Here is a 144,179-nt window from a genome sequence, read left to right on the forward strand (position 1 = left end):
TCCATTTATATTCACGATGACAAAACCCAAAAATGATAAGGTGCCGGTGGGCCCTGCTACTCTTGATAATTTTCTGGTTAGGAAAGTAAGCCAGATAAATAACAACAGACGTGCATCATTGGGGAAAAGCACTGTGGTAGGGGAAATGTCATTGGAAAATTCCCCTATCAGTTTGTTACAAGGATGTGCAATTAACTCGACTGATGTCATTTCCATTGACCCTCCAGTGTCCATCTTAGTTAACGTGGAGGCTCAATCTGACCCTCAGGTGCTGTCATGTCCTGATACTAGCCCTGATACTATTGTGTTACATGAGCCCCAACCAGAAACTAGGGCCATAAGAACTTGTAGAACACTGTCTCAAAAGGTAATTGGGAAGCAAGATAAGTCAAAAAAGAAAAAGGATGGTAAGGCTATTTTTAGCCCTGTAATACCTACCCCTTTTGTTTTTACGGGCACTAACAATGATGGTAATGATAATGGTGTAAGCATAACCCCTGATTTTTTAGCTTCACTTATAAAAAATCTAGAAGCTTCTTTGACAACTAAAATGGAGGAGCTTATCAAACCATTAACGAGTAAGATAGATAACCTAGCAAAGGAAGTGACAAGGCTGGGTGGTCTGTTATCAGCAAAGAATGGTGTTACATCTAGTGGAAGTGTACACTCTGGGAGGAATGGTAGAGAACCTGCCGATATTAATGATATATGTAATAAGGCAAGGGGGAATGCTGCTGTTGCAGTGGTTACTTGTTCTGAAACCCCTATTCGCCCAGACATCCCTGTGGCAGTGGCTCCTTTGATACCATCTACAAAGCAAACAAATAGTAGAGCGCCCAGACCCCCGAGGTACAATCGATATCTTAATTTACCTCCAGATTGTGCTCCGTTTGTGGCTGTATTAACTAATGTGCCCCCTTGCGGGACACATCCAGCATCTCCTTTTGATGAATCCCAATCCTCTTTGAAAAATAAGACTGTATCTTGGCTCAACAAAAATTGTGGGTTCCCTGTGTCATACTCGGAACAAATTATGACAGTAAGACGTGTAAATTGGGTGGGGCCATCTAAAAAGACTGGGGTAGGGGACTGTATAGTCGTAAATTTTAAACATCCACAGCACGTGGCAATTATCCTTTTGAGAGCTTCTGCATTGGTATATAACACGAATAGTATTTGTGTACGTCCCCTGGGTTATTTTTATGCGCATCTGTGTAAACCTACATCACAACAGAACTTAACCAGGCGGGGGCTTGAACCTTATACTCCTGTGCAGGAGTCTCAGTTCTTTTATAATGTTACTAATCCTTGTGGGTCTGGTGGGCCCATTAGAACTCATAATAGGAGTTCAAGTAACGGCCATTATCATCATGGGTCGAATGTAAATACACAGAATAGATTCGAAATGTTATCCGGTCTTGAGCAGTGTGACTGACTGGGGGCACCTGCGGCTCAGATTTCTAGGGCTTCAGGTGAAACTACAAATTCTTTGAATCCGGTGGGTAGAACTTCAGGAATCCTTGCTGTCTCCTGGAATATTGCTGGTCTTGCGGCCAAAATGTCTGATGTAAACTGGGTTACTTACATCAAGCAGTTTTCTATCATTTGTCTCCAAGAGACCTGGGAGCTGGGCTGTAATCTGTTTTTAGAAGGGTATAGGGCCTTCTTTGTGCCAGCCTTGCCTTCAGTGCGGGGAAGGCCCAAGGGGGGTCTTGTAGTCTTTGTCTCCATACTGATACCGTGTGTAGTACGGAGATTGGAAGCTCAGCATACAGGGGTCATGGGACTAATTCTATCTGGTGGTAATGTCCTTGTGGGACTGGTGAATTTTTACAATGCTGCTCTTGATAGTGCAGGTCCGAAACATATCCATGTTCTTAATTCCTTTGTCTCTAATCTTATGGAAAAAGTGGGCCATAACCTCATGATTTTGGGGGATTTTAATCTGCATCCATGTGTCGATCCATTGCACAAATGTTTACCAGAAATGATCTGTGCACGCGCAGATTGTCTGCATATGGAGCACACCTTAGAGGGGGAAATGTGTAATGACCTAATGAATGACCTTGACCTCTCTTTGGCTATGTCTTTAAAGGATCCTTCATATTGTTTTGATATCCCTACTTTTAAGGGACATGGTAGGGGCACCTTCATTGACCATATTCTTGTCTCGAGGACTATGCAAACTTTTGTAGATTCTTTTTGTATCCTCCCTAGTGAATTTAGTGACCATAATCCTGTCACAATCTGTCTGAACTGTCCATGGGGGAAAAGTGGTCCCAAAAATACTGTTCAAGGAAGTCTGGGCACAACAGATGGGAGGAGGCGGTTAAAATGGTCAATTGACTCAGCGGATGCACTCTATAAAAACATCTCTGAAGGGTGTGCAGAGGACATTGACGTTTGTATTAACGGGGGAGGTGAACCTAAAACGGTTCCAGAGGCTTATCAAAATATAGCGGAGAAGGTGTCAGCGTTCCTATCTGTTCCTAATAAAATTCACACAAAAGTAGGGCCGAGATGGTTTAGCCATGATTGCACTGTAGCTGCTCGCAAGCTGAGGCTTGCTTTGTCAGCTTCCCCGAGGGATCGGGAGGTTGTAAAACTCTGTAGAAAGGAATATAAGGCTATTACTATCTCCCGTAAGGAGCTATTGAAGAAAGAGGCGTGGGAGGAATTGCTTGACCCCTCTACTTTGAATAGCAGCACCAAATTCTGGGCTTTGGTTAGGAAACCTTTCTTGACCGAGGACCCCGGTGACGGAATTGCTTGCTGTATAACCAAAGAGGAATGGGAAGGCCATTTTAAAAGTTTATATTACTCTGAAAATGCTAGATCTATGACTGATGCCCCCTGTGACAGGGTTAGCCCTATTATCTTTTACGAAAGTGAGGTTTTGGCAGCCATAATGGGCCTCACTGCTAATAAAGCGCCAGGGCCTGACGGAATACCCCCTGATCTTTACAGGTCTGATCCAGCTTTCTGGGCTCCCATTCTGGTCGCCGTATTTAATGCTGCGGCCACTGTGGGATGTCCAGAATCTTGGGGACTATCAACTATAGTTCCTGTATTCAAGAAAGGAGATAGGGGAAGTGCACTTTGCTATCGACCCATATCCCTAATTGATTCATTGGTAAAGATCATGGGGAGAGTTATACTTCAACGCCTAATAAGTTGGTCGAATGAGAATCACATTCTGACAATCTCTCAATATGGCTTTTGTGAGGGGCGCTCAACCATAACGCAGTGTCTCAATCTGTTCCTTATTCTGAATAAATATACTGTCGTTCAGAAGGGAGCAATTCATCTTGCCTTCATGGATCTCTCCTCAGCCTTTGACTGTGTCAACAGGGGGAGGCTGTGGAGGACCATGAAGGAGAAGGGAATAGATGGGGGAATTGTGGAGTTCCTTGCGGATCTGCACAATGAAACAAGAGCCAACGTGAGGTATTCTTCGACTGGGGAAACCACGGGTTGTTTTCCAATTAATAAAGGTGTACGTCAGGGGTGCATTATGGCCCCTTATCTTTTTAATTTTTATATAAATGACCTGGAGGCTGAATTACAGGAGATAAAATCTGATTGTCCAAGGGCGGGTGCGAGGGGTATTCCTCTGCTTTTATATGCCGATGATGCGGTCTTAATTTCACGAACAGAATTAGGTCTTCAGGCACTTTTGAATGGTTTTAATAAATTTATGTCTGATAGGGACCTTACGGTCAACAATACAAAATCTTTCATAATGCATGTTGGCCGTCAACCAAAGAAGAAGTTCAATTTTAAACTGAATGATGTTCTGATACCCACCACCCAGTCGTTTTCCTACCTGGGGGTCTTATTTGATACGAAGATGTGTTGGGCCCCACATTTGGCCAAGAAAAAGGGGGAAATGTCCAGGGTAAATGCTTCTATCTTCAATTTTGCTTCTAAATTGGGCAAAAAGCCAAATGTGGCCATGATGAAATTATATAACGCTAAATCCATAGCCACTGCAGTATACGGAAGTGAGATATGGGGCTACACAAACTATGACCAACTTCAAATAGTTGAAAACAAATTTTTAAAGCGTTTGCTGTGTGTCCCTGGGAGCACACCGAATTTATCTGCTCATGAAGAACTTGGCTGCTTGTATTTATCGGACATAGTTGGACTAAAACCGTTGTTGTGCTGGGTAAAACTATGGTTAAGTGATGCAATCCCTCTGACCCACTTGATAGTGGAGGATCTCTTATCGCTTGACCACGCAATGCGAGTGCCCTGGCTTAAATATTTGAAGTCTCAATTCTTGAAGCTTGGCCGAGTGAACTTGTTTGATAACCCGGGGGATATAGTTAAGGGTGATGTTGCTGCAATTAAGAGTGCTTTTTACCTGAACCGTAATGCTGTAAGAGATGAAGTTGAGCTCTTGAAACCTAATGTTAGAATGTACATCATGTTGAGTACCTGTAATTCAATGGAATTGTATCTAACATGCTCCTTCACCACCCATGAAAAATTTTTGCTGACCCGTTTCAGGTTTAACATCTTTCATCAGCTTTTAATTAGACCCAAGTCGGACATTTTTAAGAAACCAGCAGCTCCCTGTGGCTGCGACGGGAAGTCTCCACAGGATATGCTGCATTTTATATTTTTATGTACATTTTATGAATATCCCCGAAAGCGGTTTCTGGTTACCCTTTTAAAGAAATTAAATTTTAACCAAATTAGACCCGCCCTTATGTACTTACAGTTGCTGCATCCTGATAGTGTTCTTCAGGTGTTAGAATTTTTAAAAATGACCATGAGACTAAGAAATTGTTTGGATGAGTAAATGTGCATTAACTGCAGTTTATGGCACTATCGCACTTTATTTCGTATATTCTGTATTTGGACATTACTTGCACTTTTTATTCTGATTCTGTCAATGCACTCGTTTTTATGATATATTTGAGTTGTATGTAATTTAAGATTGACTTTGTGATCATTGTGATGTTTTATTATGTTTTGTCTATTGTGTGTACTTTTATGGATTGCAATATATCCGAAATAAAGTCAATTTGAATTGAATTGAATTACGACCCCAGCCTCAGATAAAGGAGGACGGGCTGCAACATGGGTGCTAAACCCGTCCCTAGATGTTGGTTGACCCTGAGGAACTGAAGGACACCTGTTGAGCTCCTCGTTGCTTAGGGGCTTACGATGGAAAAACGGAGTCATTAGGAGGCACACTGGTTCTACGTAGAGGGGTCAAGTAAGGTATACTGCCCTAACTAAGGAACCGCAACACTACTCATGTGGTCCAGGATTAACGAGCCTCGATATTCAATCTGGGATAGCCTGTACAGAATAGGGTCTAGTTTAGTATTTAAGACAGCCTTAAACTTGGACAGCAAATCATAACTAGAGGGGTCTGGCACACAGGACATAACATGACAATAGTTCATTTTGAGCCCCTGCTTTAAGTAAAATGCTCCTTCAATTAGGAGCTGCCTTACATCTCCTCCACTTACCCTTGAGGCTAACAATAGGGCTTAAGAGTGTAAGTTCCTGGTTTTGACCCTCAGAAACCCCCCTCTAGAAGGCAGAGCTACAACCCCTGGGTGTCCAACCAGACTGTCCACTAACCCTCTGATGTTTCTTATGCCACCTGACTCCATCACCCTCTGGGTGCATTAGAACAGTAGGGGGAATTAGGAGAGTTCAGAGGAAGGCTGTCCCTTGCTAGAGACAGCCTTCTTTTGGCTAACTCAGACTCCTTAGAATCCTCCCCCCCGCTCAAGTCAAGAAGCCCTAAGTGGTAGAGACTTGAGGAGTAGCATGTGGTGACAATGATTTAACAGTAGGCGCTTTTCCCTTTCCCATATTCCCAACCAATCGGCGAGCACAAAGCTAGTGTGAGGGAGAAACCAATGAGCTTAACCAAGAAGCAGTGCCCTAATGAGCAACACATACAAATGGAGCAAGGCTCACCCCATACCCACAGATAACACCATGCAAAGAAACATTATGTGCTGAAATGTTTAAATCAGAGTAAACATCCCTAGCCTGTGCCTTCGGGAAGATGTCGCTGCTATTCAGCAACAGGGTCCAAGATAAAATAACTGTCAGTGCAACGCGTGGGGCCATCGTGATAGGTAATCATGGCAAAAGTCAGTGGTGATGCTCCGATCAAGTGTCAATGAAAATCAGCTCAAGACAGAGAAATGAACTTGTGCTCGCCTCACGCACCCAAAGAGCCAGCTAAACAGCAACCAGCAAGGGGGTGGCCCGTCCATTCTCTTCCTGGTGCTGACGGATGCAGGACGGGTCCGTCCTTGGCCTGGGCTTTGCCTGCATGTATTCCGCACCGCCTTCCTTAAGCACATTGGTGGCACTCCAGGTGACATGGCCCATTCCTCTCAGGGCAAAGTGAAGCACTAAATTCTGGGACTAAGAACCACCTTGCACAGCTAATGGCCTGCACTACAGAGTGAAACAAGGTGCCCCGCACCATGGTAGAGTTCACATCGCTTTAAGCGCATTGGTGGCATGCCAGGTTACACAGCCCATCCTCTCAGGGCAAAGTGGAGCACTGAATTCTGGGACTAAAGTCCCCTTTCAGACCTCCTGGCCTGCACCGTAGCATGAAACCAGGCACCCTGCTCCGCGGGGAGTTCACAGTGCTTCGTGCAATAACTACACTCCACGCTGTTACTTAAAGTGTAAAAGACCATTTTATTAGGACGCGGTTGCCATAATACCAATTTGAATAACAAAACACAAATGCAACTGTATAACATTATCATTACAATAACTCATTCTCGCCAGCCATCCTCAAACCATCTCACCTGTTTCGCTCCTCCCCTTTCTCTCCGCAACCTCCTCCATACCCCATTCTCACCTCCACTGCCCTCCAAACATCCTCTCTTGACTTTCTTCTGTTGCACCCTGCATCCTGCGTCCCGCCATCAGTCACCTGTGTACCTTCCCCTCCTCCCAGGGGTGGCTCCGCCGATATGTGAGTCACCACCCCTCCAAAATCTCACCACCCAGGGAACCTCCGTAGGGCGGTTACCAGCCCCACTCCGACAGCTTCTGCACCTTTGTACCCTCAGTATTCTCTGCGACACCGACACCATATGGACTTGTTCCATAGTTTGCTAATCACATCCCATAGTTCCATCATATAATAAGCATTCCCCATCCGCGAAAGGGGCACCCCATCATCACTGAACAAAACTGGCTCCTCCAACCTTATCCCCCCCATGGGCAATCACCTTTAATCTTGTTTCTGGCAGAAAACCCTCATAGCTCGGTTCAATTTTCCACGTGATTTGTCAATGGCCGCATGACTGACCGCCCCCCTCCAAACTCTATGTGGCCCCAACTCCGTCCATAGTAAGCATGTTCCTGTCAGATTCTTCTTCAAAACCTCCAAGTCCCTCTGCATGTGCTGCAGCAGTGCCAGTCCTGACAATCTCACTAAGTCGTTTTCTCCAAGGTGTAAAGGGAGCATATCTGAGTTAACATCTTTGTCAACCATGGCAGTAAAGCGCCCCAACGCATTCCCCTTTACCCCACCAACAAACTTCATGATGGCTGCTCCTCAAGCCCAGGGTATGCATACTTGGCTGCCCAATGAATGAAAGAGTGTTCCATAATTCAGGTAACAGCCTTGGTTCCTGGTCCTCTCACGTATCCTGTAGTATAAAGAAATTTTCATTAATCTCCTGAAAACAAACCTCTTTATTACCCACCCGCCCCTTCATCCCCCATTGCTATAGCCCCAGCTCCACCCTTCATTCCCTCACATATCTCTCACAACATCTGGACCATCCTATCTGGCAAATTTTGCCCCATGAACATCCCAAACGTGCCACCGATGTGGCCGCGCCAATGCGGAAGGAATGTGTCCCATAGTCAGCTGGCTCCTTGCCCACCATGCGTAGCGGCACCCGGCACAATACAGCCAGTAACTTGAAAGTCGTCACTCGCTCCCCTAATGCATGGCAAAAAAAACCCTCTCTTGGCTGCCCCAAATTGGATACATACTCCTGCCATTCCCGCACCGGGTACACCTCACTGCACCCATTCTCTTTCAACCACACCCAACTTCTCCTGCCAGCCTGGTCCATCTTGGAGTGGCTTAACCAAATTCCCAGACTTCCTAGGTCCAAGCGGATGGGGAGGGCTCCCTCCTCTGGGCATCACGCTATTAACATGCCAGCTGCTCCCTGCTGCACGTGATGCCCAGGAGAGGGACTGCAAGTCCCAGAGTGCTTGTTGCTTTCTGTTTCGTGAAGGGGCGGAGGGGCCTCCCCCTCCCTGTTTGAGCCCCTCTGGATATGACACTATTAGAGCACTCCGTGATCTATTTTGCGTGCGCGGGAGCTTGGCCCGGGCAAACACTGGGCCCACTTGCACTCTTCAGAGCGCGTAGGAGGCAGGGCTGGGCCACACCCCTTTGGGTCCTGTTCCTTAACATTATTTCAACCCAGCACTTACAATGTGAAAGAGGAAATCGGCGGTGCCATTTCCCACTGGTAAGGATCGAGCAATTTCAACCATTAGTAATTTTTTTGACAAAGCCACGGGGTCAGTTAATACAGATATTAAATTGGTTGGGGGCAATTAATACATAATTAATACATTCAGTTGGTTAAACAGAGGCTGAGCATTACTGAAAAAGCCCCCGCGGAGGTTACAATGACTGTGACACAACTGCAGCGATCTCTCCCTGGTCGGGCATCTGACAAGTGAAGGGAGGTGAACCCAACCTCACTGCAAACCCTGGTGCAAATACGGGGCCTTTGAATTTAGACACCGACTTATCTCAGTGCTCAATATCCGAGGCACGTGTCCCACCCGGGTCCCAGCAAAAAAAGAAATAATTACTCATTGCCTTTCCCGATCAAAACTCAAGGGACAGTTGGCATTGCTGGTTCTGTGTGGGCTTGGCTAAAATCCTTTCTGGACGAGCGCACCCAGCAGGTCTGGATGCTCCCCTTCTCATCCACCGATAAGAAACTATCGACCGGAGTCCCGCAAGGCTCGACCTTGAGTCCTTTGCTATTTAATGTCTATCTGACCCCCCTGATCTTCCTGGCAGAGGAGCTTGGTGCAAAAATCATGGCATACGCCGATGACACCCAACTACTATTCACTTGGAAAGGCCCCGATTTAGACACAGGCATTGCCCAGAGGTGCCTTTCAGCTGTATTCACATGGCTGGCACGGGCCCAACTCAAGTGTAAGGAGGAGAAATTCGCGGTACCGCTGTATGGCCAGTTTCTCCCGCTCTTTAGAGAAGCCTTATGGCCTCCGGATTTTCCATGCCCTAGCTCTGAGGGCGGCCCTGCGAAGATCCTAGGGGTATGGTTCGAGACAATCTCTGAGCACATCAAAAAACTTACTGGTGTCTGTTTTGGCACCCTTAAGACCCTGAGAAGGTTCTTTCCTTTGCTTCCAAGGCCGGCTAAGGAAATGGTCGCTCGGGCCCTTATCCTCTCCCGGCTCGACTACGCCAACGCTTTATACATCGGTATCCCCGACTATCTGATGAATAAACTTCAATTGATTCAGAATGCGGTGGCCGGACTCTTATTTAATATCTCTAAGAGATCGAGTGTGAGGTCACAGCTGCGTGATCTGCACTGGCTTCCCGTGGCCCAGAGGGTTCAGTTTAAGGTTCTCACCCTGGCTCATTGAGCCCTGCATGACCTGGGGCCTTCTTATATTAAGAAGCGCTTCGCTTTCTATAACCCCAGTCGTTCTCTGCTCTCTGCTTCTCATCACTGAATGTCTACTCCCCGATTTTGTCGCACCAGGATGGGGGGCCTGTCTCTTTCGGTTAAAGTACCCACTCTTTGGAACAATCTCCCTGACAGGCTGCGGCATACACAGGACTTCCGCATCTTTAAGAAATTGCTTATAACGCATCTCTTCAACCAGCCCTCCTAATTAATCTTTACTCTCGAAGCCACAGTCTTCCTACTCGACAGGACACTCCAGAGTATTAGTGCACACTATAAATCATCTATAACATAACATAACATAACAGTGTTTTCTACACACCCACACAGGATACTGTTTTTTAATTCAAGCTCTTCTCAATTAGAGCCTGTGTGGCAATTTGATATAGACGAATATCTTACGAATCTAGATACTGCTATTAAACCTCTTTCAACACCTGTGATTGGCAAATTGACAGCAGTGTAATGTTGCTTGGGAGAGTTTTTGCAGAGGATTATGGCTACTCTGGCCAAGAAAGCTGCACATTTATGTTCCCAAGGTGTCTATGAATGGGTAGTAGGGTGGGTTTCAAGTACAGGGGCATCCCAGGTCAAATATTGATATGGCTCCACCCTGTGCAAGAAAGTGTACCTGAGGCAAGGATGCAAAGGAGGGCAAATATCCCCACAGATCCTGACCACTCAGGTATACCAAGTCCAGCTGAATCAAGATCTGCCCCCGGTGCGGGCCATGCCCTAAACGTGCTTCAGTTACCACCTGAAGCTACCCTACTAGTCTTTGTACCAAAAACATGCCCCCTTATTGCAACCATGACAACAGGAAGACCATTTTCAGCTAAACATAAGGTTACACTTTGGATGGGCAAACAACTGGATAATTGCAGGGTTCCCTATGACGAGATTATTGCAGTAAGGAGGGCACCTGGGGTTGGCAATTTCCCAAAAAATTAGGAGGCGGATTGCATTGTCGTTAGTTTGAGGGACTCCGGAACTGAAGTTGATTTACTGTCTTCACTGAATTGCATGGTCTTCTATGAGGGTAAGAGCAGTGCAGTGCCTCAAGGCTATTTTTATGAGCTAGTATATTGTTGTACCACTGTTAGGTCCACTACAAGAAGGGGCCCCCCGATACTGATATATGGCAGACAGGCAGGGGAAGAAAAGCAAACCAATCACAAATAATGTCTGCCAAACAGGATTAATAAAGCTGGCTCACTCAGAGTCCATTAGGGTATATTCAGCAAAATTGAGCTCACCATATTCTAGGACCAAAATACAGATTCAGCCGTGGACAGTCTTAAACAAAACATCTTTTTATTTTCATTTTATTTATTTTTTGTATTTAAGCTTTGATTCGCTGTTATCATTCTCTAACTTTAGAAATTAAAATTAAAAAAGTAATATCTAATACACAATAGAATTTCATAAAATCTCTAAACTAGCCCCTGGTACCAAGCTCCCCAGACATTCAAAAATCACTTATTCAATCAATGAACACATACATTCAAGCAACAAGCTAAACATTCATCCAACATCCTCTATGTAGTTCCAGAGTGACACATGGAACCGGTCCTGTAGGGTCTTCTCAGCACAGCACTGGGGACCCCGGTTAGTGGAATCAGGACAGGAGATAGTAACGCCAACGCGCATTTCGGTGCCCGGCCAGATCTACTGCCACACCTTCGTCAGGGCATTCACACGAGTACAATGGGGAGGGGCAAACAGATAATAAGCATGATCTCTAAGGGCGCGGCTGGATGCAGTCTCGCGTCTCGGCAAATATTTCCGAGACGCGAGACTGCATCCAGCCGCGCCCTTAGAGATCAGCGCTTATACGCAGAGGGAGCTGTGGAATCTGCGGGCCTTTGAATCCAGTCCCCTGATCGTAGGATGAAGGCGTACCGAAGGACATAATTAAGCTCTCTAGAGGTGGAATTTGTGCACATTTAATCTTTTGACTGCTGGAGAGACTTCCCGCTGTATATGAGGCCCTCCTCCATCCGAATTCCTTTCATGTGAAATCTTACTCTGTCGTCCATCTTCCTAATACAGACTTGTGGATCTAAGCATATTGCGTGTATGGACTGAGAGAAGCTAAAGAAACAACGTTCTCAAAAAACCTCCCCTCCTTTTGTGATGTGGTGATCGATTGCAGAAGCTTTAAAGAAACTTTTTATCGTTGAGAAGGCCACACTGCTGTGTGTTCTCGAATGAGACCGGCCATTGCTTATTATCTGTTTGCCCCTCCCCATTGTACTCGTGTGAATGCCCTGACGAAGGTGCGGCAGTAGATCTGGCCGGGCACCGAAACGCGCGTTGGCGTTACTATCTCCTGTCCTGATTCCACTAACCGGGGTCCCCAGTGCTGTGCTGAGAAGACCCTACAAGACCGGTTCCATGTGTCACTCTGGAACTACATAGAGGATGTTGGATGAATGTTTAGCTTGTTGCTTGAATGTATGTGTTCGTTGATTGAATAATTGATTTTTGAATGTCTGGGGAGCTTGGTACCAGGGGCTAGTTTAGAGATTTTATGAAATTCTATTGTGTATTAGATATTACTTTTTTTATTGTAATTTTCTAAAGTTAGAGAATGATAACAGTGAATCAAAGCTTAAATACAAAAAATAAATAAAATGAAAATAAAAAGATGTTTTGTTTAAGACTGTCGCACGGCTGAATCTGTATTTTGGTCCTAGAATATGGTGAGCTCAATTTTGCTGAATATACCCTAATGGACTCTGAGTGAGCCAGCTTTATTAATCCTGTTTGGCAGACATTATTTGTGATTGGTTCACTGTTAGGTCCACATCACCTCGAGAATCGTCAGGAAACAGATATGCACCACTCGGGTCCCTTGAGCATCTTGACTGACTTCATACCAAGGGCAGCTTGACCTTTCCGAGCCCTGCTGATACTTCCCCGTGTGGCCGTCCTATTGGCCATGAGCACAGTTTTTGCCGGTAGTACTTAATACAGGAACAGAAACCATTAATCTGGAAAATTAGTGTTTGTGAACTCATCCCTGTGGCATATATGTGCCTTATCCTGCCTCCCGTAATCCCCCTAGTAATCGCACAGGACTCTGTTGACCCGAAGGATAAGAGTCGCATCCCCATGAGTCTCTGGTTTTAGGTGAGCATGATGTTAGATTAATCTCCTGGAATGTGGCAAGACTATCTACCAAACTACATAATCCTTATTGGGTGTCATATATAAGGGGGTTTAATGTAATTTGTCTCCAAGAGACCTGGACCTCAGAAGCGTACCATTTGAATGTCTACATCTCTTTTACATGCCCAGCGACTGCATCTATACCAGGCCAACCAGCGGGAGGGGGGTGCTGGTATTCATTTCTGTCTCTTTTCCTGGGGAGGTTATGTGGCACTTTGCACCTCCTATATTTCCATACCCTTGGTACTGACCTCAACTCTAAGCAGAAAACTGTACTGGTCAATTTTTATCATAACAATGTCAAGATAAGTAACACTGAGATGGTGACCTTTGAAACTATAACAGCAGCTGCCAAAGATGATTTACTGTTTGTTTGGACAACTGATTTTAATGCTTGTGTTTGTTCTTTCTTTACCAACTGGGTTTGTGGTAGCTTGAGCATTGATGAGGAGGACTGCAGGTATTTTACTCTTGATCCCTGCTTTGACGTATTGAACTGCAGCGCATATTAACCAAATATAATTTAATTCTAGTCCTTTACCTTGCTACAGTCACACCACATGAAGTGATTACTTTCACACAGCAGGCTCGAGTACCATGATCGACTATATAATAATCTAAAAAAATGTTGTTCATTTGGCTTCTAATTTTTCTGTCACACCCAAGTGCATCACAATACGCTGGTGCTTATTGTCCCTCAGGGCGATGGTCCTAACCGTGCTCTGTGTAGGACTATGGGTCATTTTGTTTGTGCTGGACCAGGTGCAGGGCCTAATGGTATAAGCCACTGCACCGGTGTCACCGGGGTAGGCCCCAGACTGCCTCTGCCCACAATATAGTTGTGCTAGTTTGTAGCTCTGGGACTGACCACAGGCGGTCAGCCTCACTTTCTCTAACGCCTCGGCTGCATCTGACTGAGACAGTGCATAACATGCAGGCAAATCAGAATTGCTTTAAGATTATTTACCCTCTCAATCTGACCAAAGCATTGGAAAAAAATGTTTAAACATAACACCCTTGAACAATTTCCTGATTCCCTTTAGTAGACCAATACCATAGCGGCCAACATGGGAGGCTCAAAACTGATCTCCAATTTATTCACTAACAACATCTCATCTTGGACCAATGTCTTCAACAACTCATTTAACATTACTTCCTCCTTCTCAATCCCACACAGATACCAACAAAAAAATTCCCTTCAGCAATCTTCAATGGATCCTTCACTATCTCCCTTTACAACAACGGCAAGATCATGATTCAAGATAAAGATACTTGTCCATCTCGATTTGACCACCTATTTCCATCCCTTCTCTCAATCCCTGGCACACCGATGCCTCCTGACTCTCCAATGGACTCCTCCCTCACCTCACACTCGCCTGTCCCTATCCATCCGGACACCAGAAGGCAGACTCCCCAAGAGGAGCAGTATTCCCTTGTGTCTCACCCTGCTCCCATCTTTCCCCCCCTGCTTCCACATCTCCCAATCTCTCCAGCCGGAGCGTTTTCCTCAGCACCCCATTCGAACTAATGGACAGTACTCACTTTTGCCCCCGCGGTCCATCCCAGGACTTCAAAGAAACCCTACCCGAACTAGGCTTTTCACCCCATTTTCCAGTCCATCTTTCCATCAGCCAAACTACCCAGCTCACATAGCGACCTCTTCACCATGCGCTCTTCCTTCTTATCCAGCCCGCCCATCTTCCACTGCTTCCTTTCCCATTAACCTAAACCCTTCCCACACCCTCTACATATCTCCACACCACACCTCCATTCATGTACTGCTGCTCGACCCTTTACTCACCTACGGCAACCTATACCTTTCCCCTTTTCCCTAACTGAAAAGAACCATCCACATTCTGCATCTACCCTCCTGGATAATTCTCCTTATCGTCCATGTCCGCACACAAACACACTACCTTACCCTTGTGCCATCACCCTCCCTCATCTCTTCACCTCCCCCTCCCTTTCTTTGACTACTATCTCTTACCTCCCCACATACCGTCATCCCACTAAAGCTTTCACCCTTCTTCACCTTATTTAATACACAATACATATATCACTTCCAATGAAATCCCTGATATTTTTTCTTCACCACAGCAGCTCTTACAGAAATCTACAACTAACACCAACTCTTCTTGTGTTTGTGGCTGGCAAAAGAGAATGCACATAGTTTAGCTGTTGCCCAGACATATATTTGAGACAGAATGCAAGGCATACAGAGCAGTAAGAGTAGAGAAATACCACTTTCCAATAGTGGCATTTCTAATATGGTAATGTTAAATCCAACTATAACGTACATTTTTCATTAGCATTCCATAAATATGAAAATGAAACAGCTACTCCTTTCAAATCAGGAATTACAGCTTTAAAGTGTTATCAGGAATTCCCAATGTTAGCCTATGAGAAAAGTAGGCCTCACAGTAATGAAAAATGAACCAGCACATGTAAAACTTAAAAGTACATGTCCTACCTTTTACTTACACAGTGCCCTGCCCTTAGGTCTACCTAGGGCCTACCTTAGATGCGCCTACGTGTAATAAAAGGGGAGGTTTAAGGCTTGGCAAGTAGTTTTTAAATGGCAAGTCGAAGTGGCAGTAAACTTCACACACAGGCCCTCCAATGGCAGGCCTGAAACAGATTTGAAAGGCTACTTGTGTGAGTGGCACAATCAGTGCTATCGGCCCCTAATAGCATTTTTATTACAGGCCCTGGGTATATGGTATACCACTTTACGAGGGACTTACAGGTAACCTAAATATGCCAATCAGGTATACACCAATGTTAGCATGTTTAGCGGAGAAGCACATGCACCTAAGCTCTTTTATTTTTTTTTTGCAGATTTATATAGCGCAAACTCCACCCAAAGGTATTGGAGCGCTTTACATGAGCACCAATTACATTACAGAAGGATACATTAATTTTTGGTAGACACGGGGAGATTACTTGATTTACCCAGAATCACAGGATGTTGAGCCGACGCCAAGACTCGAACATGGTTTCCCAGCTCCAAGGTTGCCATCTCTGGCCATTAGGCCACAGTGGTAAAGTGCTCAGAGCCAACAAAAAGATGCACCAAACAGTGGAGGTAAGCAGGCAAAAAGTTGGGGGAAGACCACTCTTAGGATGACAGGTCTAACAATACATTACATGAGAGATGTACTGCTGTGCATTACGTGCACAGGTAAAGCAGTAAGTTGCGGCTCCACCACTAAGGCGGAGGAACGTCGCCTCACTGCTTTTAAGCAGTGTGACTAAAGGGAAAATAAAATGATAATAACTCAATGTTTTTATAATTTTATTGTTTCAAGCTGTCTTGAGAGTGGATGGGGCTGCTCTGCTCTCAGGGCAGGGGAGGAGCGCAAGTGCGCATGAATGCTTGGCCGGCCCTCTGGGTCAGGCCAAACAGTCATGCGCAGTTTGCATGTCCTCCATTCAGGCTGTAAAGCAGCCTGCATGGAAAACATGCCCAGTCCCAGCCCAGTCCCCTTCTGAGTGCCGAACCATGGCACTCAGTCCAAACACAATGCTGCATTGCAGTGTTATAATTGCTCAGGGGAACCTATGGGCGCTTCCTGGTTCCTGTTCCTGGCCCAAGTCCGACGGAGCAGAGACAGAGCAGAGACGCAGGACGCAGCGATATGGTAAGTGATTTATTTATTTTAATTTTACATTCCCCTTCCACCACCCTCGATCTGTGACGACCACCACTGCTGGCAGTGTGTGTGTTTGTACATAACACACAATGGTTAAAGGTAGAATAGCTTCAGTGCTGCACAGAGCATTGCAGATTGAGTGTGTGTACTAATTACATGTTTACATGTAAGGGTACAATGCACAGAGGTATCAGTGCTGGACCCAAAGTGTGCTGTAAATGTACACTGAGTGAGTGTGCCTGCAATGGAACAGTGTATGAAGGATCTTGGGTTCCATTTTTGGAAGCCCAGGCTTGCCTGGTGAAGTCCGAGAGAGGATAGGAATTCTACCAGACAGATTTGTGTACTGCTGTATTCCTGTGAAGCTGGGTGGGGGCACACTGGAGGGAAGCTGTACACTCTTTTCGCATCTGAAAAGACCGCTCTTTGATTCAGTGAAGGATCACAAGGAAGGACCTGGGCACATCTCAGGAAGGGAGCTGGGGCTAATAAGAGAATCATAGGGCTGGGGGTCTAGGATTGACCTATTTATGCACATATCACTGTGGCTGACATCCAGGTGTGAACTCTGGTCACTCTCATGAATTGTGTTGTTGACAGTCAGCGTCTGAGTTGTGCCTGCTGTGACAAGCATCCTTCATGAAGAAATAAGAAAAGAGAGACGTGCCCACTTCAAAAGAAGTGGAACCCCATCATAAAACTTCAAGTTTTTCATAAATCACAGTTGGTGTCTGGAAAAAGGCTATAAGGAGGGGAGAGGTGGGGGGGATAGGTTACGCAAACATTGTTCATCTGCCAAGCAGCTAGATGGGTTGTGTAAGAAGGGAAAGCTTCGCAAGACTTCTGACTTTGGCCAGGACTGGGAAACAAGGCCTGCTCGTCTCCCTGATAAGTGAGGGGACATCGCCCAGAAAAAGCAAGACTGTCTGCCCTGGAGTCTGGAGCATCAGAGAAGAGCGAGGGAGGGAGCAAGGTCCAGTGTGGTGCCCTAGCGTGAGGAATTCCTGTGCGAGTTATGCAGATCATAGCAACCCTGTATCCCGAGAAGGGCTGCCGGTATCAACATAGCCAAAGGTTTCAGACTGCCCCCAAAGAAGCGACCACTTCCATGTATTGGCCTGCACTGCAAGGAAACTACCCCCAACTCACTGTAAAGGATTGCTGGAGACACAGTGGATGATGCATCATCCTTGCTGGCTCCAGTCTTGAGCTGAAGAAAGGATTTCCCCCTATAGAGAAAAGTCACATTACCACGTCTTTGCAAGCTGGAAGCTGCTCTGATATCTGAGAGACCGCTGGCAGCGCCATTCAGGAGAGAGAGAGCCTGTGATGCCGAGTAATGCCAAGTGGGCCACAAACAGCCCAACTTCTCCGAACTGAGCAGAACTCACAGGTTCGCATTGAAGGCGCCAACTGCATTGCTGAACTCTTCTGTGCTGCGACATTGAGGAAGACGTGAACAAGGCCAGTTGGGCCCTGGGGACTCGCTGCTAAAGGTGCTGCTGCATGATGGACACTTTTCACTAAATTCCTAAAATTCCTGTCTCCATCGAGCCTCATTATATTTTCGTTCCGCCTTTACTGTGTATATTGATCGAAGTTTTGGGATCTCATGGTCTCAATGGGGGTTGAAGAGCCCATAGTGCTCTCCTTAATACAACTACATACGGATGTCACAGCCCGTATTAGGTAAGGTCACCCTGGTGAGTGCAGAGATTCAATTAAGATCAGGTGATGGGTACGGCAAGTGTCCTGGCCCCCTTCCTGTTTACCCTGTATATCAATAACCTGGTGTGCTCACTGATTGAGGCGGGAGCAGACACACTGAAAAATGGCCATGGATCTTTATGCAGGTGATTTTGTTCTGACGCCGAGAACGGCTCCTGGTTCACAGAAGCGATTGAATTTGTTTACTGCTTTCACGAAGGGGCTAGACATAATGACGAACAGGTTTCTCCAACGAGTAGCTCGTGAGCTAGTGGTTGCTCTCCAGCTACCTATAAGTAGCCCTCCTCTGTGCAGGCCAGGGAACTAAATTAGAAGCTTCTCCTTGGTTAAATTATTATATGTATACTAGCAGCCCGTCCCGATGTGGGCCGGGTATGAAATAGAATGTGTGTAATGTGTGTATTTGGAAAGGGCAATTTCTTTTAAAATTTCGCGGTAGACAAAAATTTTTGTTTCATTAGAATAGGGACGGAGAAGGGCCAGCTGCAGCCCTGGTTGATGTTAGCAGGCGCGTGTAATGTCGTTGAATGAGAGAGTTATCAGCCGTGGGTAAATTTGTTTAAGGAGAGAGTTCAGTGACAGTGAGTAGGAGAGGCTGCAGTAATTGTACCCTCAGACACGCTCATTTGCATGTTCCCCCGCTTGAGGCCCAGATGCAGGCCTGTTTGATGTTAGCAGGCGCGTGTTCCCCCGCCTGAGGCCCAGCTGCAGCCCTGGTTGATGTTATCAGGCGTGTGTAATTAGTGTACTGATCCACCGCCTGAGCCCGGCTAGAGCCCTGGTTGATGGTAGAAGGCGCGTCTAATTTCGTTGAATGAGAGAGTTCAGTAACAGCGTGCAGGAGAGGCTGCAGTAATATTACTTACCAGGCCTCCAGCTGAACACGTTTGTCATGCCCCCAGCACACGGCCACAGCAGACGATCTTCTGATTAATGTACGACCCACATGGCATGAAGGGCGGAACATAGCACACGCTGCCAGCGTTTCTCACGCCCCCAGCGTGCCCCTTGATGCGGAGCAATTGCGTTCACATGGCATGAAGGCCGGACACACGCCCCCAGCGTTTCTCACACCCCCAGCGTGCCCCTTGATGCTGCGCAGCAACATAATTGACGCTTGTATGTACGACTGACATGGCATGAAGGGCGGACACCCGCCCCCAGCATTTGTCACGCCCCCAGCACACGCCCACAGCCCACGATGTGATGGCCGTACCACACGCCCCCAGCGTTAGTCACGCCCCCAGCCCAAGCCCACAGCACAACACAGACACGCCCACAAGGGACTACTTTGCTAGCACGGTTCTTTTACCTTTTAAATTTATATGGTGTCCTACTGTACAATTGTACGGCTTGCACTGTATTATTGTGATGAACACCACTGTTTCTTGAAAAGTTAATAAAAACAATTAATAAAAAATAAAAGAAAATGTATATGGTGGCCGTCTGGATAGCCTATGTCCTTCTGCTGCAACTGCCCTTTCCAACGCTGTATTGGGTGTTGTGATTGGTGCTGTGGTTACTGAGATTACCCGCCTCAAAGGTTTGGGCTCTCTCTTTATAATATTAGTATGGATAAAAACTGAAAAGCGTGTATACAAGATAAAAATGTGTGTATTTTCAGAACTCATAAGTGATATTTAGGGAAAAATGGTTGAATTTGCAGTACTTATTTAAAGCCGATATATGAATAATAAAATACTAACGGTATTGGGAAGCACTTATTACTAATATCAACTTGCTGCTACTAGCATTGCAGCTATGGCTATTATGCGTTACCCATGTAGAAGCATGACAAAGTATTTTTTACCTTACTGATGGGAACCATGCCTGATGCATTGAGGTGATCGCTGCTGGATAATCTTGCCTGTGGTGGCCTCTAATGTAACCTTATTTTATGTAATTACCCTTACATCTCTAGTATATTAATAGCTCGTAGGATTTTCATTGAACATAAGTTGATCTCATTACAGAAAAGGTTGGAGACCCATGGACTAATCACACAGTCTTTTATTATGGCCTGTGGTCCAATGAGCACTAGGGTTAATGTATATAAAACAAGATGCATTTCTACTGTCACTTATGAAGCAGTCATTTAAGGAATGAGTAATTTGTCCACCGTTCGAAAAACGGAGAATGCATTTTTAGGACGGCTTTTAGCAGTACCTGCTAACACACCTACCATTTGCCATACTGAATTGTGAGTAGCATATTTGGTAAGTATATTAGCAGTCGCGGCTGCTACCTCCCACCTGCAGTGGGGTGGGTGGGGGGAAGGGGCGGTATCGGGTGAAAAAAGGGAAAAAAATCAGTTACCTGCCGGCTGAACAGCTGGCCGGCTGCCGCTGCTTCTCCTGCATCCTCTTCCTTCTTGGGAGAAACAGGAAGCACCGGGGTTCCCAGGCTCCCCACAGCCAATCACCACACTGCAATGCTGCATTGTCATTGGTCTGAGCGATTTGACGTGGCACTCAGCCAGGGGCTGGAGGATTGGGCATGTTCTCCAAACAGGTAGTAATGCAGCCTGCATGGAGAACACTGAAAGTATGCATGACTGTTTTGGGTGACCCAAGATGGAGACCAAACAGTCACTGCACACTTAGGAGGGTTGTGTCCTCCTCCCCTGCAACACCACCCCCCCCCCCACACACACACGACGCAAGCTGCCACAGCAGGATTGCAAAATAAAATGATAATAACATTAGTTATTATCATTTTATGTTTTCCTTTCTTTTGCTGCATCAAGGCAGTGGGACAACGCTCCTGCGCCTTAGCGGAGGAGCCGCCACTCTCTATTAGGCTCTGCCCTTTGTTACTTTGGGTGACTATTTGGTCAAGAGAAAATACTTTTATTCGTCATGCCATTTTAGATTTTTAAGAAATGACTTCGCTCTTAGAACCCCATGGTTATCTCACGTCAAAACTCACTTTACTAGACTGGGAAAGCCAGAGTTTAACAATCCTGATTCCATTAGGCCTTCCACCAAAGATTGTGAAAAAACTATTTCTCAGTAAAAGAGCTCTGGATAGGGGACGATTGGAGCAGCAAGGTAAGAGTACATCAGTTACTGACACTCTGGAACCATCTCCTAGATGTTTTGCCTTTGCACATCATAGGTTCCTGTTGACACGATTTACATCCAAAAGTGCACACTTTTTACTCAGTTATACAAAGGATGTATTTACGATTTCTGATCTCGTTCCCTGTCCTTGCGACTCAGTATCAGCACAATCCACTCTGCATTTTTTTTTACTTTTTGTTAATTGTACGAAAGTCCAAGAAAGTTGTTTCTGACACCTGCCTTAAAATTGCTGAATTTTACTTAGTGTAGAGTGGCGCTTCCTTTTCTATATTTCCTCTCGAATTACTTTGTCTGTTTTAATGTGTACAAATTTATGCAGGCTGTTTTTAGCTTACGAAGCAGCCAGGGTCTTAGCTTCTGTTTTTAAGTGTTCATTGTTTTAATCTTTTAAATCATCATGTAGTGCTGTGTTTAATTATATTATATTTTAACTTTTTAATGGTATGTCTGCCTTTTATGGCATTCTGAAAAATAAAGTATTTTCTGATTCTACTTCTTTCTACGTCTTTTTTATCTTGCCTTCTGGTTAACTCACCTTTGTCTATTCACTTCAACTCTCTCCCTACCTCAGATATTTTTACATCCTCTCTATATCTACCACATTCACCTAGACAAAAAGAAAGGGAATCACTGGTAAAAACATATATCCCAAAGCTGGCCCAACAATACCTCATTTGGAATATTCCTCATAGAGTCCGTAGGTTATGGTACCTTTTAAGACATGACTTGCTTCCATTAAATCTCCTTTTAGCAAAATGGTATGGGGTATCGCCAATATGTAATCTCTGTAATAATGCTGTACAGGATCGTAATCACGTCTTATTTATTTGTCCCGCATTGCGCCCATTGCGCTATAAATGGTTAAAACCAATTTGTCTACAACTAGGAATTTTAAATGTAAAAATGTTCTTCCATGCACTTTACTGTCCACCAAATGAAATGTTTTGTTCCAGAATTTTTTATTTTTTTTAAGGGTTTTTAGATATTTATTAATGATGTACAGGGAGATATTTGATGATCGCTTGACCAGTAGATAAGTAGTGTTTCCTTTCTGTCTTGTTTTGTGATTTATTTGTAATTAATGTTGTATAATTGTGTGTTTATTTTTATGTGGCCCTCATTGAGAGCCAAAACATAATAAACTTTTTGACTTTTTTACCACATTCTCCCTCTACTCTGTGTCATTTCTCGTTATACCGCTGCCTTTGTTCTGTCCTGCCTGTCCCATTTCTCTCATTCAGCAGTCACAGGTAACTGTCTAGCCAGAGAAGTGCACATTTATAAAGAGACACATATATAAAGAGAGAAAAGGGACCAGTCACGGGATGAGAAATTAGGATAAAATTAACAGATTTTAACCAATGGAATGGTGAAAAATCCTGAGCGCTGCGCTTTAACTTTAATGGCTGTAATATGGACACCAGTTCCAAAGGGTTTTTTTAGGTCTCGCCTACGCAGCACACATGCACTGCATAGGAAAGAGACCTTTAGCCATCAGTCCCCTTTTTGCCCCAAAAACATGCACGTGTTCTATTGCCTTCAATGGCAACGCGTGCACGTTTGGTGATTCCCTTGCGGGAGCGAGCAGGTGGCCCCATATGTTATCAATTATCTCGCCAGGATGTATGACATTACAACGCATGCTTTTACATCGCATGCCTTTACAACGCGGTTTTTACATCGCGTACCATTACAACGCATAGTGTTTTTAGGTGTTGGATAGTGAAATATTTAATTTACTATTCCAACTCCAGTCCCCGTGGACACTAGGGAAGGTGTTGGATAGTAAATTACATCTATTCCCTATCCTAGAGCGCCCCCCAGCGCAATGCGTTGTAATGGTTTGCGTTGTAAAAGTTGCGTGGTAAAGGCACTGCATGGTAAAAGTTGCGTTGTAAAGGTTGTTCACCATCTCGTCATGCTGCTCGCTCCCGCAAGGAAATCGCGCAGGCCCCCTCCTCTCTCCCCTCCCACTGCTGCCGCGCGAGGCGCACGCGCTTGTTCTTCTTCTCACAAGTTCCATTCATTTCTCCCTTCTCCACGCTCCTCGACCCAGCTCCATGTGTTGTTGTTTTTTTTAACAAGGTCCTGGCAGCTGAAAAGTACTGCTGCACTACTAGATCCACTGATTATCCTTCATGCATCATTCTTTTTTGTATTTGCTTTTTACATTGTAATTTATTGTTCTAACATGGTCGTATGCCATGTTAGAATATTAAATAAAAATGGTCACATAGGTGCATGTGACACAACGCATGCTGGCATATCAGAGACCATCTTAAAAGGGGTGTCAATTAATAGAAAACCCAATCCCAGATTTACAGGCATGCATGAACATGTTTCTTGAAGTATGTGGCATATTTGTGATTGGTGAAAATAACATTGTCAAAGCAAATAGCTCATCCTTTTAGAGCCGAGACGTGTTGGCTTTGTCACCTGTTGCTGTATTTAGTTGGTTGGGTGTGGGTTTGTAGTGTGATCTGTGTGGAACTGTTGGGTGTTGTCCATGAGGCTTAGAATGGTGCACCTATCTAGTCACAGTAATCGGTAATCTTGCATCTGTGCTGACTCTTGGAGAGTGACAGCGAGGTTTAAGATGGGTAGATTCAAGCTTGTAGAGGCCTATCAGGCTCTTCTTATCCGACCTGTGTGGCATCGGGTCATTTATCTCAAGCTGCTAGGTGGTAACAGTTCTCAGGCATTACCCAATTTACCAGCATTTGATTCATTGACCTCGAGAGGATGAGCAGCTGAGTTGGCCCAGCATGGATTCGAAGTTGTGACCCGCAGTTCACTACCGATGTCAGCTGTGAGCGCCTAATTTGCTGAGCCATCTCGTAAACACTAGTATTGTTTTTTTAGAAGGCTTAACATAGAAACCCGTCATAAATGAAGAATTTGATAGTGACTAGATTTTGGTTTATTCCCATAACTGGTAACGGCAATTTACTGATTTCAGAAAACTACTTAATTTCTGCTCGTTATTGACCTCGGTACTGCCTATTCTTCGACTCACAGCGTAAACAGAGAAACCTTAACATCAGAACGCTCCCATTATGTACTCCATTTATTAATTATTAAACCATTTCTATGAATAATAAAGTTTCCAACAGCTGACTCTGTTATTCGCTAAAAAGATGTTTTAAATGTTTAAGATGCTTAATACTAAAGTACATCAGTTAATCCTAACCAATCCTAACCGTCCCTAAGCTTAGCCAACGCGTTCCGTGATCGTACCTCGTTTCCTCTGTACCTAAAATTATGAATAAATTAACGTGGTTAACTTTTGCTTACAAAAAAGGTAACTGTTGGAAACTTCAATGTTCACAGAAATGTTTTGCTCAGAAATAAATGGAGTTTAAAATTGGTGCCTCCTAATGTTTCGAAGGGCCTTTTGATTCAGTGTAGTGCGTCGAGGAGCACACTACACTGTGCATGTCAGCAGAAACTACCAAAAGACGGAAACGTGGCAAAAACCTCCTCTCGGTGTTCAAAGTTGCTACAGCACGTGGCGTGTTTACTATGTGACTGTTCAGGTTCAGTGACACTGGTCTTTTAACCTCAGGGTGTTTCTGGCTGATTGGTGTTTGTTTTAAGGAGCTATGCAGAGCTTCTTTGTAACAACCTGCACTCAGTGTTTGTCTGTTTGTCATGGGCACGGCAATGCCCTTGTTCAATGATTGTCCATTTTTAATCTAATATTTGTTTTGGAGATTCCTTTGCAGGGAGACTCCCCAGCCACTTCTCTCACTCCTTAGAATGGCTAGACATAACCAGGCTGAGGCTGCACATTTCCTTTCGGCAGACCTTGCTGCTGCCCTGTCAGCTGGGGGGTATAACAAGCACTGATATTGCCAGTGGAGGCATTTAAAATGTCCGACTCCACTGGTTTGTATTCACCAGAGCTCAGCATATCAAGTCGATCCTTATTAGGCCAGGGTTGAGAGTGCAGAATCAGATGGACCTATTGTTTACAATAAACTCGGGGTCTGCTTTGGGTCCTCCCCCATTAACTTTTTGGACCAGCCTCCTCCAGCCATTGAAATAGAGATTTTGTCAATCACATCTTGGCTCAGCTCACAAGCATTCTATGTCATTTAATGATACTGACTGCTTAGGTGTGTGCTTTTGCCTCCAATTGAGTATTTAAAAAGCAGTCTCTATTAGCTCCTTGTCGTCACACTTTCTTCTTTCTACTCCTTCCCGCCTGTTGCTCTTTACCCTGTGTTTCGGCTTCTTATTTCTTTTGATAGCCCCTCCTTCGTGTTGCCCCCCCCTCCTTGTTGCTATTTCTAACACTTCCCTCTTTCCCTGTAAAATATCTTTGTGGCTTCGCATCATGGTGTTGAAGTGTAAGAGGAGGAGAGGGTGCTTTCTTTTTTTTTGTTTTCCTATACTGTATCTGCATTTATTTATATGTCACATAATACAGTAATACAATGAAGGTTCCCTTACCATTCTATCTGTGTTTCGCATAGGAAAAAAAAGAACAGGACTACATTGAATGCTCATTGGCATTCATTACAGTCCTGTTTTTGTTTCTTGGTGTAATGAAGGTCGGGTGGCAAAGAAACTTCTGATATTGTTCTGAATTACTTAATCAGACATGCCAGCACACAGGAGGCCACGTCTCACAAAATATCAGCATTTTTCCTCCAGTAAAGAGCTATGTCACACAGTGAACATAGCAAAACCAAAGGGGACGATGGACGGAGTGTTGAACATTGCAAGCACTCACCCCCAGTCAACTGATCTGGGTTTAATCCATCATCATTCTTTAGCTCACTCCGTCACCGCATGGCCATATGCAAATCAGTCTGACCCTGTGCCTCATGGGAACAGTCCAGCCCGAACTGCCAAGTCATGTCTTCCCTGGACTGGAAACAAGCATCCTGGGACCGGTTCCTGGCTAATCAGCCGTCATCAGCCAGGCTAGCTTGAATCCAGTGGCAAAGTGAGCAAGGGACCCATGTCTGGGCATACCCTGCCAACTTAGGGCGAACAAAGAAAAACCAAAGGGGATGATGGACGGAGTGTTGAACATTGCAAGCACTCATCCCCAGTCAACTGATCTGGGTTTAATCCATCACCGTTCTTTAGCTCACTCCGCCACCCAAGTTCAGACATGGCCATAGGCAAATCAGTCCGACCCTGTGCCTTATGGGAACAGTCCAGCCCGAACTGCCAAGCCATGTCTTCCCTGGACCGTAAACAACCATCCTGGGACCGGTTTCTGGCTAAACAACCGACATGGCTTGACAGTTCGGGCTGGACTGTTCCCATGAGGCACAGGGTCAGACTGATTTGCATATGGACAAGTCTGAACTGGGGTGGCGGAGTGAGCTAAAGAATGGTGATGGATTAAACCCAAATCAGTTGATGGGGTGAGTGCTTGCAATGTTCAACACTCCGTCCATCATTCCCTTTGGTTTCACACAGTGAACATAGACACCTTTATTAGGAAGAAATATCCACCCCATGCGTGGAAGCTCTAAACGAGTGAAATTCATAAGGGGTTTTTGCATTTTTCACAGGATGTTTGGGACTGCTCCAGAAAAATATGTTTATGGGGAAGGTAGGAGTGACTGCAGAGATAGTGCTGGGCACAAAGTCCCGGCCTCCTTGCCTAACCTCATCCCTTTTGTGACCCACCATGGGTGCTCATATGATGACTGCTCAAGCCCTGAGCCCCATTTCTAGTCCAGTCCTCCTCAGTCCAGGCACCTACTGCACTCACACAAGGTGAACAAGCATTGGCATAGTCAATAGGTCCCGCCTTTGGGATCTTATAGGTGTTTAGTTATCCAGCACAATATCCTTCGTGCAACAACATCAACTGTTGCATAGCTAAACACTTATAAGTTCCCAAAGGCGAGACCTATTGGCTATGCCAATGCTTGTTTATAAATATCCATCAGCTAAGCTACTGTTTCAAGTCCTGTGCGTGTGTCTTATTTTTCATATTATGCACTTGTCCACTAAACCTCTACCAACTCACTGTAAGCATACTCTCAAACAATTGGAATAAACAGTTGATTCAACACTGCATTCCACATAAAATGTGATTGTAAATAAAAAATATATAGATCCAAACTTAAAAAGAAATAGCTTTATCAATACTTTTGGTAGTTTTTTCGTGTCGTTGTGTCTGAAAGTTTAACATAAATCTCAATGTTGTTTGGCATGAGGAAGGCTTTAATGAGCTGAAAAGAAGCAATACATTCAAAGTTGTTCCATGGGGGGGGGGGGGATGCAGGAGTGTAGTTTGGTCAGTAAGACTGGGAGGTGGGTGAACTTCAGGTTTTCCAACACCACACTGACATATCATATTAATTATTATTTGAGAAACAGCGCATGAGGGGGACTTAAGCCAGTGATGTTTTTTAAGGCATAGTTAAAGTAGGCTCAGCCTTTCAGGGGCCCCCTGATAGTCTGATCTGTTCTCAGGAACACCTTGCCCTAATGACCTTGAATTATTCTTAAACAGAATGTTTTAAATACTCTTTCCCTTTAATGTATTTTTTAATATGGTGATATTTTTGAGTCTATTCAGACACAATCCTGTGTTTATGTTTCATGCAATATCCCTAAAAAAGGTTTCTTTAAGATCAAAATAGGACCTCACATTTGAGAAATAAAAGGATGTCACAGAGATTGTTTACAGTAACATTAGTGAGCTGTTGTGTTACAATACTGAAAACAACCACCACTGCCCCTATATATCGCATGTAAACACATTTATATTTTGGACAAGTGTCAGTAACCTGTCAAGGAGGGCATGAAAGAGCTAAAACTGAATCATAAATATAAAGCTGTTCCGAACAGGGGCCCCCAGAATACGTTTGGCCCAGGGCCCCCAAAATCCTAAACTGCCCCTGATTTAAGAGCCAGTAGAAATGGAAACTAGTGCGTATTTTGAGGTGTACTAAAAAACGGTATTTTGTAAAATAACCCAGTTTTAACTTTTAAGACCTTCAAAACACATGGGAGAGAGAGAGCGTTTTGTCGGAGTGAGTGTTTAAAATGCAAGGTGAAACCCGAGTACCTTGAAAGCTCCTGTACCCACAAATTCATGAAATAAACCATTTATTAGGGGGTGAAACACCCCCCTGAAGATACGTCCCTGGTAGGGGAGGGGGGCAAAATATATCTTGCCAGGGACCCAGAAATGCTTCAGCTCTCACACACTGACATTTCATGCTGGTTTTCACTTTTGCCTGCACTGAAGACCGCGGCCGGGAGGTGGCGCTGTGAGCAGCTGCTAGGAGGCTCATTGTTGCGGTCCTTGGTGGAGGCTGCAAGAGCACCCATGGGAAGTGGGGGTGGGTGGAGTGAGGCGCATCCACCCGGACATCCTCCCTCTGCCTTTCCCATTGGCTGGCAGAGTCCGGAAACCTTGAATGAAGCTCCGGAGCCGGGCGCTGCTATGAGGATTATTTGCCTGCTGCTAACACCGGCTTAAGGCGTCTTGATATCCCTGCTAGGGGGGAGCATTGGGAACACAGCGCCTGCGAGGCTCCTTGAAGCCCGTCGCCCCGCGGGCTAGCGCTGCGCCGCAAGGATGAAGCCCAGCCACGCCGTGCTGGCCGCCTGCATGGCCCTGGCCTCCTACTACGTCTACAACCCGCTGCCAGACACCATCTGCGAGCCCTGGAAGCTCTTGCTGCTGGACGCCACCTTCAGGGGGGCGCAGGACCTGGTAAGACCACTGATGAGGGAGGGGGGGGGGGGGCTTGACTTCTGACACAGCCTACATCATGCACCATAGAAAGCCACCAGTGCCATGGAACGCCTTAGCTAGCCATATGTTCAAAGCAAACACCTGCCACACATGTGTGATCAGAATTTCTACAACACCCAGCACGAGTTATAAAGTCACGAGATCCCCCCCCACCCCCCCAACACACACACACCGATTCCTTCACGGTTACACAGAAATGCAAATTAGCACTGAGTCATAAACAGAGCATTAGGCCCAGCTGTGCAAAGCAAAACTCGAGAGAACTGAGGAATGTAAACACACTGATAGTGACATAAAGGGGTGAATGAAGCCACCATCGCCCCCGTTTGTAATGACATGACCTCCTGTAGGTGGGCGAGCCAAGAGATTCACAGAGAGCCGAGACAGGCAAAACGAGTCCTGTAAACATGTGATAAATAGTCTTAAAATGGAAACCGAAGTTACTCTCTTTAACATGTTTCAAAAGAGTGTTTAAGATGATATCACTGCATTGAGTGACGTCTTTAAAGTGATAATTTTTAAACATGAATTTAGGAACATTCATTTACCCCCCACCCCCTTCCCCCTACGATGTTTCCATGAGTGAACCAAGCGCCAATAGTCAACTTTTGAAATATATATATGACCAATGTATCTATTATACAGGGATCAAATATGTACTTTGTGATTCAGTGTCTGAATGAGGGTTTTGTATGGTGCACATTCTGGCCCAACTTACTTAAAGCTGCTCTTATTTGGACTGTCAGGGAAGACGAGCTACAGTGAATTAAACCGATTTGCACAAGATCAACAGTTTGCACAACGAGAAGCCCGGATTTGAACTCAGGTTACCTGTTAACACATTGTGTTATGTGAATATAAATTGTAAAGTGCCTAGATCGCCCCCGAAGCGGTGTCTCCGCGCTACTGTGGAAACGCAGGCAGGTACCAGGTAGTATTATGTTATGTTTATAGAATATGTAAAGCGCCTGAAAATCGCCCCATTGTGCAATTCGATCATTGTATTTACAATCCCGTCTTTCTAGTTTAAGGCAAAAACATACGTTATTTTTAACTAATTGCTGATCTGTGTTTGTCCTGGGAGTTAAATAAAGGCAACTTGCAAAATATATTTGTTACAAGTTCCACCACTCTGACGCTCTACGGGGAATCTCTCTAGACAACGATGTTTGCGTGATTGATTACAAAGAAGTGCTAATCAGAAAACCGAACGACTAGGGGAGGGGATCGGGCCTACTTTAGCACTTTAGAACTGGAGAATTAAGTTCGAGTCCCAGCGTCAGCTCAACACATCCCGTGATTCCGGGCAACTCAGTTAATCCCCTACAAAATATCTGACCACGTGAATGTAACTTTCATGTCCTTGGACCCAGTTTGCGCTGTACAAAGCTGCAACAAAATAGAAGTTGTAACACCTGAGTTAAAGTGCATGGAAAGTGCATCTAAATTGCTGTCCATTGTACAAGGTTAAGTATAAGGACAAGACCCACTGACATCCCCCGAACTACCCATTACAAACTGTGCCAACCGGTGTCATATCCCAAATGGAGAAAATTGAAGAGATTAGCAAAAGTTAGTGGATTGGCAAACCTAAGAGATTCCAGAGTTTGTTCTTAGGCTCACACCACCAGAGGGACATGTATGAAGTCCAGGCATTGCCTTGTATTTGCATTTATATGGGCTTACTACCCCCTACCAGGCTTTGAAACCCATAGGCCGTCACTAACATTTTCAACATTTAAATCCTGTCAATGATAAAAGTTCAAACAAAAGAGCACCGTATTATATTTTATATTTTTCCTTTTAGAATATAATTTCCAGCTGTCCTGCCAATTACTGAGTTTGTTCTGATTCGTAATCGCTTCATCTGGCCCTAGCAGAGGCCCCAACATTCTTCGACCAGCCACATTGGCTACTCGCCCTATGGGTTTGAGAAATGACGAAGTACACACATTGCAACACTGTATGTTGGCATACAAGAAATCAGAGCACTGGGGCAAGGTTTTCTCGAGCAGTGCATATAAGAGAACACAGTGTGCTGTTGCACATCAGTGGGCAGCATTGACCTTCCGGCAAGGTTTGACCTTCTTGAGTGTGGGCGGTGGGGCACATTTCTCAGTTTCTGCTGCAGGGCAGTGACGTGGGTGCAAGAGTCTGGAATAGAACTTAAGAAGTCGGAACACTCCTATAGCTCTACTTCCTGGTATTGCCACTGCTTAATTTGTCAAATAACTTAGTGCCGGGGCCTACGGTTTATTATAGGGGCCCTCTACGAATGCCGGGTTTCTGAATTCTGAGGCTTCCCAGTCCTGGTTCTATATCATGCTACTTTCATCCACCATCCTACATTTCCTGTCTACATGTATTACTCCTAAAAGTTATTTTTCATCCCTGCTTTATCCCTTTGTCGCCGCCGTTTTACTAATTTTGGTTTTCTTCTTACTTCCTCTCCCTTGCTCTCAAATACTGAAGCCCCCCCCCCATTACTCTTTTATGTCTAGCACCTGCACAAATTAAGTGCAGAGTAGAGCAGCAGCCTGAAGAAAGTTGACCTCTGAAAGGGGTGGCGAGTGGGGGAGGGAGAATTTCAATTTCTACCTTGAATTGGTCAAAGATGTTTTCAACCTAAATGTGGTGACTCGCTCCCCCAAAGAATAGCTTAAGGGTTTCGAGGAAAGAGGCAAGGTATCTAAGTATCCGCCCTTTGGACCCCCCCCCCCCTTGGTGACCCCCTTAGAATATTGAAGAGTGGGTCTGGTTGCTCAGTGCGCTGCGTATGTTCTGCTTCCTTGTTTCTGCGGTTGACCTCGTGGCAACATACACGAATCCTAGTTGGTCCACATAGCCTTTCATCATTCACAAGTCGATTATAATGAGAAAACGGTAAACAGCGTTTACAACGCAACTTTTAACACGCACTACCTTTACCACGCAACTTTTACAACGCAATTCGTTACAACGAATTGCGCTGGGGGGCGCTGTAGGATAGGTAATAGTTTAATTTACTATCCAACACCTTCCCTACTATCCACGGGGACTGGTGTTGGAATAGTAAATTAAACTATTCACTATCCAGCGCCCCCAAACGCAAGTCGTTGTAACGACTTGCGTTGTAAAACCTGCGTTGTAAAGGCATGCGTGGTAAAAGCATGCGTTGTAACGACATACATCCAGAGAAAACTTGTTTACGGTCAACCAACTCCACAGCAGACTATTGGGGGAATAATAAAAGGCGTTTTTACTTCCTTTAATAGAGCACGTTAAAATTACTACACATTATGAATTATTACAACTTATTACTTAACCCATTGAACAAGTATGTTTTATAGTGATTACATGTTTGAAGAGTTTTTATCTATATTGTAATACCCATAAATTGCTATGTTTTATTATTGGAGGTTTGCCTGTTTTACGATGAATTGTATATGTACAAATGATAGGTGGTGGTATTGTTCATAGGGAAACAGCGCCACAGGGTATATCCACTGTATGTATATTTATATATCCTCTATCTGTATGGTGCTACAAGTTGGAGAGAACCACCTGCCTCCCCAAACTCTGCAGCCTGAACTTTAGAAGCACAATCAATTGACAGTAGTAACTTCGTATGACAACACAAATATATACACTGGTCAAAGGAGATTTCTTCAATCTTTTATTCTTTGCGTAGAACCTTCTCATGTATGAGTTCTGTGACAGATCGAGAGCCAACACGTGTTGCGTCGCTTCTGTTACATATACATGCAACTTTTTCAAGGCTATACGAGAAATAGACACAGTCACTATTGTTAAATCTCTCACATGAGTTGAAAGAAAACATTTAGGAATCAAGGAATAAAAACACCTGGACCTAAACAATCAGCATGATATATACAAATCAGTGACAATAGAATTATGGCAATATAATACTCAGAAGTCAGCCATAATTGTTTAACACATTTATTTACTAAATATCAAAAAAGGTTTTATTTTGTTTTGATTACAATAAATATTTCTCAAATTTAACAGTTATAGTAATTCATATATTGTCTTCTAAACTCATTAAGACAAAGAACACAATTTTTGGTGTCCTAACAACATTCATATCATGGCTAAAAATTCTTGAGATTCCTACGCGCGTTTCGGCTATCAGCCTTCATCAGGAAGCCTTGTGACCTTGTAGTTGATGCAGTGCGTTGTCCCAGTGTATTTGTTCAAGAAAGAAGCAACTTATTTGATGCCACATCCGTTAGGCGGCTCAACACTGGCCTATATTAGGAACCTGTTGAAGGCTGGTAGCCGAAACACTTTACAAATACACATGTAAGAACGACCCAGACCGGTCGTTCCGGACGGAACATGCACTACGCAAATACACACGTTATGAACTACCCAGAGTAGCGAACATTCACTGTACAAATACACACGTTATGAACTACCCAGAGTGGTGAACATGGACTACGCAAATACACACAGTAAGAACTACCCTGAGTGGTGAACATACACTGTACAAATACGCACATTATGAACTACCCAGAGTGGTGACATACACTATACAAATACACTTTATGATTCCCAGAGTGGTGAACATGCACTTTTTTCAAATACAGATGTTATGAACTACCCAGAGTGGTGACATGCACTATACAAATACACACGTTACGAACTACCCAGAGTGGTGACGTGCACTCTACAAATACACGTTATGATTCCCAGAGTGGTGAACATGCACTTTACAAATACACATGTTAAGAATGATCCAGACTGGTCGTTCCGGACCGGACAGAACATGCACTACGCAAATACACACGTTCTGAACTACCCAGAGTGGTGACATGCACTATACAAATATACACGTTATTTACTTCCCAGAGTGGTGAAACTGCACTGTACAAATACAGGTTATGAACTACCCAGAGTGGTGAACATGGACTACGCAAATACACACAGTAAGAACTACCCTGAGTGGTGAACATGCACTGTACAAATACGCACATTATGAACTACCCAGAGTGGTGACATACACTAAACAAATACACTTTATGATTCCCAGAGTGGTTAACATGCACTTTGCAAATACAGATGTTATGAACTACCCAGAGTGGTGACATGCACTATACAAATACACACGTTATGAACTACCCAGAGTGGTGACATGCACTCTACAAATACACGTTATGATTCCCAGAGTTGTGAACATGCACTATACAAATACACGTTATGATTCCCAGAGTGGTGAACATGCACTTTACAAATACACATGTTAAGAACGATCCAGACTGGTCGTTCCGGACCGGACAGAACATGCACTACGCAAATACACACGTTCTGAACTACCCAGAGTGGTGACATGCACTATACAAATATACACGTTATTTACTTCCCAGAGTGGTGAAACTGCACTGTACAAATACAGGTTATGAACTACCCAGAGGTGGTGAACATGCACTATACAAATACACATGTTACGAACTACCCTGAGTGGTGAACATACACTGTACAAATACACGTTATGAACTACCCAGAGGTGACCATGCACTACTCAAATGCACACGTTACGAACTACCCAGAGTGGCGAACATGCTCTTTACAAATGCACATGTTACAAACTACCCAGAGTGGTGAACATGCGCTATACGAATACACGTTACAAACTATCTGGAGTGGTGACATGCACTATTCAAATTCCCACGTTATGGACTACCCCGAGTTCTGAACATGCATGTGATGGTGGGCGTGTCGCGGGCTGAAATAGCAGGCAAGGAGGCCGGATGTAGTGGGCTATGCCGGTTTTATTTATACACACAAATGTCCAGTAACAACAAGAAGTATGGTTCCGGGGGGTGGTTCGGGTCTTTTCCTTCCGTCGGGTCGGTTTCGGTTCGGAGTCCTTCGCTTTATCTCCGGGTACCGTCTGGTTGGCCTTCAGGTCGGGTATTTCCTCGGGGAGATACCTCGGAGGGCAACAAGAGAAAAGAAGGACCGTTAGTTCTGGACTTGGAGTCCGCGAGTGTCCTGTCACCAACACCGGGATGTGGGGGAACGAGATAGGACGGCGTAGTGAGGAAAAGGGGGCTCTCGAGAATAGAAGGAAGGAGGACGAAGAAGGGGGGGAGGGAACAGCAAGAGTGTCCGAAGGGTGCGTGTGGGGAAACGGGGGCAATACCGCGAGGGTGCTGTACACTTTGCACAGTGAGAACCTTAACGTGCTCCGTGTCTAAGGGAAAGAGAGAAATATACACTATATACACTGAGCGCCTAGCGTGCCCAGAAAGGGGTTCTAGGTACTCACGCGGTCCGCCGTAGCCCTCCAGTGAGCTACGGCCGCTCTTCAGCCACCTCCTCAGGGACTCCGCCAATCCTCCGACCATACGTCTTCTTCGGGTTTCTCTTCTTCTCCGTCTCCTCCGCCAGTCTGGGTATCCTGCCACGATGCTCCGACGGCGTTCTGCTCGATGGCTTCGGTTTTCACTGGTGCTGTCGCTGTTGTAGGGGCGGGACTTCCGGGGTCGATACAGAGTGCGTCCTGCTGGCGGCGGCCGCTGGTTGGTTCCTGTAACAGAGAGAGGGGCGGGGTACTTCGGGTCACGGGTTCCGCTCTGGCACTGTTGTGAGACACGGGTGAGTGAATGTAAGGGCTGGTATTTGGCGCCCTGGATACCGGTGAGTTTCTAGGGGTTTGTAGTCCTGGCGGGGGTAAAAGCGGGACCGGATCAGAATGCACTATACAAATTCACACATTACGGACTATCCAGAGTGGTGGACATGCACTACACAAATGCACAAGTTATGAACTACCCTGAGTGGTGAACATGCACCACACAAAGACAAACGTTACGGACTGCCCGGAGACGTTAAAATGCACTACACAAATACACACGTTACAAACTACCCAGAGTGGTTAACATGCACTACACTAATACACACGTTATGAACTACCTGGAGTGGTGGCATGTGTTATTGAAATACACATTTTAAAGACTGCCCTAAGTGGTGAACATGCACTACACAAATACAAACGTTACGGACTGCCCGGAGACGTGAACATGCACTATCCACATACACATGTTATGGACTAACCAGAGTACTGAACATGCACAACACAAATACACACGTTATGAACTACCCAGAGTGTTGGACATGTCCTACACAAATGCACAAGTTATGATCTACCCTGAGTGGTGAACATGCACTTTGTAAATACACATATAAGAACGACCCAGACCGGTCATTCCAGACTGGACAGAACATGCACTACGCAAATACAGACGTTACGAACTACCCAGAGTGGTGACATGCACTATACAAATACACACGTTACGAACTACCCAGAGTGGTGACATGCACTCTACAAATACACTTTATGATTCCCAGAGTGGTGAACATGCACTATACAAATACACGTTATGATTCCCAGAGTGGTGAACATGCACTTTACAAATACACATGTTAAGAGCGATCCAGACTGGTCGTTCCGGACCGGACAGAACATGCACTACGCAAATACATTCGTTCTGAACTACCTAGAGTAGTGACATGCATTATACAAAAACACACGTTATTTACTACCCAGAGTGGTGACATGCATTATACAAATACACACGTTATTTACTACCCAGAGTGGTGACATGCATTATACAAATACACACGTTATTTACTACCCAGAGTAGTGACATGCATTATACAAATACACACGTTATTTACTACCCAGAGTGGTGACATGCACTCTACAAATACACGCTATGATTCCCAGAGTGGTGAACATGCACTATACAAATACACGTTATGATTCCCAGAGTGGGGAACATGCACTATACAAATACACGTTATGATTCCCAGAGTGGTGACATGCACTATACAAATACACGTTATGATTCCCAGAGTGGGGAACATGCACTATACAAATACACGTTATGATTCCCAGAGTGGTGACATGCACTATACAAATACACGTTATGATTCCCAGAGTGGTGACATGCACTATACAAATACACACGTTACGAACTACCCAGAGTGGTGACATGCACTGTACAAATACACGTTATGATTCCCAGAGTGGTGAACATGCACTATACAAATACACGTTATGATTCCCAGAGTGGTGACATGCACTATACAAATACACGTTATGATTCCCAGAGTGGTGACATGCACTATACAAATACACACGTTACGAACTACCCAGAGTGGTGACATGCACTGTACAAATACACGTTATGATTCCCATAGTGGTGAACATGCACTGTACAAATACGATCCAGACTGGTCGTTCCGGACCGGACAGAACATGCACTACTCAAATACAAACGTTCTGAACTACCCAGAGTGGTGACATGCACTATACAAATACACACGTTATTACTACCCAGAGTGGTGAAACTGCACTGTACAAATACACGTTATGAACTACCCTGAGTGATGAACATGCACTACACAAATACAAACGTTACGGACTGCCCGGAGACGTGAACATGCACTATACAAATACACATGTTATGGACTACCCCAATATTGAACATGCACTACACAAATACACACGTTACAAACTACCCAGTGTGGTTAACATGCACTACACTAATACACAAGTTATGTACGACCTGGAGTGGTGGCATGCGCTATTGAAATACACATTTTAAGGACTGCCCTAAGTGGTGAACATGCACTACACAAATACAAACGTTACGGACTGCCTGGAGACGTGAACACGCACTATACAAATACACATGTTATGGACCACCCAGAGTGGTGGACATGTCCTACACAAATACACATGTTATGGACTACCCAGAGTGGTGGACATGCACTATACAAATACACACGTTGTGACTACCGAGAGTGGTGAAAATGCAGGGTACAAATACACACGTTGTGAACTACCACAGTTCCCCTGCTGTTCCCTTAGTAAAAAATCAACTCCTTTTTTCAAGCTTAACCATGTGGCAAGAAGCGTCTTTGTACTCCATGACCGGTTTGGAAAGGAGCAGGGTGATGTCAATCTGGCAGTTTATATACTACACAATACGAGTTGGAACATACTATGGCTCTTCATAACATATATTGTTTAACTGCTGACATTTTTCCTAATTCAAAGCTGTGACTTTGTACAGTAGAGGGCGTCCAGTTAAAATGACCGTGCTAGAAATAGAATTAGTTTGATGGACAAAAGGATTGAGAGGCACATTGAATGTGAACGCATCTCATGTAAATATAATGTAGCTCAGTGTTAAAGAGGGTAGAAACTGGGAGAGAAAGGGGAGGGTTAGATACTAGGAGATTATCAAGGCTGCCGGGGAATTTCCTTATATTAATAAGATTAGATATTCACCCAAACATGTAAATACCTCTAATTAATTGCACGTTCATTCCAATGACGTAAAATCAGCTCGAAAGTCTGGGCTGGCCAGACCCCTTTTTGAAAACGGCCTTTATTTTGCAGCCTGCCTTGAGTGGGTTATGCAGTTAATGGTTTATTTTCTGGCATATATTTCACCTCATATTCTGTTGTTTGTTAATTTTGGATTACCAGGTTCGTTTACTCTCACCCGCGCCCTATAGCTGAGATATTTGTGTGAGCAAAAAATGTGCCCATTCGACTTTGGACCCGAATTACCACACAGGGTAACATATCCCAACATTTGCACATTCTTGGAATCAATAGACCCTTAAAATACCATCACCAATCGGTTTTCTGTAGTTCAGGTTTAAGCTAAGTTAACTGTAGCGATTAGAAAGAGGCTAACACTGCTTCCTCTTTTCTCACATCCTACATTTTAGGTCTTGCCTACCAGACAGCGCAGGGTTTACCAAGAATTTACAGGGGCTTACATCCCGCCCATTGTTTACCATTGGTTGATTTAATTGTTGCTCTCATTTGCCTGCTTCTTATTCGATGGCTTTCCTTGACCATCTTGCGTTTGTCTACCCAGAGGTGGTGAACATGCACTACTCAAATGCACACGTTACGAACTACCCAGAGTGGCGAACATGCTCTTTACAAATGCACATGTTATAAACTACCCAGAGTGGTGAACATGCGCCATACAAATACACGTTACAAACTATCTGGAGTGGTGACATGCACTATTCAAACTCCCACGTTATGGACTACCCCGAGTTCTGATCATGCACTATACAAATACACACATTACGGACTATCCAGAGTGGTGGACATGCACTACACAAATGCACAAGTTATGAACTACCCTGAGTGGTGAACATGCACTACACAAATACAAACGTTACGGACTGCCCGGAGACCTGAACATGCACTATACAAATACACATGTTATGGACTACCCCGAGTATGAACATGCACTACACAAATACACACGTTACAAACTACCCAGAGTGGTTAACATGCACAACACAAATACACACGTTATGAACTACCCAGAGTGGTGGACATGTCCTACACAAATGCACAAGTTATGATCTACCCTGAGTGGTGAACATGCACTTTGTAAATACACGTATAAGAATGATCCAGGCGGTCATTCCAGACTGGACAGAACATGCACTACGCAAATACAGACGTTATGAACTACCCAGAGTGGTGACATGCACTATACAAATACACACGCTACGAACTACCCAGAGTGGTGACATGCACTCTACAAATACAAAATACACTTTATGATTCCCAGAGTGGTGAACATGCACTATACAAATACACGTTATGATTCCCTGAGTGGTGAACCTGCACTATACAAATACACGTTATGATTCCCAGAGTGGTGAACATGCACTTTACAAATACACATGTTAAGAACGATCCAGACTGGTCGTTCCGGACCGGACAGAACATGCACTACGCTAATACACACGCTCTGAACTACCCAGAGTGGTGACATGCACTATACAAATACACACGTTATTTACTACCCAGAGTGGTGAAACTGCACTGTACAAATACACGTTATGAACTACCCAGAGTGGTGACATGCACTACAAATACACAAGTTATTTACTACCCAGAGTGGTGAACATGCACTGTACAAATACACGTTATGAACTACCCAGAGGTGGTGAACATGCACTACTCAAATGCACACGTTACGAACTACCCAGAGTGGTGAACATGCTCTTTACAAATGCACATGTTATAAACTACCCAGAGTGGTGAACATGCGCTATACAAATACACGTTCGAACTATCTGGAGTGGTGACATGCACTATTCAAATTCCCACGTTATGGACTACCCCGAGTTCTGAACATGCACTATACAAACGGACTATCCAGAGTGGTGGACATGCCCTACACAAATGCACAAGTTATGAACTACCCTGAGTGGTGAACATGCACTACACAAATACACATGTTATGGACTACCCAGAGTGGTGGACATGCACTATACAAATACACACGTTGTGACTACCGAGAGTGGTGAAAATGCAGGGTACAAATACACACGTTGTGAACTACCACAGTTCCCCTGCTGTTCCCTTAGTAAAAAATCAACTCCTTTTTTCAAGCTTAACCATGTGGCAAGAAGCTTCTTTGTACTCAATGACCGGTTTAGAAAGGAGCAGGGTGATGAAAATCTGGCAGTTTATATACTACACAATACGAGTTGGAACATCCTATGGCTCTTCATAACATATATTGTTTTACTGCTGACATTTTTCCTAATTCAAAGCTGTGACCTTGTACAGTAGAAGGCGTCCAGTTAAAATGACCTTGTTCGAAATAGAATTAGTTTGATGGACAAAAGGATTGAGAGGCACATTGAATGTGAACGCATCTCATGTAAATATAATGTAGCTCAGTGTTAAACAGGGTAGAGGCTGGGAGAGAAAGGGGAGGGTTAGATACTAAAGAGATTATCAAGGCTGCCGGGGAATTTCCTTATATTAATAAGATTAGATATTCACCCAAAAATGTAAATACCTCTAATTAATTGCACGTTCATTCCAATGACGTAAAATCTGCTCCAAAGTCTGGGCTGGCCAGACCCCTTTTTGGAAACGGCCTTAATTTAGCAGCCTGCCTTGAGTGGGTTATACAGTTAATGGTTTATTTTCTGCCATATATTTCACCTCATATACTGTTGTTTGTTAACTTTGGATTACTAGGTTCGTTTACACTCACCTGCGTCTTATACCAGAGATATTTGTGTGAGCAAAAAATGTGCCCATTCGACTTTGGACCCGAATTGCCACACAAGGTAACGTAGCCCAACATTTGCACATTCTTGGAATCAATAGGCCCTTAAAATACCATCACCAATCTGTTTTCTTTTTTTGGGGGGGATTGTATTATATTTTAATGGTATTTAAATAATTCTTCAATACCCATTGCGATGCCCATGAGTGCTTATTGGGTGGCCATTTTGGGAGCAGTTTAAGGAAGGAAACGAAACTCACAAAGGGCGCGGCCATTTTGGGAGAAGCACAGGACCAATCTGTTTTCTGCAGTTCAGGTTTAAGCTAAGTTAACTGTAGCGTTTAGAAAGAGGCTAACACTGCTTCCTTTTTTCTCACTTTCTACATTTTAGGTCTTGCCTACCAGACAGCGCAGGGTTTACCAAGAATTTACAGGGGATTACATCCCGCCCATTGTTTACCATTGGTTGATTTCATTGTTGCTCTCATTTGTCTGCTTCTTATTTGATTGCTTTCCTTGACCATCTTGCGTTTGTCCCTCCCCTGGAGCCGAGTTTCATTCGTGGTGCTAAATGTAGGGAGATAAAAGGGCAATGGGTATCTCTAAGAAGACTCACCAGTTGACTGATTCTAGGTTTCATTGATACGATGAATGAGCAAACATCTTTAGCATTGTGCCTGTTATCTGCATTCTGAGCTTTAGACCATTGGAATGTTCATAGAAAAGCAACTTCAAAGCGCAGATTCTAGGTACCATAATTTAACTCTAGGGCACTCTCTAAATCCTTGGAAGATTAAAGACCAAGCCAGCTGCAGTATGCACTCAGTCTATGAAAGTGGTGCGCCAACCCACCAAGCTCATTTGCCATATAAACCTATGGTTTCGGGGAATGTGAAACCTCCTACTGAAAATATTGAAATCTGTTGCAAATCACTGCTGTCGCCACATGATCCTCAGTCGCGTACACAAAGACTATGGGCCCGATTACGACTAAGGCAAGCTCTGTATTCGCAGTGGCTCTCTGCGCACCACCGCACTGGCAGTCCGACCATCAAATTACAAGTGCAGTGGTGGGACTGCCACAGGACTGGATCCATGATCCCGCTCCAGTGGTGCAGCGGTCAGAGTCCGCAGTGCAGCGGTAGTGCAGCGGACAGAGTACGCAGTATGTTGATGGTGCTGCTACAGCACCGCTAAGCATATTACGAGTTTCCTCAATGCAACCCTTTTCATGGCGATGGGTCGGGGAATTCAAGCAGGGGGGGAAACATGGTGTACCCTCCTGTCTGCTTGCACCCCTTGTTCCTGCACGGCATGGACTGCACAGTCCATACCATGCTGGAAAATGCTGTGGCGCTGCCTTTCTAAGGCTCACATATCAGCCTTATAAATGCACCGCCGCGGGACCGCCAAAGCAGGACTGCCCGACCTAGATTCCTATCGGAAACCAGTTGGTGGTCTGACTATAGGTTTGGTGGTGTTGCAGCGGGGCGCTGGCATGGCTTGGTTTTTGTCCTACTACTTCTTTCTAAAAAGGTAAACAAATTAAAATCTTTTGGAAGTCTTTCTGCCTTGTTTATATGGGATGTGAGCATGGCTGTCCTTATTACTGACATCTACGTAGAAGAAGGAGGTTTGTTCTGGGTTGAACCTGGTTCAAATAAAAATACATCACTCTGCCATTTTAAGGGACCCCAACACTCACAGAATCTTGGTGCCCTTTCCATGCAAGCCTGCTTGTGTTGTGTGCAGTTGTGTGGCTGGTAGAGGTTGGTTTGTCTGATATTCTTAAAGGTCCCAATTATATCACTGACCCGTGTCAGTTGCCAGTGCAATTTTTTTTTATTTTTTTTTATTTTTTTTAGCAACCGAGAAATGCCATGTGCTGCTGGGCCTCTCCACAATGCAGAAAGCTCCCTTGGGGTATTTTTTATTTCTTTTTTATTCACGAATCAATATGGTTTCTGTCATCTTCAATCGGTAAATAAAAATATTAAAACAAAGAAAATGGAGTCCTTGCCATGACACATGCATGGTGACCAGCAGCTGCCGTGGCCTAGCACCGTTTTCTCTTTAAAAAATAAAATAATTTTTTTTTGCTAGTCCAGAAAAGCATCGGCAAAAACATTTTGCTTTTTCACAATGGTGATTGGCAAAAGGGATTGACAAAATCAGTGGTCAACAAGGTGACACCTATTCACTGTGTCAGTGCTAGTTTTTTTTACCAGTACTACCCCATTGGCAAAAAGCATCGATTTTTTACACATGCTGTTCAGCACCATTAAAAAGCCCAGGCAAAGTTGAGACCGATTTGGCTTTGCTAAAGCTAGTAATTATTTCGAATGTGGCATTAATACCCACACGTGTCTCATTGTTCCTACCTAATTTTTGTAATTGGTTTTGTGGGAAATAATTCTTTGTATTTTTACATTCTTGTTTCTCCAGTCCTTCAGAAACTGTTTGACATAAAAGATTCAGTCAAAAATTGTACAGCTAGAAACCACCTGCATAAAGTGTTTTACAATCTTTTGCAGACTTTTTTTTGGCATGTAGTAAGAGTATTCGTTTTGTGGAAGAATTTGCAATACATTTCCCCAATTTATTTTTATCAGTATTTTTGTTGACGGGGTATGTCCTTCAGCATTCAATTGTACGTCTGTCTTAGGAAGAAGCTTTAGTCCAAATATCTGCACCATTAATAAGTCTGTTCATTGCTCATCATATCATATTAAGCTACAATTTAGTTCATTTCTGTGCCTTGTGTTCGCGTTTGGCAATCTTGTATTTCATGACCCAGATAATAAGCAGAAAAGAATTTCAGTATGCCAGATCAACAGAACCCTTAGATATTTTCATGCACAGCCACTTGAATACATTTGTTTTCCCTCTATATTCTTGTCGATTTATTATTGATCAATGTTGATGCCTATTTTATGTGGAAAATAAGCAGATGTTCCTGAATAGCGAGGTAATGTCTTTCGGCTATGCTCTCACTATACAGATAAAATATTGGTACACAGAGTATTAATACTTACGTTTTCCTTTTACACATACAAATTTATTACACATCCCCACGACATACAGCATACCTTTCAAGACAAACATTTGCAAAGTTGTTAGGCTGGTGTCTGAGGCGGACTTTTGATTTTGCCACTGTTTGTGAATGTTTTTTGTAAGGCTATACAAGGGGACTTCTTTTTCTGTGTAAGTGCACATTGTGCAGGAGCAGTTTGCAGTCACTGGGAGAGAGGAACGCCAGTGGCTGAAGTAGGCTGACCCTGTGCCCCATGCTGTATGCTGATTTGAGAAGAACAAACAGGTGAAAGACACACTGACAGGCCAGTGGATAAAGATAGCTGGCTGAAAGTAGCTATACATACAAGATATATTAAAACCAAAAGATCTAGGCTAAAAAGAGACCTGCAAAGTGATTATGGTCAAACTTGGGTGTCTTCCTGCCCTTGATGGGGGGGCGCAGTGATAAAGCTTGACATTTATTTTATTTAGTGGTTGGTGAGGTTTCATCACCCTGCCTTTATCTACACACATACATGGATCTCTTATTAGAACATTGGAATGTTGGGAGCTCCATTGAAAACAATGGAGTGCTCCGGGCTTATAATGGCTGGTATAAGCCTGGAGCACCAACATTCCAATGCTTCTTTGTTCACAGCTCTGGCTGTGAGCAAAGGGTTCAGGGAACCTGGGGGGATTCCAATCCCCTCACGCTCCCAAAAGGCTTTGTTTTTTTTGTTAGAACATTCTGTCCTCTATTGACAGAATGTTCTAATAGCCTTATAGCCCTTCGTAGATGGGCTATACCGCTATTAAAGTCCCTCTCCCTTGTTAAAGGCCCTCGCCTTCGGCTCGGGGCCTTTAACGCTGGAGAGGGCCTTTAATAGCCGGTATAGCCCTCTACGGCGGGCTATAAGGCTATATTAACATTAATCCATATCTAAGCAGATTTCAGACAGAATTTGTTGATTGGGTGATCAGTTTAAGCTTAATTGACAGGAAAGAGAAGCAACAAGTATGCTTATTAGACCTATGCGTAGTAAGGGACAAAGCACTACAGATTCAGTTGTGTGTTAGGCTTGCTGTTAAGGCATGGCAAATTTCAACCAATAGCTACCAGTGGAATTTTTCCTTTCAAGTAATTTTTTTTAAAGATTGAGGAGTATCGGATTCAAAAAGAAATTCTGTCTGTCCATGGATTATATGCTGATTATGTGGGGAGAGGAGTTGGCCTAACGGTTAGGGCAGTCGACCTCGAATGTGGGGAACTGTGTTCGAGTCTCTGCAATGACACTGAACATCCTGTGATTCTGGGAAAAATCATGTAATCTCCCCGTGCCTAACAAAAATAAATGTGGCCTCATGTAATGCAACTGCTGCTATGTAAAGCGCTCTGATACCTGATTCGGGTCAAGTTTGCGCTATATAAAACTTTGTAAAATAAAAAATGCTAAAGTCAATCCGCATAAACTGGTGGAAATGGAAGACGGCACGCTGGGAATGTGCCACGCGAAAGCCTGAAAAACGTGAGCGGCCATTAGGAGAATCACTCCCATGCTTGACAACAAATAGCACATTATCAAGACAATTGAAGATAAAACATTTTTTAAACTAAGCACTAGAATATTTTGAAGGTGGGAATCAAGACATTGCTAAACCCCTGGTTTGCATTTAAAAGAACTTTTATTTTGCAAAAGAAATCAGCTTTAAGCCCTCTCTTGTTTCTGTCAAATAATCACCATGCCATACTACTCCTTGGATTTTGTCACTATCCACCAACTTACACTGTGTGGTACTTTCATGGTATACCCTTTCAGTAAGTGATCTATCAAACCACCAGTAGGACTTGGAAAACCATAGATACAGCACTTTTTAATAGTAGCAGAGAGAAGAGGCAGAGGGAAGGCACACCACACCTGGAAGATGAGAAAAGAGACCTGAGTGAGATATATACATTCACGTATAGTCTGGGAATGTCACCAGCAGGATCTTCAAGTGTGTACACACCGGAGCCTTGGGGGTGAGTAAACATATATTCGTTTAATGTGCACCTGTTCATTCGTTTATAGTCCTGAAACTCAGGAGAGTCATGTTGGCACAAGTAAAACCCCCCAGACTGCAAACAGGTAAAATAAATATGAGAGATTCTCTGCTTTACTTTTCAATGACTCCTCAAGGTGACAACTGTGAAAGATGTTTTTAACATGCAAATTTTGTGTGACAAATTATTTGTGGGAATTCTTAATTTTTAAGTTGCATGTAGTGGTAATAAGCAAATGTATACTATTGCACTTTAAATAAAGAAATTGTGCCCAGAAGGGTTTTAAATACTAATTTAGTTAAGTCCTGTTTTTGAGTGATACAACATTTTATTAGAAATAGATGCAGTTTTATGCTTTCTAATTTATCCTGCTCCTGTCCGCTCCCAGGCAGAGACCGATTGCAAACCTTCACCCTCAGTTTTTTCAGCCCATAACAAGTATGCCGTAAACGATGTACTGTTAGGCAGTGTGTAATGTGATTGAAACTTTCTTCGTGTTCCCAATGTATCATTTTGAAGGACTTCTGCTGGAATGTCTGATGTGGGCCTGCTAAAGGCATGATTTATAAATGAGTTTGCCTAGAAAATGTTTCACATTGTGTTACTGCAACTCTGGATTGTTGTTGGGGAGAGAGTGGGGGTAGATTTATCTTGCCTTAAGAAGTGGTTATTATTAAGAATTAATGTTTGTGATGATGTTTATTCCGATTTGCTTACCATGATCATAATATGCTGAATATGCAGTTTTTCTGATATACCAACCCACACCTTGCTCCCCATCCGTGCATGCTTGCATCAAGTTGTTTGATTTGGTCGTGGAGGAACAATCGAATATTACTCTGGTGGACATGTCAGAGTTACGCCAATGGGTCCAGAGAACGATTTGCCTTTTGGGAAATGCAAATGCTGCTTTGTGCATGCCGATACATAAGAGTATATTAATAAAAATTGACCCCTAACTGGTGGAGCTGTCAAGCAAAGAGTTTGCGGTGGAGAGCAATGGAATTCTGTTTGGCGAAGAATTAGTCAGAGATATGTATAGATATGTAGGCACTTTTAATTCCCTCCAAAAGGATATGTGAAAGGCTTTTGGTGGGACCGGGAGAATGCAGGGTTGATTTCCTTTTCACTCAGCTCCACTGGGCTTGGAGCTCCTGGATCAGTGACCAAGGGCATTCACCGACGGAGAGATCTCCGAAATTTGAGGGACATGAGCAAGCCTGACCGCCCTAAGAGCTGCCCTGTTGGTGGTTGCAGTAGTGACGGCTCCTCCGCTAAGGTGGAGGAGCGTCGCCCCACTGCTTTTTAGCAGAGAAATTAAAATAAAATGATAATAACTTGCATTATCTTTTTATTTTCTCCTTCTTCAGCAGCTTTGCGTGAGGGGGGCAGGGGAGGAGAGGTAGCACCCTCCTAAGTGTTCAATGACTGCTTCGCCGGTCCTCTCTGGCCACCCAAAACCGTTGTGCGCACTTTGCATGTACTCCATGCAGGCTGCATTACAGCCTGCATGGAGAACATGCCCGGGCTCCCAGTCAGCGTCTGAGCATCAAAACACGCCGCTCAGACCAATCCCAACTCTGCTAAGGCAGCATTGTGATTGGCTCACTGGGAGCCTGGGTGTGCTTCCTGTTGTTGAGGACTATAGAGGAGAGACGCAGCGAGGAAGCGGCGCAAAGATAAAAAAAAAATTTTCAACCCGCTTCCCCCGCGTCCTACCCCCCCCCCCTACCTCCGATCCGTGCTGCCCGCTGCTGCTTGAAACGACAACATGGGGGCTGGATCACCGCAGAATAGGCCTATTGAAACCCGTCTACCCCTTGGACAGTTCCTTGTCAGACTGTTCATTCTGCATTGCATTCTTTTCTGCGCTTCAGACGGTGTTTGATACATGCCCAATGACCTGGGCAAAGTATAACAAACCAGTCACATTTACTACATTGTTATTGCTGTTTGCAGAGTCTGCACCCATGAACCTCTATTTCTAGAAGATCAGGTTCATTCTAAGAGTGGGGGGTGGAGGGGGGTGGGGTCTAGTGATGGCCTACCTACAAGAAGCAGCAGATCACTCTCCAGAGAACATTTTAAAGCATCAAGAACATCTGCAACATGGCATTGCTTTCGTAGATAGCGTGTATAGTAGAACAGTATGGTGTGTGAGGTCTGTCGAAACCACAATGTGATGGGAAGAGGCGGTTTTCCCGCTGCGCGCTGCGTTTTTTCAAAAGCCGCGTTACATGACGAGCTCAGCTCGTCATCAGCGTACGAGCGTCGTAACTCATGCGCGGAAGGGGTTAAAAGTTAGATGAGCAGCATGCTGTATTGTTTTTACACACTTGCATTAAACACATGGCTGCAGTTTCAGGAGCACTGGTGTGCAGCGATTTACCTAGATTCTCATGATGTTTGGCAAAGAGCTAATCATGATTAGACCCCGGTCTCCTCCTTTCCAGGATCTAAACCACGAGACCACATCTCCCTCTCCATGTACAGTAATGTTCAAGGATCAGCTAACTGTTTCTTTTGGCAAATATGTAATGCGTAGAGGGAGTCAAAATCTGCAGAACAACGTGAACATCTGCACAGATATCTTCACCTTTATGCTGGAAAAGGTACACAAATATTCAAACGATGGTGAAAAAAAATCATTGTTTTGTAGATCAGTGCCAATCATTATTTTCAACATTTCTGCATGTTTAGAAGACAATGTATTACTCTCCTTCCTTAATTAATTTGTCTTGTAAATTCAAATTCAAAATTCTTTATTCGACTGCATGAAGTACAGTCATAAAAGTTCATTAAAATACATATATATATACAAAACATGTATAAAAGAATCAATGCGTCAGATAATCATAGAGAAATGTGTGATATCACGGTCAAGTGTGTATATAAGATTTATGAGGGACTTATTTAAGGGGTAATATAGTTCGGTTAGGGGTCAGCCTTCCATACTTTTTCTAAATTTCAGGACTGTTTTTAAAAAGTTATATATAAAGGGAGTGCAATCACAATGCAGCATTTGAAGGTGTAGTAATGCTGGCATTATTTGTACAAAGTTCAATTTCTTAAGCAAGGGTTTTAAAAACATTTTCCGCGGTATCGCGTAATAAGAGCATATAAATAAAAAGTGTGCCATATCTTGCGGAGACTTATTGTCGCAGCCGCAAGATGGCAGCACTGTCCCTCTATGGGCTCCACTCGGTACGGCTAACATCAGGTGGAATAAACCAAAGCGAAATCTACTCAACAAGAAGTGTTCATATCTGGAGGTTGGCCAGGATAGGTATGGTTCAATTTGTAAACTTGTTTTGATTAAAATATGTCTCATAACACTATCCTTTTTCAGTTCGGTTTCTTCCCTAACAAGCTGTCGATTCAACAGGAAAGTGTCCTTTACATATATTACATCATTCCTGGATACTTGCTGGGGTGTTAAAAAGAGGTCCAGCCTGCCCAGATCTTGAAGGCAGTTCCTGATGTATTTTAGCCAGGGTATCTTGAATTTCCCTTCCCAGGTTAGTGCTTCGAGGAGGATGTTATGGGTTAATGGTATTTCGTCGTTTAGCCAGCATTTGAGCCAACAGAGCAAAGGGTTTACAGCGATCTTATCCCCTATATATGGCATTCCCAGTTCCTCATGAGTGGGGAAATTAGCAGTACACTTTGGTAGACACAGGACCTGTTTTAAAAAGTTATTTTCAGTAATTGTAAGGACGCCCACAGGGGCGAAGCCCCAGAGTTCGCTTCCATAACAGGCAACTGCGATACTTTTTGCTTGATATAGTTTCATCAGGGCAACCACTGGTGTGTTGCCCATTTTTCGCGCGAAGTCCATTATTCCAGCATTGGTCCTTATTAGTTCATCTTTCTTTGCAAGTTTAGAGTCAAACAGTACTCCAAGGTATGAGAAGGTTTTTGTTGTTGGTATTTTTTCCCCGTTGATAGAGAAGGGGTAGGACTTTTTAGATCCAGAGCCTATCTTCATAACAAATGATTTTGAGTTGTTAATACTCAAGCCCCGCAAGTTCATAAATTGAAGAAAGGAATCTAATAATTTTTGAAGGCCAAGTGCAGTTCTGGAGATAAGAACGGCGTCATCTGCGTAAAGCAGAACAGGAACGCCCTTTCTCCCTATATAAGGATAGTCCGTGTCTGTTGTTAAAAGATGCTCCTCAAGACCGTTTATATATAAATTAAAAAGAAAAGGCGCTAAAATACAGCCCTGCCTAACCCCCCGATTTATTTTAAAGTCACTAGTTACCTTCAGGTCTTTGGTGTAACGAACATTTGCACGTGTATCATTGTGGAGGTCAGCCAGAAAATTAATCAAATTAGTTTCAACTCCCATATTCAGTAAGACGTCCCAAAGTTTGCTTCTGTCAACGCAATCAAAGGTCCATAAAGGCCATGTATAATGTTCCATTGCGGGCCAGGGTGTACTTGCCACTGATTAGATATAAATTCAGGCATTGGGTTGTTGTTGAATGCCCTGGTCTGAAGCCATATTGAGCGGGTGCCATTATGTTGTTATTTTTGGCCCATGTGGACAACCTGTTTAAGAGGATCCCTCCCACTACTTTGGCGACTGAGTTTATCAGGGAGATTGGTCTGTAACCCGCTGCGTTAGTTCTGTCGCCCTTCTTGTATACAGGAACAATGGTGGAGGCTCCCCAGGTCTTTGGAGCCCCTATTGCAGCCCCGGCGTTAACAACCTCTGTAAGAATTGGAGCCCAAAGGGGTATATTTGATTTGAATAAGTCCGGGGGAAGGCCATCCGGGCCCGGGGCTTTGTTACTGGTTAGACCACGGATCCCTTTTTCAACTTCCTTGACTGTAAAGTGCAATGGTGCGTCTTCGGGGGATTTAAAAACTTGTATTGTTTGTGGGACGTCACTCTTAAAGATTGAGCTGAAATGGGAGATCCATTCGTTCTCGGGTATAACAGTTCCGAGGCTGGTAGCATTGGGATCGTCAAACAGTGGCTTGTTAATTATGCTCCAGAACTTCGCACTGTTTCCTAAGATTGAAGGGTCAAGTAAAGACTCCCAGATGTTCCTTTTTATGATCTTTTTCCGGGATGCCAGGGCTATTTTGTATTCTAAACGTAAGGCTTTAATAAGTGCGGGATTTCTTGGTTTGTTTTTGAGGGCAGTTTTCAGTTTTCGGTTGGATAATGAGCAAGTGTGATCAAACCATCGTGGTTGTTGAGCAATTGATCCCTTTATTGACACGGAGAGCAGTTGATCAATTCTTTTTGTAATCACGGCAAAGGCAGATAAAATGGATTCAGGAGATGTGATATTGGAGGCACAAAGATTGAGTTCATGTTCACAACTCTTTATAACAGACTCTTGCAAAGTGTCGCTGTTTATCGTGGACCATTTCAGGCGGCGGTTTTTGTTAACCAATTTTAGGACTCCAGGGTCTTTATGATTTTTCCGGAGTACAAAAGGGCCGCATTGTAAGTCAAGTGAAAGTGGGTTGTGATCACTATAAGTGCTTTCGAGTATGTTGAAGTTTAGGACCAAGTTTGTCACCTCAGCTGAGAAGAGTATGTGATCTATATAAGAACCTGACTCTGATCCTTTGTAAGTTGGTGTTTTAAAGGTATAAGAATCATCTTTCAGAGACAGGGCAATGCTCAAGTTTAGGACGTCTGTTAGAGTGTTCATGTTTGTTCCTCGGGGGGCAGTGTTCAAAGTGAGGGCCTGGTCTATTTCCACAACCCAAAGAACCCAAAGATGTCACAGATGGGTCGCCACAGATATGCGTGTTAAAATCACCAACGATTATTTTGTCCCGGGGCAACTTTGCTGAATTGTCATAGAGATAATTTTGGAGTTTAACAATATTACATTCTCCTGGTGATGTAACAGAGTTGTAAAAGTTGACCAGTGCTAATGCTTTTTTGCCCTTCCTGAGTTCCAGTATCTGAATGTTCCTACTGTCTTGCTGTATGTTTTTTGTCTGGGATATAAGAGACAGGCTGATGAATATTGCTAAGCCTCCCTTTGCCCTTCCACTAGATGAGGGGGATGCATGGACAAAGAAGCTTTGGTATCCCTCAATAAAGATGTTATTATCTAACTTGTCTTGTAGTTATGCAATTATTCCTGTTGTGTATTCTTACTTGATGTCGATAGTGCATATATGTCCTTCCTTCCATCCTTTTCTAAAGTGCTCTGATATCCTTCGGGATCTTGTTCGCGCTATATAAACTTTATAAATAAATAAATGGTTGTAGCAGGGCAGTTGAAATTAATAATTGGATTAATTTTCAGGAGAGTGTGGCAAGTGTAGGGGTTATCAAAGGAGGCTACAAATCTTGTTGAGGAGTCCTGAGCCCCAGGGACGACTAAGGTGTATCGATCAGTATGAGGGAGATGGTGTCGTTGATGTGTGGCAAGGTCTTTGGTTCCTGTATATGTTCCTGTAGTAGAAGTGGTGAATCATTTGACAGAATTGTTCAAGAACGGATTCTCTTATAACTCATTGAATGTAAGTAGATCTGCAATTTCAGCAGGGCATGAGTGGGACGGAATGCCGGTAGGACAGCATGTTTTAGTTAAAAAGATAGTTAAGAATGTGCATATGGTGCTTCCTCCCAAGGCCAAGTGTGCTACTTTATGGGATGTCACTCAAGTGTTGAGGGAAGCTGAAAGTTGGAGAGGAAATGGATCTTTGGCGTTAAAGATGTTGTCTTGAAAGATAGTGATTTTACAATGTTTGGTGTCTTTTAGAAGAGTTTCTGATATTAGGGCTTTGAAGGTGACCTCAAGGCGTTTTTTCAACCAGATAGCGTGTATTTCGAGTTACGGAAAAGGATTAAGACAATGTCTAGAACCATTTTTTATCCAAAGATGGAGAGGCATGATGATTTGTGGGTGGGGCGATGTTTGAAGGAAAATGAAAAAAGGACAGAGAAATTGAAAGAGAAAGGTTGTTCGCAGTTGTAGATTTCTTTTAATCAACCTTTTAGACACGTGGCGGCACCAACACTGGCTAGGTGGGTCAAAGAGGTGATGAAAATGGCATATATTGTTGATGTGGGTGTTTGTGGAGCTCATTCAGCCAGAGCATCAATAGCTGGTAAGGCTTTTTTTTAATCAGGTTCCAGTTTTAAGTACTATCATGAAAGCTGCAGATTGGTTTAGTGATTCAGTGTTTCAAACTTTCTATTTTAAACCTGTCGGAAATTCTTTATAAAGGGTATTGGATGAGCTTTGAACATGCATAATTTTGGTCTCAGGGCCTTGCCATAAAATGCAGATTTTCCACAGTTTTAATGGGATGAAAATCATGATTATATTAATGGTACGGAGGCTAATATTATCCCTCCCGTAATTGTGCCCAGCCCGTCTGATGTGTTTGATTTTGGGTTTCAGGACAAAGCTGAGACAGTGGCTTCAGTGAAAATGCGGAAGAATTTCACGGATTTCAGCAAGTTCTTTTTGATGTGTTTAAGGTTATTTTGGGATGGACTTACAATATATTCACAGCAAGAAAAGAAGGAAGATGACTGCGCGTTCAGTGGTTATATGCATGTTCTGTAGTCTGGAATGTTGATTATTGTTCTAATTCTATATTCTTGTTGCTGCTGTGTATGGGGCAATAAAAGAGATGACGCATAATATTAGCCTCCGTGCCTTTAATAAAATCATGATTTTCTTCGTAAAATCTGCATTTTACTTGTTTGATATGTTCTGCATGAACCGGGAAACATGGGGACTTCCATTGTTTGAGAGTTAAAAGATGGTGACCTCCATTAGCCAAGATGTAGTCGGCCCTACATAAGATGGAGTCGTACCTTAGGGGCATCAGCTATTTGTCTGGTCAAATGTACTGGATGGCAAAGTGCACTGAACCAACTTTATGCAGTGTTTTCTTTGGGATCTGGTTCCTTTCCTGACCATTGGGCTTATTGGTCTTAACCCTTGCGTTCCATGCTCCTACTGCATGTTCTCTCTGTGTAAGACTCCTAGATTTATGTTTAGCACCTCACCCAAAGTGGAGTGTTATCTCTGCCCCTTAACCATGCTAATGAGGGACTTTTGTGGCATCTTTTTCTTGATTGGAAGTATGTACACCTTTTTTCCTGTACCCTTTTTTAACAATCCCACTTGCCATTCCGTAAACATATGATTGGTCTTCCAAAACTGAAACCTTTTGCTGTTCTCAGGTTGTTAAGAAGGTAAGTGTTATTTGTGGTAATGGTTTGGCTTTGCCATTTCAGAATAACATGATCACTTTGATACGAAAAGAAGTGCCCAATAAAGTGAACAAAGGCCTTTCCTGACTCTTTTTCTCCTAGAAGGTGTTACTAACCCGATGCTGCCCCCACTTGCATCCTCGGAGACCATGGTATCTATCTGCAATATTGTTTTGTTGACTGATTTTGTGGCACATTATACACATAGTTTGTCAATAACAGGGCAAGTAGCACCAGTAGTGGAGGAGTGTTGCCCCACTGCCTGGCTCAGAGCCAGCAAATGAAAAGTAAAGCAATGTTCTTGCATCGTTTTATTTTTCATTGCCGCCACTGAGCCAGTGTTGTAGTGAGGGGCCGGGCCGAAGCATGGGAGGGCGGAGTAGGAGTGCTACGTGCACTCCCTAAGTGCTCATGTGTGTTTGGCCAGCTGTCTAAGGCCGATGAAAACTCACATGCGCACTTAAGTTTTCTCCAGTCCAACTGCATTGACCAGCCGGGCTAGAAAACCCCCCACAGACTCCCTGGCTTGAGCGGAGCATCTTTCTAGCCTGATCAGGCCAATCCCTGCACTGCTCTGCAGCATGGGAATTGGATGGGAGTCTGTCCCAGGGGCTGCTGGGATCAGGCATGATGAGGAGAAGTGGAGTGAGGTAACGCTGGAGGCTTCCGGCGGCTAAAGGTATGTTTTTTTTTTGTAATATGTCCTATTGTGACCACAAGGGTCACTGAAATAATCTTGTTTGATTTGATGCTCAGTCTTCTTATTGGTCTATTAATACTGATATTGTCCCTGTTCTTCTTCTTAAATCTAACAAAACCGGTCACATTGTACAAGTGGGAGCTAATGAATATTTGGCCTAAGACTGTACTGGAGAGAGCTACCTTGCCTGGATCCGGTCACCAGCATCATCACCGTTTAAAGGGGTGTGGTTTCTCGTGTGAAGCCTCCTTAGGAAACACTTGTAAAAGCATACAGAACTCTGTTTAGCCTCCCGAACTATACTTCCCCCCGCAACTTAGACGAGTTTGGCCTGTTAAAGCAAACTTGGGCCAGATATGGAGAATACATCAACTGTTGGAATAAAATCAGACATCAACCCCTAACTCATTAAACCATCTGCTGTGGCAAGATCTCCAACAGAGGTAGAATTCGCCCGCAAGATTGTATCTTCAGGAGGCACTGGCGAACACAGGCTTATCGCCCTTATGGAATCCACAGTGTCACCATTCAACTCTGAAGAAATTAGTCTGGAAGTCACTGTAAAAACAGTCACTGGTGGAGCACAAAGCTGCTTTTTCAGCCAGAGCGTGTGCCTGGATGACTCTGAATTCCTACAAGATCCTGGCCCCGCAACAATATTTTAACCTGGGCTATCCAAAGGCCCAGAAATTTAAATTCCTAAAGCTACGACTCTGAGTGATACCATGCACGCAGCACCTTCCACCATTGAAAAGGGTGCTGACTTTCACAGTAAGCAGTTTGTGCAAAAACGGCGAGGGTGACTTCCTCCATACCATTTATTCTTGCACGGAGATGCTTCAAGAAAGGAGGCAACTGCTAAAAAGCCCCTTTAATCAAAGGGGAATTCAGACAAGGAGGCAAGCAGTTTTGGCCTGCTTTGACCCAGCATCACCACAATTGAACTCCAGACTAGTTAGATTTCTTGAAGCGGCCAGGGCAAAAATGCCAAACTGTCTTTTCTTTGGGGCAAAGGAGTCATTGGATTATTAATTTTCTCAGGGGGAGTAACAGTCGCTGCATTTGACTGGGCCACTTATATTGGTTGCTCTTGCGTGTTTAAATCAGTTTTTTTTAACTTGTAAGCAACAGAAGTGTATTATATTTTAATTATGAAGAAATTTTATTATTGCGGTTAAGTTTTATTTCTTGCACGCATTGCAATGGTTTTAAGTAACTCTGCATGATAAAATAAACTGAAACTGATATTAGGAATCTCTTTAATTTATTCCTGGCAGTGCCAGGAATTATCCAGAGGTCAAAACTGTTGTGATTAGGTTGACCTGATACCTGGCCTCCTAAATTTTTTTCTTAGCTTAGACTCTAGATAAACCTCTTTGCTTACAAACTCTGACCAGATAACAGCCCCTTGTTCTCTCACAATCATCAACATTGCTCTGGGATCAATATGTGGATTTCCATCTTGGCTGTCTTGACATGGACCACATGTGGACTGCACCTCAAAGGGTTATTAAGATCCTCGTGTCTGCACATTGGGTTAGCAAAGGAGTTTTCTCTGTGCCCCAGACAGCCGTTTCGGAGGCCCGCAGAGTACCGGATAGTGGATGAGGCTTGCTTGATGAGCCGGCTCCCCACTACTGTCTTCTCGTTAACCCATCCTCTTGGAATCTGAAATTTAGCAAGCTAAGTTTGTCTTGGGTGTACAAGCATGGATTTGAGATCAAAGATCTGTTGCTAGAATATTAATTTACTGTCACGTACCAAGAGTGGGTGAGTGCAAGAGTTTATTTGTAGGAGTTGTCTCCCACAGCCAATCGGAAGACTCTACATGATTGTTGAATGAACAAAAGAAGGGGGTTCCCCGATGGGTATTTTTAAGGATATAGGCAGGCCATAGGGGGGAGACAACTGTGAATAGAACAAAAGAAAGCACCCTGCCTAGGGATAAAATGGCCCTAGCTAGAGGGTCCAAACAATATATAAGGGGTGATTAGCCTAGGAGCTGACACTGCACACAACAAACACAAGGTCAATCCAAATAAGCTCAAGAGAACATATTAGAAATATATATATATTTTTTATTTCTTTTAAATATATTCTTTTAGGATTAAGGTAACAAAAGTATAAAAAGGTAAATTGTACACGTGATACTTTTAGAGCATAAAAAAGACATACACTGATAGGGGGAGAGAAAAAGATGGGGAAATTTATACTATATTAAGACCTACCCAGTAACAACCATACTTCAAACATACTGTCATACTCACTCAGTTAAATTCTTACTCTGCCTAATATTCTAACATTCAACTTTCATTCTTCCATTCATTCTTCTAGTCCTGGCGTGTGCAACACATAGATGGTCAATATGTTGCGTAGATCAGGATGTTATTCCAGGCAGATGACATTAATACGGGTCCTGATGTAAATAGGACAAAGTGCCGTATTTCTGGAAACACAAGCCGACGCGCGTTTCGGTGACAGGCAAATAGGGCCACACCTTCGTCAGGGCTGGGGGTAGTATACTGGGAGGGAGACAAGTGTAAAATCTATATTTTTTGGTCAAAAGGAGTCAAAGGCGTATAGTCGGATGTGCTACGCTGGGAAGTTGATACTTTCTACTTCCATTGGCTGGACTCCGAAGGTAGTGATCCTGAAAGATCTTATTAACTGAAGTCAGGCGGTAGTAAGAATAGGTCACACTTCAGGGCACAAGGGGTTAATAATTTCCAAAAACACTCCCTGGATCTATTGGCTATCAAGAAGCAAAATCCAGCGAAATTCGATCCGGGACAGGAAGGTCAAGGAAAAGACCTAAAGTCACCGTGTTTCTGATGGTTTATAAGGGCCGGTAGCTATCGGTCGAAGTTTCGCGGATCAAAACGGTGTGCAAAACGGTGTGCCACTGCTGTGCTTTTTGCCACGAAGGAGAACGGGTAGATAAGATTCCTTCAAGGAATAGTCCGTCGTCTTTAAATGGGGTTCCGCCGACTTCACCGGTCGACCTACTGCCACAAAGGAGGACGTATCAATAAGATTCCTTCAAAGAATAGTCTGTCGTCTTTAGGTGGGGTTCCGCCGACTTCACCGGTCGACCTACTGCAACGGGAGACAGGATTCTCCTGTTTGTTGTGTGCAGTGTCAGCTCCTAGGCTAATCACCCCTTATATATTGTTTGGACCCTCTAGCTAGGGCCATTATATCCCTAGGCAGGGTGCTTTCTTTTGTTCTACATGATTGTTGGGCTTCAGGTGTTCTCTCTTGCATCCCTGACCACCCGATGCATAGACCCCAGTGGCCTGCCCATGTTCTCAGCTATGAAATCAATGCTTTTTTCCCCAGCGTTTTTATCTAGCACGAACTTGACCCGAAGGTATCTGGTTTCAGAGCGCTTTACATGAGCACCAGTTACGTTACACCAGGAGACATTTATTTTTTGTTAGGCATTAGGAGATTAAGTGATTTGCCCAGAATCACAAGATGTTGTGCATCGTTGTGGAGACTCGAACCCGGTTCCCCAAATTTGAGGGCGACCGCCCTAGCCATTAAGCTACATCCTCTCTGTCCCTCGATCCGACTCCCGACTAATCCTTCTGTTGCCCCTTTTATGCCATAGCTAAGAAGACAGAGATTGAAAAAGATTCAGCAAAATTGCATGACATTATGTGAATGTATGCTTTTGGACACAATATGGTTTACTGGTATTTTGCTTGACTTGTTCTTACTCACTTAAAGTAGTTGGTGATACCAACAGGAAACTGAACCGAGCAGAAAATGTTTCTCTGAGGCATTTTCTTTACAGACCAGATTCTCGCTGATGAAAATTACGGCAATATAACATTTTGAGTAATACCTGCATAATTTAAATTTTACCCAGACCTAGTTGGATATTTACCTGTAAGTGTAAGTAGACTGGTTCCTACAGTATCTCCTTTCCCTAGCCCATAACCATTTCCTGGATTAACCCTTATCTGCTCGACAGTGCTACAAGCGAGTCAAATAGGGTTGAGCCTTTCCAACTTTTGATCAGTTAGGTAGTACACAAGGCTCAATGACATTAGAGCTAAAGACGCTCACTTGCTTGAACACCTCCTAGGTACCAGTGACTCTCGCAGAATCCGGAGAAGAATTAAATGCCATAAATTGAGGACTATTCAGTATCTAGTCAATATCTTTCTCCATCAAATGAACAATCCGAAACGGTGAAAACAGTATCTTCAGAATTTTTTTTTATTTTTAGTTTACAAAGCTTTATTGAATAAGTTAAGCATAGTAAAACAGCAGTACAAAAGAAAAGCATCGCAGAAGGATAATGGAACAATATTAAAATAAGCAAAAATACAATTCGATCCCAAAAGAGGGATTTATAAACTATACCAAGGAGAAGAGCTTTTGAAATATCTTCAGAATTTGAATGCGGATATCTGTCGATTAATTTCTCGTTGAGACATAATGCTCTCAACTCAAAAAAAGCCAGGTTTTAAATTCTGCCTTCATTGCCTATATATAAGCTAAATCAGCCCTTGTTCTTTCCAAACGCCCGTGTGAAGTCCCATTGTTTTCAGAGACCACAAGCCTGAAACGGTTACGTCAAGGCTTTTTGTCACACAACGGAAGTCTGCGGCATGAGGATTTTTTTTTAGCTCTTGCTGACTGTGCATAATGCAGTTAGTCATTGTTTTATCAGCTGGTTTTAAGTTTGACCGGCAGTGACTTTAGGTCTGAGTGCAAATGCATGGGCAATCACTCCAGCACATCCAGCGATTTCAAAATTATGCAGTTAATGTAAATTGTGTTCCTCCTTTGCCCTGATGAAGCAACACAATTGAGTCTTGAAACACATGATGGCACTTAATAGCATGAGTTGTTACCATATAATACAAAGAATATTTTAGATTCTTTTGCTGTGATAATATTTGGATATAAACCAAGAATGGTGTATATTCGTGAGTGCCTCATACAGTATTTTTTGGGACTTTTATTTGGTAAATTGAGGGACAGTAACATAGCCACAGTGGAAAGCTCTAACTCAATAACCCACCCCTCATTTTTTTCCATATATATGCCAACCGTTGTTATTTGATTTGTATTGCTGGTAATGTAGATCTATCTGAAAAGAGCTTTACTTTGTTGTCAAAATGCATATATAAAGTAAGTATCCTTTGTATTCTAACATACAGCACAACACTTCTGTGTGCCACACCATTGGGACACCAAGTCACCATACAGCCCCTTCTTCTTAAGGATAATAAACAGGACTGCTGCACATAAACAACCCATACTGGTGATGTGTTCCTTCTATGTGTGCTGTAGAATGTAGCACACATAGAAATTGCAAATCATCATTATTTAATGATTGTTTATGTACAGGAAGAGAAAAAGCAAAACCAAGGAGAAATCAAGGTATTTCTCCTCGTTGCGCCATTCTAACGGATGTATGACGTTACAACGCACACTTTTACAATGCATACCTTTAACACGCATTTTTTACAACGCAACATCCATTACAACGCATTCCATTACAACGCATGCTATTACAACGAAATTTTAAAAACTACATTTACAACGCATTCCATTACAACACATACTACCTTTACAACGCATACCATTACAACGCATTACATTACATTGCATGTTTGGTAAGTATTGGATAGTGTAGGGGTAAAATTTACTATTCTAACTCCAGGGGGTGCAACAGTAGGGTAAGTGTTGGATAGTGTAGGGGTAAAAATTACTATTCTAACTCTAGGGGGTGCAACAGTAGGGTAAGTGTTGGATAGTGTTGGGGTAAAAATTACTATTCTAACTCCAGGGGGTAAGTGTTGGATGGTAATGTTATGCGTTGTAATGGTATGCGTTGTAATGACTGAGTTGTAATGACATGCGTTGTAGCGCTGTAGTGTCATACGTTGTAATGGTTGCGTTGTAAATGCATGCGTTGTAATGGATGTTGCGTTGTAAAAGTTTAGTTGTAATGGTAGTGCATTGTAAAAGTTGCGTTGTAAAGGTTGTTTCCCCATTCTAACGCCTGCTATTGCATGGCGTTAGTTTTTGGTGCTGCCTGAGATTTACACATCCTTGTAAATCTGGAGCAGCATCAAAAAGCAATGGGTGTTGCTGTGAAACACCCACAGCAACATCCATTGCACGCCCCTTTCATGCAGATACCTGCGTGAGAGGCTACCCTATTTACAAAGCGGCTTAAGCCACAAAAAGTGGCTTAACGCCACTTTGTGTATATGGTGCAGGGCATTACGCCACAAGAACTTCAATAAGTGACGTTCTGGTGGCGCAATCCCCTTGTAAATTCACCCCTCTGTTCTAAAGAAAGACTTAAGTCCTCTCGACCCCTGTTTCTCCTATTTTAATTAATTCTTCAACCTACGCAATAGGTTTGATACAGTACATCCCCATTTATCTTCTCCATCACTCGTACTCTATATCATTATACACATAAGAAACCGTACAAATATATAAATACCAGTGATCTACGTTGCCAAGTTTGAACATGACAAAATCCTCAATTTCCAATTGTATTTCCCAATTACTATTGCCCTCTGTATAATTCTCTTGTAAGTCTGTCTTCCATTTCTATTTATCACATATATTTCAAACTTACGCTTATGACTCACTGTTACTACCAGTTCCACCAGATATTCAGAAAAATCAGAAGCAATAGCAATAATCTTGAAGTTGGAATGGGATGCTAAAAAAATATCAAATCTGGTAGTCATTTGCATACTTGTTCTCTAAAATGATGGTCCTTATTAGAGTGAATATCAGAAAAAAGTCTAATCGGTACAAGCCAAAATTAGGCGTTCACTGCTGTAAATGTGTGAAAGATGGAGCCAGACAGAAAGGTGCACCTACATTTAGTGGTACATACCTTTTAATGTTGACCAATGATCAAAGCCTTGTTTTAGTAAAATGTCTTGGTGGAATTTAGTCTTCCAAAATAAAAACTTTATCAACTTGTTCTTGATTTAGCCCTCCAAAAGGAATACTTGCAGTCTGTAGAAGTTGGGAGATCTCTCTACATGCTACTAGCAGCAGATGAATAAAAATATTTCTACATAGAGGAGAAAAAAGCTCAATATACCTGGGCCCCATCTTTTCAGTATTTCTCAAGTCTTTTGAGTGTAGTTTAAGGGCATAATGTATGCTTCTGTGAGTTGCAATATTTCACAAAAGTGTAACAGCAGAGCTAGGATAAGTCATTACATTAAAATAATCTGTTCATGTAGTTTAAACACTTTAATAGTCTCTAGCCAAAGACGTCCAGTGTAAATGTGGTGAGCACCCACGCATGTGTAACTTAGTGGGACTTAACAAACATTTGTTGATGCATTTTCCAACATAAATTGAATCTGAAAAACAGAAACAGGTATTCCGGTTTTGAGGGAGAGGAAATGGAGACAGAAAGAGATTCTTATGGGGAACTATTATAAGTGGTACAATTATCATTTTATTCATGGAGAAAAGAGGGGGGTGGAAAATGCTGCTACAGTGTGGCAGTCATTTCCAGGAAAGGGAGATTTTTTCAAATTCCTGAACTGAGTGGCATGACAGATGTTTTAAATCCAGTAATGCATATCGAAAGACTGGAAGTCGTATGTACAGTTGCAATGTGTTTGATACATCATTTCTATTGGTGCACGTATTCCTAAACTGGCTGTAGCAGAGTTTTGCCTTGAAATTCTCTCCATGTGTCTCCCTTGGTGTTTTGTGCCCTGATTGGTATTTTTCAAATACAAAGGGGTGCTGTGCCTTCTGTTTCGTTATTTTGGATGAAATACGGTGTTTATGTGGTGGCGGAATGAGGTGATGGGGACGGGGCAGCTTTTGGCCATGATAGTGATGTTGTGCTTCCAAAATGTTGAACATCAGTGTATTTAGCCAGCATCAAACTCAAGTCAGGCAAAAGCAAAGTACTGATCTTCGGGAAGAACGCCTCTGCATGGGACCACAGCTGGTGACCAGCAGAACTCGGACCTACACCTACTCCAACAGACCACACCTACTCCGACAGACCACGCATGCAACCGAAGCATCATCCTGGACAGCCAACTGACCATGAAAAGACAAGTCAACATGGTCGCTTCCACACCCTCTGCATGCTCCACTGAATCATGTGATGGATCCCAACCAACACAAGAAAGACCGTTCCACCTACCGTTCTACCTGCCCTCATCATCAGACGCCTCGACTATGGCAGCACTGTATATTGCCGAATTGCTACCCAGCTCCTCAAAAGACTCCAAACCATACAGAATACTGCAGCTAGAGTCATCCTGAGCCTCCCCAAATGTACTAGCATCACCCCTCACATCAGAAACCTCCACTGGCTCCCCATTCAGAAGAGGTGCCAGTTCAATATCCACACACACGCATACAAAGATCTGCACAACCAAGACCATCTTACCTTACATCAACCATCGACCAAGCTTCCACCTGCCCGTAAGACACCTGCTGTCCGCCTCGCTGAACCTCGCACACAATGCCTCATCCATCGCAGCCTTAGCAGGGCCGCTCCATCTCCTACATCGCGGCCATGACCTCGAACAGCCAGCTCCTCCACCTCCGAACAGCACCCTCTCTGGTCGGCTTCAGAAAGAAACTTAAGACCTGGCTTTTTGATGGAGACACAACACCCTCAGCGTCCGGATACCCTTAGGGGAGACAGTGCTGTGCTATACAAATACTGGTTGATTGATTGACTAGAAATGGATGTTCTCCACATTTTGTGGGTACTTTTTTCATGACATAGGATTCCAAAAAACTGGAGCCTTTGTATCTGCCCGTGTTGCCTGATGTATTTTTCTTTTGAGTGAGTTAGCTTCACTGCTATAGAAGTTAGAATTAGTTGCTCTTTTGTGGCAGTAGCCTGAACTGTATTTTTGTACTTGCCACTGCCTTTAGGGAAATGGCATCTTGCAGTGAATAGCTCTTGTACATTAAAGCCTGGGTGCCAGAATTAGAAGAATAAATAGGCACCACTGAAAAATCCTAACAAAAATCTACAGCTGATTGTGTTTTACATTTTTGTGGGCCTGGCCTGGGGCGGCCGCCAGCAGGGAAAAGTGGTGGGGCTGCATGGGGGACAATAACAAATAAATAAAATGGAAACCTACCTGCCGCCTTGGTGCACTTCTGTGCCTGATTACAGGCTCCCAGACTCCTCTGTGCCAATCAAGAAGCTTCTCTCATCTTGGTAATACTATTACCCAGCAAGAAAGAAGAGCTGTGATTGGGTGGAGTGGGCTGGTTTATGCTCCCAGAGGGACTGGGAGCCTGTGCCTGCTGTTCTCCATGCAATTGCCCTGAGATATCTAAGTGTGCATGATGGATTGGCCTTCCTAAGACAGCCGGACAAACTGTCATGCGCACTTGCAGTGCCCACTACTCCTCTTCCATGCTGTTGTCGGAAGATGGCCCCGCTCTCAAGGCTCCTTTCCGTCATTAAAATTAGAATGGAAATAAAACTGCTTTATTACCATTTTATTTTTCATATTTTCATCTGCTGGCTGAGGCAGTGGGGTGACGCTCCTCCCATTAAAGGAGGAGCCGCCGCTGTGCCTGGCCTCATTCACTTCTGAAAATGTGGTGGAGGTCACTTACTGACTGCGTGAAAATCCCATTATCCCCTTAGCTCTAGCTATTCAGCAGCGTACTCACTGCCCCCGTTAGCAGTCTTCCAGGAGGTTTATTGACTCTGGTTTGAGCCTTTCCTGGCTCTCACCCACCCATACACAGCTACTTCAAGACTCCGATTTGGAGTGACACACCACAGGAAATATAAACGGGTCCTTGGTGTACCATTCCCAAAACAGCCGGGACAGAAGTACAACCAGCGGAGAGATCTACCAACTACTTGCCTATTAGCCCTGAAGAAGATGTGGGTTTTCCACCCTGAAGAAACACGTGTTGGCTGGGCAATCAATCTCCATTAAATACAGAGAACATGTGATACTTGCAGTGTTCCTGTGTATTATCTGTTCTGTTGTCCTCGTTGTGTTTTCCCACTATTGCAGAAGTTTCAACTCGCAGATATTGCTCTGCATATTACTATTACGGGTGCACAGGCCTCCTGTATAAAAAATAATGAAGCAGGGTGCTTGGTGGGGAGATGGTGCAGAAAGAGCTGCTAGCCAGACACAACACAGGGCACAAGTTCTCATTTAGTTAGGGGAACTAGCCTGAGTCAAGATTCCTACCCAGTGAGATTCTGTCAAAATCTTTTCCATCTAGTGACAATCTAAAGGAGGCAAGAGGACTGCTTTTTTTGGCATTCAGGGAACTCTGTCGCGTTTGAGAATGAGTACCCTGTATGCCATACTGTACATCATGCCCTTGATCTGTAAATATCTAAATAACAAAACTGTATTAAAATATTTACTTTCTTTCCAGACTTGAAAAGGTTTTGAAACTATCTGCAGGCAGTTTTAAACCAAATTACTGCTGACTCAGACCTAACCAAAATGCAATCAATGTGTGCCTCAATCAGCATTAAAGTGAAAACACGCAACATGCCAACTGGGGCCTCCAAAGAGCAGGGTGGAGTCAACCCAGCTATGTTTAACCTCAACTGAAATATTTACTATAAAGCAACAAAATAACTAGTTTTCCCGGTAACTGATTAAAGTTGTTTTTAAATAGTCACATTACTTTTCACAGCTACTCTGGCATTGGGCCAACATTAGAACCAACAATTCTGTCCACGCTGCTGAAAAGAGGGTGGGTTGACCTGTTCCTGAATTACTTAGCTGTACACCTTTATCTGAAGAATCTGCACTCTTCAGAAAATCCTCTAGGGTTGTGGCACCTGAACTTGGTGCAGCCGTGGCCCGTGCAGGTAAGAGCGGTGGGGCCGGGAGGGCGGGGATTTTAACATACGATGAGGAGGGAAAATGTAATTATTTATTTCATTTACCCTCGTCATCGTCCATCGAAACCCCCCTCCTCCCGGTCCCACCACTCCTACTTGCATGGGTCGCGGCTGACCTGGTGACATCCTTCTTCAAATGCACGCCTGGTGATTGTTCACGTAGTTTAACCTATGATGAGCTATGGACTGTCCATGAACATTGAGACCGTGTACCCACAGCCTATTGTGGTTGCTGCACCCATCCATTGTCCCACCTCTGATGCCATGTATTGTTACTGAAACCGGTCCCAGGATGCTTGTTTCTGGTTCAAGGAAGACCTGGCTTGGCAGATCGGGCTGGACTGTTCCCATGAGGCACTGGGTCAAGACTGATTTGCTTATAGCTGGGTCTGAACTGATGTGGCGAAGTGAGTTAAAGAATGATGTTGGATTCAACTCAGATCTGTGACTGGGGATGAGTGTCTGAAAAGTTTCAGCTCTCCGTCCATCATCTCCTTGTGTTTGCTATGTATTGTTCCTGGGCATGTAAAGGGCACAGGAGTGTCTTGCCTAGCTGATTGGTCAAACATTTATGCTCTGTACACTTTGAGATTGGTGCAAGGTGCCACAACAGAGCTTCCAGCTGATAGGAAATGCCAGACTCTCAGAACTGCCTGCTGCAGAAGGGCCTTCCATTCCACTCCCATTACTAATATGACTTCTCTTATTATATGATCACTTTATCCTAAAAGATATAGAGCATTGAGAATATTGAAATTATTATGTAAACACACTTCCCCTTGCTTTCAAATTATGAGACTACAGCCCGTTCTTTTATGATTTTTGTCTTTGCCTCTTGTTTATTCTCCTGCACATATTTTGTATATTGTTCTAAATTGTATTGCAACATTTACTCTTTTGGTTTTCTTTAGATCCTATTTGCATATTCAGAGAAAATATCCCTTCTACAATCCCGCTCTGTGTTCTCAACTGTGTTGAAAGGATATGTGTGAAAGGTCTCCTCTGACAGGAAGCCCAGGTTTATAAATAATAGGGCAGAGGGTTTTGAAACCAGCTATTTCAGTAGTTAAACTCTGTCCCACTTTCTGCCATTTTATTTCCCCTGTCTGCTCCCAGATGTAACCATGAGTCACTTTCCTTAGTGCCTTTCGCACATTTAGCATTTATTTGGTATTAAACATTATTAAATAACTGGATCTAACCTAATCATGAATATCTATTGTATCTTAAAAAAATAAATATATATAATCAATCAAAGCATTTATATAGCGCACTACTCACCCGGGGGGTCTCAAGGCGCTAGGGGGGGGGTCCGCTACTGCTCGAACAGCCAGGTCATGAGCTGCTTCCTGAAGTCGAGGTGGTCCTGGGTCAGGCGGAGGTGGGTCGGGAGGGAGTTCCAGGTCTTGGCGGCGAGGTAGGAGAACGACCTTCCCCCTGTGGTGGCTCTTCGGATGCGGGGGACGGTGGCGAGGGCGTGGCCGGTCGATCAAAGCTGGCGTTTGGGAGCGTAGAAGTTGAGGCGGTTGTTGAGGTATCCTGGGCCTTCGTTGTGTAGGGCTTTGTGTGCGTGGGTGAGGAGGCGGAAGGTGATTTTTCTGTTTAGGTATTATTTGCTACTCCATATGTTTCCTCTATTCTTTGTTGAACATGTCAATGTGTAGTGTCTGAAAATCTTAAAAAGAAGATGTTAAGTATGAATATATTTGTTTTATGCTTACACCCAATCTCATAGTTATTCTGTTGCTGATTGTACTTTCCTCCTCTTTCGTTTGTGTTTCTGTAGCTTCTCTTGAACCCACTGATCTTTAACTTTGCATTTGATGAGGTTTCCATTTTTTAAGGCCTGTTTTGGAGACCACTTCAGTTGTTTGCACTGCCTCATGTTTTCGAAAGCACTCATAATAGAAATAAATAAACATACAGGGGCTTTTGGTCAGACTTCTTCATCCATTGGTCTGTTCCAGTGTTTTTCACATTTCGCTTACGCCCACCAAAACATACAGAATGGCGCATTGGGTAAGTCCACTACACCCATTGGCTATCCTGTGCTGTGAGTGAGGTCATTTTGTATGCTCACGTGTACACAGCTACCGGAAAAGGGGTTTTACCTTTAGCATATAATTGGCCATTCTGCAAACACTTCCCTCCCAGTGCCATTTTTGCTATTCCCTTTTAATCCCACAGTGGTTATTAGTAGGGGTGGGAAGAACTTGTGGAGTTTTACTCTATGGAATTCAACAGAGTTACATAAAAACTCTCAGACTTTCTGCGGAGCTTCACGAGTGGACAGAGTCTGCACGTCGCTCTGATTTTTAGCACCAAAAGCGTGTCTTGCAGCGTGAAGGGCACCACGTGACGTGCCACAGGGCAATGCTTCTTTGCTGCGGTTCGAGTAGATTTTCTACAAGAGTGGCCGCTTTCTCACCGTGAATGGTTGCGACCGCCCGCTTTGAGAAAATCTTTCTGCCACGCATGAAAAAAACCTCCGCCAAGTGGTGGTTGGTGGAGTTTTGCCTGAACTCTGCGTTACAAGAGTAATGTGGAGAGGGCAAAACTCTGCAAACTCCGCCTGCAGAGAGGAATTCATCGCCCATCCCTAGAAATTAGCCATTTCGCATAAGACTTTGACATAGGAGGACAATAAAACTTTATCTCAGTCTCTGGTGTAGTATTTTAAAGCATTCAGAGATGCAGATAGAGCTTTAAAGGCCTTTTAAAGTGATAAGCTGATAACGTAGCTTAGTGCATTAAATTGCCTGCTGTAGATAACTATGTGAGTGGAACCAAAACACCTATGTTTCAAATCACTTCCGGTTCAGGTTCCGCCTTTCATTGTTAGAAAGATGAATGCCGACGTTGGTTAATCTGATGTTTACAGCGCTTGGATCCCTCGATGACGTTTAGGCGCCTAATAAAAATGTTGTTACTGCAGTGAAAGTAAAGTGGGACATCCCCATACATATGTAACCAAAATAAAACCAATATTCTAGGTAAACCCTTTAAAGTATGTGCGCTTTAAATTCAAGGGGGCAGATTTACAAGCACCTTGCGCCTCTTTTACGCCGCTGTTGCGTCACTTTTGTGATGTGGCGGCGCAAAGCCAGCACCATGCTTTGGGGTATTTACAACTTGACGCATCTGGGAGATGCGCCACGTTGTAAAACCCTGCGCCACATGTAGGCGTTCCTGAGGGGGGGGGGGGGCGTTCCGATGCAGGAACGCCTCCTAAAAGTGTCTGAGTGAAATCGACAAGATTTCACGTAGTCACTTTTAAGGCCATGCTGTGTCAAAACCCTGCGCCTACTTGAAGCAGGCTTAAGGATTGACGCAGCATGTTGGGGATAGGGGTGCGACGCAACTCCAGCAATGCGCCGCTTTTCCGACGGGGGATACGACACACTTCTGCTCATCCGTGTGCCACGGTGCACTGCATTGTAAATGTGGCGCATCAGTGGTGGTGCGCCGGTGGGCAGATGTGTCAAAACTCTTCTGGCGCATCCCTGCTGATTAGCAGAGATGCGCCAGAAGTAGTAAATCTGCCCGTAGGTACACCATTTGTTAATGTGTTATTGTTTAATGGTCAAATTTGAGTTTTATATTAAAGTCCCAATTACATATTTCCACGCCACACTTTGTACATCATCCCATGTTTGAGACCCAGTTTCTGCAGGTCTCTGGTGAAGGAGCCGAACGCTGCGGTGCAGCAAATGCCTAAAAGTAATAAATTGTCATATATATCTGACGAAAAACGCCTCCTAAAATGTCCAGTGTTGCTAGCTATGTTTGGATTTATTTTTACTTGTGTTCTTCACGTTTGTAAGCACTTGGCCGCGATACAACAATCGAACGTTTATTGCTGGTGAAGGCTGATCCCAGCGCTCCGCCTATCAGATTAGCACAAGGTCACACGCTTTGAAGAGCGCACCCCTCCCCGCCACCCTTTCCCCTGCTCACGTGCCGTGAGAGGGTTTTACTTGGCTGCCTGCAGCCTATTGACTGAACTTTCACCTACTTCCTAGTGACTCACAAGTCTGAAGCCTCCTTCAGTGATGTATTACCCCTCCCCCAACAAAAATCCCCTCTCTCTATCCTGTGCACAGGAAGGGAAGAATATTTTCAGGCACCTTTGTCTGGTTTTGCGTTTCAATTTCTTGGATAATTTTAGACACTGTCTCAAATACCTAGGGGCAGATTTATGAGGCCCTTGCGCCTCTTTGCGCCGCAATTGCGTCACTTAATTTGACGCAACGGCGGCGCAAACACTGCGCCCTATTTACAACGTGACGCATCTAGGAGATGCGTCACGTTGGAAAGCCCTGCGCCATGAGGAGGCGTTCCTGCGCAGGGGGGCGTTCCTGCGCAGGAACGCCTCCTAAATGTGGCTGAGTGAAATCTATGAGATTTCACTCAGTCACTTTCTACGTCAATTCCTTACGCCTGCTTGAAGCAGGCGTAAGGGTGACGCACCATGCATTGTAGGGGTGGCCCCTGTGCATTGCAGGAGTCATGTCGCACTTGCGACATGACTCCAGCAATGCGCCACCCGTACGCCGAACGATGCGTCACGCATCTTCCCTGCCTTGCACCATGGTGCGCCGCATTGTAAATGCGGCGCACCATGGGTGGCGGAGCTGTGGCGCACATTAACTGGCGCATCCCTGGGGATGCGCCAGTTAACATAAATCTGCCTCCTAGATTTTACTGCAGAGCGCTACCCCATTGAAGTTGTTCTGCTGTGTTAAAAGTGTTGTAATTGCCTTATATTTACCAAGTTCCTCTTCTTGAGAGCATTATTACCTAAACGTGCAGTGTTGTGTTACTTCCTGCACGTAAATGCGGTGAAATCAGCAGTAACTGTGATTTCTTTGTTTACTTTTGTAAAATATTGTGAAGATGATGGGTTCAAAAGATTTGCAGAATATAGATTTTTATTTATTTTATGAGACTCGTGAGGTAACAATGTATTTGACTAGTTTGTATCTGCCGTGCATATGCCCTTGTGCTGTACACTCCACCACGTGTAGGTGTAGGTGGGGTTTGTTGAGATTCTTGTATTGAGTAGCTTAAAGTCAAAGCTGTAGCAAGAACGTTAAAATACCCCTCACTTTGAACCCTTGCTGTTATAGCCTACCCTTCTCAATCCAAATACCTGCCTAACCTATCCACCACTCAAATTACTTTAATATTTCACAATACTAATTCAACACTAATCCTTTTGGCAGGGCACAAGTCCTATAAAAAGAAGGGGGGACGCTGTCACCGGAAGTGACGTCACAACAGGAAGTGGCATCACGAAAGATGGCTTACACCATCGGGCTCGTTGCCTCCCCTCGCTCACCCCTTAGATGCGATTGCATCTGAGAAGCCAGCGCGTGAGCAGCGTGCTGTGAGCTTTGATCTCGTCCCAGAGAGGCCAAAGAGCGAAGTCCAGCTGTTTGACAGGGGGGACGGCGTCCATCCGGTAAAATAAGTGGGGGGACGCCGTCCACCCGCGTGGTACCCCGACTCGAGCCCTGCTTTATGGGTTCCGGAGTAGTATGCCACTCGCCAAAAAAGCGCTTCCAACACCCCATCAGGGGTAACAAGCAAATGAAAATTCTACACTAATCCTTTTGTGGTTTCCGGAGTAGCATGCTACTCGCCGAAAAAGCTCTTCGGCGCCTCGTATGGGGTAGTAAGCGCTAAATAAATGCAATTACAATGTAATACAATAGCACCAAGTAAGTGAAGCAAGTCATCAAAACCCTCCCCAGAAGAGCCTACTTGTCTCTTCAATCCAAGTATCAATCCATTCAACCTTCCATCCACCGGCTGATGTCCATCTTTCCACCTTTACATTCTGTCATCCATTCAATCCTTTTCATCCACCAGTCAGTCTTTCACCATTCTGTCTGTCCATCCATCCTTCCGCCAATCCATATCCAGGCCTTTCTGTCCATCTTCAGACCTATCCATCGGCCATTTGACTCAGTCATCCTTCCTTTCCCTTATCCATCTCCTCTTTAATGCATCCATTCATTCATCCATCAATCCTTTCAGTCATCCATCCTTTCCCTCATCCATCCACCCTTTCACTCCATTCATCCATCCTTTCACTCATCCATCCTCCCTTTCACTTGTCCATCCCTTCATCCATCCATTTACCTTTCACTCATCCATCCTTTCCCTCATTCGTCCATCCATTCACCCTTTCACTCATCTATCTGTCTCCCCCTCATCCAGCCATTCATCTGCCCTCCCTTTGACTCATCCATACATTCATTTTTTCACTCATCCATCCATCCACCCTTTCACTCCGTCCATCCAGCATTTCACTCCACCCGTCCATTCAGCTGCCCATTCATTAAACCTTTCACTCACTTGTCCATCCATCCCTTCCCTCATCATTCATCTGTCTACCCTGTCACTCATCCATCCTTTCACCCTTTAACTTATCCATCCATCCTCCCTCCCACTCATCCATCCTTGCATCCATCCATCCCTTCATTCATGCATCCATTCACTCGCTCACCCTCCCACCCTTTAACGTTAATTATGAACATTTGTCTGCCAAGCTACAGACAGAAGAGGCCAATCAGAACCCCATCAAGAGCCACACCCCGCTTTAGCTGCTAAAGATGGGGTTGACTATGCCCCTGCATGATGTTGTGCATGTTTGGGAGTGTAGCCCAGTAGTAGTGTGGCGTAATCTGCTTGTGTCTGGTTTATCTGAGAGGAAAAAGAGTGTCTATTCACTTGGTCCTGTGTTCCTAGAAGCCTGGTGTAAGGATGAAAATCATCAGATTTTTATATTAGATGTCTCAACCAGAATTTTTCCCTGGTCTCCATGAAAGTTCCTGTACTATTCAATTGTTGGCTCTGTTTGACCTTCCTCTAATATAAGGGACCATGTCACCAACCCTGGTGCAACCCCAGGGCCACCTTGTGCGGCAGTACCTCCCCCCCCCCCCCCCCCCCCCCCCCATCACCACCACCATTCACTAGTATCTGTTTCTTGCTGTCAGCAGTACAGACTTTGGGTGTCTTATCTTGTTTGCCTCTAAGGGAGATATCTACTAGAACTCTTATGACCTCTGACAATTGGTACCTGTAGTAAATTGGAGTATTAGTTGAGGGGGTGAAACACACTTCAAATTATAATCATAGTCCTCATCAGGGTGAGCCACTTAAGTAACCAAATAAACTTGTGTTTAACCCCCTGGTAGCTTGGCACAAAGCAATCAGCCTTAACTTGGAGGCACCATGTAAAATATTTTTGCTGTACTCAAACAGTAATAAAGAGAAAGCATAATACAAAACAATCCCAAACCAATTCAGAAAATATTTTATTAAATCAAATCACACCATAATAATAAAAGAATCCAATCAGTAGAACCAGAGATATAAAATGTTGAATCAAAAATGGGCTCTCTCTCGTCAGTGGGCAAGCTGGATTCATTTTGGGGCTCAATGATGGTGGGCTGCTGTATAGACGGGTCCTGGTGCTGACGGCTACGAAGGCGTGAAAGCTCTTAGCGACCAGAGTCCTTGTCCAAGAAGGCCTCAACGTCAATCAGATGCTGCGTGGTATCTGTCAAGGGAAAACCCTTTACGTTTGGACTTAGAAACTTTTCTGGAAGTCAGCAAGTTGATGTTGACTTGGGATTTGATTGTTACGGATTAGATGACGCCCATGGTCTCCATCAGTCTTCCCGGCAGGATGTTGGCAAAATGCATCTAAGCCCCACTTCTTACAGTTCGGGGACTGGAGGAGTATACTCTAACACCAGCCACGGGTCCAGGACCTGGGGGGCACCACTTGGGGGTTACGACTGATGCCAGCATAGATTGGTCAGTAAGATTGGATGGGGGTTGAGCTTCAGGTTTTCCCACAGTCGCGTAGGGATATAATGTTAACATTATTCAACAAGCATGGCACATAAGAATGGTTTAACCCGATGAACACGCCGCGAATTCCGCCGCGGTGCGGGTGAAATAAAGAGTGGGCGGGGTTCAGACGGCCCCCTGCCGTCCTCCGTACACGCCCACTGTGACGTCGAATGGCCGGGGGCTGTCCGACGCATGGAAAGGGTTAAGGGACAGTGGAAAGGGAGAGGAATGCAGATTGGTAGGGTACTGAGGGAAAAAACTATCTTTTGTAAACCAACCAACATTTTATAAGACTTTCAAAACCGAGTGTTTTATCTGTGTGGATGTCAAAATGTTTCGGGAATTCCGACAAATACATCACCATACCTACCTGAAACCTCCTGTACCCAACTATTTAGCAGAAAATAGATTTAATAGGGGGGGGTTTAACACCCCAAACATCTTCCTGAAGCTAGGCCCCTGGCCAACAGGACGTTCCAGGCAAGTCTAGTTAGGACAGATCAGCTGGGCAGGTGCAGCATGTGAGGCCTCTTGAAGCTTGTTGTGTCCATGTAGCTTTTGAATGATACGAGATGCACACCTCTTTATTCATCTTCTTTGCTTCCTTATGTACTTTTATCCAATGTTGCGTGCTGCACTGGTGTGGGTGCCATACCCCATAGGCCCCTAGTTACAATGCACATAGAGTTTGGGGTGACACATCACCCCAAAACCAGTGGCACAGCTATAAGCGATTCGCGCCTTTTTCTTATTTCTTCACGGCACACATATTTTTTTTCATCATCGTTATCCTTCTTTTTAACGTAATTATCACTTCTAGATTCATCTTTTATCTTTTATCTCCACACGTATGGTATCATGCAAATTTCCCATATTTTCTTATGTTCAAAGTCGTCCATCCGGACCTCATTTAAGAACAAGTACGAACGCATCCAGTTCATGTGAAGCAGTGATTTATTAAACCCAATGCATTTCGGGCCCTCTTAGCCCTTCGTCGGGGGAAACTGAAAAAAGCAATGAAACAGGCTTTAATTTACAATACCCATTTGCTTGATACATTCAAAAACATCTGAATCCTAAAATGACACATAACTACAGCCCCTGACTCTCATCCCATTCTTATGTACAACAGTTTTCTGATCTAATTTAAACGTGTCTGTTATCTACTTCTTGCATCGATGTGGTTACATTTAACTGTCTGAGTCGTCATTCCCTGCTATATTCCCAACGAGTTTATCTTGAAACTATCTTCTTTCTTCCGTTCCGTTCCGTTTTACTACCAATGTGCAGAATCAACTAAACAACCTTATCTTTTTGGAGGCATGACGGTTGTTTAGTTGATTCTGCACATTGGTAGTAAAACGGAAGGTTTCTTTAAGATAAGAGCATGTAGGTATGCAAGTTAAGGATGGCAGATTTAAGTGAGAAACACCGTTATTTGAAGAACGGAATATAGGCATGGTTAAACAGGAATAAAGAGGGGAAATGAATAATGTTTCATGTGTCTATGATAAAAAGGGTGATCAAGTGCAAGCAAGGGGTGAACACGAGTGTGTTAGACCTATAATCAGTGCTTTTCAGCTGGATGTAGCGCAGTTTTGAAAATTTGTTACACTTATAGATAGGTTGAAAGTATTAGTGCAAGGGAAAGAAGATAGTTTCAAGATAAACTCGTTGGGAATATAGCAGGGAATGACGACTCAGACAGTTAAATGTAACCACATCGATGCAAGAAGTAGATAACAGACACGTTTAAATTAGATCAGAAAACTGTTGTACATAAGAATGGGATGAGAGTCAGGGGCTGTAGTTATGTGTCATTTTAGGATTCAGATGTTTTTGAATGTATCAAGCAAATGGGTATTGTAAATTAAAGCCTGTTTCATTGCTTTTTTCAGTTTCCCCCGACGAAGGGCTAAGAGGGCCCGAAATGCATTGGGTTTAATAAATCACTGCTTCACATGAACTGGATGCGTTCGTACTTGTTCTTAAATGAGGTCCGGATGGACGACTTTGAACATAAGAAAATATGGGAAATTTGCATGATACCATACGTGTGGAGATAAAAGATAAAAGATGAATCTAGAAGTGATAATTACGTTAAAAAGAAGGATAACGATGATGAAAAAAAATATGTGTGCCGTGAAGAAATAAGAAAAAGGCGCGAATCGCTTATAGCTGTGCCACTGGTTTTGGGGTGATGTGTCACCCCAAACTCTATGTGTCCATGTAGCTCACACAGGAGGTCCACCAACCGACCCTTGGAGTCACTTCCGGGGTCCTGACTTGAAGGTAAACAGGCCCAGCCTTCCTTCAGGGTCTTCAGACAGCAGGGCAGTCCTTCCTCTGATTCTTCATAGGCCCAAGACTGTTCTGAGGGGAAAGGTCTGTGGTGGCCAGTTTTATGCCAAGTGCCAGCCTGTAGGTGGAGGGCAAGCATTTGTCCACCTCCTAAACTTAACCCTATCCTGTATGTCGGACAGAAGGTTTCCCCACTTCCAATGTCTTTTTGTTTTTCTTACTATGACAAAAATATTAATTATGTCTTGATATTCCTCTTCTTCATCTCTATTTAGTGTATAGGGGGCTCTGGGGTATTTAGTGACCTATATTTAAGTATTTGTCCTTGGTGATTATGATCTATTATCTTCAGGCCACTCTCTTCACTAATCATAGCGGCAGTAGGTCAATTCCTTGGGGGGCCATCTGAGGGATATCTTGCCATCGGTTGAATGACTGTGATAGGATTTGTAGATTTTAAAACCAACTCCAAATACTAAGTGCGCGAAGGTCTTGTTCAGAATCACCTGCAAGATAATTAAGGACATTTCTATAAAGACTATCTGTTAATTCTTCTATTGTTTGTGTACCCTGAAGATAGCTGTCAATACTATTTGACAGTTCTTCTAGTCTCCAATCTGGACGCTCTTTGGTTTGATTATAGGAAAATTAGTTGGTAGTATCAGTATTTGTTATGGCGTTAATGAAGCTATTTACTCCCTGTGCCTAACAAAAATCAATGTGTCCTTGTGTAACACAACTGGTGCTCATTTAAAGCGCTCCCATACCTTCAGGTCAACTTTGCGCTAAATAAAACGCCTAAATAAATAAACCAGTTCTCCTTAGTTTCTCCCCTCTCACTGGGTTTGTAGCAAACTTACCTAGAGAGACAAAGGGGAGGCAGGTTTAGGCATGAGCTTTATCTGCCACTGACTAAATAGGTATCCTTTGAAGCTCCGGAAGGGGCTGGGCACAACCCCCAGGCCATCTTGGCAAGGTAGGAGCTCCCTCCCCGCTCCCAGAGCCCTTTGTCCACGATCGGGGAGCAATACACATCTCACCACAGGGGAGCTAGTTAAACACTTGCAATAAAAACTTTTAATTTTATGCATGAAAATTATAACTTTCTGAAAGTCCTTTCAAAAATGGCTATAGAAAACCAGACTTGACCATTAAGTTGGATCTTAAATCCTTGACTTTAGCACCTATTTGCTTGTTCAGATTTACATTCAAATATTTTTCCAACTTTAGTAGAACCTAAGTGTGCAAAAACTTGAGTTTGTGGTCAAATTTCAAATCACGTCTCACAAAATGAAAAATTGAGGATTTTTACAGCTTCAAATTCCATATCCAACAACATTATGGCAGTTAGGGTAGGGATTTCCAGTTGTGGCAAATAGGGATCATTGGGAATCTGGTGGACACATAAAAAGTTGTAAGTTTGTGGATATTCATAAACCTTTCTCAAGGGTTTTTCCCACCCAATTTGCACACACAATTCTAGTACCACTAAAGACTGGACTAAATATGCATTAAGGATGTAAAAAATAAGAAAAAAGCACAGGTGCACAGGCAAAACAACAGGGAGGTGAGGTCACCTAAGTATTTGAAGGATATACATGATTTTACAATTGTTTTGAGACTGCTGTTTATGGGTCTACAGGTTTTGGAAAGTTATTTTATGTTAACTTGTAAATATTTGTTAGTTTCGTTATCCTGATGTACAGTTATTCTTTGTTTTCTACACTTCTAGAATTATTCATATGTTTAGACATTCGTACCCTGTATCTTTACCTTGAAACTATTTTTCAATATTTATTAAGTGATGAACGTTTATGTAAATTCATAGGTTACTATTTTCTGATGCATGGAAAACACCTAATTTTAATGTGATATCTATTACTTTAAATAGCTTTTCCAAGCCTTGCTATTTAAGTGATGCGATCTATAATGTAAAAACCCAGATTCTTTTTGTTTCTTCTTTACTCAATTTGATTTTACTTTTTTGTATTTTTTTTTCTTTTTTCAATAGAGCAACTTGGCCCATTACTTGGGATTAGGCCATCACCTCCGAGTACTGTATTTCATTTCCACCTATTTTGACAAGCAGGATGCGGCCTCATCGGACACGGTGACTGTAACGGACACAATTTTTGATGGTGTGCAAGTTCGAATTTTTGACCCCGTGAAGCATGATGGGGCGCTGAAGCCAAGCATTGTCTTCATCCATGGAGGCGGCTGGGCCCTGGGAGGAGCAAGTATGTTTATCTTTTAATGCCTTACATCTTCCTATTGTACTGTACATTGTAAACTGGTTTCGTTTGTTCTCTCCCATTGATTTATTCTTTGATTAATTTAATTTCTCTGTAATTTCAAACTTGATTTTGGGAATTATTAGTACTGAATTTAGTAATTAGTCTTTCTCCATTTCATCCTTAATACAAGAATAGAAATGTGACATGATTTCATTTGAGATGCAGTTTCTTGTTTTCTTTGACCTCAAAATTTTCATTAGGATTATTTTCTTAAAGTTGTTTCCAGATTACAGACAAAACCATACAGAAAAAAATATATAACCGGTGAGAAAAAACAATACCAACCAATTTCAACAAATACATGCTGGGGTTAAAATCGGCAATTAGGGATTGAAAATCGATGTTGATGAATAAACACATTAACAGAGATCTATAGGAACCGAAAAATTGAAAGTCTAGCCTCCAGGAGAAATCAATCGCTCATGGATTTCCAGAATTGCAGAAGTGCTCAGAGTTCACAAATTCGGGTGGTTTGGAACGCCTAAGAGATACCCAAAATAAAACGTATCAAGGATAGATGCACACTTCTCGGACAAATGTTAATTGAATTACCTGTTGCCATTATAGGAACAAATAAAAATTCATGTACCAAAATTGATGTAGAATAACTTACCCACTGAAAGGGCATAACTACATAGGACAACTCCAAAAATTAATTCCTGAGTGAATGATACTGTCTTATCTTTAAAGAGAGACTCCAACAATGCCTATTGTTTCCACTATTGGGAACATACTTGAGTGGTTAAATGGGTGTCCTGCAAAAGGATAGGCCTGCAGGAAACCAACAAAAGAACTAGAGTGTTTTCTGGCCTATTAATGGAAATTTAAAGCGCCCCCCATTCCCTCCACCACATTCCGCATTAAAAAAAAAATTAGTTGATATTTCTATGAACATGTGTTATCCTTACAGAGTGTATTGTGTTCGTTCACTATGTGAGCTACTAAAGCACAAAACTACACGATTGTTGGGTTTGTGATGCTGCTGGGTGGTGAGTTGTCTGCCTCAGCATATGAAATAACAACTTAACAAGGCTTGGGTGTACCAGTATTGTGCCTGTGTGTCAGCGGGGTACCACCAGATGAACAGTGCCCAAGTGCATAGGCTACCAGATCCATAGGCCGCGCAACCAGGTTGTTCCTAAGTTCCTCAGTGCCAAAGATCAGTGCAGCAGAAGGCCACAATGGGCAAGTGAATGAAGTTCACAACTGTGGAAGCTGGGGCTGAAGGCATCACCCAGCTCGATACCTGAAGAGTAAATGAAAGGTGTATAGTAAGGTACACAGACGGTGGTAAGGCACACGGACGGTGGTAAGGCACACAGACGGTGGTAAGGCACACAGAAGGTGGACATGTCAAGACAATCATCAGTCCTACCACCGCATCAGTGTACAACACCGACCCTCACAGATCCTCATCATACACAGGGTGACACCTTGTAGCAGAGCTAGGCCAGCAGGGAGAGGTAAGCTGCAGGCTGCAGTTTGCTTAGCTTTCTCTTGAACTTTCACCTAGTTGCATCCCCATATGCATGATCACACTGGTCTGCTTCTGGTGCCTCTGCTCAGGAGTAAGTGCCGCCTGAGGCCAAGCATGCTGCTTCTCCCATGACCTCCAATATGGCACGTCAACGTGAGCAGGATTTCTGTGACTCTTATGTTGCTTTTTCATTGACACAGGGTACACAGAGGCTTCTCTGTTGCAGTTGGCACCTACCACTGCCCCTCTTGAGTCTGAGGGATGGGTAACCTCCATTCATCCCCTGATTACTTAAGCTTGTCTCTGTGGCAGGGGTTAGTAAAAGGGCTCAACAGATGCAAAGTATTTCCCCTCATATATTTGATAACCTAGCTAGCAGTTTATATAATCGATGGGATCCGATCAAGATTTTTAGACATCATGGCGCACCAGTGGGAATGTATATTGTCGAAGATGGGCACCAGCCACAGCCTCGACCTCTCTTGTCACATTTATTTTGTGTTTATTGTGTTTCTAAAGTCACTCTGTCAGTTGTGGAAAGGAGAGACATCTTTTCTGCACATTGGCTTTTAGATTTCGTATTCACTTTTCAGTTACAGAGACATCAATATATTCCACATGTTGGAGGTTTTTAAACCACTTAACCGCGGCGGTTTAGCGGAGTGGGCGGGTCTGCGGCGGGCAACGGACGTGCGCAGCACTACGAAGGTAGGGCTTGAGACCGCCGTTGGCCGACAGAAGCATTGAAGGGGTTTAAATAACATAGTTGTCTGATAATCTTGCAGTTCTGAGGTCTCCCCTTCAACAGATCATCCACTGCATGTTCTCACGCTTGTGAGATATATTGTATACAATAAGGCGCTTGAAGTCCGTTAATTGCTTAACATTTGTTAGTTCGCTGTCGCTCTTGTTTACTGCCAGCGTGTGCTGGCTTTACTTCCTCTTCTTTTGGCTGGAGCATGGACCACAAGTGCTGATTGCTTCATCTTGGTTGCTGTCCTTCCTCTGATGATGCTGTGGTTGAGGCACTGCTTTTATTTCTTTTCTTCTTTCCGGTCAACCTTGCTGAACCTCTTGCAGCTATGTTTTGCCGTGCCACACGTGCTTCAAATATTCCCCATTCTCTTTTGACATGGATGTTTATTATAATAACAGATGTTATAAGCTTTTATTTTGACAAAAGATGTTACCTGCTTCCAAATATATTTTCAGAAAGACATGGGCATGGGCGCAATTGCTTTCTTTAAGCGATAGCTTTTTTTGCCAATTGTCATATTTTTCCCTTTTTCACACTTGGGCAGATTAACTGATTTGCTCAGATTCACAGGGGTGTTGTGCTGTGACTTTACAAGCATTAACAAACCCAATGAAACTATTGGCTGTGGCATTGTGTTTTGTTCATGTGTACAGCATGGGCATTACATACTTTGGCAATGATTTGTAGCCATGCTGAATAGCAGTGTGCCTGCTGTGCAGCATGGCTTAAAATAATAATAATTAAAAAAGGACTCTAATGCATCCAGCGCTAATACATTTTATTTTTTTTAAAAAGCCCATTACCCCTGACAGCACCAAAGCGCTTAAAAAAAATAGTAGTAGCCACATTGCAAAGCTTCTGACCTGCTGTACAGCATGGCTTCAAAACATTGCAAAAAGCCAATAGCTCTTGTAGGCGAGACCGATTGGCTTTCCCATTGCTTGTTCTTGGAAATGGCATTTCTGGTGGGTTGTTTACGAATTTCGAGAAACTGTACACAGTAGATTCTAACCTCACGCGGTCCGTGTTTATTTTTCTTTAACGACACACACTGGCCTTTTCCTGAAGTTGAGAAACTAAATTATGATTTCACCATCCCAACAAGTCCCCAAGAAGAAAAATAAATCGTCTGTTTTGTTTCTGTTGCCAGAAGAATATCAAAGGTTAAAAATATGTAAGCAGCTGACTTTGTCCTTTCGAAATTCTGCATTACTGTTTTTTTTATCAGTTCTCCACAGTTTCATATCACCCCCATGGTAAATTGCAAATACTTCGAAAGAACAAGTTACATACTTGGAACTCTGATGCCCTTGCCAGCTGCTTCTTCCACGAATGATTCTGTGCCTGAAATTCATGGGTAGCACATTTGAGAATATTTGGGTGGTACTGTGTACACCAGTGGTTCCCAAACGTTTTTGACCCGTGACTCCCTTGACCTAATTGGCAATTGGCCGTGGCTCCCCACCATTTTTAGGTCTCGCCTGTCGATGCGCATGCGCATCGAGCAAGCGAGACTATGGGGGCTTATCCACTCTTGATCCACTGCAAGGAATCGTGGCGATTCCTTGCAGTGCCCGTGACTTTTAAGCTCAATGCGCATGCGCATTGAGCTTAAAAGCGCGTGCACGTCCGTCTTGTTTTACCCGCTCCGCCCCCTCCCCTTCCCGCTGTGTACCATTTCTCCTCCCCCCTCCCCTCTCCTCCGTCCGTCTTGTTTGTTTAATTTAACCCGCTCCGCCCCCTCCCCTTCCCGCCGTGTCGCATTTCTCCTCCCCCCTCCCCTCTCTTCCCTCAGTCTCGTTTGTTTAATTTAACCCGCTCCGCCCCCTCCCCTTCCCGCCGTGTCGCATTTCTCCTCCCCCCTCCCCTCTCTTCCCTCCGTCTCGTTTGTTTATTTTACCCGCTCCGCCCCCTCCCGAGTTAGCCCACTGCTCTCTTCCCAGCTCTGAAGATCATCCTCGGCAAAAGAGCCGCCGACCCGCAGCCAGCATCAATGCGGTACAGACCTAGGACTATGCTGGTAAGTACTGGCCTCCGGTGCAAATGCTTGTTTCCTTTGTTGAAGGATGGGACATGTAATTTCCTGCCTGACTTTAACGTGGCCGCTGGATCAGTGAGCGAATTGTGTATTTTGTCTGCCTTTCTGGCCTCTTACCAAGCCCGGTCATGTGGTTCTAGAGCGCAGATGCGTGCGAGGGCTGCAAAGAAGTAAACAAACGAGTGGGCGCTGTGGTGTGTCACCGACGAGTTGAATAAACAATTTCCCACGGCAAAAATCGTGAAATAAAGCTCTTATCTTTGATTTATGGTAGTTGCGCTGTTGAAATGAGATATACTTCTATCAGCCCCACCTCTTGACAGAATGTACACACATCATGACACCGTCCCAACTTTATTTCTTGGCAAGCAAGCGCAAATAATACAGAAATCTACCTGTTTAGCATGTACTGCAGTGCATTTCCTTAATTAGGATCCACACCACAGGGTATCCGGGTGACCCGAATGTGTAGGGACTGTCCCGGGTTTCAACATCATTCTAGCCAGTACATTTAGCAAGTAGACAAACGAGTGAACAAAGGTGATTTGTCATGCGCTCCAGTGCAGAATGAGTTAGAAGCCCTCTACGGAAAATAATTAACTGAGAAGATCTGATGTGTAAAAGTTTGCATTTATTTACTCCTTATGTTTGTTTTCTACATTGGTGTTCTGTGGCCCTCAATTGATGCAAACTTGTGGTCTTGCTTCTGTGTTTCAGCAATGTCTCGGTGTTTGGTTTTCAAAGTCTGATCGCCATGCCTTAAAAATAATGCATTTTGCAAGCTGCATGTGAACTTACACTACAGCTCGTTACAAATAAATGCATCTCTGTTGACACCACTCATTCCTTTGGACGTACCTCTTAGGCAATTGTGGGGAAGAATGACTTGTGTATTTTTAGTGTTTTGAGGGCCCAGAATGTGACAGAAAGCATTGTGAAAATGAAGTTGTTTTAAACTCACATTATACCAGAATACGGTAGGCTGTCACAAAATGTGTAAAAAAAAAAATAGGTTTAAGAAAAAAGCGCTTTCAAATTATAGATTTTTTGTAATACACCATCAGACTGTAACTCGTGCAAACATTTTTATACGTGTCCATTACAATCACGCACTCAACAGCTCAGCAGCTGACACCCTTACAGTGCCTCTCAAGTAGCATAGATCTATGTCATCACAAGGTTTCAAAGGGCTCCATCAATTAAAGCCTCACCCTCACCAACCCTCACCCTCACTCACCCTCAACCCCTCACCCTCACTCACCCTCACCCTCACTCACCCTCACCCTCACTCACCCTCACTCACCCTCACTCACCCTCACTCACCCTCACTCACCCTCACTCACCCTCACTCACCCTCACTCACCCTCACTCACCCTCACTCACCCTCAACCCCTCACCCACCCTCACTCACCCTCAACCCCTCACCCTCACTCACCCTCAACCCCTCCCTCACCCTCACCCTCACTCACCCTCACCCTCACTCACCCTCACTCAGCGCAACCACAGCATCTTCACTAAATATATTTAATAAACTTTAAGCTATTGGCAATATAAAATAAAATCCATTTTATTTACGTATTAATTATTAATTGTTTTTTTAAGCCATTGATTTTTTTTATATCAATACATATAAGTCACATATAAGTCCCGTTAATACAAAACATGTTGCTTTACAAATGCTAGAGGTGTCACATTTACAAAAATTATAACTATTGGCTTTGTAAAGAAGAAAGCTATTAATTTAGCTATTTAGAAAAAACAACACATAAATAAAAAAAAAAAAAAAAATAACACCTATAGCTCAAACTTTACTACTGCGAGACCTATTGCATTTCCAATGCTTGTTTTTTTTACCATTCTGTGAGTCTGTTGCACAGCAGCAGGGCTGGCTTTAGCACTGGTGGCGCCCAGTGCGGCAATGTTTTTTGCCCCTCCCAATGACAACCTCCGCCATGGATTCCCTCCCTACTACCCTTTAACAGTCTCCATAACCACTCTCTCTCCGATGCATTTAATACATTTTATAGCGTCACACATGAAATAACACATTTAAAGGTAGTCATTTCCATAAATGCTTCAGACCGTGTCAATATGGAAAAAGGTCGTCAAGACCTGGAGCGATGCTAAGGGGTGACCTGTTCTGCTGCACAAAACTTTTTAATAAAACCCGTAGGTAGGAGATACCCTATGTAACGTTGTCTAGCTTCACTTCATTAAAGAAGGATACAGGCCCCTGCAAAACCCAGCTGCAGTAGCTGTCCTAATATCAATAAGAGCTATGCAGGGGCCTTATACATGCATATACTTCGGACCCATACATAGTGCACCAATGGATCTTAACACTTTGGCCTTGGCTTGGCTTATATTTAAAGTCTGATTTCTAAGGAGCTCTGTTTTTACAGTAAAAATAATGCTGGTGATACGGGTGTAAATGCCCAACCTTCATTTTACACCCGTATCACCAGCATTATGTTTACTGTAAAAACGGAGCACGTTAGAAATCAGAGACACACGTATTGCGGAAGTGCCCTCTTGGGATTTGCAGAAGGCACATATTTTGGCTGCAAAAAAATGAGGCTTCACTTTTCCACATTGTGGTCGCGGCGCCCCTGGCTCCTCATTACGGCGCAATGGGGTGCCGCGGCGCACAGTTTGGGAACCACGGTGTACACAAAGGTTTCCAAAACCAAAAGATACTACACTCTATGGGGTCCCCCGAGATATTGAATGGTTAAAGTCCACAGCAGTAGTAGATGAAAATAATGCCTGTTAACAACCACACCACCTTACAACAGCCACTGTTAAGACAAAACTCCAAACATTCACCCAACACAGGGCACATGTGGAATCGATTGGCTATTAAGACGGCCAGCAGCAATTACAACTGTCTGCTTCTTAGCACTCACAGAAGTGCATAACATTGTAAAGACAAGCATTTGCAATGCAATAGGTCTCGCTTTTACGAGATTTTGAGCTAACGGCATTGTAAATGACAATGCTTTTTATTTATATGTTGTTTTTAAAACAGATAAATAAAAGGCCTTGTCATTTACAATGCCAGTAGCTTATACTCTCGCAAATGCGAGACCTATTGCATTGCAAATGCGTTCGGTGCCCGTGCTTTAAGGATTTTTCTTAAAGCATTAGGAGAGAGCATGTCTAAGCTATTTGGGAAAATAGTGCTCTGAGGCTGTAATTAAAGCCTACCAAGTAACAACAAACGTATCAGGGGGTGTCCTCATGGGAGGTTACAGAATGAGACAAGGTGGTACTAAGGAGGGACTACTAAGCCTTATGACCAATGAAATGCCACCGTTTGCAGTGGACAATGACACAAGCCAATGAAAAATATATGCGGAGAGTGGGCGGAGCTTCAAGTCCATACTTGAATACACCATGCCTCACAGAGCAGAGCATGCACTGCCCAGACTCGACCTAAAAACACAACGTTAGAACTCTAGTGCTTAAGAGCGCACTATTAAACAATGGTTTCACCGGAGCTGAAGTTGAGAGAACAAGCACCAGGTAGTTGGGTAATGAAGTTTCATCAGTGTGCAGAGACCAGCCAGTACCTTGCAAGGCGAAGTAACGTTTTGTTGGCTTGCTTCCCTATGGTTTCACTGGAGTCTCTAGGCGCTCTCCTGAAGGCGCCCGCCCCCCTTTTCGAATAACCCTGATGACAGCATTGCAAACCTGAATGCTTGGGTCACGGAGGCCCTCGTCAAAATCGCTCCACAGGGACCCATCAGCTCTTCCAGAGCTACCCTTTCTCCTCCTTGGTTCTTGGAGGACATCAGAGCTAAAAAAACAAGCGACTTAAAAAAACTGGAGCGTGAGTGGAGAAAGTCATATGCACTTGAGGCCAAAATTGTTTACAGAGTAGCTCTGAAAGAATATCATAAACTACTCAACAACAAAAGAAGAGATTTCCCGGCAGCCCACATTGTGCGTGCTAGTAACTCCTCCAGGGAAGTATTTAGGATTGTGAAATCCTTTACTAACCCCACAGCGCTGATGCACCCAGCTATTCCTTCTCTGGAACTGTGCAACAGCCTTTCGAACTTTTTTGAGGATAAAATCTCACAGATCCATGCCTCCTTCCCTGCGTCTCCCTGCGGAGGACAATTCTCAAGGCCTTGCCCAGAACCAGCCGGTGCTCACTGAATTTTCCATGGTCCCTGTTGAGGCATCACTTGCGGAACTTCGGAAATGCAAATCCGGCTCACTGGGAGATCCCTGGACAGCTCGACAGTATAGCTTATTAGCCGAGCAGCTCACCCCAACCCTCAACTCCATCTAGAATTCTTCAATTAGGTTAGGGATTTTTCCCTACGCCTGGAAACATGCTTTCCCACTTCCTATCCTGTAGAAGCCCAATGTCGACCCTGAAGTTGCCAGTCATTTTAGGCCCTTCTCTCTATTCTCAGCCCCTGCAAAACTCTTGGAGAAACAGGCTCATCAGCAGTCTACTGCCTTTGTTGAAACAAATGAGCTGCTGCATGACTCGCAGTCCGGCTTCCGCACTGGCTACAGCACGTAATCAGCACTAATTGAAGTTGCTGATTCCATCTGCTGGGCGGTTGGCGGGGCTCCACGGCCATGCTGGTACTCCTCAATTTGATCGCAGCGTTTGACATGGTGTCTCACCCCATCCTGCTTGACAGAATTAAGCAAATAGACATCCTTGGGACGGTACTTGAATGGATCGCTTCCTACCTCCACGGCCGAGACCAGCAAGTTTTTCTCAACCCCTTATCCTCTGCCGCGAAACCAATCAGCTGGGGGTGCCTCAGGGCTCCGCTCTAAGCCCACTACTCTTCAACATCTATCTGACACTATTGGCGGATCTCATTGCAAAAATGGGGGTCAAGGTGATATCCTACACAGATGACACCCAGCTGATGTTTTCCTTCAGTTATGTGTTGTCATCAGTCTTCAACTCTTTCACACTGTCTTAAAAGCATTGCCGTCTGGATAAACCATAACTTTTTAAAGCTCAATGCGGATAAAATGGAGGTCCTATTTTTCAAACAAGTTGCACCCCTCCACCCCACCCTCAGTCCTGTGGTGGCCTGCAGAACTCGGTGCTCCTCTGGTGCCTAAGGATTCGATTAAGAACCTTGGTGTCCGTTGGGAGAAGGACCTGTCCCTTTCGGTCCATATCCATTAAGTGTCTGCGGCCTGATTTGGAACGATGAAAACGATTCGAAAATTAATCGACTTTCTGCTGGAGGAATCCCGTAGAACTGTTCTGCATTCCCTGGTCACCTCGTACCTCGACTATGCCAACGGACTCTAGCTGGGCCTACCTAGCGGCTTGATCAGAAGGCTCCAGATAGTGCAGAATGCTGCCGCCTAGATGGTCCTTAAGGTTCCACTCCTCCAGCTTATCGCACCTCACCTCAAACAACTAAATTGGCTCCCAGATGCCAAGAGAATTGAATTCAAGGCCCTCACGTTACCATTTCGGGCCTACCATGGCAGAGGCTCTAACTACCTGAGGAAGAGACTTTGCCCTTACCAGCCGGGTAGGTCCAACCATAAACGCTACCTAGCTGTCCCTCGCTTTGCCAAAACAAGGCTAGGGGGCAGATTGTTTGAGGTTGTGGCCTCCAAATGTTGGAATTACTTGACTCTTCTTCTACGTGTGCTGAAATCTGAACTGGACTTCAGAAAGGCTTTGAAGACCTGGCTGTTCAAGCATAGGGATTAGCACTTTCTCGCTTTGCTCTGCTGTTTTCCACCCTAGCGCCGGTACACCGCAGCTGAGGTAGCTGAGTGCTTAAATTGCTTTATTGTTATTATTATTATTATTATTTTTATTATTATCAATGGTTCAGAATCTAAAATGTAAAGGGAGTGTGGAAAAGTAAATTTTGCCATGTTCTGTGTCCCTACGTGTCCCCCATCTTATGTTATGTGTGCATGATTAATATGCATGTGTATCCCCCATGTTCGACTAAAGACGCAATTACAGTTGTGTCCATCTCTAGTATGCCAGTTTCCAGTTCTCGTGAATATTACGAATATTAGGCCTATGTAAAGTTACGTTGCCACGTTTCCCAGTGTGCACGTTATTTCATTGTAAAGTCCCCGTTTCTAGGCCTCAAAAGGGCCTGGACACCAGATTCAGCTCCTGACTCCTGAACCCTCGCTGAGGAGCGATACAGCCCCCACCTGTATCCTCGACCCTTCACTTACTTCCTGCCTCACAATGCCCGGCTCGGCCTGGCTCTGCCTACGAGTCTGCCAAGAATATGTTATGATTCTAGTTATCAGTTCAGCCCTCCTTCTCTGCATTCCTAAACTACTGAATCGCATCAATAGTTTCCGTCATTGTCTAGCCTTTACGTCTCCATGTAAGAGAAATACTGTATTAATGGTCATTTAATATTCTTCATCACGCACTACATGTAGAATAATGCATACACCAGTCTTAGAGTCTGTTAGCCTCTCCCCTCCTGACTCTTAGTTTATATCAACATGTCCTCTAAACATTAGATACTAGATAGGGTTTAGGTACATGTCGCCCTGACTCTCCAGACTTCAGTCTCTACTCCTAGCACAGAGTTCATAGCCCCCAGCTTCTCCTAGTAACACGTCATTGTCAGTTTGCGCGCACCATTAGGTTAGAGGTCCCGGCTCCTTAGGTAGCCCCCTCCATGTTTCCGCCCCATTTATGACATATTCTGTTACGTTTACATCACATGTCTATGCACACGCCTCTTGTTACACCCACTTTCACCCTTATCTTTCGCGACTGCTATTGACCACACCCACTGCTCCGCCTATTGTATGTATTGCAATTGCAACTGTTTTAGTATATATGCTTGTGTATTGTTATTAAAGTCAGCGCGCTCATCCCAGATCCAGCCCCGGCAGCTGCCGGGCTCTGCCATCCTATTCCTGTGCAGGTTGTCCTGTTCCTGTCCTTTATGCTGTATTAAACCTGCAAACTCCTACTACCTCGAATCTTGACTCTTATTTATTGAGCTATCTGTTATTACTATGTCCAGTAAAACCTAGATCCGGTATTATTTATTTATATACCACAGGAGGAGTAAGTGAGCTAAGAGTCAATGTGCTCAGGTGACCCCCCCAAAAAAGTCCATCTGCAACCCTGGGAGGTCCACTGGAGCAGAGCTGAGAGCCCAGCCCACACCTTGTAATCTTTTTAATAAATTGCGTTTTTTTGTCTCCTTACCTAGAGGATGTTTAAGTGCTGCAGCAGTGTTTTCTCTCTCTCTGTCGGCTTGAAACTTTTTAGTCTGCAAGGAAGCGGTCTGCACCCCCGTTATCAATTGTTTACGTTGAGTGCATAGAGTGTGTGTTGTACAACACAAAGGTGAGCTGAATCAATAACCCATACATTCTTTCTCATCCAAGGATTGAATACAGACACTAATCGATTTTAGTTTTTTTCCCAAACTTGCAAGCTTTGAAAAATATTTTAAGAACGAACAAAAAGCAAGACTTGCCTATCGCCTTTGCTGATGCTTGTTAAACCTGCAGGAATTAAGGAATGTCTTTCCTGCTGGAAATACCGCCCTGCACATGTCAGTCATTGGGCAGAGTCTGCTTGGAGTGCATTCAGGTTCAGCTGCCAAGCCCATCTCCGTATCAGAGATGAGAATGAACAAACACCAGAACCTGGTCTTGTGTTCTTGATATTTGTATAGTGCTTTCACCTGTTATGTATGCCACTAGCTTTTGTCTTCACCTGAACACTGTTTTGTGCAGAGCTGGAACTGGCCTCATATGGTAGTGTTTGCTGTTTTTAGGTCGATTTTGGGCAGGACAGGCGCTGCTCTGCGAGGCATGCTGTATTAGAGTATAGACGTGAAGCCCCGCCCACTCTCTGTCCATATTTGTCATTGGTTTGCATCATTGTCCTTCGGAAATGCTGGCTTCTGATTCGTTAATAGGCTGATTAGTCCCTCCTTAGTTCCGCCTTGTCTTCATTTGTAACCTCTCATGGGGACTGGCCCTTTTACTTCTGTTGTTAAAGGATACGCCCTATTTAGTCTGTAAGCACGATTTTCTATAATGAGTTTCTCCTACTGCAGGCACAACATACTGTCCTGAAGCATCACCCTACGCGCTTTCACTTTCCAAGCAGCCCGTAACATTAGTGGCTGCTTCTTTGAAATGAAATAGGGTCACATTTACAAGAGTTTGAGCTATTGGCATTGTAAAGACAATGCCTTTTTTTATGTGTTAATTATCAAAACTGATAAATAAAAGGCATTGCAATTTACAATCCCAATAGCTTAAGCTGTCGTAAATGCGAGACCTATTGCATTGCAATTGATTGTTTTGTGTGTGGTTTAGAAGAGAGTTTTGTCCGTGTTAACTTTCACACTCGCATCTCTAATCTGAGACGAGGTCCATTTAGAAAATACCTTAATGGTTTATTGAGTGATTTGGACCCAGTCCCTATAAACGGGGCCACTGGAATTATGCGATTTTTGCAGCCTCTGTGATTTCTGCGTGATTATAGATTTGCCATATAATCCATCGTCTGCTATATAATCTAGAGATTGTCACCAGAATAAAATTCCCTGCTCAAATGTGTCAAAATGTAGTAAATATGCAAGAACACTTTCTGCCGCTCAGTGGACAGCCCTTCAGTAAGTTTGTTGCTTATTGCTGTATTTGGATGTTAAACTGGTACTGGTGAGGTACACCATATACCCGGCAGTGTTAACAAGTGTAAAATGACAAAATAATGGAGTAATGCTATCACAAAAGGTGTAGTATAAAGGTGCATAATTTGCCTTTTGCTACCGTATAATTTGGTCAACCCTGGCTCATATTTTAGTCCTCCACTGGCGCATATTACCAATGGCCATGGATAATTACACACAGCCAGGCTCCACATACCATTATATATATTGCCCTTGATCATATTGTAACTGCTGTGCCAATTATAATACAGGCATAGAGTGTAAGCAAAATGATGAGAAAACTAACATGGACTTCAGGCAAAGCAAAGTGACCTCTGAGTTGGTTCTGAACAGCTGTTGAAGCTTGTCCAGGCAAGGTCAGATTTGGAAGCCTCTGCAGCTATGGGCAGCTTGTTACAGTGTGATATATCTAATCATGATATATTTGTAGTGCATACATAAAAAATATATAAGGATATATATATATTTCCCCCACAACCCAGATATTTATATTTGGTTGATATGGTCAGGCGATGGTTATTTAGTTGCCTCGCTCTATTTTGTTTTTACTGACAAAGATCACAATATGTGTTTGTTTAAAGTTTATTGTCATATCATTTAAGCAACAATGATTGTACAAGACGTCAAGCAGTCTTTGGAGGGCCATCGTGTTTGGCTTAAAAGAACTATGTCATCTGCGTAGAGGAGCGAGGTGATGTGATGGTTCGCCTATTTTGGTGCGTGGTTGATTACTGAGCTTAGTGCCGGTACCAAATCGCACATAAACAAATTGAAAAGATCCGTAGCTAGTACACATCCCTGCTTGACGCCTTGTTTATTGCATTAGAGATTGCTGTGTTCTATCCCAGTTTCACTCTGGTCCATGTGTCAGGGTAAAGGAGAAAGATGTCATGGAATAATGGTTCTGGGATTTGCCAGGCTTTTAGCTTAGCCCAGGGTAGTTGGCGATTAACGTGGTCAAAGTCTTCCTGTATTCTATAAATCAGCAGTAGAGAAACTCCTTTTTTCTAATCGGTTTTGCTGCGAGCATCCTTATGGCCACAAGATTGTCAGTAGTGACTGAGAATGGTCTAAAGCCAGTTTGATTGAAAGGCAACAGGTTATTTGCACCTGCCCATTCTTCTAGGTCTTCCAGCAGGAGTGCAGCTAAGTATTTGGCCTCAACATTCAGCCGTGCAGTATGATGTTAATCAGGAGGGTGGGATGGATTCAGTGATTATGCAGATGTTAAACAGATTTTCCAGAGAAGGGGACCAAAACTCAATATCTTGTTTGTATACTTTTGCTGGAATGCCGTTAGTGCCAGGGGCACCGTCAGGTCTGTTTTTCTGAATCAGATTTTTTATTCTTGTGGCAGAAAAAGTTGTCGCATACTGACGAAGTTGCACTTCTGTTGCTGCAGTTCTTTGTTGCCCTGATTTTTGCTTGTTCGGGCTGAGTTGTTGATTAGGCCCTTTTGTTGTTGCTTTGTACAGAGCTGTAACATGTTTGATCCAATTTTCTGGGATAAAGTTACTTGCGTTTTTATTAATTGGTTCTGATCCCCTGTTTAGGCAGTTGATTATCATCCAGAAGTCCTTTGGGTTTTTATTTCGGCATGCCAAAAAGAGTTCAGTACGTACTTCTTCCTTGTATTTTCGTTTGGCTTCGTAGCTTCTTGCTCAGAGTTCTTTTCCGAATCCTTAGGTCTTTTGTGAACCATGGTTTTGAGAAAGTAGATCTTATTGTAAAATTAGCTTGTTGACTACCAGCAAGAGCAGATCGCCTTTGAACGAGGAGATCCCCGTCATCGATTGTTTAGATTGAAGACCTGTCTTGATTGAGTAACATTTCTTTCCAGTTATACTTTACGGCAACTTACGAGCTCCACTTGACCCATTTTCAATTTTGATGCAAGCCATTGATTTGAACTAATAAGACTTAGGGGAGGTTGGGCATTGATAGGGCCTGGGGCATGTGATCACTTTCGCACCGCAAACAGATGGAATATAACGTGATGGCGTTGAACAATGTGACTGAACAAAACTTGTAGTCCAACACAGCTGATCTTTTTGGGGGGAAATGGGTGGGCTGAGAAGGTCGATCTTCCAGGAAACGCCTGCTCAGGGCTCGCAGGGGCAGTCTCTCCGGGGTACCTGACTGTGTACGTCCAATAGGGTCTGTACTTTGTGGCCTTGTAAACTGTGATGGAATCAGCCCCTGGAAATCCACAGTTTTTTCTGCAATGCGAGTCATGAAGCAGATTTAATTTGAAATCTCCCATCAAGTTGAGATGGGCATTAGCATAATTATGCCTGAGATTAACTGCTCCAACTTCTTCACCTTATGGTGTTTCCCCGAAGATGCTCAATGAATGTATACGTTTAACAAAAATAAATTGCTCTTTGTTTGATTGTGTTGGCAGTTTTTAATTTAAGCGCATAACAAATCCGGAGATGTACTCAGTAGCAGCAAAGTCCCGGCGGGCTGATAGAAAAATTGAAAGACCCTCCTATTGCATGACCCTTTGTATGCAATCTAGTTGCAGGGGAAAAGAACTCACGGTTGCCTTAATCGGGGTGACAGTGTCGCACCAAGATTTTTGAATATTTATGATGTCATGTGATGGTAAGAAGGCCATTGCGTCGAAGTCTTTTAGGAGGTTTTCCAGTCCTGCCAAATTCCAAGAAACTAGAAATATAATTGTGGCCATGTTATCAATACTCAATTTAAGCTTAAATAGATCCTCCGGTGCAAACCAGTTTGTTTTTAGGTCTCGCCTGTCGATGCGCATGCGCATCGAGCTTGCGAGCCTATTGCGGCTTAAACAACCTTTAACTAGCAAGCAAGGAATCGTGGCGATTCCTTGCAGTGCCCGTGACTTTTAAGCGCAATGCGCATGTGCATTGAGCTTAAAAGCGCGTGCACAGCCGCCCGCATTCCTCCGACACCTTTGAAGTGAAGCTTAGCTTCACTTCAAAGGCCCGGCTTCTTCACACCCACATGCCGCTCTCGCTCTCCCCGCTCCGCCCCCTCCCCTGCCCGCCGTGTGACCTCGGCCACAATAGCCGTCTTAGCTTGAGATTGCTCTTCCACAGAATTCACTCGCACTTTCACCTGTGCAGATTTCTAAAAAGTCGGCGTAGATTGCAATGAGTGTGCCTGCCATGGTGTTCTTCCTATTACAGAACTAGCGTTGACTGCCTAGGTACACGGAGGCTGCATTCTCAAAAAAAGCCAAGGAAATATCACTGCGACTCTTTGGTACAGCGGGAGAGAAGCTACAATAAAATTCACTGCTTGCTGCAAACTCTCCCCATAATGCTTTGCAGGGCCTCGCCTTTAAAATATATTTTCAACCATATCTCTGCCGAGGCTGTTCTTACAGCGTACCTGTTCTTCTCAGTTAAACATTGCCACAATAGCCGTCTTAGCTTGAGATTGCTCTTCCACAGAATTCACTCGCACTTTCACCTGTGCAGAGAATTCCTGTGCTTGTGAAGGGTGGCATGATGGGACAGAACCTGCCTCCTCCTTCAAAGACAGTTTGAAAGGATGCAGCAGTCTGCCAAGTCTTTTCACTCTGTAACTTAGTAGTGCAAATGGTGCTGTGTTTCGGCCCTTCCGTTAGTTTTTGCCCTGCCCCTGCCCCCGCCTCAACCCCCCCCCCCCACTGGGAGCCCATCACTTCATCTGCATCAGGGTGCGCTTCCTGATGTAAGTACTGTTTACCGAGCATGGAGCTTGTAAACCTTTAATTCACGTGCTTTTCCTGGATTGCTCTTTAAGCCTGAAAACAATATGTTTCCCGTGAAGGGCGGAACTAGCTGTGTTTATGAGCGGAGCTGCATTCAGAAAAGGGAGTGTTATTTTATTTTATTTCATTTTTTTTACGGAGTGCGTAATTGGGCTTATTCCACGCATTTGTGTGATTTACCGCTTTAAAGACTGAAAGACTCTTTTCCTTTGATAATTGATTTTTGCCAACTTCATTCTTGTGTGCTGGAATCTTCTGGCTCTTGCAGCTTGATGCGTCATCAGCCGGCGTTAGTTTTTGCCCTGCCCCCGCCTCAACCCCCCCCCTGCCCCCCCCCCCCACTGGGAGCCCCTCACTTCATCTGCATCAGGGTGCGCTTCCTGATGTAAGTACTGTTTACCGAGCATGGAGCTTGTAAACCTTTAATTCACGTGCTTTTCCTGGATTGATCTTTAAGCCTGAAAACAATATGTTTCCCGTGAAGGGCGGAACTAGCTGTGTTTATGAGCGGAGCTGCATTCTGAAAAGGGAGTGTTATTTTATTTTATTTCATTTTTTTTACGGAGTGCGTAATTGGGCTTATTCCACGCATTTGTGTGATTTACCGCTTTAAAGACTGAAAGACTCTTTTCCTTTGATAATTGATTTTTGCCAACTTCATTCTTGTGTGCTGGAATCTTCTGGCTCTTGCAGCTTGATGTGTCATCAGCCGGGTTGGGTCCTTCCCCACCCAAAACAGAGCCAGCAAATCTGTGCCTCGCCAAGTATGCAACGTCAGCACGAGTGCTGGGATATGGCCCTTTGCTGCCAAACAGCTCTCCGATGAGGCCTGGCCGCAACTTATCCTGCTCTGAAGGCATGGATCTTTTCAGAGCCCAGCACATCAAAGGGCTTCTCCTCCCCTAATTATTCATGGCCGGCCACAGGCCGGCCGTACTTTCAGTTTCCCGAAACGGCTTCTCCTCACCTAATTAGGGGAGGAGAAGCCCTTTGATGTGCTTCACACCAATGCGCCTCACAGTCATTCCTAAGTCAGTACTCTGCCTCTGCCCAAGACCTGCCTTCTAACACTTTGAGCCTCGCAGGCAGGCCTGGCCAATTGCTGCTTGTTTGTATTTGCTTCGGCTGCCATTCTCAGACTCCACGATCTGCTCATGTGACATGGTTGCTCCACAAGACGCTTTACACATTACACTCATCTGCCTGAAGTGGGAGAGCATATGTCATAAGTACATATGTCCTCTTCTTTTGCCTCTGAGTTTTAAACAAGCAAAGCTGGTCCTTCTGTACTTGCAGTTTCACTTCTAATGTGTGTTGTTATTTATCATGATGTTTAGCTGAGGTGTATCACGCTCGTTCATGAGTTTGATCTTTTCATACTGTGAAATGTTTTCTAAGTTGTTTTTGATTGTCTTACCGCTGGAGGTCTCCCTGTGCTACATTTAGCCACTCACACATGCAACGCCACTCACACATGCAACGCCACTCACACATGCAACGCCACTCACACATGCAACGCCACTCACACATGCAACGCCACTCACACATGCAACGCCACTCACACATGCAACGCCACTCACACATGCAACGCCACTCACACATGCAACGCCACTCACACATGCAACGCCACTCACACATGCAACGCCACTCACACATGCAACGCCAGTCACACACGCAACGCCACTCACACACGCTACGCCACTCACACACGCTACGCCACTCACACACGCTACGCCACTCACACACGCAACGCCACTCACACACGCAACGCCACTCACACACGCCACTCATCCACGCAACGCCACTCATCCACGCAACGCCACTCATCCATGCAACGCCACTCATCCACGCAACGCCACTCATCCACGCAACGCCACTCATCCACGCAACGCCACTCTTCCATTTGCAAAAAGAAAAAAGTCTAACTATTCTATTGCGAGACCTATTGCATTTCCAATGCTTGTTGCTCTTGCTACAGTTGAAGATAGCCAGCCCCAGTCACCCTGAGTTTTTTTCAGCCTACAACCCTTGTATTTTGAGGGGAAAATGCTAGAATACTTGTACCGGCGGGGGTCACACATTGCCTCCGATTGTGCATAACATACGTGTATGTCCCTTTTGTGTCTGTGATTTTTAACCCCACTGAAAGCCCTCTTAAATTTTTTTATTTTTCAGGATTGAGATCCTACGACCACCTTTGCAGGAAAGTGGCTGAAGATGTAGGTGCCGTCATCATTTCCATTGAGTAAGTACTCCGCATTCATGAATATGCAAGTCAACGTTAATTGATATGTTTTTACCTGAACAACAAGAGTCATGTTTGTAACTGTTGCAATACAGAAGATCTTGTGCAGTCATCAAGCACCTTGTTAGCTTCATAATCTGTATGCTGTGTTAATCTATCCATTCATTCACTGACCTAAGGGTATCAGTAACAAGTGCAGGAGACTTTAAATAACTTCAGTTATTGCAAAGGCTTGAATGTATATAAGATGGTGTTAAAGAAACAATAGGACCTCCTTGTTAGTGGCAAGAAGCAGCTAATCTCTCAATGTTGAACTACTCTGCAAGTAATCTAAAATAAATATGACTAGGATCAAGGGAGCTCACATGAAAATTCTTAGAAGTATTGCTTGTTTATAAAGTTGCAATAGATTAAGGTCATGAAATTTTCCCCAGTGATCCCCTGCAGAAGGATGGTCAGTCAGACTGGATAAACTTTTTGCGTCAATCGCTGTGCGGGACATATGTAGTTACTTCAATTCCGGCCATGCTTTCCCCCCTACAGTGGCTCTAATTAACTTTTTGATGATGTTTGAAATAGGGTAGAAAACAACTGGCACAAATACAAGAATGATATTATTGCAGGCTGTCCAAATATGGTCAGCTTGAAATGTGTGTGTGTGGGGGGCAGTAGATGGCATCAAAATAATAGTCTGGGGCGTGGACATTTCGCCCTTGACGATGATCTGGAGTGCTTAATTTGTACGACGCGGAGTTCCTTATTTCCTTCGAGACCTCCAGAAACTGCAATCTTGGATTCCATTCCTCCCATCTTCCCATCCCTGCCGTCCTTGCCTATTTGAAATGCTGGGCTTCCAAAAATAAGAGGAGATGTAGCCAAACGGCCAGAGCTGCCCACCTTGGAAGTGGAGAATATGGTTCGAATCCCTGTATCGGTTCAGGCCAAATCAACATATCACCCTGTGCCTGTAAATAAAAAATAATTATAATCTGTGATTGAAACGACTGTTCTTCTAAGGTATTCAGTTATTAAATCCAGTTTTATTGATGCAGCGAAGAGGTGGATGTTTCAGGTTAATGCAATCTGATGCTCATGCAAAGCTCTTCATTGCTCGCAGGCTTAGGTCGCGCTGTATACAACTCGAAAAAAATAATACAAGTTATATATTTCAACGTGCATGCCCAATTTAGTTCCTGCAAAACTTGTTTTCCCGATTGCCTTGAAACAAAATGGGGTGCGGCCAGATCTTGGACGCCTCAGTGCATATGTTATGGTTCATCATTGCCCTCACGCGCCCTCACCAAGCCAGACTGTGTACTTGGCACAGGCCTACTGCATCAAGCTACTTGTTTGTAGTTTCACCACTGGAAACTACCCCGCTCCAACCCTGTTGAAAGAGTGAGTCCTTGTAGCCCTGTTTTATTTTGTTAATTTTTCTGTGAATCTGTACAGATTGTCCCAAGGGGAACCGATTTTCTCTGGTTAATCCCTCCTCAGCAACGCTTGCGGCCTACAAATTACACACATTGTGTTATAAGAATGATATTTTAATCCTTTAATGACTGGGAAGGAGTTCCTTTTCTTTCACAAAGTAAGCATAGCTGTAGGAACCAATGCTGCGAATTTATTGGGGCCAAATGCTTTAGGCAGTAAGTTATTCTGTGGACTGGTTGTTCGAATAACCAAGAAACTTTCCAAATGGTTCTTCAACATCCTGTGCTATTGGTGATGAAGTCAAATTGGCTTTTTCAATAACATGACCGAAGTTTCACTAAAGTAGCATTATTTAGTAAATCCTGTTTGCGCTGGTTTGGTGATGTTTGGTAATACTTTTATTTTTAGTCTATTTACCTATCTGCAGTACAGATTCCTCCGTTATAATATATATATATATATATATATATATATATCAACGAGGAAAATCCGGTGATCCAGAAAGTAGGCAAGCCCACAGATCAATTTGGCAGTTAAGGTCTTTATTTTCGGCAGCTAGGGACGACGCGTTTCGACTACAGCCGTAATCTTGGTCATATACATATATATATATATATTTTTATTTTGATGCATTTCTCTATTTGAATGTGTTCTATATAATAAATCATATTGTATTTGGATAGAATTTGTGTACGGTTCGCAATGCGCTAAGTTAATGATGAGAACAAAGCATTCATAAAATGTCCCCATTGCATTGCAGGTACAGATTGGTACCCGATGTCCATTTCCCCGAGCAGTTAAATGATGCCTTGCAGGCGACCAAACACTTCCTCCGTTCTGATATTCTTGCCAAGTACTCTGTTGATCCCAAGCGAATTGCGATTTCTGGAGACAGCGCCGGAGGAAACCTGGCAGCGACAGTCTGTCAGCAGGTGAGAACATTCTGAACACCTCCTGTTGGCTCTAGCCTAACAAGGGAACTTCCTGTGACATGTTGTTGATTTTCATGAACTTGCCATGGTGTAGACATTACAATATGTTGACTTCCTCTTGGTTAGCGTTAAGAATGATGTCTTGCAAATTAGAGTTCAACATGAAAAGTTCCGGATTTTGTACAGTTAATCTTCCTGAATTCCCAAGTTTTAACTTATTTAAAAAGTTCTTTCCATAAATTAGGATCACAAGGTTGTATTGGAATCGAATCTTTGGGATCCATTTGTCTATTTATTTCCCTTGAGTACTCTTAAATATGAGAATTATATTTGAGTCAACCACCAAAGAAAAAAAATGTATTGTCTAATGCGCCGGGCTGGCGGTCGCAAAAAAGTGCTGCTTTTCCCAGCGGCTTATGCTGCGGGCCTAGAAAAGGGCACAAGCTGCCATGAAGGGGCACTTCCTGCACTTCCATGGACCGTGTGCCATACACCATGTGGTGCATGGTACTCAGTTCATTGGGGCACTACGTGTGCCCCAGGTCCACCTTACAGTGGCCCACGATGGACTTGGCTCCTGTTTGGAGTCCCCAAATTCCGTTTCCGTCAGCCTTTTCATGGCGGTCATCCCTCCATGAAGGGCTGTCAGAAAGGGATATCGTAACCCCGACGGCTGTGCCTGCCTCCGCACCACCGCCATTCAGGACTACAAATCCGACCACTGCCCAGTCGTGATCACTGATCCTGGCGGAGGCAGCGGACTTCCCCCGACCGATGTGGGTCGAACTACCGGTATTGTTATCCGGTGGTCAGACCGAGGGGCTGTCGGCGTGCTGACCGCCACCAACGACCTGTCGGTGGCAGTCCACCCGCCATCATAATCAGACCCTTCGTATTAGTCTTTAGTCAACATTGCAGGTGACATACCTGTTGTCTTATTTGTCGGTATTGCTCTATTATTTAAAGTTGTGGTTACCTGTAGAAAAACAGTCTTACTTTTTCCAGATAGATTGTTTTCTCTTCAGACATTCTAGCTCTAAACTCTGTCTCTTGTATCTGAATAAATACTTTTTCATTTGTGGATGTTTACAAAAAACTAGAGGACAAATGGCCATGGTTAACTTCTCAAAATTTTTATTTTTAGACATTAGCTATGCTATGAACAGTTGGTTCTTCTATTGAAAGATTTTAATTTCCCTAAAAATACCATAAGGATCTTGTTTGTAGGTTTTGGTCAGTAGAAAAAAGTTTAAATTCCATGTTGGAAATATCTTACTCCTTAAACTTAAGAAGATAATAGAGCCAATTCTGTGTGAAAGTAATTGCAAGGCTTTCCATTTCAACACTTGTGTACACATTACACTCATCCATTCAAAGCCATTGGTCCTTATTCGTCTGCCCCTCAGCAGAAATTTCTTCTTGGTTTTAATTTTCGTTCCATGTTCACTTTCTTTTATTTTGACATTTTATAATTTCATTTTATAAAATGAATTTATAAGATTCATTTTATAAATGAATTTTTCATTTGCTACAATGCTATATTTTTGACAATTGCAAAAATGGCATATGGTACACTCGATCAAAACAAAGCACATCCAGTGCACTCATGCGTTATCTTCCTTATGGAGCAAGGTTTCTATTTGTAAGTTCAATTCAAAAGGATTCACTGAGGCTCTTAAAAGATGTTAACACAAAAGGCAGGACCCTCTCTGAGAGAAGACCTGGTTGACGATCCTTGGACACGGGGATCTCCAAACAGAAGGCGATCCTTTCTTTTCCTCCCACATCTTTCATCCGTGTCATTCTCCTGTTGACAGAGGTTGTCCAAACTCTGAAGAGGGCTGAGCAGAGAAGCTAGAGCCTAAAATCTGGAAACCATTCATATCTTTTCAGGCCTATTCTAATTGAAGGGAACATGTGAGCTAAACTCATTAGGACTTAACTGCAGGGAACCAAACAGATTTTGAGCAGGTTCTGGAGAGGCAGTAATTTATAAACCTTATCAAAAGTCAGTCTTGTAGTGCCACAGGGCTGATTGTGTCCAATTGCTAGGTTTTTACCCCCATTTATACATGGATGGTGAAACTGCTACAGCCCACATGGAGCATTTGGCCTACATCCTGCAGTGCTTAGGTGCACCTATGTTGGATTTGAAGAAAAATCAAATATGCCAATTAATTTCAACAAAACATTTTCCATGTTTAGGGGAATGCAGTGAGGGCGTGTTGAGTAGCCTGACAACCAATGTCCATAAAGGTGAGCAAAATGTGGAATCACGTTTAAAAAAGATGGATTTTTCTACTAAAGGATTCACTCTTCATTACAGTTTTTCACACATTATGTGGAAATTCTATCAGAGTTGGGCGATTTGGCGTGAACGACTTGTTGATTAGAAGTTAGTAGGAGGCCTGAGGCACCAGTTGACTTTTCTTTTAGTAATACTAGTCTTTGACCCTGTGGAGTGCAAAAGGCTTTGGAGATTTTAATGTCTTCCAAAAGCTATGCTGAATATGCAGCCATCTGAATGCATACCTAGGAGGTAGGACGAGTGCATTGATGATCATTCAACATCATTAAGTTGTTATTTTTATAGCAAGAAGAGGAATAATGATCAGAAAGCAGCCATTAAAAAAAAATCCTCCAACCTTTTTTTGGTTTAGTTTAATTATAAAACACAAAAGATCCCAAAACAATGCAATCTTCACGTTGCACATATAAATACAAATGTAAACTTTATATAATTGAATTAAAACATGACACATGTAATCCAAAGCAAACACAAAGAGATAATGGACGGAGCGCTGAAATGTTTCAGGCACTCTATCATCGTTCTTTAACTCACTTCACCACCCCAGTTCAGACCCAGCCATATGCAAATGAGTCTTGACCCTCTTCCTCATGGGAATATTCCAGCCTGAACTGCCAAGCCAGGTCTTCCTTGGACCGGAAAGAAGCATCGTGGAACCCGTTATCGGGGTGACACCCCTCATCAGCCAGGCTAGCCTGAATCCAGTGGCAAAGTGTGCACGAGACCTACATCTGGGCATACCCTGCCAATTTAGGGCAAACAAAGCAACCACAAAGATATAATAGACGGAGCGCTAAAACCTTTCAGACACTCACCCCCAGTCACACATTGTTCTTTAGCTCACTTCGCTACCTTAACTGGGGGTGAACGTAGGATTTATTCAGCATTCCGTCCATCATTTGTTTGCGTATCACTTTTCGCCCTAAGTGGGATGTGTATGCCCGGACGTGGGTCCCATGCTCACTGTGCTGGGTCCAAACTGGGGTGGCATATTGAACAAAATAATGAAGGATTATCTTGTTATGTGGTCTAATCAGGCAGCACCTATGTTCAGCTTATTATAATAATGGAGACCTTGGTACAACCTCTACACATCGCCCCTACAGGACTAAACACATATTGGCTGCTAAAACGACCTCTGCTAACAGAGAATCCTTATTTTGTAGGTAATGGTGCTCAGATGAATGATACCAATTTTAATGATTGGGTTATCTCTGTATTAGTTGCAATGCATCTGAAGTTACTTCTGTATCTCATTGCAGGGTTCTCACAGCTCCCTAGTTTTCTTTCGAATTAGCCGTGGCCAAACATGCCTGCAAATCCTTGGAAGGAATTTGGCATTAGGGATATTCTCCCAATAATTGATTCAATCAAAAATATAAAGAAGGTTTAAAAGAATAAAGCTTTAATTGAGGCACACCTTCAGAGGATATAATGCTAGTTAATTTTAACAAGCAATAATATCTCCTGAGTATTCTTTAAAATTGTGAATAGGTTCTCCAGTGACAATCGGACCTGCAATGAGGCATTGCCTTCCCATAAGCTAGTTCATTCCCTCCCAACCTTCTTCATTGAGAAGATTCGATGGCTAACTCAACTCTGCGATAATCCTAATACCACCACACATCACCTGTGGACCTAGAACCACCTTGTGGTTCTTTATCATTATTTCACGGAAGTTGCATTAGCTGTTCTCCAAAATGAACTTCGAATGCTTCTTGATCAGGGTGCTGTGACCGCTCTAATTTTACTCAATCTCTCTGCAGTCTTTGGCACTGTTTTCTTGCTTTGCTGTGAAAAAGGCTGGAGAAGATTGGAATTAGTGAGTTTTTACTTTTCCTAGGTTAATCTCTTTTCTTATCGGAAGGAACCAAATAATAATCACGCCACCTTTCAGACAATTCACCGCAACTTCATACTGTGGTGTTCTTCGGGGGTCGCCTATTGAGTCATACTTTTTAATTTGAATCTGTCCCCTCTCACAAAGCTCATCAGGAACAACCGCTTATCGTGTATGGCCTATTCAGATAATATGCAAATTGTATTGATAATTGATGGTAACAGAAATTTTATGCAGGCCTATTATATCAGGGTTGAAACCAGTGACAAATAGAATGTCTTCTAACTGCTTGAAGCTGAACACAGACAAGACGGAGGTGCTTATTCCTTGGTGATACAACTTCACCTTGGACTACTAGTTGGTGGCCTGCTGAGCTTGGCACATGCCCTCCCCAGTCCACACTGTTAGAAATTTGGGAATTGTCATTGACACCCTGTCATTTACTCCACAAATTGAGAAAGTGACTGTTTCTTGCTTTTATCAACTTAAGATCCTGATAAAAAATGTACCTTTTCGCCCTACTTTGGTCCTTTTCTTTAAAGCACTGATGTGATCCCAGTTGACCTACACCAGTGCTGTACATCGGAGTCTCTGCACCTACCAATTTCATAGGTTCCAGATGGTGCAGAAATGCGCTGTTTGTTTGTTACTCAATCTTCCAAGCCATTTCCATTTCTCCAATCGCCTACATTTGCTCCCCTGGCTTTTGGTATAGAAAATGTGTCTATTCTAGTGTTTCGATCCCTGCGTCAATTAATTTCAAACCTACATGTCTCATTCGTCCACTCTCGGAAGACCGGGTGAAACACATTTATGGGTCAAGCCTTGACTGGGATATTTTCCAGAGTGAAGACGTCAGAAGGGAATTATCACATTTTGGAAAACAAATTCCCTGGCAAATGTCAAGTTTGACTCCTTGCTTCAACTAGTCACTCGGATTAAGGTAGTGGTAGCACCCACCATTAGAAACCTTAAGATGTGTAAATGTTAAAAAAACATGACTGTTGTGTGCCCAAGATTGGTAACTTTGACCAAAAGCCCAAACCGTCATTTTGCCTTCAATTGGTGTCCAAATTTCACAAATGGACTGAACACAGTTTATCACTTGTGGCACTCCAAACCCATAGAACACCCATAAATCTGTGCTATACCCCATAGTCCAGAAACCCAGAGGAACAGTGAGGCAGTGGAATATTCCTGCACGGGGGAGAATGTAGGGACTTAATATGGTTTGGAAAACAAAGTTAAAATTCTGGCAAATGCCATGTTAACTTTCTCACAGTCAGACAATCTGGGTGAGAGTGGTCTGGCACCCAGCAATAGTAACGTTATAATGTGTACATATTGAAAATATGTGGAAGTGGTAGTTTCCTTACAGCCCTGGCATGATACCTACAACCAATCACAGCTACCCTGCAATTTCAGGTGCTTTCCAAACTTCACATGTGTACTGTACCCAGTTAATCTCTTGTGGACACCCCAAAGCCATTGAACAGTGTACCATAAACAGTAATTCTGCCACAATTGTGTGATCTGTGCTAATATTACCTAATTGATTTTGCAGACATTCCCTATGAAAACCCACATATATTCAGTATAAACAGACACCAGATATTCTAGGCAACATTTTCTTGGTTAGTTTTCCTAGGATTGCCCATTTGAGTAATGTAACAAAATATTGGCGGATTTGCTAAAAAATTGAAAATATCTCCACATTTTTCATTATGTAATCTTTATATATTCAGGCTGCAATGAAATATTAATACGCAAATTGCACCAATACCTAGCCCGGAATGTGCTGAAATAAAAACATGCACTTTATCTGAACACACAAAGAGGTTCTTGTATTTGAACAACTTAATGCAATAAAACCTCCAGTACAGAATTTCCACAAACAGTCCCAGCAGTAAATGTGTTAAGTAATTTAAAATTGTTGTAAATATTGTACCCGTGTGTTATAAGAAGGACGATAAGGACGATTCATGTAACGCTACTTTGTTTTTTGTTTTTCTTGGCAGGTTGCACAAGACATGAGTGTGGTAAATAAATTCAAACTCCAAGCACTGATTTATCCAGTTCTTCAGGTGCTGGATTTCAATACGCCGTCGTATCAAGGGAACAAGAATATGCCCATCCTTCCGCGGTTTGTGATGGTGAAGTTCTGGTTGGACTACTTAAATGGCAATCACAACTTTGCCCATGCAATGCTGGTGAACAATCATACTGCTCTGGACCAAGGCCAAGCTGAGGCCCTCAGAGCTCGCCTTGACTGGAATTCACTCTTGCCGCCTGCAATCAAAAAACAGTACCAGCCAGTGATGCAAAGCACTGGTACCCCACACATTGCTCAGGAATTACCTGCATTACTTGATATCCGTGCTTCTCCATTAGCGGCACCCATGGAGACTCTACAGTTGATGCCGAAGACTTACATCCTGACATGTGAGCATGACGTGCTCAGAGATGATGGGATCATGTACCTGAAACGCTTACAGGAGGCCGGCGTCGAGGTGGCACATGATCACTATGATGACGGCTTCCATGGCTGCATGATATTCGCCACATGGCCAACTTATTTCTCTGTTGGAGTTCGAACAAGAGACAATTACATCAAATGGCTTGAAAAAAACCTATGAAGTTGAAATTGAAATATTCTGGGCCATGGAGCAGTCACAATATGGCTGCATGACAATGCGTTTGTTAGACAGTTTGGTTGCATGGTGGTGTATGTTACATTATTTAAGTAAGTATGAGACACAGTAGAAGCAGATTTTAATTTGGATCGGGAAAGTACATTATAGAAAACATGTATGCAAGGATTGTGCCTAACAAGCAAACAGGGACATTGTTTTTGGATTAATAGCACAAAAGCTTCCTATTGACAGTCTTCCTGGATTTCCATGCCGTGTACCATCAAACTAAAAGGGCTCAGGTCCGTCCAAACTTAGGATAGTTTATGTAGATTTGCGACTTCGTTTGGAGTACATTCACAGTATTTTGTGGAGGAATTCTTAATTCCAGAAGTTCTCATAAATATAAGCATTTCCACATGCATAAGAGTACATAGTGTACATATATCCACGTATAAATAGTTTGCACAAGTGCATTTGCTAATTTATGTTTTATTTTTCTCTGTTGGGAAGGGTTTTTTTCCTGTGTGCAAACTTTGTTTCTAACAGCACCAATTTTGGGGTAAGACGCCTCTCCATTCTGACCCTGCTTAAGATTTTATTCATGTGCTTGATTGCTTGAAGCATCTAAGTCTTGGACAGTATTCAGGGTGGGACTGGAATGTGGAAGTTTGTGAATGCAAAAAACTAACACCTTTGTGGATGTTCATCCACTTTTCATGGTGTTGCCACCCTAGAACACATGGAAGTCAATTTACTCTAATATAAAGTGACACAAATTTATGTGGGAGTAAATCAATTTAAGGATGAAAACTCACATATAGTGCTTTCTAAATGTTAATTTATACTTATAAATTACATGTGCACACCTACGCTGAATATTAGTTGCGTAAATTGCTTTGTGAGATGGGTCCATTACATGTAGTCCCGCGTGAGTGTGACGGTAGATCTTCTAGTTAAATGAATCAAACACTGTTCACAGTCGTCATATTCTAATTTTCTTTTTAAAACCAGTTGCCTTTTCATTGAGTGGTACGCCATCTCATTGATGTAAGCATGTGTTCAAAACATCACCGAATAAGGACTTTTTTCCCATCTGCGGAATCCAACTGGAAGCTGAATTCAACTCTACTGAATCAGGATGGAATGGGGAATGATAGCAGATGAGCATTCTGTGGGGAATTCTTTTTTTCCTTTAAAAAATATGTATTTTAAAGAAAGAAAGTGTGGAAAAATGATTCCAAGGAGGATGGTATGTTACTCTGTTGTGTGGGATTTTGTATCCCGTTTCATTATTTTAAGCAAAAAAGCAATGCAATTATTAAAAGTTGCCTTTTAAGAAAAAAAATTTTTTTTATCCATTATATATAAATTTAAAGTTTATGTTTGATCAAAATAATTTCCCAACAGGAGAAATAATTTGAAAATGTGTGTATATATATGTGTGTGTGTGTATATATATATATATATATATATATATATATATATGTAGTTTTAGTCTCACAGAGAAAGTTTTTATGTACCCAATGCTACTATGTTGGTTTCTTGTATTCAACTATGCATATACATGCCATACACTGAAGCGGTCCATGCTGATGGATGCAAGGACCTTTTGCACTAAATACCACTTGGGTATATCCTCCCCAAAAATGTGCACAATGTTTGCATTTTATAAATTAAGGAGTGCAACGAAGTGTGATTGGCCTTCTTTCAGTTGATACGATTCTGAGTGATCTTTCTTAGTTTCTTCTTTAAAAATCTGCAATGCTGTTTTTCCTAACCCCCAATTAAATGTTCTAAACTGTATTACATTTTGTTTTATGGTATACAGCTTCCGTTCACCACACCCAATTTTTTGTATAACATTCTTAGCATATTTTGTTGGTTTGATTTTAGACTTGGTATATGACTTTGCTACAGCTCAAGTCTTTGTGAGATTAACAACCTCAACCTTTGTATTATACGGGTGGAATTAATGGGGAGTGTGAATTTATTGTGCAATGTTGTAACTCTCAAGAGACAAGATTACTTACTGCAACTATTACATTCACCTAATGGTTTGGTATAACATACTCTTGACCACGGGTGGACGTGTTTTTATGTTTGTGATTATTGTGTATGTCTTCAACAGTACGACCAAAGCTCGGAAAGCTAGAACCAAACTGGACACACATGTAGCTTGAAATACACTGGAACCATTGCAGCAAAGTAAAATCATTGATGATTATGTTGTCTAAAAGACTGTCCTGACAACTCCTTTTTCCCCCTTTTTTTTAGCTGAAGGTCTCTAGTGGGCTTACCAGGAGCTTACAGAGGCTTACAGCCTTCCCATTGCTTAACATCGGTTGGATTTGTTCCCTCTTTCATTTGCTTGCTTCTTAAGGGATGGGGTTCCTTGTCCTCGTTTGGCCATCTTGTGTTTGTCCATCCAGTGCAGCATAGCCTGCTTACATCTTGCTGATTGGTTCACATGCCCTGTCTATTGCGACACGTATTTTTAGCTCTCAGTGGTCATATATCCTGCTCATTGCTTACCATTGATTGACTTTATTGTCACTCTCATTTGCTTGCTTCTTATTCGTTAGATTGTGCGTCCTTTCCTTTATCTTTGTGCGTTTGTCCCTCCCATGGAGCATGGGCTCCATACTTGGCTCCTTTCAATGTTTGCTTTGCAATTGCTACCTTTATCTTCCCTTTAGTGCATGTATTTCCAGTTGTCTCCTTATGTACGTCACTCCCCTCCCTCTGCTGCGTATTCCTCTTTCACCAGTTGCTTCATTACTTACATTGCTTCCTCACCTCTGTGCTTCTCCCTGCCAGCTTCTCATTGTGTTTTTCCGCCGGTGTGCTCCCCATCCGTGCCATCAGTGTTTCTTACCCCATTGGCTTGCCTGCTTTGCTTCTACCTATGCACTTGCGTCCCCTATCTCGTGCACGCCCCTCTACCCGTGTTGCTTCTGCCCACCACCCATCCCCACATTTTTCATCAGCCATCTGTTGCTTTTGCCCTCCTTTTTACTTGCCCCCAGCGCTTAAAGAAAAAACTTTTTTTAGTTTTTTATTCTTTTGCTGGATATACTATGCTGCATGGTTAAAGATCAAAGGTGATACCCATGGTCTTTGCCAAAGCTTAGTTTCTTTCTGAATTTGCACTGTGTGAGAGTATGTGTGTTTTCCATCTCTCCCTCTTGCATGTCTTAATTATCCACACCTCGTGGTTCTGTCTCCCACATGTCCTGTAAACTGTCTTGTGAGATTCTTGCCCTTGACAAAATGCCCTGTGCTCGGAGTTGCTTTCTCCCCATGTGCTTATCCCAAACCCTCCACGTAGCTTCTACCTTATTTTCTGATTTTACCCTCCCCTCATTGCTTCCCATCCTGCCTACTCTCTGTGGTATCCCCCTCCCACACCTCCAATGGATGTATGACGTTACAACGCATACTTTTACAACGCCTACCTTTACATCGCCGTTTTTACAACGCATGCTGTTACAACGCATAGCGCTTTGGGGTGCTGCATAGTGAATAGTTTAATTTACTATTCCAACTCCAGTCCCCGTGGATAGTAGGGAAGGTGTTGGATAGTAAATTAAATCTATTCCATATCCCAGAGCTCCCCCCAGCGCAATGCGTTGTAATGACATGCGTTGTAAAAGTTGCGTCGTAATGGTAGTGCGTTGTAAATGTTGCATTGTAAAGGATGTTCCCCCCTCCATTCCATCTCGCTCAGTCATTTGAAAAAAATCTTGCTTCCAGCCTCTCCACCTTAACGTGCTTTTGCAATGCTTCCGTTTCCCACTATTCATTCTTAGCAATCCATCTCAGTTTGATAAATAAAAATTTGTGCTTGCATCATTTCTTAGGCGAGCATGCATTCTGACGCATGCACTCCATTCCCAACAGGCATTGATAAAGTCAATAGGTCCCAAAGGCGATACCTAATACTTTTGCCCATGTTTGTCCGTTGTTTTGCTAGCATTTGGCAGGAATAGGAGTCATGCGATTTGTGAAACTCTACTTAAAAGGGCTGCAGTTATGCTTTCTTTTCTCATGAATGCCCCAGTACTTTAGTTGTTTTTCTGGGCACGTATCTGTTTTGTATTAGTTGCTAAATAGTTTCAATCTCGTGGTGACTAAATTGAATGAGTAATGAACACGCCACCATGTTGCGCAGTAGAGTGATTCACAGGATGAATCTCTGGAGACTTTTTAGGCAACCTCGTCTCCAATGTCCATGCGCGAACGACTAGGGAACAGGAGTATGCAAAATTGTAATTCTGCTAGTAAAGTTTTTAGAAAGTGACAGACAGGTATTATATTAGTTCCAAATTAAGAATATGGAAAAAGTGATAATACCATAGTCCAAACTTGATGAAAAATTACTTGTGTCAAATGTCCCATCGTTCCACTAAAGCGTACCTTGTGCTACAGAAGATCTTAATCAACCAGCACAAAAACTTTTGTACTGGGAAGTTGTTGTGTCCAGATTTACCACCAAAGTCTAAATGACTTCCTAGAAGTTATTATCTTGGACCAATGATGTCCATGTGTCTGGTCAATGTTACTATACCCAATAATATCCAAAGATTATGGGGAACAGTATATGGAAAGTAGGCAATGGTCTCAGCTTGAAAAAAATCGAATATCTAGAAAATAAATGATAAAGCAAAGAGTTAGAAATGTAAAGCTTTAGCAAGTTGTCTTTGTTTTTTTATAAATGGGATTTATCCTGCAGGGAAGTAGTCTGGGAACACACCCCTTTTATGTGACATTTCAGTCTTTGAGTGTGTGGCAGATCAAGCTCACAAAAATGTCAAATTATGAGGTATCTGTGAAATAACATTTCTATTGCACGCCACATGGCAAAGCTGTCTTGAGTGAAGCTAAGATTGTAATTGATTTGCATTAATGTTAAGCACATTGTCCGGACAGAGTAATCATTGTTTGGCCGAGGCATTCAAGCCATTGCTGGTAGGTAACAAAAACCTTTTACTCATGGCTTTAACTTTTTTCGAAGACCTGTTGCAGAGAGTGGGCACTGGGTAAACCCCATTGCTCCTGACTGGATGGCTTTCTTTTCTGTCTCAATCCTTTGTTCTATTATCAGTGGCATTCATCCCTCTGTGTTTGTCCTACCCCTGGAGCATTGCTCAATTACATTGCTTCTGACTGGATAAGTTGTATTCTTTTACTGTTGACATGAGCTGAATCTTTATTTTTACTTCAACACTCCACAGGATCATTGTTCTTCTTTGCTTGTTGCCTCTATTATCCACTTCTTTTAAACATTCCCTCCCTGCTCTCACTTTCTCATTTTACCCCCTTCCCCACTGTCTGTTCTGCTTGCTATTTAAAAAAGAAATCCATTTAATTTTCCAGAAGGCATTTGCACCTCCCTCTAAGGGTCCTTCCCTCTTTTGCCTTTGTTTGTCCATTGCTCTTCAGAGCTTCCCCACCACTTCCCCCTTTTTTTTTTAACATGTTGTAATTTTCTTTTTTTTCTCCAAGACATTGCGGCTGCCCTGTGGTACCAGTGCTGCTCACTTCTTGTTTTGCACTGCTGAGCACTTTATTTTTTATTTTTACTTTACTTTTCTTTGATGGCTATTGACAATATTCTAAGGAAAAGTAAAATGGCAGCTGGTAAATTACAATGTATGCAACGCATGATGTGATGCGGAAACCTCATAGTGGCCATCTTGGAATTGTCTTTCTTAAAAGAAAAAACATTTCAAAATGTCTACCATATTAGTTGAACGCATTATGTCTCACTGCTAGCCATTTTACGCTTTTTTTACTTTAGCGTTCCAACATGGCTGATGACAATTTTAGAACAATGAAATAAAAATAAAAGATAACGTGTGTGGAAACGTGGGTTCAACAAACATTGACAAAACCAGCAATTTGGCTCTCCTCTTTTAATAATCAGACCTATTGACTTCGCCAATCTTTATTGCAGTTCATAATAGCCACATTTCACCACATCACAATGGACAAACATTCTTGGCAGCAATACTCTAACTGGGGTGACAACATATTTGCTAAATTGGGCATATGATACAAAATAAAATAAATCAGAAATAAATGTTATCACCTGTATGTTTTAAAATCAGGAAAGGGGTGAATATTTGCAGTGAGGTGTGTGGAAACTACATTAAAAAAGCTAGATTGAAATCTAATTTTGTTTAAGATGGCAGTCAACTAATTCTCCTGAAACTTGAGGCTTCCTTCTTAGCCTCACCCACAACTGGGTGACTGGCGGCATGCCGTGTCACAAGCCAATATGAAGACAACATTGTACTATTAATTAAAACTGAATTGTCTCCTAACTACAGATGTCGCTGATGTACAACTAAAACGTATTATTGGACTGAATGATGTCAGTCAAAGTTGCCATTAAAAGGATTGCATTCTGGGTTGCATGCACATCCCGGAAGAAGGTGATGACTCCACTAAGTTACCAAACAATTAAGAAATTGAAAAAATCTTTATCTGTTTATATCATTGGATTGCGGTGATTGATTTGTGGCTGTTGTTTTCTGCAAAAGCTAAAGAGTGTGGTTGTGTGTTGGGGTGGGACAGTCTGAACTATTCAGAATACTGTCGCAAACCATCATATTTTATTGCATATTTGTTTGTTCCATGTAAGCTGCTGTTGAAGTCAATAATGGAAAAGCACTGCAAGCATTCAAAAGTTAAGTTAAATTCATCATCACATATTTTGTAAGTCTATTTTTAGTACTAAGTTCGTGTGCGATATGTAACCACTCAAAATATCCATACAGACTTAAAACGGATTGCTATGTTAAGGTATGTTGTAAACTGCTGATATATCCCTGGTGTTTTTATTTGTACTGCTTTTTTTTCTGTCCAGTAATGTAATTGTCCTTCATGTTTGTGTTATTCGTTATGTTTTTTAAATATGCAACTATTATTAAAAAAATGTTTCTGTGAACATGTTTTATGTTATATGCTGTCTTGAGTTTTCCAATATGGTGTAACCTGAAATGCATTTTATGTTTAATGCCTGGTGTTTTGAAATGTGAAAAATAAAACTTGTTCTAATCCTCATTTTGTGCTTTGTAATCTCTGAAAAGTTTGTGGTGACTTTAAAAAACAAGCATTGGCAGAACCAGTGTTTGTGGCTTAATATTTTTGTCATTTTTTTTGTTGCAAGCTATGCCACAACACTAAAAACAGCATTGAGGAAACTAATAGGTCGGCGTTTAATTTGTTAACACATGCAGTGTTAGCACATTAGATTGAGACAGATGGTAGGGAGCCAATAGGGGGTGCTATGGTTGTAAAGCAGCCCCTCTTGCAGTTCAGGGCAAGCGCTTGAATGGAGGCAGAATGATACACTCAAACAGCCATTAGCATTAGATGAGAGTAGAAGAGGTCATTTACATGGTCTCCAGCCAATCACTGAAAGAGGCTGTTTGAAAATAGTCAATGATTTAGAGGGATGAATTCAAAGCCCGCTCTATCTTTAGTGTTAGCAATAAGTCTGTTTGAAAGCAACCATGTCAAACCCCAGATTTAAATTAGAAGAAAAATAAGCTGCCACCTAAACATGGCCCCAGCCAGACCTAAAAATCCCAGAGAAACCTCGAATATAAACTAAGCAATTGGCCAGCTGCAAGGCATTGTGGTAGTATAAATTCAGAAATGTTAGAGTAGGGATTAAGGTTAGAGTTGGTGTATGGAATGGGGATAAGGGTGTGTAAACAGAGATTCGTAGGATTATAGTACAATTCAAAGCATGGTCCTCAGTTAAAGGTAAGATTGGGTTTTGGGTTACTAATAATAAGGCGAGGATCAGGATTAGTATCATGGTGGCCAGTTACACTTTAGTGCTGATCACTTTAAAACATAAGAACAAGATACCTCCAATAGCTAAAAGAGTTAACCAGTTTAAAAAAAAATCAGGCCTCCCATAAAATTTAAATAACAGGCCCTTTACACAGAGGCTAAAGAACACTGTAGGTTGTTATTTAAAAAACCTAGTTTCCAGTTGCGTTTGGGTAGGGGAGACACAATGTGTGTGCTCCTAAATAGAATTTGTTGCAACAAAATTACCATAGTGAAACATGCAATGGTAATGTAAACCAAAATTAAATTAACTTTTTTTAAAGCGGGAATTCCCTTAAATTATTTTCTAATAGTATTTCCGATAAATACATAGGGCCCTTTTTTTTTTTTAAAACATGTTTTTATTGTATTAAACATGGAAGGCGATTAAACATACAGTTGCAGCATCATAAACATATATAGTACATTTACAGTCAGGTCCATTTAGTATAGCATCTTTAAATCAGTAGGAATTCCGGCAGATCAGATACATATATAAAATAGCATACGTGCACGTAATTATAACTCTCAATCTGAAATGACCTCTTCCTCGTCTAGCCGCGGGGGCTCACATATATCACCCCTGAACTTATTCCTTGCACCCCATATTCGTTCCCACTTCCCAGGGCATCCGCGGTGGTAGGGCCCCTTTTTAATTGAGAAATGGATTCCTCTTGGTGCAAGATTCCATGTGGAGTAAAAAGCTGACTTTTTGGATTTCATAGAGAATTCGAGGAATACTCCTGGAAAGCTGTAGTAGTTTTAGTCACCAGATAGGCACCAAGACATATTACAAACCAACAGACAGGAACACCCTGTTACTGTATAACAGTTTTCACCATTGCTTCCTAAAAGAAAACCTACCTTACAGACAATATCTCTGCCTGAGATAGAATTGTACCAACAAGGCAGATTTCCAAAATCAAGCCAAGGCCATCACTGAAAAATTTGTATTGAGAAACTACCCTAAACCGATCCTAACAAAGAACTATTAAAGGGTAAAGAACCAACATAGAGACGTGCTCCTGCACAATATAGAAAAACCACAGGAACAAGAAAAACTAACATGTGTGACAACCTTTAATGTGGCATATAGCCTCATGAAAAGAATTGGAGAATTGTAAATTCTGGTAGTTTGAATTGGCCTACAACACGCATTGCCCACAGAAGACAAAAGAATCTTACAGTTCGCTTAATTCATACTCGATCAAAGAAGAAAGTTACAAGGCAGTAAACAATTTCAACAATGCTAGGTCTTCCTCCAATCACCAGACACAATCCATGTGGTACACTTTCGGTCTGGCCTATAACAACCACAACCACAAAAGTGCTACAGCTCACACCAAAAGACACACAAACGGTTGGTCCGACAAACGTAAAAAGGCTTGAAGGGATGATAAATAATCAATAATAGAGCCCACTGCAAGGCCTTGCTTGGACAAAGACAAAAACAAACAAAAGAACAACTTACAGTTTGGATTTCAACAAGTCGATCTTGCGGGTACCACAAAGTCACAAACCTGTCCCATCGCTAGATGGACATCATGGCAGGACGTCTGGGGGCAAGGCAGAACGCCACCACGTACAGCAGTAGATCAAATGCAGTCTATTGCCACCGTTCAAGCTCCAGGAATAGAAGTGTAGTGTGGACGATCCTGCCCTGCTGCCGATACAAGAGGTCTTTGCAAGGTGGAGCCTGACCAGAGGACACTGCTTTTGCTAAGAAGCTTCAGGGAAACAAACTCTCGTGAACCAATCCAGAGTAACTAGAATGTCCTCAACCTGGTCATTCCTGACTTTTTTACCTCGGGGTAGGCAAGACAAAGGCGGGAAGGTGTACAGGGGTCCAGAGTTCTATTCCACCCTAATGAATGCCCAGAATACAAAACCTTTAATGGACAATAGAAATGCCCTTACGGCCAAGCAAATGGCTCATAACACCATCAACTTATTATGGAGTCTGGCGTGCAGCTGGACCAGAGTCCCCTAATCTCCAACTCTCAAAAATTACCTCCACAACCCAGCTGTGATGGATCAGTCTTTTAACAACAAGGGGTGGTGATGGACAGAGTTTCTGAATTAAGCAGAATACTCTCACCCAGTCAAGAGATCAGGGCTAGATCCAACACCGTTTTTTAGCTCACTGCACCATCCCAGTTCAGAACCTGGCTATATGCAAATTAGTCTGTTCCTGTCCCAGTGCATGATGGGAACAGGGCAAACCAAACTACCAAGCCAATTCTTACACTGGGAAGGAAACAAGCTTCCGGGGACCGGTTTCTGGCATTTCAGCCGTCGTCGGCCCGGCTTGCTTGAATCCTGATGGTGCAATGAGCAAGGGACTCAAATCTGAGTATACCCTTCCACGCTTAGGGTGGACAAAATATTTAACAACAAGGGGTGGTGATGGACAGAGTTTCTGAATTAAGCAGAATACTCTCACCCAGTCAAGAGATCAGGGCTAGATCCAACACCGTTTTTTAGCTCACTGCACCATCCCAGTTCAGAACCTGGCTATATGCAAATTAGTCTGTTCCTGTCCCAGTGCATGATGGGAACAGGGCAAACCAAACTACCAAGCCAATTCTTACACTGGGAAGGAAACAAGCTTCCGGGGACCGGTTTCTGGCATTTCAGCCGTCGTCGGCCCGGCTTGCTTGAATCCTGATGGTGCAATGAGCAAGGGACTCACATCTGAGTATACCCTTCCACGCTTAGGGTGGACAAAATATTTAACAACAAGGGGTGGTGATGGACAGAGTTTCTGAATTAAGCAGAATACTCTCACCCAGTCAAGAGATCAGGGCTAGATCCAACACCGTTTTTTAGCTCACTGCACCATCCCAGTTCAGAACCTGGCTATATGCAAATTAGTCTGTTCCTGTCCCAGTGCATGATGGGAACAGGGCAAACCAAACTACCAAGCCAATTCTTACACTGGGAAGGAAACAAGCTTCCGGGGACCGGTTTCTGGCATTTCAGCCGTCGTCGGCCCGGCTTGCTTGAATCCTGATGGTGCAATGAGCAAGGGACTCACATCTGAGTATACCCTTCCACGCTTAGGGTGGACAAAATATTTAACAACAAGGGGTGGTTGTCAGAATTCAAAACATGAGTGAACTAACCTCTCAAGGCAGGATACAGCAGGAGCGATGGTGATGCTTAGTTCCACTACCCCTATCTGCAATACCCCGTTGGAGCGATGTTAAACAACTCCACCATAGGCATCACACACGGGGAAGGGGAAAAGTGGATAAATAAAACATAAAGATGCAGCGGTGTAAATCAGCAGGTCTTGATGGATTAGAATGTCAGAATCACTGCTTCCCAATCAAGGACCCTGCATAGGAAGAAAACACACGTCACCACACACCACACCCACGCGTAAATATACAATGCAAATTATGTGTGTGACTGACTTACAGTAATCACTGCTGCAGATGGCAATACTCAAAACAGTACAAAAGAGAAAAATAAAGTAAAGATAAAGAAAAAACTATAATGGCAGCGGATAGCCAATTCCTGCTGCGCATTCAAACCCTTCGTTCGCTACTTATCTGACCAGTTAGAGTCCTTTGTAGTTCATGGTCCTCATAGGCAGTATCCGTTGCAACTGCTACACACTCGTTAACCTCACGAGTCGGAACCTCTCTAATCCAGCGCGGCATGCGCAAAAAGCTAACTACAGCGTCTTGAAATCCTGCACGACTTATAAAAGTCCCCGCGACAGTCTTTCCAAAATCAAGCGTTTCCTCACGCTTCCAAAATGCACAGCGCCTCTAAACAGTCCGCGCCTCAGCAAGATGAATAATAATCTTCGCGGTTTCCAATCCAGCGCGTTATGCGCTACCGCACAAACAGGGGAAAACAGCGTTTTCTCTTCTCGGCTCTAAAAAACACGAGTGCTCCTTCCAGGACCAAGGCTCTAACTGAAAAACAGGTGACAAGCACCGGAGCACAGGAAAAGGAAAGCCTAAAAGCATGAAGGGTGAAATAGAAAGAGGACACACAAAACGCCAGGCATTCTGGGAGTAGTAGTTCCATCAATTCTGACCCTTAAAAACACACACTCGCTCAGAATCATGACAGAACCCCCTCACAACGACCGACGGTCCACCAGGCTTTCCAGGAAAGCGAACATGGAAACGCCGCAAAAGGGCTGGACAATGCAAATTAGACTGGGGCACCCAAGAGCGGTCTTCAGGCCCATACCCTTTCCAGTCAATCAAGTACATCACTCTGCCCCGAACCCTCTTGGAGTCAAGAATCACCCTCACTTCATACTCCGAATCTCCCTCCACATCCAAAGGACAAGGCTTCAGGGGTAGCCGAACGCCAGGAGCACAAGGCTTCAAAAGGGACACATGAAACACTGGATGTATGTGCCACTTAGGAGGAAGGACAAGCTTAACAGCAACAGGATTGATCACACTATGGACAGCATACGGCCCCACAAACTTTGGCTGCAATCTGGTATTCCCTTTGAATTTCAAATGCCTAGTGCTCAACCACACCATATCCCTTATTTGATAGGAAGGCTCCACTCGTCTCTTTTTGTCAGCATAAAGCTTGTCCCTATCCCTCGCTTCCCCCAAATGTACTTTAGCCTCCTTCAACACAGATCGTAAATTGGCATGATGACGTTGTATTGAGGGATGTGAGGAAGTGACAGGATGGGAAAAAGGCAACATATTGGGATGACAACCTAACAAACAAAAGAAAGGTAAACACCCTAACGAAGAGTGAGTGGCATTATTATAGGCAAATTCAGCAGTCCATAGAAGTGTACTCCATTCAGAACAATGCTGGAGAGTAAAACAACGAAGATATTGTTCAAGGGTTTGGTTTAACCTCTCCGTTTTACCGTCTGTCTGCGGATGGTAACTCGAAGACAGACGAGCATCAATATTCATACTAGTGCACAACTCCTTCCAAAAGCGTGATGTAAATTGCGTCCCTCGGTCAGTTATCAAAACTGATGGAAGGCCGTGTAATCTCACAACATGTTGTAAAAATGTCATGGCCAATTCTCCTGATGTAGGCAATTTAGGCAAGGCAACAAAATGTCCCATTTTAGACAAATGATCGACAATGACCAAAATGGCAGTATTTCCATGAGAAGGGGGCATTTCAACAATAAAATCCATAGAAACTGTATACCACGGAGAAGGAGGCACTGGTATTGGACGCAACAGACCACTTGGAGATTGATGACTTGACTTAGCTTGAGCACAGATAGAACATCTGGAAACATAATCTATAGTGTCTTTTCTGATCGAGTTCCACCAAAAAAAGCGAGACATGTTCAGTAAGGTTTTCTGTTGTCCTAAATGACCCCCTAGAGAAGAATCGTGAATCCATTGCAAAGCTTGTTGTCGCAAAGGACCCACAGGAACATACAGCTTACTATCTTGCATCAGCAACCCATCCTTCATGCCTCGATGAACAGGATCCAGATCCACCCAGGCCTGTGTATCCGGTATATCACATTGGCTCCTCACATCGTCCAAAAAACTCGCAGATGTAATAACCGCTGTCACACCCTCTTGATATATGGCGTTACGAAGAATGGATGGTGGCTCCTCCTTTTCATCAGGACAACAAACATCTGCAGGAATTACAGGTCTAGACAAAGCATCTGCCTTACCATTCTGGGGACCTGGACGATATTTAATAATAAAATCGAAGTCCGCAAAAAATAAAGACCATCTGAGTTGGCGAGGTGTCAACGCCTTGGCACTTTTCAAAAAGAGGAGGTTACGATGATCCGTATATATTTCCACCGTATGCCTGGCCCCCATTAAATGGTGTCTCCACTCTTCACATGCTCTTTTTATCGCCAACAGCTCTTTATCTGTAATGCTGTAATTTATTTCAGAAGGAGTCAACTTTTTTGAAAAGAAAGCAACGGGATGGATTTGCCCAGATTCAGGATGTCTTTGAGACAGAACACCCCCCAAAGCATAGTAGGATGCATCTGTTTCCAACATGAATGGTAGATCAGGGTCTGGATGTCGTAAAACAGGAGCACTAGTAAAGCATCTCTTCAAAGTCTGAAAGGCAACTTCTGCGGCCTCAGTCCAACAAAAAGTCACTCCTTTCCGCAACAGCAATGTCATTGGTTGAATGATGGAAGAAAATCCCTGTATAAACCTTCTGTAAAAGTTAGAGAATCCCAGAAAACTCTGCAAGCTCTTCACACTGGTAGGGGACTCCCAATGAATGATGGCATCAGTCTTCTTTTTGTCCATGAATATACCCCCTGGGCCAATCACATAACCCAGAAACTCCACCTCTTTAGCATGGAACAAGCATTTCTCCAGTTTCACGAATAAAGTATTCTTTTGCAATCGTTGCAACACTGCCTCCACATGCTGGACATGTTGGTCGATTGTCTTGGAATATATTAAAATATCGTCAATATAGACCATACATGAAACGTCCAACAAACCTCTTAAAACCTCATCCATGAAAAACTGGAAGGCGGCAGGGGCATTGCATAGGCCGAAGGGCATCACACAATATTCATATAGGCCGTATTTCGTTCGGAATGCAGTCTTCCACTCGTCGCCCCGCTTCACTCTCACCAAGTGGTATGCACCCCGGAGATCCAATTTAGTGAACACTGTGGCTCCCTTCAGCTGGTCCATAAGCACCGGTATCAAAGGCAATGGATACCTATTCTTTTTTGTGACCCGATTTATTGCCCTATAATCAATGCATGCCCGCAAACCGCCTTCCTTTTTCGAAATAAAAAAAAGCGGCGAAGAGGCAGGTGAGGTAGACGGTCGAATAAAACCAGATGCTAACATTTTCTTCAGATAGGATTGCAAATAAGCATTTTCGGGCTCCGTGAGTGCATATATCCTACTACACGGTATGCTTGCGCCGGGTTCTAACTCTATTACGCAATCATACTCCCTATGGGGAGGTAATCTACTTGCTTCCTTCTCACAGAACACATCCTGGTAGGCCACATATTCCTCGGGTAAAGTTGATACAAGGCATACTGACTGTACACTACACCCAGAGGCCAGTAACACAGCCGGGTTATCCTCTTTGAAGGTATCAGTTGCATAATGTGCTCTTGTACAATGCTCAGCGCAGAATATCGAATTCATATTGATCGTTCTAGCAGCCCATTGAACATGTGGATCATGCGTAGTGAGCCAGGGCATTCCCAATATCAACTTGAAATTTGGGGCATCAATAAGATCAAATCAAATTTTCTCAAAATGCGTTGTTCCCATTTGCATCATAATAGGGTGCGTATGATAGCACACTGGCGCAGAAGTCAATGCTGTCCCATCCACTGCCTTAACGGGTTCTGGCTTCAATTTGCGAATACAAGGAATGCCCAACTCGTGAGCGTACGTTTGATCTATAAAATTCCCTGTAGCTCCACAATCAAGCAGGGCATGTACCAATTCTTGTTTTCCAACAGCCACCTCCAACGTGACACACACATTCATATGGGCAACAGTATTTTGGATTGTATTGATCAGAAAAGAAGAGACTTCGTTTTCCTCAGACCTCAAACAAGGCGTCTCCTTCATGCTTGAGGTATTCAGTTTTCCGCCGGCTCTTCAGCCCACTCCACCACAGGTACCTTTTTTACAACTTGCCTTTCTTTATAGGGGGTCTTGTTTCTCATGGAACAGTTCTGTATGAAATGGCCCGCCTTCCCACAGTACATACACAACTTCAGCTGTCTTCTCCTTTGTCGTTCTTCGGCACTGATAGGCCCTCTAAGGCCCCCTACTTGTCTTGATTCAGTTCCATTCAAATTAGATGAATTGCCTTCTGCCAGCACTCTGGGCCTAATATATGGAATTTTGAATTCACCACGTTGCCTGTCCTCCTTTCTTTCCTGCAACCGATGGTCCAACTGCACTGTTAAATCAATAAGACCCTCACAAGTGACAGGTAGGGGAACTACTGAGGCTAAGACATCCTTCAAATCACTACGCAGCCCCTGGTAGAATAATGAAATACGTTTTTCTTGAGGCCACTCTGTTTCTACCACTAATCTATTAAAATCGGTTATATAAGGCAATAAATCCTGTGTGCCTTGCTTTAATGTGATTAGTTCCCTATCCAGGGACAGAGAATAAGCCTTCCTATCAAATAACTTCCTCATTTCATCACAAAATTTAGTAAAGTCAACAAGAACAGGGTCGTTCCTTTCAATTAACGGAAAAGACCATGTAGCCGCATTGCCACCCAAATACGACATAACAAACGCTGTCTTGGACTGATCATCAGGAAAAACAGCCGGCTTACACATAAAGTGCAAGCGGCATTGTCCCAAAAAGATGTTAAACTTCTTTGGATCTCCAAAGAATCGTTCAGGCGGTGAAAGAGGTAGTTGAAGGGGCTGTATAACCTGTATAGTAGAGGGACCCCCACTTTGTCCCTGTAATGTTTCCTTCGTTACCGGAGGAGGCAACGTCCCTGCCTTAATATAATGACCTCCCTGTGCACCAGAAGGACCACTCCGTGAAAAACCTGCGATTTCCCTGCGCACTGTAACCATCTCAGAACGCATGGCAGCATGTTCTCCTCGCAAAGCCTCTACCTCCATCCTTAGGGCAGACAATGTTTCTAACACTGAAGTTAACACAACATTAGAATCCATCGCTCAGGCCGTATTCAATCCGTGGGCTTGTCACTCTGTCAGAATTCAAAACATGAGTGAACTAACCTCTCAAGGCAGGATACAGCAGGAGCGATGGTGATGCTTAGTTCCACTACCCCTATCTGCAATACCCCGTTGGAGCGATGTTAAACAACTCCACCACAGGCATCACACACGGGGAAGGGGAAAAGTGGATAAATAAAACATAAAGATGCAGCAGTATAAATCAGCAGGTCTTGATGGATTAGAATGTCAGAATCACTGCTTCCCAATCAAGGACCCTGCATAGGAAGAAAACACACGTCACCACACACCACACCCACGCGTAAATATACAATGCAAATTATGTGTGTGACTGACTTACAGTAATCACTGCTGCAGATGGCAATACTCAAAACAGTACAAAAGAGAAAAATAAAGTAAAGATAAAGAAAAAACTATAATGGCAGCGGATAGCCAATTCCTGCTGCGCATTCAAACCCTTCGTTCGCTACTTATCTGACCAGTTAGAGTCCTTTGTAGTTCATGGTCCTCATAGGCAGTATCCGTTGCAACTGCTACACACTCGTTAACCTCACGAGTCGGAACCTCTCTAATCCAGCGCGGCATGCGCAAAAAGCTAACTATAGCGTCTTGAAATCCTGCACGACTTATAAAAGTCCCCGCGACAGTCTTAGCGTTTCCTCACGCTTCCAAAATGCACAGCGCCTCTAAACAGTCCGCGCCTCAGCAAGATGAATAATAATCTTCGCGGTTTCCAATCCAGCGCGTTATGCGCTACCGCACAAACAGGGGAAAACAGCGTTTTCTCTTCTCGGCTCCAAAAAACACGAGTGCTCCTTCCAGGACCAAGGCTCTAACTGAAAAACAGGTGACAAGCACCGGAGCACAGGAAAAGGAAAGCCTAAAAGCATGAAGGGTGAAATAGAAAGAGGACACACAAAACGCCAGGCATTCTGGGAGTAGTAGTTCCATCAATTCTGACCCTTAAAAACACACACTCGCTCAGAATCATGACAGTGGTGATGGACAGAGTTTCTGAATTAAGCAGAATACTCTCACCCAGTCAAGAGATCAGGGCTAGATCCAACACCGTTTTTTAGCTCACTGCACCATCCCAGTTCAGAACCTGGCTATATGCAAATTAGTCTGTTCCTGTCCCAGTGCATGATGGGAACAGGGCAAACCAAACTACCAAGCCAATTCTTACACTGGGAAGGAAACAAGCTTCCGGGGACCGGTTTCTGGCATTTCAGCCGTCGTCGGCCCGGCTTGCTTGAATCCTGATGGTGCAATGAGCAAGGGACTCACATCTGAGTATACCCTTCCACGCTTAGGGTGGACAAAATATTTAACAACAAGGGGTGGTGATGGACAGAGTTTCTGAATTAAGCAGAATACTCTCACCCAGTCAAGAGATCAGGGCTAGATCCAACACCGTTTTTTAGCTCACTGCACCATCCCAGTTCAGAACCTGGCTATATGCAAATTAGTCTGTTCCTGTCCCAGTGCATGATGGGAACAGGGCAAACCAAACTACCAAGCCAATTCTTACACTGGGAAGGAAACAAGCTTCCGGGGACCGGTTTCTGGCATTTCAGCCGTCGTCGGCCCGGCTTGCTTGAATCCTGATGGTGCAATGAGCAAGGGACTCACATCTGAGTATACCCTTCCACGCTTAGGGTGGACAAAATATTTAACAACAAGGGGTGGTGATGGACAGAGTTTCTGAATTAAGCAGAATACTCTCACCCAGTCAAGAGATCAGGGCTAGATCCAACACCGTTTTTTAGCTCACTGCACCATCCCAGTTCAGAACCTGGCTATATGCAAATTAGTCTGTTCCTGTCCCAGTGCATGATGGGAACAGGGCAAACCAAACTACCAAGCCAATTCTTACACTGGGAAGGAAACAAGCTTCCGGGGACCGGTTTCTGGCATTTCAGCCGTCGTCGGCCCGGCTTGCTTGAATCCTGATGGTGCAATGAGCAAGGGACTCACATCTGAGTATACCCTTCCACGCTTAGGGTGGACAAAATATTTAACAACAAGGGGTGGTGATGGACAGAGTTTCTGAATTAAGCAGAATACTCTCACCCAGTCAAGAGATCAGGGCTAGATCCAACACCGTTTTTTAGCTCACTGCACCATCCCAGTTCAGAACCTGGCTATATGCAAATTAGTCTGTTCCTGTCCCAGTGCATGATGGGAACAGGGCAAACCAAACTACCAAGCCAATTCTTACACTGGGAAGGAAACAAGCTTCCGGGGACCGGTTTCTGGCATTTCAGCAGTCGTCGGCCCGGCTTGCTTGAATCCTGATGGTGCAATGAGCAAGGGACTCACATCTGAGTATACCCTTCCACGCTTAGGGTGGACAAAATATTTAACAACAAGGGGTGGTGATGGACAGAGTTTCTGAATTAAGCAGAATACTCTCACCCAGTCAAGAGATCAGGGCTAGATCCAACACCGTTTTTTAGCTCACTGCACCATCCCAGTTCAGAACCTGGCTATATGCAAATTAGTCTGTTCCTGTCCCAGTGCATGATGGGAACAGGGCAAAACAAACTACCAAGCCAATTCTTACACTGGGAAGGAAACAAGCTTCCGGGGACCGGTTTCTGGCATTTCAGCCGTCGTCGGCCCGGCTTGCTTGAATCCTGATGGTGCAATGAGCAAGGGACTCACATCTGAGTATACCCTTCCACGCTTAGGGTGGACAAAATATTTAACAACAAGGGGTGGTGATGGACAGAGTTTCTGAATTAAGCAGAATACTCTCACCCAGTCAAGAGATCAGGGCTAGATCCAACACCGTTTTTTAGCTCACTGCACCATCCCAGTTCAGAACCTGGCTATATGCAAATTAGTCTGTTCCTGTCCCAGTGCATGATGGGAACAGGGCAAACCAAACTACCAAGCCAATTCTTACACTGGGAAGGAAACAAGCTTCCGGGGACCGTTTTCTGGCATTTCAGCCGTCGTCGGCCCGGCTTGCTTGAATCCTGATGGTGCAATGAGCAAGGGACTCACATCTGAGTATACCCTTCCACGCTTAGGGTGGACAAAATATTTAACAACAAGGGGTGGTGATGGACAGAGTTTCTGAATTAAGCAGAATACTCTCACCCAGTCAAGAGATCAGGGCTAGATCCAACACCGTTTTTTAGCTCACTGCACCATCCCAGTTCAGAACCTGGCTATATGCAAATTAGTCTGTTCCTGTCCCAGTGCATGATGGGAACAGGGCAAACCAAACTACCAAGCCAATTCTTACACTGGGAAGGAAACAAGCTTCCGGGGACCGGTTTCTGGCATTTCAGCCGTCGTCGGCCCGGCTTGCTTGAATCCTGATGGTGCAATGAGCAAGGGACTCACATCTGAGTATACCCTTCCACGCTTAGGGTGGACAAATTATTTAACAACAAGGGGTGGTGATGGACAGAGTTTCTGAATTAAGCAGAATACTCTCACCCAGTCAAGAGATCAGGGCTAGATCCAACACCGTTTTTTAGCTCACTGCACCATCCCAGTTCAGAACCTGGCTATATGCAAATTAGTCTGTTCCTGTCCCAGTGCATGATGGGAACAGGGCAAACCAAACTACCAAGCCAATTCTTACACTGGGAAGGAAACAAGCTTCCGGGGACCGGTTTCTGGCATTTCAGCCGTCGTCGGCCCGGCTTGCTTGAATCCTGATGGTGCAATGAGCAAGGGACTCACATCTGGGTATACCCTTCCAAGCTTAGGGTGGACAAAATATTTAACAACAAGGGGTGGTGATGGACAGAGTTTCTGAATTAAGCAGAATACTCTCACCCAGTCAAGAGATCAGGGCTAGATCCAACACCGTTTTTTAGCTCACTGCACCATCCCAGTTCAGAACCTGGCTATATGCAAATTAGTCTGTTCCTGTCCCAGTGCATGATGGGAACAGGGCAAACCAAACTACCAAGCCAATTCTTACACTGGGAAGGAAACAAGCTTCCGGGGACCGGTTTCTGGCATTTCAGCCGTCGTCGGCCCGGCTTGCTTGAATCCTGATGGTGCAATGAGCAAGGGACTCACATCTGAGTATACCCTTCCACGCTTAGGGTGGACAAAATATTTAACAACAAGGGGTGGTGATGGACAGAGTTTCTGAATTAAGCAGAATACTCTCACCCAGTCAAGAGATCGGGGCTAGATCCAACACCGTTTTTTAGCTCACTGCACCATCCCAGTTCAGAACCTGGCTATATGCAAATTAGTCTGTTCCTGTCCCAGTGCATGATGGGAACAGGGCAAACCAAACTACCAAGCCAATTCTTACACTGGGAAGGAAACAAGCTTCCAGGGACCGGTTTCTGGCATTTCAGCCGTCGTCGGCCCGGCTTGCTTGAATCCTGATGGTGCAATGAGCAAGGGACTCACATCTGAGTATACCCTTCCACGCTTAGGGTGGACAAAATATTTAACAACAAGGGGTGGTGATGGACAGAGTTTCTGAATTAAGCAGAATACTCTCACCCAGTCAAGAGATCAGGGCTAGATCCAACACCGTTTTTTAGCTCACTGCACCATCCCAGTTCAGAACCTGGCTATATGCAAATTAGTCTGTTCCTGTCCCAGTGCATGATTAACTCAGATACTCTGTCCATCACCACCCCCATTTTGAAATATTTTGGCCACCACAAGTGTGGAAGGGTTTGCTCAGACATGAGTCCCTTGCTCACTGCACCATCAGGATTCAAGCAAGCCGGGCCAAAGACGGCTGTAATGCCAGAAACCGGTCCCCGGAAGCTTGTTTCCTTTCCAGTGAAGAATTGGCTTGGTAGTTTGGTCTGCCCTGTTCCCATGATGCACTGGGCCAGGGACGGACTAATTTGCATATAGCCGGGTTCTGAACTGGGATGGTGCAGTGACCTAAAAAACGGTGATGGATCAAGCCCTGATCTGTTGACTGGGTATGAGTGTTCTGATTAACTCAGATACTCTGTCCATCACCACCCCCTTTTTGAAATATTTTGGCCACCACAAGTGTGGAAGGGTTTGCTCAGACATGAGTCCCTTGCTCACTGCACTATCAGGATTCAAGCAAGCCGGGCCGAAGACAGCTGTAATGCCAGAAACCGGTCCCCGGAAGCTTGTTTCCTTTCCAGTGAAAAATTGGCTTGGTAGTTTGGTCTGCCCTGTTCCCATGATGCACTGGGCCAGGGACGGACTAATTTGCATATAGCCGGGTTCTGAACTGGGATGGTGCAGTGAGCTAAAAAAACGGTGATGGATCAAGCCCTGATCTGTTGACTGGGTATGAGTGTTCTGATTAACTCAGATACTCTGTCCATCACCACCCCCTTTTTGAAATATTTTGGCCACCAGAAGTGTGGAAGGGTTTGCTCAGACATGAGTCCCTTGCTCACTGCACCATCAGCATTCAAGCAAGCCGGGCCGAAGACGGCTGTAATGCCAGAAACCGGTCCCCGGAAGCTTGTTTCCTTTCCAGTGAAGAATTGGCTTGGTAGTTTGGTCTGCCCTGTTCCCATGATGCACTGGGCCAGGGACGGACTAATTTGCATATAGCCGGGTTCTGAACTGGGATGGTGCAGTGAGCTAAAAAACGGTGATGGATCAAGCCCTGATCTGTTGACTGGGTATGAGTGTTCTGATTAACTCAGATACTCTGTCCATCACCACCCCCTTTTTGAAATATTTTGGCCACCACAAGTGTGGAAGGGTTTGCTCAGACATGAGTCCCTTGCTCACTGCACCATCAGGATTCAAGCAAGCCGGGCCGAAGACGGCTGTAATGCCAGAAACCGGTCCCCGGAAGCTTGTTTCCTTTCCAGTGAAGAATTGGCCTGGTAGTTTGGTCTGCCCTGTTCCCATGATGCACTGGGCCAGGGACGGACTAATTTGCATATAGCCGGGTTCTGAACTGGGATGGTGCAGTGAGCTAAAAAACGGTGATGGATCAAGCCCTGATCTGTTGACTGGGTATGAGTGTTCTGATTAACTCAGATACTCTGTCCATCACCACCCCCTTTTTGAAATATTTTGGCCACCACAAGTGTGGAAGGGTTTGCTCAGACATGAGTCCCTTGCTCACTGCACCATCAGGATTCAAGCAAGCCGGGCCGAAGACGGCTGTAATGCCAGAAACCGGTCCCCGGAAGCTTGTTTCCTTTCCAGTGAAGAATTGGCTTGGTAGTTTGGTCTGCCCTGTTCCCATGATGCACTGGGCCAGGGACGGACTAATTTGCATATAGCCGGGTTCTGAACTGGGATGGTGCAGTGAGCTAAAAAACGGTGATGGATCAAGCCCTGATCTGTTGACTGGGTATGAGTGTTCTGATTAACTCAGATACTCTGTCCATCACCACCCCCTTTTTGAAATATTTTGGCCACCACAAGTGTGGAAGGGTTTGCTCAGACATGAGTCCCTTGCTCACTGCACCATCAGGATTCAAGCAAGCCGGGCCGAAGACGGCTGTAATGCCAGAAACCGGTCCCCGGAAGCTTGTTTCCTTTCCAGTGAAGAATTGGCCTGGTAGTTTGGTCTGCCCTGTTCCCATGATGCACTGGGCCAGGGACGGACTAATTTGCATATAGCCGGGTTCTGAACTGGGATGGTGCAGTGAGCTAAAAAACGGTGATGGATCAAGCCCTGATCTGTTGACTGGGTATGAGTGTTCTGATTAACTCAGATACTCTGTCCATCACCACCCCCTTTTTGAAATATTTTGGCCACCACAAGTGTGGAAGGGTTTGCTCAGACATGAGTCCCTTGCTCACTGCACCATCAGGATTCAAGCAAGCCGGGCCGAAGACGACTGTAATCCCAGAAACCGGTCCCCAGAAGCTTGTTTCCTTTCCAGTGAAGAATTGGCTTGGTAGTTTGGTCTGCCCTGTTCCCATGATGCACTGGGCCAGGGACGGACTAATTTGCATATAGCCGGGTTCTGAACTGGGATGGTGCAGTGAGCTAAAAAACGGTGATGGATTAAGCCCTGATCTGTTGACTGGGTATGAGTGTTCTGATTAACTCAGATACTCTGTCCATCACCACCCCCTTTTTGAAATATTTTGGCCACCACAAGTGTGGAAGGGTTTGCTCAGACATGAGTCCCTTGCTCACTGCACCATCAGGATTCAAGCAAGCCGGGCCGAAGACGGCTGTAATGCCAGAAACCGGTCCCCGGAAGCTTGTTTCCTTTCCAGTGAAGAATTGGCTTGGTAGTTTGGTCTGCGCTGTTCCCCTGATGCACTGGGCCAGGGACGGACTAATTTGCATATAGCCGGGTTCTGAACTGGGATGGTGCAGTGAGCTAAAAAACGGTGATGGATCAAGCCCTGATCTGTTGACTGGGTATGAGTGTTCTGATTAACTCAGATACTCTGTCCATCACCACCCCCTTTTTGAAATGTGATGGATCAGTCAGCAGCATCAGCTCTGGGTTAGGAAGGAAGAGGGGCTTGATGTTGGGCCAATTGCAGTGGAGCAATACCATTGCAGTTAGTATGCCATCTCCTTCGCGATCTGAATGATCTGTGATAGGTTTCCTTGGTGCTGGGCCCAACTGACTAGAATGGAGGTTAAAAGGTCAAGAAGCCTCACAGCTAGGAGAGACCCAGCATTGAGGTTGAAATATCAAGATCAAAGCCAATATGTCTTCAACTCATTGAAATTGAAGGAAAGTCCTAAACTCTACAGTATCCAGGACAGTACCAATGAAAGGAAGACTCTGCAAAGTGGTGTGCCTTTGATCGCAAGCCCCTACAGTGTTAGGAGGTTTGCAGTTGTCTAGAGGTGATCTATGATTGGCTTTGGTGAGTCCGTCTTCAAAAGCCAGTGGAGGTAGGGAAAAACGGATGCACAAACGTCCATGTTTCAGGTGGCATGTTCTAGTTTAATATCCAAGTCTTGGGTGTCTGCCAGCCCAAACAAAGGCCTTGCAAATATCTGTTAGCTGCTCAAGTTCTGATTCATAAAGGGGCGAGAGAGTGCCTGAAACATTTATAAGATGTTGGTAAAGTCAGACATTTTGAAGGAGGCTATTCTCCCTACCGACGATAGCGGTGTAGACGCCAGAAGGCAGTTAGAGCGCTGAGGGACCACACTAAATGTTTGAAGTTGGCAGAGAGGCTACAGCCCACTGGAAGGGGGAATCTAGTTGAAGTTTCTGAAGAAATGCATTTGTAGAATCGGGCACTCAAGCAGGCCAGTATATAAATTGGCTCTGTCACATTCTAAGGCACGGACTTGGCCGTGTAGTTCTTGTAAGCTCTGCCCGAGTTTCTTTGAGGAGCGGGCCTTATGGTCTCGCTCCACGCAGAGTACATCCTTCTTCAGTCAGAGCAATTCCACTTCCCGCATCTGCTTGAGGTGGCTTGCCTCCTTGATGAAGTCTTCTCTTATAACTGACTTCAAGGCATCTTATGCTACAGGTGGGCTTACCTCTCTGGTATGGTAGAGTTGTACATATGCCTGCACTGTGGTTGTCACCTCATGCCGCACCCCTGGGTCTTGTAAAAGGAAGTCATTTAGTCTCCAGGAGCCCCGGATATGTTTCCAGTCTCAGAAAGACCGTGATGGGTCTGAAAGACCAGTGTTTCTCCAGGGTAAACAGCTACAGATCTTGAAATAGTGATAGTGAGGCTCTGTAGAAGGTGATCTGGCTCCCTTCTCAAGACTTGGCCTTGAAAAAGTGAATTATTGCGAGAACATATGGGGGTAGACCCTCGGTTGAGCGTTTAGAGGCCACCCTGTGTGTTCTATCAAGGCAGATCCGCAGGTGCTCCAAGATCTCCAAGAGTACTTAGAATAAGTCCTGGACATAGGAAGTGAGGTCCGCAGCCCGGATAGGATACCAATAATGCAAACTTCTTCTGGTGTGATCTGTTCTCCAAGAATTCGCACTTGTTTTGAAGTCATGCATGCTCCTGCTCAAGGGCCTGTAGCCACTGTTGGAGCTTGTCACAGTCGTCTGCGTGCTTGTGTCGTCCCTTCTTAACCTCCTATAGTCTGAAGCCCAACTCTGACACATCCTAACAGACCTCCTGGAGATCACCGGGCAAGCCGATTTTGATAGTAAGAACCAGGAAGGATGCCAAGAGGAAGTCCATGTCAATGCCTTGGTCCATCACACATGGATCATGACTGCTGGCTCTGTCCTGTAACAAGTCCAGCGAAGGCTTCCATGTAGAGATGTGGTGGAGCATAGTTTTGATGTACCTGTCTTTCTTTAACCTTCCTCACGTTTTGGCTCAGCGCCAGTGGGCAAGCTCAGGATTGGTCATATAATGGTGTCCTGCTTGGCTATTGAGTTGGCCCCTGTTGCATATGCCATGTGTAGCCCCGGTAGCGACAATGCACACTAGCCGGTGAGGGCACTGGGGCCCATGGGCAGCAGCATGCTCAAGTTAAATCTTCTTTGGATAGGTATGGGTCCTAATGTGTCTGAATGGGCCAACATCCAAGGGTGCCAAATGGAGGGGCCTGTGGGTTTCTGACCTCAGGAGTTCCACAGGACAGAGAGGGTAATGCTTTTGCGGGAGGGGGAGGGTCTCGGAGGAGCTAGCGTTCACCAATATATCTAAATTTGCACATTTAGGCTGTTGATGGGCAAAGACCTCTTATTTTGAGAGCATTTGCTTGGGTTTGTTTATGTGGTTATGTCAAGGTGGAGCTGTTTTATGAAATCTTGTGCACCCAATTGCAGAGTCATATGTTCTCATCAGTGATTTCTTTGATGATGCCATTTTAGATAACACAGTGACGTCATGCATGAGGTCATGACTAGTGCAGGACTAGGTTGCAAGTTAAATAAGTAGAATCATCTCTAGACAATTTTGCAAATGAAGTTGTGTTTATTTAGTTATTGTATCTGCTGGGTTATAACCCCTTTCGAAATCCATGTTACCAACATATACTTTCACCTTGTATCCATATTAGTGCCTCAAGCCCTATCTGATGAATGAGAAAGACCTGGCTCTTCAATTGAACTGCAGAACACCCCCCCCCCCCCCCACCCCTGCCCCAAGCGCCTTGAGACCCTAACGGGTGATTAGCCGCACTTTATAAGAACACTGATTGATTGATTGATTGATTGAAAGGGGTTCACACTTTATGCACATTCAGTCTCACTCCTGTGCTGGGGCTGCCATCAACTGTGTCAGAATGTTGAAGTTGTGATCTTAGGACGTCGATTGGCCACCATCCTCTTCATAGCTGAGTCAATGCTGACGAATCATGTCACATCAGCTAATAGGGGATTGGTTGTCTGTGGTTATGTGAACTAGCATGCTGCTGCTTGCTGTCTTTTAAAGTTCTGTAGTGCAGCTCAGCTCTGGGTGAGAGGTACTTTGGGAGTTTGTTTTGTAGATCAGATTGCTATCATGTCAAGTTTGGGCTTACTTTTTTAAAATGTCCTTCTGAGTTTAGAGTAGCATCAGCATCCAAGACTTGAGGTGCAGTAGTATGTTCCTAACATATTTAAAATATACTTAATAGTTGTAACAAGCAGTAAACATCACAGGGATCAATTGTCATTCCCATATTTGTATGTGAAACAATCAATGCACTTGTCAATTCAAAGTAAATACACGCAATGCAACAACCAACAGGCAATTCAAGCCCTTACAAAACAAGTGGGTTATCGTTTTTCCTTCACACACTCAGGTGAAATGGATTAATTCTCAGACTTGTTAGGAATTTAATCCAGTTGTTACATAAAGACAACATAGATACCCACAATTGGATGCATACACATGTGATGGTTTTGGACCTATTTATTAGAATATATGTGACATAATCTACACAATTATAAGCACCTTGTTTATTTCATAATTCTCCCCGATATTATCATTACACCAATAAACAAAGAGAAGTCTCTAATTCAGTTATCATATCAAAACGAGGATTGACTCACCAGACATTGAGTCCACATTGACCACGCCCTCTTGCCTTGACATCACTTCATGACTCAGATACCCCTGGTTCTTTGTCACGTTCAGCTTGGTGCATCATAATAAGGCTTCCATTTTTCATTTTTACTGATTTTTTACAGATAAATACAGTCGGAAAACAATCTTATTTCCTGTCTGGCTTCATTTTTAAAAGTGGAAAAATTCAGAAAATTGTGCTTCTAGTTAGTGACTCTCTTGTTGTTTTTCATGAATTCCAGACCACCTGCTAAGAAGATAGACACCATGGAGATTTTAAAAAACAGGATCAGATTCCCCTAAATACAGGCATATGTTAACATATATTTATATATAATGCTAATATTTACCTGTCGGTGTAGTGTTTTGTTATATTTGGATGCTTAATTTGCTAAAACGTGACAGACATCAAAGTATGAGTGCAAAGTATCAGTTAAATAAATGTGGAATTATACCATTTTAGGCTCCATGTATGCTCAAAACATATAATAAATATGAGTAAATACAAAAAAAATGGCCAAAAATTATTATGGGAAATATAGATGGAAATGTTAAAAAAAAAAAAAACAATACCATAAAACCAGGAGCCCTATTCATAAATTCACCTCACCTCGATTTGTTTCTATTGTGGTTTGACTCACAGCCTCTTAACTCCTTGACACCCAACACCATTAACCCGGAGTTTCAGTATCTTCAAGATTGAAGTTTAATGATTGTATGCCAGAGGATGAACACAGGTTGGCCTGATAGATCTGTTTCCATGGACAGCGCTCCTAATTTTTCTCTAAGGTAAACTGCTGGCTCTTGTTACTTGATCTGATCTTGTTCCATGCCAGTCTTCTGCATAGAATCCCAGAGAGAGGAATATTTTTGGAGGTTTTCTCTCTGTCCCCATTAACTAGCATTAGATTATTTTTGCCACTGTTTCTTATTGTATTGGGATGTTTATATTACTTTCTACAGTTTTGAACCCCTTGACCAATCACTTTTATGTTTGATTTATTGGTCTCATGTTTTTCACTTTTTACTTACATGTGCAGTGGACGTTCAGGGTTTTTGTTGCTTCTAATAATGTGTTGTTGTGCAGTTGTGCTGTTAGGTTTAATATGTCACACACATGCTCTCCGTGGACTACTTTGCTGCCTATTCCCATCCTTCAAATTTGTGCCAAGGTAATTGAACTGCTAGGTAGTGTGTGAGCTAATAAGACGTCACAACTGTGACCAGTAGCTTCCATAGCATGTCAGGTCATTTTTGTTCAGTGTTTTAAGATTTTTCTTATTAATTGTAGTAATTGGGTTAACTGGCTGGCTGGACCTGCATTGCAAATAGCTGTAAAGCAGGTGTATGAAAAGTGGAAACTGTACATGGAAGAGGTGATATTACATATCACACCTACCTGAAGGGAAATCATTAGATCATGGTCTTTTGACCGTGACAATGTTTTGGATCAAGACACGTTTGATATCCATCAGTGCGAAAAAGTACCAATGATTGGTCCTGAAGCACATGCTAAAAAGAATCAAAGTTTTTGTTCGAAGAAAATGACAAAAGAGATACCAATAAAAACTTTTGAAATAAAAAAATAACAAAAGAGATGTACATATTTTGAAAAAGTGCACTTTCGGTCTATTTTGATCCTGAGAAAAATGCAGGACCAGGATACCTTTTGCCTAGAAGAAGTCCAAATTTCAGCATCGCTGCTCACAGGAAGTGATGCACTCTCAATCTCAAAATAATTATTACATCAACCCAGTCTTGATCGTGAAGAAGATAATGAACTTCCTCTGAGACTTATCACAGGAACTCTGCAGAACTGTGGTGTTTCTCCTATTTGAGTGACTAGAGCGAAGACCATTAAAATACAAATTGAAATGCATTGGGTGAGTCATCCAGTTGTATCCACTTCCAACAAGTACATTTTTTTCTGGTGGAACCACATATCACCAGCTGACACTCCCTCTTTTCTGGGTCTGTCCAATAGGATGAATTGGGCAAAAGCAGGATTCCCTAAACAATATGGAAATAAAGCCGGCCAATATCAGAAATTAAATGTATTTTGTCTTTCAGTCGAGGATGCTAGGGTAAAGGTTGACTTTTCTTTGGAAAACAATCCAATGGCAGATGGTTATTATTGTAGGAAAAATTACTGTTTCTACCACCAAACATGTCAGCATTGAACAAGATGATACAGGTCTAAAGGGACCAGTCCTGGAGCAAACAGTACTGAGGTTCCAGAGGAAAGATCTTGTTAAAGAAATCCAAATGGATGAGCAGGAAAACTAACTACCAACACAGCCATTGTTTGGAAAATCGTGCAGCAGACCACTCAATTCAAAGAAGTTAGGAAGTGATGTCATTGTTTTCCTCCCTGTCCCCAGGATCCATAAGACCAGAACTGGAGGAAGATCGTTCTCCTACGTTGCCGCCAAGGCATGGAACTCGCTGCCCTTATACTCGGGCAATCAGCATCACTGACCCAATTCAGAAAAGACCTCAAGACCTGGCTCTTCTAATGATCCTTCACCCACTCCTACCAACAGACCCCTCCCCCACCCCCAGCGCCTTGAGGCCTTCACAGGTGACTAGCCGCACTTTATAAGCCCCTAATTAACTGATTGATCATCCAGGTAAGTGATCTGGGTGCACCTGAAACTGTTTTCTCTCTGCCTGGTCGCTGCATTTCATATATTGCAATTGGAAACATACAATATAGAACCCTCCCTTACCCACACCTGCCTCTCGAATCTCATCTGATGTCTGCACCCTGCCACCCTGTATCATAAACTTATTTTCACACCGAATGGTTCAGGCTCTTTCATGCTTCTTATCTTTCTTTCACCCTTTCTCGTCTGTCGTCCATTTCATAACTAGGGATCCTAGTTTATTTAAATTTATTTTTACATTTCTGCCTGAACTTATCCACATTTTTTTGCATATTTTTCTGCATGTATCCACACTTATTTAGGAATTTGTGAAAAAGTGAAGCTGCATCAGGTATATGTCTGCATATATTGAATTGACACATGTATGTTCATACATGAATGCCTAATGGGTTTTGATGCTGCATGTACCCATATATGAAACGAATACTCTCAGACCAAAACATGAGCATTGTGGTTGGCACGCGTTCATGTTGGCAGCTCTTTAATGTTCATTAGCTCTCAGTCTGCACAGATATTTGTCATTGCAGATTTAGTTAACAGCTTTAAGAAGCATTCAATAAACATATTTTTCCCTTTTTATCCAGAACTTTAAAGAAAATATAGACAAGGTAAAATAAATGGACTTCTGCCTGTATGTATCTGTAATAGTCAGTAAGAATGGAAAACTGGGGGCTTTAATCAGAACCCAGGCTCTCTTGGCCTACTCGCCACCATTTCATTTGAGCTTAGTTTGCCCTTATTGCCTACTCTTTTACAATACCAGTTTCTCACTGCCTCAGTTACACTCTGGCAACTTTCATCCAGTGAAGTAACAAAAGTTGAGCCCGCCCCCCTGCTAAGTACTTTGAGGGGCCACCGCCAGGCTCACGCAGGGGCTCTCAGGCCAGAGTACTGTGCTGAGGGGGCTGCCTGGAGCTCGACCCCCCCAAACTGCGGTGACTGCAAGGACCTTTGTTACACCACTGCTTTCATCCAGTACTCCTTCCCCCTTTCATCTTGCTGTCCTCCTTGAATCTCTGCTGCACTGCAGTGGAATACTGCACTGCCCCCTGCACTTTGTCCTTGCTCCTCCTTGCACTCTGCACTTCCTCCACCTCGCAGACTCTATTACTTCCTTCAGTAGCTTGTCCTGCTTTATCTACCACCTTGCCTTTTTTGCCCAGCGGAGTGTAAAATAGGCGCCTTCAGCCTCTGTGGCTTAGGTTGCCCCCTTCTTTCAAAGGGCCCCATATTGAACCCAGGACCTATGAACATCTCTGTGATAGGGCCGGAGCGGTTGCCACTAGAGGGGGCCAGGGCACCACCCACCTTGTTTTTCAAGTTATGTGGACAGAAATTGCAAAGAGCAAATACCATCCACATACGCTTTGTTAATTAAATAGGACTTTGCACAATAGCTGGGTGCTGCCTCAGTGCCTAGCTGTCTCTCGCACTTGCTGTGATGAGAGTCAGGCAGCCAGGCACTTTCGAGAGGGACACATGCTTTAGGGAGCATGCGTCCCTCAGCATGTCCCTTTTTAAAAAAGAAAGTCCCTATGCAGGCTAAGGGCTGACCTAGGGCCAGCCCTGTTCTGCAATGTTAGGGAGTCTGAAGAGACCTCCCATTCACGACGCTAGCAGCGTCATATTTACAAGCAGTCGCAGGCATCTAAGTATTAAGACCTATATTCCGGGGACTGTCTGCGGGCTGACCGACACATCCCCGCAGGGGACCCTCATAAGAGGGCGGCCCTTTAGTGCCACAAGATGGCACACTGGACAGCCTATTATCCAGGGACCCCTTCAGGGTCAGGCGTGTCATTTCCGGACGGGGTGGGGGTAGGTGGGAAGTATATATGCCTCCCCGTGTACCTGGCTGCTTCTTTGTCCTCACCCTGACGCCGTTTGCAACCAGTTGGGGACAGGTGAACTTTAGTGGTCTGAATTCACCTCCGGCTCCCGTGGCATGGAGCTCAGTCGGGGGGAAGTGAGTAGCCTGCGCGCAGGAGGTTCATCTGTGCGATGCGTAAATTCATTGAGCAGAGATTTGGCTTTATTAGACATGAGTGCTACACGCCAAATTCACAGGGTGTTTTTAGGACGATGGGGTACATCTGTCCAGTATAAGCATGGACCTGTTTCTTGCTGGATAAGGGAGAGGCCCTAGAAATAAGCAAGTAGGAAATAGTAAGGAGGAATGCCGGCCTTGGTGGGGGGGGCCCTGGCTGCGACGGTCGCCACACCCAAGGCTGTGGCGGAGTTACAGGGCGATCCAGAGGTGGAAAGGTACTCAGGGGTACCCTCTTCAGGAGCACAAAGGGTGCTGAGGTCTAATATCCCCAGGAAGTCTGTGCGGTGGACCCTGGGGTGCGACGGCGCCCCGTCTGTCCTACGGGCGGTTGGAAACCTGTACAACCGAGGGTCGCTTGAACGCTCCGTCCCTCGTAGGGGGGGGGCGTGAGTAATAGGGTGGACCAATGGTTCACCGGAGGTGGGGGGGCAATCCACTCACCACAACCGCTAAGCACCGATTGGCTAAGGCCACGATGTAAGTTGGCCCATCAGTGGTAGGCCGCGAGGGCCGGCTTGCCTTTGGATCGTCTGTTAGATAACCCACCATGTTGAATGTTAATGTTAAATGTTAAAAACACTTTTATAGCGCACTTACACCCAACGGTTTCATGGCGCTGTGAGCACAGGGTAAGCAGACATTCAGCAGTGTAGATAATTAAGACAGAGGATGCTTAGCCATGGGCTTGGCGGAACAGTAGAGTTTTCAGAAGGGATCTAAAGTAAGGGTAAGAACAAGTGAGTCTCAGCTCCAGGGGTAATGCATTCCAACGGGAAGGGGCAAGGAAAGAGAATCTAAGGCCACCATGTCTCTTGCGGTTGAAAGTAGGAGTTGTAAGTAGAGCCAAGTAAGAAGAGCAAAGGTTACGCGAAGGAAGATAACGATGGAGAAATGAAGAAATGAAAGCAGGGCCAAGACCAGCCAAGGCTTTAAACATGATCCAGCCAAGTTTAAATTCACTTCGTTAAGCCACTGGGAGCCAATGAAGGGCTTTAAGCAAGGGACGGACATGGAGGTGTCTGGGCTGATGGAAGATTAGTCTCGCTCCCTGATTCTGTACCAACTGTAGGCGATTTAGCTGGTACGCAGGGATGCCAACATAAAGAGAGTTGGCATAATCAATCCTAGAGACCACAAGGGCCAACAGAGCCAGAGTCAGGGCCTCCGTGGTTAGAAATCGGGAGATCTTACGGATTTTCCGATGGTGGAAGAAACAAGAAGATACCACAGCACTTATCTGGGGCTTCATGGAAAGATCTTTGCTAATAATGACTCCTAAGCTTTTAGCTGAGTTGACAGGCCAGAAGGCCAGAAATTAGAATTCCAGGGGTTGGAGGCACCTCCGACCAAGACCAGCTCGGTCTTGTCGGGGTTAAGCTTTAAATGATTGTCCTCCATCCAATTACTGATAAGACACAGGGTGGACTGAAAATTATAAATTGATTGGTCAGAGGAGTCAATGTCAAAGACTAGCTGGATGTCATCAGCATAGTTAAATGCAATGACATTGCAACCCCATTGAGACCGGATGAGGGGGGTCAAATATAGGTTGAAAAGAAGGGGAGAGAGGGATGAACCCTGGGGGACGCCACATGTTAGCTTAACTTTATCCGCTGAGAAGTTGGAGAGGTGAACAGCCTGATGACGATTGCTTAGGAAGGAGCGGATCCACCCAAGGGCCGGCCCCCGGATTTTCCGAAGGTGGAAGAAACAAGAAAATACCACAGCACTTATCTGGGGCTTCATGGAAAGATCTTTGCTAATAATGACTCCTAAGCTTTTAGCTGAGTTGACAGGGCAGGGGGGAGAGCCAAGGCCAGAAGGCCAGAAATTAGAATTCATGGGGTTGGAGGCACCTCCGACCAAGACCAGCTCGGTCTTGTCGGGGTTAAGCTTTAAATGATTGTCCTCCATCCAATTACTGATAAGACACAGGGTGGACTGAAAATTATAAATTGATTGGTCAGAGGAGTCAATGTCAAAGACTAGCTGGATGTCATCAGCATAGTTAAATGCAATGACATTGCAACCCCATAGAGACCGGATGAGGGGGGTCAAATATAGGTTGAAAAGAAGGGGAGAGAGGGATGAACCCTGGGGGACGCCACATGTTAGCTTAACTTTATCCGCTGAGAAGTTGGAGAGGTGAACAGCCTGATGACGATTGCTTAGGAAGGAGCGGATCCACCCAAGGGCCGGCCCCCGGATGCCGGCGTCACCGACACGGCCGACCAAAATATCGTGGTCGACCGTGTCGAAGGCAGCCGACAAATCCAGGAGCACCCAGGCCTGGCTGATCCCAAGGTCCGCTCCTCTCCTCAGCTCCTCCATTACTGAGATGATGACTGACTCAGTCGAATGGGCCGGCCTAAAGCCAGCCTGTTGCGGGTCGAGGAACTGGGTGTGTTCGATAAGCGAACTCAAAAAGCTAGTGACATGGGCCTCCAGCACTTTACTAAGGTAGGGGGTAGGGAAATAGGGCGAAAGTTGTTCATTGAAGAGGGGTCCGCATTAGGCTTTTTCAAGATGGGTACCACTTCAGCTGTTTTAAAGGAATCAGGGACCAGTCCAAGCCGGAGGGAATTATTAAGAAGTGCCAGAGGGGGTTTGGGACAGGCAGTAAAAGCCTCCCGTAAAATATGGGGGGGGGCAGCAGTCTGTGGGAGAACCAGAACCCACCTTTTTTAACAGGGCAAGGAATTCCTCCTTAGATATCGGGGGTATCTGGTCCACTGTGTGAGGGTTTCTGGTGGCAGATATAATGGCCGATGTAGGTGTGGAGGAAGATGTACGAAGAGGGATACTATTTTTAATTTTAGCAATTTTCTCCACAAAAAAGGAGTTGAGAGAATCGCAGAGTGCTTGAGAGGGGGGGGGGAGTTTAATAGTCACTCTGTCAGGGTGTGAAAGCTCTTCCACTATAGAGAAAATATCTTTTGACTTAGTGGCGGAATCAGTAATCCTCTTGGAGAAGTACAAAGTTTTTGCCTGGAGAATGGATTGCTTATAATCTTTGAACTGGGTCATGAATAACAATTTTTTCTCTGGGGCATAATTACGCCCCAGAACAACAATAGAGGAAGTGTAGAGGTAATGATAGAATCACCCTCCTAACTGATCTATATAAACAAAAGGATTCTATCAATGTGTAATGGTGACTAATTTATGTTGTTTTTGGTGAATATCTAATATACAAGTGTGGAACTAGGCTCTCTCTTAGAGTGACAAGACGAGGGCACTGTGCTTTTAAAATACCCCTCACACACTAAGAATCCCTTAGTGTCATGCTTCATCATGGGGGTCTTCCCGTCCCTCTACGGGGCGGGGCGTGCTACGACCTATGAACTACGTGGGAGCACTGATTTTGTTGTGACAAAAGGCTATGTGTTGGTGCAGTGTAGGTGATATCAGTGAAGTGTAGGGACCTAAATATGTGAGTGCAAGATAAAAATTAAAAATTCCCTGGCTAGTAGAAAAAATATATTTTATTAACTTCTCTGGCTGGGAACGTTAAAAAGGGGTGTTTTTGTGGTAGAGCTATTAGCTAGCTACCTGGTCGACATGTTTCATAAGCAGTCCCCTACTGCTTATTCATCAGGACCTCTAGTGGTCCCTACAAAATAATACTCAGTTCTAAAGTAGTATGCCTAAAGTCCTACAAACCGGTAGCAAAAATCGTCCACCTGTTTGAGCTTCGGGGCATGAGTTGGCCCTAGGTGAAGCGTGAAAAATATTGACCTATTGTGGCCTCTGTAAAGGAAGATGGGAGAGAAAAAATGCAAGACATATTCATAAAATTGTTTGCGCATAGTTCTCAACGTCTGTATTCTGTCGAGGGTCACATAACTATTGGGTGACCTCTTTTGTATTGAGCGTTCGTGTTACACTTCATAAGGAGAGAGAAGAGTTGAATGCACTTTTCTTACTGTCACTCGTTGGCAAACTATAGTCAAATAAGTCAGATATGTGGGCAAAATAATCTCAAGATACACACACACACGTGACTCAATACACTCAAGTTGCACCCTCACGACAAAGAGACTGAGGACTTGAGGACTCCGTTGCTATGATTGTCGATCTGAAAGACCGTGGGTTGGGTTTTTAAATGGTTATGGAAAAATAAAATAAAATAAATAAATGGCCATAGTCAATAAACCAAGTAAAAGGCATGCATACATACTAGTTCGACAAATGTTACGTGCCCCATGAGCTGGCAGGCGAAGGGTATTCCACGCGGTCAACTGTAAAAGAAAACCGCATCCTTTAGTCAATTACGCATTACCCGTAAATAGTTTTGGCCTTGGTGATGTAAGTGACCAAGTTTAGAGACTCGTGGTCGGAGTCTATTACTTACGTTACCGCTTTTGTGCAATGCCTTAATCCTACCTTTGTGCCGCTCCGAGGAATAGGAGCGACCTGTATCTGCCGTCTTATTAAACCCAATGCAAGTTGTGTTGTCATCTCCAGTTTCAGATGGCAGTAACAACTGGTGCGCTAACCCAAGATGGCCACCAGCCGCGAGACACCGGGTGGGAGACAGGATCGTTTTAGAAGTGTTTCTTCTATTTTGCTTTTGTCTAAGAAGTATTGTTTTCAGTTGAGAATGTCTCATTGGGGGATGCTTGTTATACAATATATTTTTTCTGTAAAATCTAATTATTTCGAAATGCATTGTTTGCTATGAATTACGAGTCACGATAATCTAGTGCAAATGCGATTCTCACATTGGGGATACTCCATATCCTATGTGTCTTCAGAGGATATATGACCGTCTCGAAATTCTCTGTGAATAGTGAGGCAATGATCGCGTATTTGAGGCGTTGTCTTTACAATAGTGTGGATCGCCAACTTCTCACATGGGCATTGTTTTACAGGTGGAAAGACATAATTGGGATGGTCTCGGATTTCCTCCTATAGGTAGATGGATAGATAAAAACTGAGTTGCAGATTGGGAGGAAGACAGGTCACGTATTTGAGGCATTGTCTTTACAATTGTGTGGATCACCAACTTCTCACATGGGCATTGTTATACAGATGAAAAGACATAAGTCGGATGGTCTCGGATTTCCTCCTATAGGCTGATGGATAGGTAAAAACTGAGTTGCAGAAGGGGAGGAAGATAGGTCACATTCTATAGTTTTCATTCTATAGTTGACCCTAGGGAATTTCATCGTTCAGGCCATTTTTGTTGGAGTTAATGCGGAAAACCCACCTCTGTTCTTTTTCTGGGAGGCGTTCCTCATTATCGACCAATTTGATTATTGTCCAAGAAATGTCCTCAGGTTTATGGCCGCTTTCCAAGAAATGGCTGCTCAGTTTCGTACTCGATTTTTTGCATTTTATCGTGCTTTTATGTTCCCCTATTCTAGTCTTTATGGCCCTGCTTGTCATGCCAACGTATTCCAGGTGGCATGGGCAGGTGGTGAGATATACCACATTGAGACTATTACAGTTGCTGAAGCATCTATGCTCCCA

The 144,179-nt window shown here is 43.8% G+C and overlaps 1 protein-coding gene across 1 annotated transcript; it reads left to right on the forward strand.

Annotated features, from left to right (window-relative positions):
* Nucleotides 1-28,758: 28,758 nt before the first annotated feature.
* Nucleotides 28,759-107,921, forward strand: NCEH1 (neutral cholesterol ester hydrolase 1). Its single transcript, XM_078666599.1, has 5 exons — nt 28,759-29,047; nt 78,207-78,432; nt 97,360-97,429; nt 99,624-99,795; nt 105,962-107,921. Exons 1-5 carry the CDS (start codon nt 28,910-28,912, stop codon nt 106,577-106,579), a joined length of 1,224 nt encoding a protein of 407 aa, XP_078522725.1. The 5' UTR covers nt 28,759-28,909; the 3' UTR covers nt 106,580-107,921.
* The last annotated feature ends 36,258 nt before the right edge of the window (nt 107,922-144,179 follow it).

This window comes from Lissotriton helveticus, chromosome 11 (genome assembly GCF_964261635.1).
Source record: "Lissotriton helveticus chromosome 11, aLisHel1.1, whole genome shotgun sequence".
In the NCBI taxonomy this organism is placed as follows: Eukaryota; Metazoa; Chordata; class Amphibia; order Caudata; family Salamandridae; genus Lissotriton; species Lissotriton helveticus.

What these genes read in the sequence shown, in the direction of transcription:
- NCEH1 (XM_078666599.1), top strand. Translation starts at nt 28,910, where the DNA reads ATGAAGCCCAGCCACGCCGTGCTGGCCGCCTGCATGGCCCTGGCCTCC. An exon ending in CTGGGCCCTGGGAGGAGCAA is followed by an intron (nt 78,433 to 97,359) that starts GTATGTTTATCT and finishes TTTATTTTTCAG; the next exon opens with GATTGAGATCCTACGACCAC. An exon ending in CAGCGACAGTCTGTCAGCAG is followed by an intron (nt 99,796 to 105,961) that starts GTGAGAACATTC and finishes TTTTCTTGGCAG; the next exon opens with GTTGCACAAGACATGAGTGT.